Here is a 144,179-nt window from a genome sequence, read left to right as displayed (position 1 = left end):
ACCCTACTGAATGTAGAAGACATTTACAAATGATAAATTTGATAATAAATTATTGAAAATATAGAAAGTACTTCTACTACTCAGCACACACACACACACACAAATCCCATTAAAAAATATGCAGAGAACCTGAATAGCCATTTTCCAAAGACATAAAGGTGACCAACAAACATATGTAAGGATGCTCAACATAATGAATTAACAGGGAAATTCAGAACTGTCACCTTTCACCTGTCAGATAGCTAGAATAGAAAAGACAAGAAGTAACAAGTGTTGGCAAGAACGTGGAGAAAATGGAACCCTAATGCACTGTTGATGGTAATGTAAATTAGTGAAGCTACTGTGGTAAACAGTATAAAGTCCCCCCCCCCAAAAAAAAATTAAAAATAGAAATACCATATGTTTCAGGAATACCAGTACTGAGTAGTACTGTGCATCAAAAGAAAACAAAACACTAAACTGAAAAGGATATATGCACCCTCTGTTTACTGTAATATAATTTACAATAGCCAAGATATGGAAGCTACCTATTAATTTTTCTCAGGTGGTATTTCCATCTGATTAGAGTGTTTAGCTTGTATTCTCACCACTCTTTCTTTCATGTTCTCTGCCATTTTACTTATCAGTTTAGAATTTTTCTTCTTTATCAATCTGATCTTCCTTCAACATATTAATTAGCATTTTTGTACTATAAATTTGTACATACAGTTCGGTCCTATTTACTTTTTCTAAATTCAGAATTAGGTAAATAAATACTTTGAAGCACACAGCTCTTACAGTCACTGCCTACCTACTACCATCTGGCCTCAAAACTGGTAATTTAATATTTAGGAGCTTCATGGTGCTGCTGGATGCTTGCCTGTTGTTTGGCTGGAGTAACCACATCAAAACCACACTTGTTAACACACCTGCTAGAGGCTTAATTTTTATGTTCTCCCAAAATTCATGAGTTGAAAACCTAAACCTGAGGTGATAGTATTTAAGAGGTGAGGACTTTGGGAGGTGATTAGATCAGGAGGGTGAAGATCTGATGAATGGGATTAGTGACCTTATAAAGAGGCCTGGGACAGCCCCTAGCCCTCTCCACTAGGTGAGAATATAGCAAGAAATGGTAGGCTGTGACCCTGATGAGGGTCTTCTCATGACCCTGATCATGCTGGCACCTTAAGTTTGGACTTCCAGCCTCCAAAACTGTGAGAAATAAGTTTCAGTTTTTTAAAAGCCACCTAATCTGTAGTATTCTGACTAAAATAATACCTAAGAATGTTAATGGATAAATTAAGTCGATACTTTTTTTTATATTTGTGTAAGTTATAACTATAGGAATGAAACTGGGACTTAATTATATTAATTCTATTTGTGTAAGTTATAACTATAGGAATGAAACTGGGACTTAATTATATTAATTCTAAACTCTGAGTATGTTTCCACTTAGGGCTATTAAAAAAATATCAAATATTTTGATATTGTGCTTCGTACAGTTTTTGTATTTGTTCTTTGTTTTTGTTGTTTTGTTTTTGCTATGAAACAAATTGCCACCGATGTACAAAATGACATGAATTATCTGGGGTTCAAAAGTCACGTGTGAGCTAGCTGGGACCTCTACTCAGGGTCTTACGGGTTGAAGTCGCTGTTTCCTTAAGGTTCTGTATTCTCTTCCAATCTTACCAGTTGTTAGCAGATTTCAGTTCCTTATAATTGTAGAGCTGGAATCCCCATTTTCTTCTAGATTTTAATCAGACACCACTCTCAGTCTTGGAGACTACCTTCAATTTCTTGCCAGGCAGCAATCTCAATAGGCAGTTCAAAATATGGATTTTGTCTTTCCAAGGTCAGCAGTAAAAATCTCTCCTGCTTTGAATCTTTCTGACCCCTTTTAATGGCTCACATGATTAAATTCAGCTGAACCAGGATAATCTCTCTTTTGATTAACTCAAAATCACTGATTAGCAACCTTAATTACATCTTTAAAATCCCTCTGCCATATAATGTAACATAATCACAGGAGCAATATCTCATCATAGCTCAAGTTCCTCTTAAAGGAGATGCAATAAAGTGTATGTATACCAGCTTGGTGGGAATCCTGGGGGCTAATTTAGGAATCTGCCTACCACAGCTATAATCTGGTTATTTTGAAATTATAACTTGGATGTTTATAATAACTGTTCAGCTACACAAATGGTCAGAGTTTCAAGAACAAAAAGTTAGCTTCTAACATGAACTCAGAAGTTGCCACCTATAATGATCACATATGATTTAACTGGCTGCAGCAATCAAAGAGGAATATTTGCTCTGAGTATATAAATAAAATTATTAGCATTTTGTTGAATTGTCTAATTAGCTACAGATGTCTATATTGAGAGTTTGTTTAAGCATCTGGCCACATACGTTTTTTTTTTATTATTTTTTTAATATGATTTCAGTTGTGACACATAAATAGATTGAAAGCTGTCACTTCCACTCTTATAAGAAAAATCTGAATAAACTAAAAGTCAATGACTTCTTTAACCTATCAGAGAACTGAGATGTCAGGGCAACTTGTCACCCCAAAAACAGGATATGAAAATATAGTCACAACTGAGATTTGCTTAACTAGAACAGAAGGTGCTGGAGCCACAGACTGGTAGGAACACGTGAATGGCAATTTGATGAACTGCTGCAGGCTGACATGGGCTAACAGGAGAGTGACATGTTTCTGGAAGCTGAAGTCTTAGAGAGCTCCTCACACTTTCATAGGCTTTACCCTCAGGTTCCATACCAGGATCTGAAAGTGAAGAGCCAAGAAAGAACCCCTTGTGGCTCAGGCAGGAGGAAGAAAGAGTAATCAGGAAATACACCCAGAGCATTTTCCATAACAAACACCTACAGGGCAGGGCAGGGGGTGGGGTGAGAACTTTATCAGAACCTTATCTCAGCTGGGGGAAGAGAATTCCTCCCCTCTACTACCCTAAGCTCCCCTATCACACCAAAGGGGCAGGGAGTGGAATGTTGTATACTGGAGAAACACTTGTGAGGTTCACATGACCCTAGAGACACAAGCCCATTAAATGACTAAGGTTTAATCAGAAGATTGCAGAACACTTTCCCTCCCCAGCACCATACCACAATGCGAACAGGGTTATATTGTAATAATAAAGGAATACCACTTATCCAATAACAACATAAGCCCTTCTTTGAAAAGGAATACTTTAGGAAGTCCAAAGTCAAAAACAAAGATAAAAACAAGAAATAGGAAGCCTCTGGCACCCACACCTATAGTAAACACTGAACACTCCCAGCCAGATTAACATAAAACTACAAGCTATACACATACTTCAGTTTTAAATTACATGATACAACATATCCAAAATGTTACATTCACCAAGATACAGCACACTCTGAACAATAAAAAAATAAAATAAAATAAAAATACAAACATATTAAAATTTCAAAAGAATAGAAATCATACCATGTATGTTCTCAGATCAAAGTGGAATTAAACTAGAGGCACCTGTGTGGCTCAGTCGGTTAAACATCTGACTCCTGATTTTGATCTCAGGGTCCTGAGATCCAGCACACTGTCAGATTCTATGCTGAGCAAAAATCCTGCTTAAGATTCTCGGTCTTCCTCACTCCTTGCCCCCTGCTCTTGCTCCCTCTTTCTCTCTCTAAAACAATAAATGAATAAATAAATAAATAAATAAATAAATAAATAAATAAATAAAATGACACAATGAAATTAAATTAAAATTTAATAATAAAAAGATACCTGGAAAATGCCAAATATTTCGAGATCAAAGAAAACATGGATCAAAGAAGCGGTTTGGTGAAAAATTCAGATATTTTGAGTTAAATGATAATAAAAGTACAGCCTATTAAAATTTGTGGAATGCAGTGAAAGTAGTGCTTGGAAGAAAATATGTAGCATTAAATGGATATATTAGAAAAGAAGGGAGATGTAAATCAGTGACCTATGACTTCACCTTAGGAAACTAGATAATGCAAAGCAATTAGCTTAAAGGAGGTTGAAAAGGAAAAATGTCAGCAGAATAATCAATGGAATTGAAAACAGAAAAACAATAGAGAACAATCAACAAAACTAAAAGCTAATTATTTGATAAACAAGGTGATAAACCTCTTGTCTGGCTAAGCAAAACTGGGAGAGAGAGCATGAAGAGAGCCAGTGTAGTTCCGATATCAGAAATGATGATGCAATAATACAATAATTCAGCAATAAAAAGAAATGAGCTTACAAGCCACTAAAAGTCATGGATGAATTAACAATACATATTGCTAAGTAGAGGAAGTCTGTCTAAAAAGCCTAAATATTAAATGACTCCACTTATGTGAATTCTGGAAATGGCAAAACTAAAAAGACGGTAAATAGATGAGTGGATAGCATTTGTTTAAATAGGTTTAAAAATTTGGGGATGCTTATTTTTTTTAGGAGAAAACTATTTTGCATGGAACTGTAATGATGGATATGTGACAATATGCATTTGTAAAAACCCTTAAAATCTAATGGCACAAAGTAAACCTAAATGTACAAAAATTTTTAAAAGCTATTTAGGAGATTGCAGGACCCCAGAATAGAATGTAGTACATGACAAAAAACAATTTATCTGTATTTTAAATGTATGAAACACCTTCACAGCAAGGGATGGGAAGAAAAATTGCTGACCAAATTTTGAAAATCAGTAGAATGTATAAAATAAAGGCAAAGTACATAAGCACTGTACTATAGCTGATAGAGTTGTTTTCTATAGAGGTTAACAACTAACAATACCTCTATACACATGACTGGTATTTAACAATGAAGTAAATGGATAGCAGATGATGGGAGTGAAGTTTCTCACTGACTGCTGGAGTGGAAGATTACAAACAAGCAAGGGGAGAAGACTAGAAAGGTCCATGTTATAATTGATTAGAGTTGAAGACCCCAATATGACCTTTAGTTTAATATTCATACTATACATCTATAGCTATTAACAGATGTTTATTATTGCAAGCACAAATAAATTTCCTCGCTCTCTCAGCTGAGAGGGCCTAGAATTAGCAGCACCCCAATAGCAATAAGTGTAGCTAGCCCCCAGGTCTTGGTTTTTAATACCACTCTGCAATAAAAGAACGGTCCTTTTGGAAAATGGATGGTCAGCAAGTAATCAAGATTATCACCAATGATGTCACATTGATACTATGTACACTTGATATGATGTTCTTCTGCCGAAGTATGTATAACCCTAGTCCAATCATGAGATAAACATAAGAAAGCTGATTCTACAAAATACCGAATTAGTACTTCTCGAAAGCCTAAAGGTCGACAAAAGCAAGGGAATTCTGATAAGCTGTCACAGTCAAGAGGAGCCTCATGTAAAATGATTACTAAAGGCAATAGGATATCCTGACTGGAACACTGGGACCAAAGAAGAAAGGAGGGAAGGAGGGAAAGAAGGAAGGAAGGCAGGAAGGGAGAAAAGGGAAAGAAGAATGAGCAGTAGTTAAATACTAAGAAATATGGGTAAAGTTGGACTTAATTAATGTATAAACATTGATTCACTAATAGTAACAAACGTACCATAAAATGTTAATAAGAAACTGAGAGGCCTGTGGAAATACTCTATACTATCTTCCCAATTTTCCTAGAAAAAGAAATGGTTTTAAAATTTTTAAAAATGAAAAATACGATTTAAACAATCTATTACGGATTGATCGTATTCCCCCCACTGCTATAAATTCATATGTTGAAGTCCCTACCTCCCAGGGTGGTTGTATTTAAAGATAGGTTCTGTATGGAGGCAACTGTGGTTAAAAGAGGTCATAAAGATACAGTACTAATCTTATAGGACTGGTATCCTTATAAGGAGACGAAGAAATGTTCCTGGGTTGCTGGGTTCTTGTCCCATATGCACCAAATTGGATACCTGAGAGGAGAATGGGGAGAAAGTTCATGGAGTAGATAAGGGTAGTACACTTATGAGAGTGAAATTGGGCCATGGCCAGACCAAGAGTAGCAATGCCCCTGAGAAGCTCTAGCTTCATGTATATGTAAATTTGTTTTTGATTGACATTTTTGACTGATAGCTAGTGGTCATCTACATTTTGGCTTCTGCACATGTGCCTACCCATGATGCATTGTTATATTAATTAATGTATTGTGTATTTATGAGTGTCTAATGAGCTTTTGTTGTGACCTTAAAGGTATTTAAGGACAAGTTGAACTCTTTGTGTATATGCTCAGCTCTTGGAAGTCCCACTGTGGCTTTCCTGTTTTGTTAGCCCATCTGGTCGCTCTGAAGGTGTGGCTGTTAACCCTTGGGGGTAGCACGGAGGGTGCTGGCCAGCCCTTGCTTTATCCCCTCCTCACTCACGTCTAACATCCAACAGAGATAACCAGAACCATCTCTCTTCCTCTCTCTATATGCACATAGAAGAAAGCTTATGTGAGGACACAAGAAGGCAGCCATGGATAAGCCAGGAAGAGAGGTCTCTCCAGAGACCCATCTGCCAACCCCTTAATATGGGACCTCTGGCCTTTAAAAACAGTAAGAAATAAATTTCTGTTATCTAAGCTAGTCAGCCGTTGATTTTTTGTTATGGCAGCTCAAGCAGATGAATACAAAGTCTTTTGCAGTGATATTAACTTAAGTACAGTTAGTTTGGAAAGAGATGCCGACAAAATCTTAGAGGACTGGAAGAAATATTCATTACATGTAAATATAGTTGAAGATACTGCTATTTGATGTACAACAGAAATAAAAAATAAAATGCATGTGCTATTGTCGGAAAACTGATGTTGAATGATGACCAAATTTAGCATTCAGAGAAAAAATGTTGTGCTTAGGCAGCAGTCCAACCTAACTCACCCACAGTCAAATAATCGCTGTGTGTTTTTAGTGTTTCATGGTGCTAGGGGGTTGCATTTAATATGTTGCTTCAAAAAAAAAAAAATATATATATATATATATATGTTGCTTCATTCAAACAAGACATGTTATTATTTTCAAAAATATAGTAATTGAAGTTAGTAATATAGTAAGTTAAACTTTGTAATTAACCTTGGTAATCTACTTTATAAGGTAATGAAATTACTATCCCTGGGGGATCCCTGGGTGGCTCAGTGGTTTAGCGCCTGTCTTTGGCCCAGGGTGTGATCCCGGAGTCCCGGGATCAAGTCCCACATTGGGCTCCCTGCATGGAGTCTGCTCCTCCCTCTGCCTGTGTCTCTACCTCTCTCTTTCTCTCTGTGTCTCTCATGAATAAATAAACAAAATCTTAAAAAAAAAAAAAAAAGAAAAGAAAGAAAAGAAAAGAAAAGAAAAGAAAAGAAAGAAAAGAAGAAAAGAAAAGAAAAGAAAAGAAAAGAAAAGAAAAGAAAAGAAAAGAAAAGAAAAGAAATTACTATCCCACTTGTAAGAAAAGAAATTACTATCCCACTTGTGATTTAATTATTTTTCTATATGCCCCTACCTTTGCATAAACCTCTCCTTCTCCTGCTACTTTGGTCTGGATGAATATAGTCTTAAGAGTATATGAATTAAATATAGTCTCAGCACCACCATTAGGCATTTAATACACACTTTTCATTTATGAGATGTTAAACCCTAGCTACACCAATAGCCAAAATTGTAAAGTTATTCTAAATTAATATGTAATGGTTTGCTGGGTGCAAATTCAAATAATGATGCTTGAGATATAGTGACTGTTCCTATTAAAAATATTAAATATCTGCCCTCCTTTTTTGACTTAATTCAACAGAATCAAAGTAATTTTCCATTTTACTTTAGAGAATAGACTTCAGAAAGAATTTCCACCCACTCCAGAATCAACATTATTTGGAGGGTTTGCAAATTGGAGTTTTAATTACAGCTCTTCTCAAAGAAAATGAAATTATATAAAAGTTCATTTAAGTAGGAACAATATAAAACTATTAACTCATTGGACTTTGCTCACTGAGGGAATGAGTCTTAATAACCTTACTTAAATATCAGCTTTCTTCTATTAACTATAATAGCCAATAATTGGGGGTAGAACACTAAAATTATTCATTAAAAAATGTACATTTCTGAAAAAGCAGATGACAGTTCACCATTTTATGTCCTGGCTGATATTTTTCTGAACTAGAACATAAGTTCTTTGATGGAAGGGATCTTTGTTTTATCTACTACTCTATCCTTAGCACTAGAAAAGCACTAATATATAATAGGCAGTCAATAAATACTTGTTTAATGAATGAATGTGACCATTATGACTTTCACAAAAAAAAATAAACATGAACTTGAAAATTATATACTTTTTTATCTGAGTAGACATTTTTCCAAGAAAGACATAAATGGCTGTTAGGTACATGAAAAGCTGTTCAGCATTTTTAGGGAAATGAAAATCTAAACCACAATAAGATATCACCTCACAACTATCAGAATGGTTATTATCAAAAAGATAAGAAATAGCAAGTTTTGGCAAGGATGTAGAGAAAAGGAAATCCTTGTGCACTATAGGTAGGAATGTAAATGGGTGTTGCCACTGTGGAAATCACTTTGGAGGTTCCTTAACGAATTAAAAATAGAGTTACCATATGACCCAACAATCATACTCCTGGGTATTTATCTAAAGAAAATAAAAACACTAACTCAAAAAGATATTTTCACCCTCATATGTTCACTGCAATAGTTTATAATAGCCAGGACATGGAAACAACCAAAATGTCTATTGATGGATGAATGGATAAGGAAGATATTAGATATATGCATATACAAATATGTATGTGTGTATGCATCTACATAATATATATGATAAAATATTATTCAGCCATGTAAAGGAAAGAAATCCTGCCATCTGTGACAACATGGATGGACCTTGAGGTCACTATTCTAAGTGAAATAAGTCAAACAGGAAAAGAACAAATATTGTATAATTTCACTTATATGTGGAATCTTAAAAAACAAATCTAAATCATAGGAACAGAACAGATTAGTGGTTGCCAGATTCAGGGGGTATAAAATTTGTCTTTGAGTTTCATCCATTTCATTTTTTTAATTTTCATTTCAACATCTTGAAAAAGACAAATTCCACAATGCAGATACTATAGATCCATATTGTCATGTGGCCACTAAAAATAAAATTGTAGGCTAAATAAAAAATGAGGCTATGCTCAGATGAGAGTATGTTTTGGTTGTCTTATAGTCTTTGACAATTACTTATAGACTGGGAACCACTTTTCTAAGATATACAAAAACCAAAGGTAGGAAAACAGAAGAGTGAACAATGTAGAAATTCTACCATATGAAGATTTAGTTCTATTTAAATTGTTGAAGGATGGTCATGTAGCAGTGGATATGACTTACTTTTTGTTGCTCCAGAGGGTATAACCAATTTTGGAGGCAGTTTTGAAATCAGTATATGGAATATTTAACAGCTGTAGCTGTAGATTTATAGAGTACCCACTGGTGGAGGAAGAGTCCCTGATACTGGATTTAATCAAGATGTGTTTGACAAGGATGCTTGACAGGGACTTGAATAAATATTCATGAAGACCATTTGTAGCCCTAAAAGCCCATGAGACTACATTTCTTTCTACATGTATACAACAACCATATATTTTGCTACCCTAGAGTCAGAAAAGCACTAGACTTGGTAGGAGATATCGTTGGTTGGAGTACTTACTCTGCATACTAATTTTGAGATACTGGATTATTATATCTGCAAATGTTTATACATTCTTTGGAGAGTAGTCAGTAAAAATTAAATAATATATAAATTCTAACATAGGATATAAATTATATATAACAAAATGAACCATTTATTAAACATCTATGTACAATTTTCACTTACTTTCCGAATATTAATTTAGTATGGCTACTGTTTACCAGGTAACAAACTGGTCTCAAGAGAAAGCAATGAACAAGTACAGTACAACCCTCATAGACCCTATAGACTGACATATGTCCCCCAAGATCTAGTCATTGTAATACATAGGTTACAGAAAACTATCGTTCAGATCATGTAACGACTTGAGAAGGACTATACAATTATCTGGTAGCACAGCCAGATTACAACAAAGTCAATATAGTTTCAAAGCTCCTCTGTGTAAAATCCTCTTTCCAAAAATTCCTAAGATATTCATACTTTTCATTACTTATTATCAAATAATAAATATCATGTAGGAAATTATTTCTATATCATGTCTCTGTTAAAGAGATAGTAAACTTTAAATTCTTGGGAGGTACTATTTTTTTCATTATTACTACCACTCTTTTTTACATGATTACTATTTTGTCAGGAAAGTTTCTTTAAAACCTCCAGTCTTGCTATAATATTTAGAAGCATGATTGTCAATGTTCATGAAACAAAGACTGCCAAGTCTGTTATAAGCTCATTCTAGCTTTTGAATGATCTCCATTTTTAATGGGGCAAAAAAAAAATTTTATAACCAGTTAACTGAGTGGACTTAACTCAGCAGGGTATAGTCAGGAAACAGCTTTATTTTTTTTTCTGGAAATATAATATGCATATAGAAAAGTAAATGTTTTGTATGTGTACAACTCAGTAAATTTTCAGACTATAAAGAACTATTTTACCAAGTATAAATCCTTAATATTACCTAATATTACCAAGAAGAGCCCCTAGTGTTCCTTCCAGTCGCAAAACCCCTGCAGTTAAGGATAACTGTTATTCTGACTTCTAACAACATAGAATTGCTTCACCCTGGGTTTGTATGTTATACAGCTGAAACCATGTAGTGTGTATTCTTTTATATTTGGCTTGTTTTGTCAAGTTGGTGTCTGTAAGAACATGAGAGACTCCTAATTCTGGGAAACGAACAAGGAGTAATGGAAGGGGAGGTGGGCCAGGGGATGGGGTGACTGGGTGACAGGCACTGAGGGGGGCACTTGACGGGATGAGCACTGGGTGTTATGCTATATGTTGGCAAATCGAACTCCAATAAAAAATAAAAAATAAATTTAAAAAAAAACTTTGTGTCTGTAAGATTCATTTCATGGTGATACCACAGTTTGTTTTCTATCTACTGCTTACGGATATTTTGCTAGTTTGTTTTTGTTGGGTACAAATAGTGTTGATATGAACAGTGTGATGCATGTTTTCTACACCTACTATATTGTGTATATGCCTAATGGAATTTCTGATTCTTAGAGTATGCATATGCTTACTTTTGAGAAATATTACCAGATAGTTTTCCAATGTGGTTATAGCCATTTCCACTTACTAGCAATGCAAGAGTTTGGACACTAATTCTCTACAAACACTTGGTATTTACCATCTTTTTTTCATTTTAGGCAGTCTGATGGTGTGGAGTAGTATGATATTTAATGTGTATAGTCATGATGACTAATTAAGATGAACATGTATATCCATGATGACCAATTAAGATGAACATGTTTTCATGTATTTATTGACATTTGTTTATTGTGAGGTAAATATTCAAGTTTTTGAATAACACATTTTTCTCCATATTTCTATTGGATTTTCAAAATGTAAAGTCTCAGGATTTCTGATCTTTGAGTCTTAATATTTGGTACTTGAAACTCACTAAAATATAAATTCCACAAGAGCAACAATATTCCTTTTTTTTCTGTTTTCTTCACTACTGTATTCCCAGTTCCTAGACTAGTAATTCTGTTACTGGATTTTCAGTAAATATTGAATAAATTAGTTACTTTAAAACTTGAATCATATACCTCTGTTGCTAAATGTAGCTTAATACATCAAGCTAGGATTTAAATGTAGGACTCTATCTTAAAGTTTTAGTCTTTTAAAGAGTTGGCTTTTGTCAAAATCGATTGATTATCCAGAAGATGGAACAGGTGCATGTTAAGTATATTATTTGACTGTTTTCCATCCATATAGCAGCCCTCCAGGGCTTTATATTTCTTATCAAGAAGCCCAACTCTACAATTTCTTCCTCTTTAGAAAACTCCTTTGTCTTCAACTTATATATAATTGTCATATTCAATCACAGTATTAATCTCAACAGTATTCTCCCTCCAGCTCTAACTGCCTTTTCAGTCCAAGAGGTAAAAAAGAAAACACAGCTTCTTTCAGTTCAACACATCAGAGGAAGCTAGAAATCCAATTTCCTGAGTCCCAGTTCAGTTTTCTCTCTATTACAAGCATAATACCACTGAGTGAACCTCAGCTACTATATCTACAGAAAGTCCTAACATTCATAGTCACAAATCAACATGTGTACAGCCTTCTTCAAATTCAAAAGGTAAAAACAAAAGAGAATAAGGGAGAAAACACAGCCATTGTGAGGACTGTATTTGGGTAAGGATTTGATTTATTAACTTTCAGTTTAGTTTAATCTTGAACTCTGAACACCCTGTTTTTGTGGTATTAGCACTTGAAGTTGCTAGCGCGTTTGACTCAGAAAAGGCAAAAATAAACAGAACAGACAACTGCAGGTTAGGCATAAGAGACTATGCATGACAATAAATAAAGGCAATGCCTGGGGTAAAGGATATAATTGTGAATTCACACACACAACTATACATAAAAATATCCAGACATCATATATTATAGAGATAATACGTTTTGAAATACATCATTAATAAATCAGAAACCAACTCTTCCACTGGCAAACTTTTTCATTTAATAGTAAAATTAGAAATACTAAATCATCAACCTCATCAAATATTACTGTATAATAAGTATGTTGCACTGAGTTATACTGAAATTATAGAGAACACTGAATAGTATCCAAATATTACTGACATTACTCACATAAGTATTGCAAAATAAAATGGCACACTAAGAATAGAGAGAGGCATTTTCATAAAAGGAATTTCTTTTAAGTTGATAGTTGGTGCCATCATTGTTTTCTTTTTGTTGTTGTTGACTAGTGTGAACTGAAAGCAAGGATATAATAGAAAAACAGGGAGACCACTGGTAACAGCAGGTTCTAAATTGCTTCTCCCATCACAACATCAACTACTATAAAGAATGGTCAATAATAAATATCAGGACAGAATGCTTCTTTTATAATACTCATTTTTAAAATGAATATTTTTAAATGCAGAAATATGGAAGTTATATAAGCAATGCTCTATCATAATTTTTCTAACTGTTATATGTTAGTGTAGAAAATAAAAGTATACTCAAAAATATGTTAAAAATCTTAAAAATAGGAACGCCTGGCTGGCTCAGCAGTTGGGTGCCTGCCTTCGCTCAGGTCGTGATCCTGGGATCTGGGATTGAGTCCCAATTCAGGCTCCCTGCAAGGAGCCTGCTTCTCCCTCTCTTCCTCACTCTGTGTCTCTCATGAATAAATAAATAAATCTTTTTTTAAAAAAACCTTAAAAATAAGTTAACAAACATTAACTTAAAATATTCTAATACATATTTGAGTAAATCATCTATAAACTAATCCATATCATTTTCTGAATCAAAACTTATGTAATCTGGTCACATTTACAGTATTAATTATATTGACAATAGAAGATAATTTGATTTCTGGGATATTGAAAATCGATGTGTAGGGAAAATGTTATCAAATTCATAATTGGTTTCTTTCCAGATTCACAGTATAATATATCAGAAAGGAGCACAACATATGAAAAAACAAAAGTCCCATTATATACTATACAACCAAGAATATGAATAACTGGTTTTTAGGTTAAGAGGAATACAAACATAAAGAAGATGGGGGATCCTGGGGTGGCTCAGCGGTTTAGCACCACCTTCAGCCCAGGGCGTGATCCTGGAGTCCCAGGATCGAGTCCCACATCAGGCTCCCTGCAGGGAGCCTGCTTCTCCTTCTCTCTGTGTTTCTGCCTCTCTCTTTCTGTGTCTCTCATAAATAAGTAAAATCTTTAAAAAAAAAGAAAAGAAAAGAAAAGAAACATAAAGAAGAAAATAAAATCTATCAAATATGTACCAATCATGAATCCCATTTTGATTTCACTCTATCTTTAATGTTATAATTTACCATGGTTTATTAATCTAAATTATAAACTCAGACCCTAAATTATAAATTAATCTAAATTTTTCAGGCTCATGTACAAATATTCTTTGTATTCATAGATTATTTATATTGTTTTTGTAATTAGTGTTGCATAAAACGAACTTGAATTAAAATAGACTCAATATAAGAAGTATTCAGACAAAGATTTACTGTGCATCAGCAGTAATGTGTCAAAGATGTGATGGAAAGATGGTTATGGTTGATATTACATATTAATATACTTCCAATTCTGCAGAGACTCAAACCTAAAAACCACATTTCCTAGACTACATGAAGCTAAGGTTTTGGATGCAAAATATATATTTCACTAATTAACTGTATTTTTTCAGATTTGGAAGACAAATTAAGCAGAAGCCCTTTCCAGGTGTTTCTCTGACTGCAAGCAACATCAGTAACATGATTACTGAGACACAGCTTTAGTGGCTGTACTCTGCATCTAGTAGCCAAAGCTTTATGGGGAAAAGGCAGTTGTAGACAAAGTAGTAGCATTTTCCTGAATTCTGGGTTGTAGGCAAGGAGTGTTCTTGAAATCGGGTGACCCTGTTTCCCACTCCTCCAGCCTTTCCGATCGTGCTCTAAGCAATTAATTTTCAGTATAAAATTCCTAGTAATTGGGGGAAGATGGCAGAGTAGGAGGACCCTAAGCTCACTCCCTGCCAAATTTACAACCAGATATCACTCAAATCCAAGTCGATAAACCAGAGAGCAATCTGAGGACTGATAGAACTCCACAATTAAATGTGAAAAAGCTGCATTAGAGAGGTTAGGAAGGGCAGAAATGGTGGTCAGGAGCTGCTGTTACAGAGAGGCGAAAGCACCAGGGACCCCACACAAGGAAAACAAATCCCCCTAATATCTGGCCTTGAAAATCATAAAGCCTGGATTCTGTGGGTTTGTATAATCAATGGGACTTGGAGCCTGGAGCTTTAAAAGTCAGCTCACTCAGTACTGGGAAAACTCAGAGGGCAAGTGATAGCCAGGTCCCTGGCTTTAGACAACAGCCTGAGGAGAGGCAACATAGAAAAGCTTGCACAAGGCGACAAATGAGATCTGTTTATACTGATTTTGGAGTGTGTTGAGAGGACTTCTCTGGGAACAAGAGGCACCATTTCCCTCCCTTGGTCTCCAGCATAAACACAGTGTCACCTGTGTGAGGTGGTGCTGCACAGACACTTGCTACCTAACCTGCTAGCAGTGCACCACTCCCATGAGTTCTCCAGAGGACTCACCTACTCCAAGCCTGCCGGGGCCTCAGCTCAATTTTTGTTAAGGCTACACCCACCCAGTCTCAGCCTTCACATACTACACCTTGCAGCCACTGTACTTCAGCAGATAGGCCTAGGATTAGTGGCTCAGTGCAAAATCTGCTATTGCTACCCTTCCCCCAAACCCTTCTGCTGTCACACCCCCTCAGAGCTGGCCTGCATAGATCTTACCAATATTACAGACACAAGCAAACACAGCCCACAATGAAGAGTCAGTGCAGATGTCTAAACTGAAAGGAAAAGTGATTCAGACACAATAGCAGGATGCCAACAATACACATAGGAACTCCCCTAAAGTCAGGAGTGTGCCCTGGTACTCACTGCACTGCACGGCACTATAGGACTTCTTCATAAAGTCACTACCTTCAAAAGCAGAAGATGTAGCTGACTTTCCTGACACACAGAAACAAACAGAAAGAGGTAGACAAAATGAGAAAACAGAGAAATATTTCTCAAATGAGAGAACCAGACAAAAATCACAGCAGGAGATCTAAGAGAAAAAGAAGTAATATGGCTGATACAGAATTTAAAGTAATGATTGTAAAGATGTTCAATGGACTTCAGAAAAGGGTGGAGGACAAAAGGGGGACTGTTGACAAAGAGAAAAAATAACATAGCAGAGATGAAGAATTTAATAAATGGAATTTAAAATATAATAGATGGAATAGATAGTATGCTACAGGAAGCAGAGGAACATATCAGTAACCTGGAGCATGCATGATGGGAAGCAATCAAGCTGAACAAATGAGAGACAAATACTGTATAACAAGGATAGACTTAGAGAATCAATGACTCCATCAAGCATTATAAGTATCCAAGAAGAGAAAGGGGGGAACAAAATGTATTTGAAGAATAATAGCTGAAAACTTTTGGAATCTGAAGAAGGAAACAGAGATGCAGATTCAGAAGGGACAGAGATCTCCCCAACACATTCAACCCAAAGAGGTCCAACTAAGACACATAATAATTAATGTGATAAAAAATACTGATAAATAATCTTAAAGATTGTAAGAGAATAGACAGTTACAAACAAAGCAAACCCCCAAAAGGCCACCAGCTGATTTTTCAGCAAAAACTTTGCAGGCAAAAACAGAGGCATGATATAATTGAAAGTGCTGAAAGGGAAAAAATCTGCAGCCAAGAATACTTTACCCAACAAGGCTATCATTCAAAATAGAAGCACCAATAAGGAAGTACCCAGAAAAACCAAGGTTAAAAGAATTCATGACACTAAACTAGCCCTAAAAGAAATGGCAAGGGGAACTCTCTGAGTGGAAAATAAAAACCAGAAGTGAGAATAAGAAAACTAGAAATCACAAAACAAATCATGTAAAAGATGATACCAAATATCTGAAATATGGAGGGAAGAAGATAAAGAATGAGTTTAAAAAAAGCTACCATCAGCTTAATATAGACTGTAATATGCAGAAGTTGTTATATATAAACCAAATGGCAACCACAAATCAAAAACAGTAATAGGTATGTGAAAAATAAAAAGGAATCTAAGCACATAACTAAATAAAACCAACAAACTGTGAAAGAGAAAAAGAAGAAAGGATCAGAGAAAAATTATAAAAACAACCACAAAACAAGCAACAAGATGGTAATAAATACATAGGTATCAATAATTACTTTAAATGTAAATGGACTAAACATTCCAATCAAAGGACATATGATGACAGAGTAGGGGGAAATAAAAAGATGATGACCCAACTATATGCTGCTTACTATAGACTCTTTTCAGATCTAAAGACACATGCAGATTGACAATGAAAGGATGGGGAAAAAAAAAAAAAAAACAAGAAAAAAAGTGAAGCATGGGAAAACATTTATCATGCAAATGACAGTAGAAAGAAAGCTGGGATAGCAATACTTCTATCAGGTGAAATAGAATTTAAAACAAAGACTGTAACAAGACAGAAGACACTATATAATCATAAAGAGAAGAATCCAACAAGAAGATATAACAATTGTTGGGGTGCATGGGTGGCTCAGTCAGTTAAGCATCTGATTCTTGATCCTAGCCCAGGTCTTGATCTCAGGGTCATGAGTTCAAGACCCACATTGGGTTCCACACTGGCCATGGAGCCTACCCTAAAAAAAAAAAAAAGAAGAAAGAAAAGTCAATAAATAAAATCAACAATGAAAGAGGAGAAATAACACCCAACACCAAAGAAATACAAGTATAAGAGATTATGAAAAATTGTATGGAAACAAATTAGAAAACCCAGGAGAAACTGATAAATTCCTAGAAACGTATAACCTACCAAAACTGAATCGGAAAGAAATAGAAAATTTGAACAGACTTATTACCAGCATGGATATTCGATCAGTAATCAAAAGACTCCCAAGAAACAGAAGTCCAGGACCAGATGGCTTCCCAGGCAAATTTTACCAAACATTTAAAGAAGAGTTAATACCTTTTCTACTCCAACTATTTCAAAAAATAAAAGAGGCAGGAAAACTTCCAAATTTATTCTGAGGTAAGTATTACCCTGATAAGAAAATGAGATAAAGACACCACAAAAAAGGAGAGAGCTAGAGGCCAATATCTCTGGTGAACATAAATACAAAAATTCTCAGCAAGCAGAATCCAACAACACATTAAAAAAATCATTCTCTACATACAAGAAAGATTTATTCCTCAGATGCAAGGGTGGTTCAATATTTGCAATCAATCAACAGGATACATCACATCAGTAAGAGAAAGGATAAAAAACATACGATCACCTCAATAGACACAGAAAAAGCATTTGACAATGTACAATATCCATTCATGATAATACCTTCAACAAAGTGGGTTTAGAGAGTTTATACCTCAACATAATTAAGACAATGTATGAAAAACCCTGAGTGGACATAATACTCAATAGGGAAAAACTGACAGCTTTCCCTCTAAAGTTGGGAACAAGACAAGAATGTCCACTCTCACCACTTTAATTCAACATAGAACTGGAACTCCTCATTACAATAATTAGATAACAAAAATAAGTAAAAAGTACTCAAATCAGTAAGGAAGAAGTAATTTTTCACTATTTGCAGATGACATAACCTATTCATAGAAAACCTGAAAGGTCACCAAAAAACTATTAGAACTAATAAACAAATTGAATAAAGTTGCAGGATATAAAATTAATGTGCAAAATCTCTTCTATTACTATACACTAACAATGTAGCAGCAGAAAAAAATTAAGAAAACAATCCCACTTATCATAGCACACACACACAAAAATAAGATATCTAACAAACCTAGACAAAGAAGTGAAAAACGGGTGAAAGAAATTCCAGATGGCACAAAGAAATGGAAAGACATTGCATGGTCATGGATGGAAGAACAAATATTGTTAAAATGTCTATAATACCCAAAGCAATCTACACTTTAACACAATCCCTACCAAAATATCAATAGCATTTTTCACAAAATTAGAATAATCCTAAAATATTCATGGAAACACAAAAGACCCCAAAAAGCCAAAGCAATCTTGAAAAAGAAAAGTAAAGCTGGAGTCATGAAAATTCCATACTTCAAGTTATATTACAAAGCTGTAGTAATCAAAACAGAGTACTGGCACAAAAATAGACACATAGATCAATAGAATAGAATAGAAAACTCAGAAATAAACCCATAATTATATGGCCAATTAATCTTTGACAAAGCAGAAAAGAGTATCCTATGAGAGAAAGACAGTCTCTTCAACAAATGGTACTAGAAAAACTGAACAGCTACATACAAAAGAATAAAGACTACTTTCTTTCACCATACACAAAAATAAATTCAAAATGGATTAAAGACCTAAATGTGGGACGTGAAATCATAAAAATCCTAGAAGAGAGCACAGGCAGTAATTTCTCTAACATCAGTCATAGCAACATTTTTTCTAAATATGTCTCCTAAAGCAAGGGAAAAAAAAGTAAAAATAAACTCTTGGGATTACATCAAAATAAAAGGCTTCTACACGGTGAAGGAAATAATCAAAACTAAAAGGCAATCTATGGAATGGGAGAAGATATTTTCAAATGATCTATCTAATAACGGGTGAATATCCAAAATATATTTAAAAAGTGATATAACTCAACACCTCAAAACCAAATAAACCAATCAAAGCTGGCTGGAGAAATGAATAGCCATAGAGATGGCTAATTGACACATGAGAAAATATCATCACTCATCTCATTATACTTTTGATTTGCATTTCCCTAATGAGAGTCTGACTCTTGATTTCTGCTCAGGTCATGATCTCAGGGTCATGAGATCAAGCCCTGCATGGGGAATGTAAACTGGTGTCCCCACTCTGGAAAACAGTATGGAGGTTCCTCAAAAAGTTAAAAATAGAACTACCCTAAGATCCAGCAATTGTACTACTGGCTGTTTTATTTTTAAGATTTATTTCCTTATTTGAGAAAGAGAGAGAGGGACAACAAGCGGGGGGGAGGGGCAGAGGAAGACAAGCAAATTCCCCACCTAGCGGGAGCCTGACACAGTGCTTCATCTCAGGATCCTGAGATCCTGACCGGAGCAGAAATCAAGAGTCATAAGTTTAACCAACTGAGCCACTCAGGTGCCCCCTCACTATTGAGTATTTACCCAAAGAATATAAGAACACTAATTCAAAGGGATACATGCACCCCAATGTTTATAGCAGCATTACCTACAATAGCCAAGATACAGAAGCAGCTCAAGAGTCTATCAGCTGATGAATGGATAAAGAAGAGGTGATACAAACACACACACACACACACACACACACAGAGAGAGAGAGGAATATTATCCAGCCATAAAAAAGAAATCTTGCCACTTGCAACAACATAATGTTAAGCATAATGTCAAAGAAAGATACCATATAATTTCAATCATATGTGGAGTTTAAAAAATAAAACCTCCAAAGAAAAAAGAGACAAATCAACAAACAGACTCAACTATGGAGAACAAATTGATGGTTTGGGGAGGTGGGAGGTTGATCCGTGAAACAGGTGATAGGGATTAAGGAGTGTGCTTGGGGTGATGAGCACTGGGAATGTACGGAATTGTTGAAGCACTCTACCCCTGAAACCAGTATAATGCTGTATGTTAACTATACTGAAATTCTTAAGAATTAAATTTAAAAAACACATACAAAAACAAAGTGATATATCCATTAAAAAATTCCTAATAATTGAGCAGTGCTTGGGTGGCTCAGGCAATTAAGCATCTGCCTTCAGCTCAGGTCATGATCCCAGGGTCCTGGGATGGAGCCCTACCTCAGTCTCCCTACTCAGCAGGGAGCCTGCTTCTCTCTCTCCTCCCTGCTTCTGCTCTCTATATCTCTCTGTCTCTCTCTCTCTCTCATGCTATCTCTGCCACTGCCTCTCTCATATATATAAATAAATAAATCTTAAAAAAAATAAATCCCTAATAATTGAAATATCTAACAGTTTATATCCTTTCTGTACTCTATACTAATAGGAAGAAAGCTATGTTGAATATTAACAAAGACACCTAAATATATACATACATACGTACAAACACATATGTGAAGTTATTACAGAAGATAAACTGAATGGAGATACACATGTTTCAGGAAAGGTATGAAAATTTTTCTTCATTTATAGTCCAAAAAAAAAAAAAAAACAAGTACAAAGGGAATACTTATGGAATTTTAAAAACATGATTCTAAAGTTTTACCTGTAAACATTAATAGTTAAGAATAGATAGAAAAGATTTCAAAGAAGAAAAGTGATATAGACATTGTATTAGATATTAAGACATATTTATGAATATTAATGCAATATAGTAGTAGAGGAAAAATCTATAAATAGTTCCATAAAACCCAGAATCAATGGCAGAGAAAATTTTATTATATCTAAATAATTACACAATATAGAAATCAAAATCAGTAAGGAAAATATAAATTAATCAACAAATGATTTGGAGGAAAATAACGATTTAAAAATATACAACAGAAATTAAAGTTTTTCCTTACACTTAATTCAAAATTAGTTCTAGATTAACAAATTCAACTTAGAAATTGATATCACAAAAAAAAAAAAAAGAAATTGATATCACATGTACTAAAAGATTTGCTGAGAGTGTTTTTAAATAATATGTAAATAATTTAAGTATAGGCATGGACGTTTTTGAACAAAGAGTTACAACAAATCCCAAAGAAAAAAAAATGAAAAATTTTCTCACCATGCAAACATAAATCTTTTTATACCAACAACCTCTTAGATTGAAAACAAAAAATAGAGATTTAGCAGTAAATATGAAAGATAAAATGTTGGGATGCCTGTGTGGCTCAGTGGTTGAGTGCCTGCCTTTGGCTCAGGTCGTGATCCCAGGGTCCTGGGATTGAGTCCCGCATCAGACTCCCCTCAGGAAGCCTGCTTCTCCCTCTGCCTATGTCTCTGCCTCTCTCTCTCTCTCTCTCTCTCTGTCTCTCATGAATAAATAAATAAAATCTTTTTTAAAAAATAGAAAGAAAGACAAAAGGTTAACTATATAAAGAATACAAGCAAAATGGAAACAAAACCCCAAAACATGTCTCTGGAGAAAAAATGAGTAAAGTACTTGAAAAGACAATTTACTTATCTTTGGTAATAAGCTAAGAAATTAATTTAAGATGAAATATTCTTCATGCCTTAAGTATTTATAAATAATTAATTGCATTATTTTCAATATTTTTAAAGATAGTAAGTGCTTTGGGGGAAATATAGCAAGGTAAAGCAGTTTGGAAATACTGAGGAACAGGTTGTACATTTTCATGGTTTGGTTAGGTCTGGTTTTTTTTTTTTTTCTATTTAAGTGATGTTAACATATAGCATTATGTTAGTTTCAGGTGTGCAATACAAGAATTTAACAATTCGGGATGCCTGGGTGGCTCAGCGGTTGAGCATCTGCCTTCAGCCCAGGGCCTGATCCTGGAGACCTGGGATCGAGTCCCACATCGGGCTCCCTGCATGGAGCCTGCTTCTCCCTCCCTGTGTCTCTGCCTCTCTTTCTCTGTGTTTCTCATGAATAAATAAATAAAATCTTTAAAAAAAGAATCTAACAATTCTATACATTACTCTGTATTTATCACCATAAGCACACTTGTAATCCCCATCACCTATTTCACTCAACTTCCCTTTCACCTCTCTGGCAATCACCAGTTTATTCTCTATATTTAAGAGTCTGGGGTTTTTGTCTTTTTTTTTTTCTTTGTTTTGTAAATAAGCTTCTAGAAATTTTTATTATTATTTAGAGATGCCATAAATATTATGGTGTAAGAAAGAACACTATAGTGTTGTTTAAAACAATGGAAATTGAAGTGCCTGGGTGGCTTAGTTGGTTAAGTGCCCAACTCTTGGTTTCAGCTCAGGTCCTGATCTCATGGTTGTGGGATCGAGCCCTGCATTAGGCTCTGTGCTCAATGCAGATTCTGCTTCAGATTTTTTTTTCTCTCTCTCCTACTCTAATAAATAAATAAAATCTTTTTTAAAAAGTAAAATAAAATGATAAAAATTACAGTCACTTCGGTGACTCAGTTGGTTAAGTGTTAGACTCTGGATTTCAGCTCAGGTCATGATCTCAGGGTCCATGCTGAGTGTAGAACCTGGTTAAGGTTTTCTCCCTCCCTCTGCCCCTTCCCCCCTGTGGGAAAGAAAAGAAAGAAAAGAAAGAAAGAAAGAAAGAAAGAAAGAAAGAAAGAAAGAAAGAAAGAAAGAACGGAAGGAAGGAAGGAAGGAAGGAAGAAAAGAAAAAATTAGGAACAATCTAAGTTTGCATATCAGGGGAACTTTTAATAAATTATATCAGTAACAATAATGGGGAGCCACTAAAGTCTTTTGTTCTTAATATATTCAATGAAGAGAGTAAGTACTCAAAACACAGGAATAGATGATGCAAATAAACCTCTAACACTATGAGTAAGAGCTCACCTAAAATATTTTTTAAGAGAAATTTATCTATTTATTTAAATACTTCATAGAAGTAAATGCACCAGAGTATCAGTTGACTGAAGCAGTTGGGATGATTTTTATTTACTTTTGACTTTTCTATATTTTATATAATAGCATATACTGATTGCATAATCCAAAAAAATAAATATTTTGTAGATTAGATAGTCCTGTTTCCCATACTGGAAGCAAATATAGTATCACACCTAAAAACAAATAGCTGTGATGCAGAGTAAGGAGGGTTATAAGCAGAATAAGTAAAATATCATCACATAATTGTATTTTTAGTTTAAAAGTATTTTGCCAAGGCATGATACCATTTGCTTAAATCATATGATGAATGCAAAAAAATTAAAATATTTACAATCTGAATGTACATTATACATAATTATAAATATTATGTTGACAGTAAATGTTAAGTTATACCTCTGATCAATATAAAGTAGTTATAGTCACTTTAGATTAGCAATACATCTACCCAAGCCAGTTCTCTTTCCTGATTTATATCCCAAGCCCCAGGCACCAGGAACACAAAATGACATTTATATTTTCTAGTACCTGATACTCAATTTTCTCAACCATAAAATAGAGATCATATTGTGGTACATATATTTTTTTCCAGAAGGTTCAAAATGGACTAAAATGCCAGCCAGTGATAGCAAGAAAAAACAGGGGAATTTATAATAACGAGGCCAATTGTCCAAGTCATATTAAATACTCAACTTATTTTTATAGCATAAATGAGCTTAAGTCTGAGTATTCTATGAGATGCTTTTGAAAGTAAGTAACAGATTAGACCCATACTTTAAGAAGGAAATGTACTGGCTATGAAGCAGAATTTTTAGTCTCTATGGAAAGACACTAAGACAAATTTTAGTATCTATGGAAAGCCCAGGCAGACTTAATCCTGGGACACCATGTCAACCAAACCCCAATCCTCTAATTTCTCAGCTCTACTTCACCTGTGTAATTTCCATCCTCAGGCTGACTGTTAACATCTGATTGTTCAGAACTTTTGTCTATCTTGTTCATTTCTGTATCCAACATGCCTGTGTTAGGTACATGCTGAATATTTGTTAAGTGATTAAGGTACATGCTGATTTTTTGTTAAGAGATTAAGTTAAGAGATGAATGAAAGAGATGTGGCCATTTTAAGTCAAGCTACTTACCTTCCCAGAAAACAGTTTGCCAACCTTTATCAATAGCCCTAGTCTCGATCTTAAATTTCCTTAGCCTAACTTCAAGCCAAACAATGCGACCTTATCTCCAGGCATGAGCAGAGGACAACCCCAAAAGGTAACTGACCTGCCTCAAGTAAGGATGGAAAAATGACTAGTACCCCAGACAAAAACTGAAGTATTGTTATCAAAAGAAGGCGGTATAGTTGTTAGGAACTCAAAAGATGGCAGTCACTACTTTATCTCTATATTAATACAAATATCCATACGTAAACCCAACCCCAATATTTAAGTTAGGCTTATGAAGCAATAAATACGCTTCTCTCAATTAATAAAGGAAAGACTTAAGAAACATCACATAAAATCATTCTATGTAATGCTTCGCAAAATGCTTTGGGTTTGGTTGATTGAGCCAAGAAGACTAAGCTTGCAGTTGGCCACTCAAAGTGAGATCAATACATGCTTTTCTCAGTAGAGGGGATAACACAAAATAGAGCATAAATCTGATGCAAACTAAAAAACTGATGACATGTGAAGACATATTGGTTACGTTTATATTAAAAAGTAAAAAGAAATTACAAGAATGGATGACCCCACTCACTAAAGGCCTTTCCATTACAATTTACCTTCAGTATCCTTCAATGGATTGGTAAAAATGCTTTTTGAACTGGTTTCAAGGCACAAATCCATTGATTCACTCAGAGGCTCAGCTATCAATACAGCGTCTCCAAGATGTCTGGCACACCAGTCACCTCCAGGCAGTGTTTTTAAACAAAGGGTAGGTAAGCTGCCTTTATATTTATTGTAGACTTTTTTTTATCTATTAAGAATTATATGAAATAATGAAATATGAAATTTTGCCTATTGCCTAATATCTCCATATATGTTGATGATGAGACTCAATATGATACAATAACCATTCCATAATGTCTTTTTTAAGTGTTGGTTTTTTAAAGATTTATTTATTTATTTCAGAGATGGGAGAGCAGGAGCGGGGGCAGGGGCAGAGGGAAATGGGGACAGAATCCCAAGCAGACTCTCAGCTGGGCCCAGAGTCCAACACAGTGCTCAGTCCCACAACCTTGAGATCATGACCTGAGCCAAAATCAAGAGTTGATGCTCAACCAAGTGAGCCACCCATGTGCCTCTAAAGTTATATATTTTTTAAGACTTATTTATTTATTTATTTATTTATTTGATATATATATAGAGAGAGAGAGAGAGAGAGAGAATCAGAGAACACAAGCAGGGGAACAGCAGAGGGAGGGAGAGAAGCAAGCTCCCCACTGAGCAGGGAGCCCAATGGGGCTTGATCCCAGGACCCTGGGATCATGACCTGAGCTGAAGACAGACGCTTAACTACCTAGGCCACCCAGGCACCACAGAAGTGTTTTTTAAGCATTTTTAAGGTATGCCCCTAAAATTTCTCTTGAGGATAGCTAAAATAAACCATTTCCCTATTCTGTATATTTTGAAAGTGAAATCTGAACTAACGTTTCAATCTTCAGTCTTAAGGCTGATTAGTTACATTAAATACTTGACATTGTATTAATTGAACTAATATCTTTGGAATTTACTCTCCTGGAGGCAGTATGCATAGGTTTACTAAGGGCAGTACGCCGATGTGGACCCAGATCAAACCCTGCTTTTACCTCATCCTAGCTATGTGACCCCAGGAAAGTTGTTTTTTTGTTTGTTTGTTTTTTGTTTTTTAAACTATCTATTTAAGGGACGCCTGAGTGGCTCAGTGTTGAGCATCTGCCTTTGGCTCAGGGCATGATCCCAGGTCCAGGGATGGAGTCCCACATCGGGCTTCCCGCAGAGAGCCTGCTTCTCCCTCTGCCTATGTCTCTGTCTCTCTGTCTCTCATAAACAAATAAAACCTTAAAAAAAAATACTACCTGTTTAAATCTCTTCAACTCTAAGAGATATGAAAGCACCTACATTTACAAAGCTTTTGCAAATGAAATATGTAAGTCACTTAGGAAAAACTGTCTGACATAATAAATGTTCCACAAATAGTGGCTGTTATATATAAGGTGCCACACATCAAAACATGGCTGGAACGGATAGATGAACACCCAAATTATTTGGATTACAAATGTATGACTCCTTTTCTGTTAAATGTAGCCATGTGACTAAGCTACAGCAAGGAGAATTTAAGTGAGGTGTGCCAGGCCTATAAAAACTTCCTTACATCCAATGCCCACTCTCCCTTCTGGCTTCCTGGAGTGTTAGTGTCAATGTTAGCCTTGGAAGGGACTTAGCAAAAATCGCAGAGTCTCTGACAGTCTGGCTTGCTTGAATGTGTAGAGAGGAGAGCTGTACAGCTAACCCATCTACTCTCCCAGGATTTTCCATAAGCATGAAATAAATTTAGGGGATTTTTTTTACTATATGCTATGCTTTTCTAATTAATATAGGTAGCAAGAAATAAAAAGGTCAATAAGACACATCTTTGAGCTAAAAGATCTTTTAAACTTACGGAGAAGAAAACACAATATTTAAAGCTCGATGTTGTGAAAATTTTCTAAGAGAAAAACCATCTGCAATTATAGGAACTCAGGGTTTCAAGGAAGACGAGAGATAACACTCAGATGGAGATCTCTGTACATTTCTTGCAATTGTACCCCTTGATGTTTGCCTTCAAGGAAGGGTAGAATCATGAGAAACATGGACAGCTTCTCGGGCATAGGGAACACCAGGAACAAAGAGGCAAGGTGAGGAAATGCCAAATATTTTAGGAGAAAACGGCAAAGACCAAATTTGCCTGGAGTGAAAGACCGAGTTACCAACGATGGAAAGGTAGCTGGTACCAGACTTTTAAAAGATCTTTATCTCGCTGTATAAATAGTCAGGATTGATTTGATATGGGATTGAGAACACCTGAAGATAGGAGAGCAGAAAAGACTACAGAAATAATTAAGGAAGAGTTTACAACCCTTCCTGATGTGAATCTTGATCCACTTTCTCTTTTATACTCCATAATTCAACAAAATCACACAACTTGAATATTGCCAACATCTGCTATTCCACATCTCTATACCTTGGTATATGTTGCTCCTTATAGTACTGCCTAGCTTAGAGGTCTTCTTCCTCAGGGAAACTCACCTAACTTTCTCAAGGTTAAATATTTCAATACTCAGAGGCTGTACTATGTACATGAGTCTGGCACTTAAATAGATATTTAATGAATATTGTGTTTAATGAACATACTTTTCTAGAATGTCTCACACTCTATATGCATCTTTATTACAACACAATGAACCCCTGGAATACATTTATTATGTCTCATCTAGCTTTGTATCACCAGCACTTAGCACACTGTCTGGCACATAGTACAACTTTAATGTTCATGAATTAAATTGATATGTGAAGAAAAAATAGGAGTAGGAAAACTCTTTAAAAATATACTTAATTCTCATTCTTAAATAAGCACCATAAGGTTTTTTCAAACTCATTGTTCATGTTATTAGAGCAACAAAAAAGGAGCACATTACTGAATTAGTAGCTAATACAATATAAATGAGTTTGGGATGCCACAGGCCATTTTTAAAAGCATGATGTTCTTTGGATTGATGCTTTTAAACAGTGGTAAGACTAAAAGTGTGTGTACTCTCAGCAAACAGTGGTATCATAACAAAATAGATGGAAAGACAAAAATTTCTATTGTATAGATGATCCTACTCTAATTCCAAGATAGATGTAATTTTTAAATTTAATATTAACATAGCTTAAATTTTGACTTAAGGTATGCTGCTATTACAAAATTTTAGACTATGAGCCAGATTTAGAAAGAAAAATTGTGAGACATGCAAATAAATCGATCAGCTCTCTTTGGCAATTAAAATTTTAGCTATAAATATTGGTTTGGTTGGCTTGTTTCTTTAAAAATATATTATTTAAGTTAGATATTTTTAATTGGTGATTTGAAATTAATAAAATTGCTATAACTCAATTGTCTAAATAATAAATTTTAATGTTAATAAAGGTTATGCCATCTGTGATTATATCTTGTGTTGAACTATTAAGTATTTCATCAAGTACTAACAAATCAGATTGAATAAAGGTGGTCACTTATTGACTTAATTTTTTGTTTTTACATTTTCTTATATTAATCTTAACTTAGTCTAAATAATGATAAAATAACTGATTTTTATGAAGAGAGTCTATAGATTGTCTACATTGAAAGACAAATGACATGATTAAAAGCACCAGCTTTGGCACCAATAGAACTGGTTGTAATCTCTGCTGTATCATATGACCTTGGACAAGTTATTAATCGTCTATAACTAGTTTTCTTCATCCAGTATGAAGAAAATAATAGCACTTGCCTTCTAGCATTACCATGAAGATTAAAGGAGTGAATAATATACAAAACTCCTGGGAGGCCTGGGTGGCTCAGCGGCTGAGTGTCTGCCTTTGGCTCAGGGTGTGATCCTGGGGTCCCAGGATCGAGTCCCACATCAGGCTCCCCGCATGGAGCCTGCTTCTCCCTCTGCCTATGTCTCTGCCTCTCTTTCTCTGTGTCTTTCATAAATCAATAAATAAAATCTTAAAAAAAAAACACAACCCCTAGAGGTAAAGCACTGTAAATGTTTGCTATTGAAATATACAGCAATTTGTTCTTTGTGTGGGATAGTAGAATGAGTAGAAAATTTGCATTAGGGAAGACATAAATCTCTGATTATTAAAAAGGCATTATTTAAATACTAAAAAGGTAATTATTTAAAGCATTGAGTCAAAACCACTACAAATCTACTTTTATTTGGGTCTTTAATACTCCCTAGGAAATTTTCTTTCAGGTGTCTCTCCTATGAATTCTCCTTAATAGCTTTCCCTAAATTTTTGCCTGTCTTCTCAAAGCTCCTATATTACTTAAGCCTCAGCCTCAGTCTACTTTACTGAGTAAATAAAGGACATCAGCCAAGAACTCTTTCAATTTCCTTCCAGGCCAATAGCAAAGCTATCAGGATCTATATTTTCCCTATCTTTTCCCCTCAGTCCTTCAGTGAGAGACTGTTCACCAGCTGTGTTCGCAGTTTTGTCATCACTCACCTTATTGGAGACCCTGATCCAACAATCATCAATTCTGTACTGGAACAGATCTCATTAAAGATCTATAAATACCTAAAGCCCAGCATATCCAAAATTGAATTTGATTATTAATCCTAGAAAGCCGTCTCTTCTCCCTTTTTCCTTTCTGCGTAAGTAGGACCACCATCTATCCACGTACCCAAACTTAAGAAGCCTGTAGTCATCCTTGAATCCTTCCGAAAATTCAGCACATTTGTAAAATTTATTTTTTTTTACATTTGTAAAATTTAAAACCACGTTACCTTTTTGTTTTAGATCCATTCCTTCCATAAAATTACACTAGCTTATCTATCATCGTCTATGTTTTCATGTTTGAATACCTGCAACAGCCTCCTACCAGGATGTCCCAACTCTAGATAAGATATTAACCATAAAAGAAAAACAACTAAATGACTAAAAAACCACTCTGTGGCAAGTGGTGTGTTAGAAATACCTCCTACCAATTTATGAGAACCAGTAGTTAAATATTCAGGAATCTGGGTTTATTTAGTGAATTTTCAAAGCTTGAAGTTGACCATGAACGGAGCAAGTATTTGTATTATACTACAGAAACACAGTAGGTCTTCACTCTGAAGCAACACTAATACTTTTTTTTTTTTTTTTTACAATTTATTTATGTCTTTCATTCATTCTTTCCTTCCTTCCTTCCTTTCAGGGAGAGACTGCAAGTGAGTAGGGGTAGGGGCATAGGGAAAGAATCTTAAGTAGACTCCACACTGAGCACAAAGCCCAATGTGGCTCGATTTAACAACCCTGAGAGTATTACCTGAGCCAAAACCAAGAGTCAAATGCTTAGCTGACTGAGTCATCAAAGTACCCTAATATTTTTTTTGAGAGAGATAAAGAGTGCATGTGCATGCACATATGTGAGTGGTGGGAGGGAGGGCAGAGGAGGAGAGAGAATCTCAAGCAGACTCTGTGGTGAGCACAGAGTCAGAGGTGGGGCTCCATGTGGGGTTGATCCCATGACCTTGAGATCTTGATATGAGCTGAAACCAAGATCTGGATGCTTAACCAACTGAGCCACCCAGGCGTCCCACAACACTAATACTTTTAAAGCATAATTCTGGTGTTGTCAATCTCATGTTTAAATTCCTTAGTGAACTTGTCCCTTTACTATTCAATAGTCACAGTGAAACAACAGGTGTTATCAACCTCTACAATCTTGCTGTTTTTTTATTTGGTAAACTGTTCTGTCACTATCAGCAAACCTAATGCCCTTGTGCCTATCCCAGACCAATAGAATCACCAACCTCAAAATCCTAGAATGGCCTATCACCTGCATCATCCTGCTACATATATACTTCTTCTCCGGGCCCTCTCAGACCCCAAATTGGGTAATGTTGCCTTATGTCTCTGGTCCCAGAAGCATTTTGTAATCTGAACTATCTGCCCTCCCACCTATCCCTTCTACCATATCTGGGGCCTCAGTGCTCTTATGTAAGTCAAAAACAAATCTGACCTTTCTCTAGTTCAGGTCAATCACCAGGGACAGGGGGAGCACTGGACCATCATTACCTATCATCAGGAACCAGGAAATAAAAAATGCACTTCACTCCCCAGGCAAATGTAAGTTTTACCAGACTTTTTAGACTTACACAGGATAACCTTAAAGATAAAGAAAACTTAAGAACTTTCTATTTTAACATCAGTCTCAGTCACTGTGCTGAATAAGGTTCTGATAAAGGTGAGAATCTTTGCTGATGGCCAACCATTCTGTCATCAAGGACTATGAGGCATGAGTGTCAGCATGTGACCCGAGGATCACTTTGACCATCAGTATCAGAAACTTCACTTCAATGACAGACGATCCCTGATTCTCACCCATAGTTGTCACACACCTGGTTAAATCACACGAAAATGATGTCAACTATGGACCAAGTCCTGCCAGCTTACCAGCTCCTATGTACAGGCTATATACTCCTACTCTCAGAGAATTGATACCTTGATACCATGAGGTCAACTTACGTTTGACTGCATGTCTGGTGTCCCAGCTATGAAGGATAATGTGACAGTTTGTGATGTTCCTATCTTTTAAGTAATTGCAGTTAAGTAAAATCTGTATGTCATAATACAGCATTAAAATGCTGTAGTCTATAAATGAGTATTTCTGAATAAAACAAAACAATGAACTCTACGAGAGCAGAAATTTTATTGATTTTAGTTCCTACTGTATCCTTACCACCTAAAACAGTACTTGGCATATGCTGGATATTTAACAAATATTTGTTAATTTAACGAATACATGGCATTAGTGATGTGTTGTTTAGAGGAATCCGGAGGAGGCAGTTGATAATTATGTTTCAAAAGCAGAGTACAGGGTAAGCCATAGTTCTGCCTTCAAGATATTATCTGTCTGGATGAGGCCATAAAATTCTGAACAAGACCTTGATTTTCTCTTCCTCTGAACATACAATGTAGGACTCAAGTCTCTATGTGTCTGATCAAGGTTTTAACTAAAGAAAAAGCTCTAGTTGTATTCAAAGTCCTTTGTTTGAAAAAAAACAAAAAACAAAGTCCTGTGTTTGAAATAGAGATAGTTATAAGTATAATCCAGGATACCTAGACTAAGAAATGCACCCTGGCTATGCAAGGACCCAGGCACTGGAAGGGTTAATGAAACTCAGTGTGGAGCTCATTGCAGGAAAGTAAAAAGTGGTATCATTCTGGCTTGATCCATGATTCATTATTCAGGCATGTATGCTGTGAACACAGACATAATTGGGAAACTCTAGACTTAAAAGGCCATCTTGTCTCTTACAATTTTTCCAACAGAGTGGTTGTAAGGTCAAGAACAGAGTGGAGGGCAGCTCGAGTGGCTCAGTGGTTTAACGACGCCTTCAGCCCAGGGTATGATCCTGGAGTCCTGGGATCGAGTCCCACATCAGGCTCCCTGCATGGAGCCTGCTTCTCCCTCTGCCTGTGTCTCTGCCTCTCTCTCTCTCTCTCTCTCTCTCTCTCTCTCTCTCTCTTCCCCCACCCCCGCCCTGTGTCTCTTATGAATAAATAAATAAAATCTTTAAAAAAAAAGAACAGAGTGGAGAGGAAACATAACTTGATAAAATCTTAGGAGACCTCATATAGTCTATAGAAAGAGTCACCCTATAATCAAGGAAAAAGACCAAATTCATTTTCCTGGTGGTGATTCATTCTCTGGACCTGGGATTGTGACCTAGAGTTGGAGATGATGAGGCTTCTGAGCATCAATGCTCATGCTTTTTTGATTCTCTGGCCACGGATCTTACATCCCTAGGTCATCTGAATTTAAAAGATAGGACATCAACTTATAGATCTATTTTAAAGGAGGCAAAAGCTAAATCCTCCCTGATATTGATTGTGCATATAATGAAGACTAATAAATATTGTTTATTGAGTCTGCCATTCTATTTTTGATATTACCAGGCATGTGACAACAATGAGTTAAAATTAGAGCGCAATTGTCACTGAAGTAAAGCTACTAACAGCAAAGGTCAATTACTAGAATTTGATCTTCAAATAATCAGCTGAAATGCATGTTTCAAATGACTTCTAAGACCTGCCAAACTTTCTAGCTTCTCATCTCAGTCAATATGATTGATCATTTAATTTGCTTTAAATAATCCCATAAAATTATGTGAATATTTTATAATTGCAAAGATTATAATGCAGAAGATTGGCTGAAAATTTGATTTAAATAAGAATAAATAAGAACTAACCAGAAAAGAATGGACAAAATGTATGATGATTCATCATGAATTGCATGTGCCTAAATCATCAATACCAAAATTGAAATCCTGTGACTGGAAACAGTGATTTTCAATCAAATTGCCATTTTAGAGATACTGTCAAGTTAACTAGTAAAAGGAGGCATCTCAGAGTAAGAAAGTGGAGAGACAAATAGGAATAAATAAGGCGAAAGTGGAGAAGAATGAAAAAAAGAAGATACTACATGTATAAAACTCCAGACTGATAGAAGCAAGCATGTTTATCTTTGGAGGAGAGAGAACAAAATATTCCTTATCAGCAATACCATGGTAACTGATAATGTATTATGCACACCATAAATATTTGTGAATTATTTTATTTTGCTTACATGTACCTTGCATCATGTATATGTATTATTTTTGTACTAGAAAAAAAAAACATGAACAATGAAAGGAAATAATGATAGCTTTTAAACAAACCCTATGGAGACCCAAATTACCATTTTTGGCAAAACAGGTGACTGGAGATGTTCATTTTCACCCAGCTAGTCAATTCAAGCACATTTGTCATATACATCAATGTCCAATTATAACTCTAAACTGTTGTTCTTATTGCTCAACGACTGTACGCTCTTTGAAGAGAGGTGACTAGTTGACCACTGTCTTATCAGCACCTGCAGCTCCCTGTACACATTTGACAAATAATTCAGGTCTGAATGAGTATATGCTCTTTCTAACACTTGTATACTTAGTTCAGAATGCTCTTGTTCATTTCCAAATCTACACATCCCACACCTTCTGAACATTTTTCACTTGGATGTATCACAGACACCTCAACACAAGATTTCAAAACATGTCCCTTTGTCCATACTCAGTGAACAAATGGTACCACCACAATTGAGTCATTAACTTTTGCTTACCTTAGATTTCTCCCTTCTCAATGGCTGACTCCCTTCCTTAATTACTAAGACCTACAGATCCTCCCTTTCTAAAGCCCTTGAAATCATTATTTCACCTTTACTATTTCTCCTGTCATTCTACAGGCTCTCATTCCTTATTAACTGGATTATGGTCATATCCTTCTAATTCCAGTAACTTCCATTTCATTGTTACCACGGTAATACTTCTAGAATGTAAATTTGATTTGTTTTTACTCTTAAAAATCTTTTAAGATCACTGGTATCTTTTAGGATAAATTTTAAACTCTAAGATAGTCCCTCTAATAATCTTTTACATTAAGAAAACATAGTCTTAGAAATAATTTATAGCCCTCAAAGGAATTTACAAATACAAAATTTTGCTATAAAGTATGAGATATCTAATATATATATGTGTGTGTGTGTGTGTGTGTGTGTGTGTGTGTGTGTGTGTATAGTAAGATCTACTAAAAATGAGTTATCTACTAAAAGTAAAATGTAGGGTAATTGTCTTCATGATTCTAAAAGTATCATCAGATCCACTCCCTGTTATAACTATTCATAAAACTATAAGTTTTTCATATGGTTTTTGCTCATGCTTCTTTTTTTCCAGTGCATATTTTAACATAGATAGACATGCAGCCCTTTTGGCCCAGGTGACATGATGACACCTCAGCATCCTATGTAGCTCCATAACTCATAGATATTGAGGAAGGGTTAATAATAACCCTTAGAATATTTTTTCTCCTAGAGTCCTCTTTTCTTTCATCAATATCCAAAAATTTTTCCTGAATTAAGTATTTTAGCTGCAGGAGACAGTATTCTTGCCTTGTTTGTTCTATATTATACTTGCTCATGTCTCTTAACTGCAAGTTCTCTGGGGCAGCAACCTGTTATTTGTCTAGGACTAGTCTACCATGTACATTTCCTGTCTTAAACAGTGAATAATAACCACCTGGTAGCTATAATGTGAAAGAACAGCATGAACAGAGCTGCAAAGCAAAATCATGATTCAGAATGTCACTATCATCTTGTGCACTCACATTTGTGTCGATGTGTTAGAAAGTCCAATAGCTCTCCCCACTCCATTTAAAATAGTCAACACATCTATTTATTTCTTTGTGCAATGCTACATGGTTTTTTTTCCCTATTTATACTTTATGTGATAAAGCTTCAATTTTGACAGAAAAGCAGTTAGCTTAATTCAATTTCTGTCCTTTTCTCCCTCTATGGACACTACATTATAGATGTTTCTTTTTAAGGTAATCAAAATTTACTATTGAGCATCTCATTTGCAACTGACCCAAAGGCTAAATACTTATCTAATTTTTATATCAAATTTTATTCTTTTGCTTTTTCTTACACAAAGATGTTAAAACAGAGGGAGAGTTCTATTAGAATGCCCATATCTACAAACAAATATACTTTATAATAAAGCTATATTCAGATCCCAACTCATTACCCTTAGAAACAAAATATTGTTGAGTTTTACAAAGAATTGTAAAGTCTATAAAAACAGAGATTTCTATTGTGTCTAACCATATCTTGGTAGATTGCAACAACAACAAAAAATGGCCACAAATTCCTTTATCCCTCTATGCATGCATCTTTGCAATATGACTTTGTTGCATCAAGTGATGAGCTCTATCCCTCCACCTGTTACATCTGCATTTGGCCATGTGACTCCCTTTAACTGATTAGACATTAGCAAGCAAGATGTAAGCAGGTGCGTAAAAATCACTTTTGCGTTATGGCTTCTTCCCTCTTACTGTTAGGAAACTTTTCATCACATGTCAAAAAGCTCCACGCCAGCATAAAGGAGCGTAAGGAACCACATGAAGCAGAAGCAGGTTGAGCATTCCTGGACCTGCCAGCTGCCGACATTAAAAAAAAAAAAAAAAAAATCAACCAGCCTAGACTCAGCACCAGTCAAGCTACCAGTTGACCACAGATATCAACCATGCTAATCCAGACCAGAATAATCACCTAGAAGCTGACCTGGAGAACTGTGGGTCAATGAAATGCCGATTGTTTTAAGTTTGCGGCTAGTTTGTCATGCAATAATAGAGAACTGGTAGAACAGGCACTTGCTGTTTGTATTATAGACAGGTAGGAACGACAATGGTGCAATGTGAAGCTGCAAATTAATAGGCTATCTCTTGTTTCTTCCTACCAAGAGGTAATTATCTTTTAACTACTCTTCCCTATATTTGTTTGTTCAGTTCGGTTTTTTTTCCTCTCAACCTGCAAAAATTATTATCCAAAAATCCCAAACCACTTAAGAAATCTCAGGGACACTAAGGAAAATTCAGAAAATAGAAAAGAGAAGGGTTATATACATATTTTAATTGCTACCATTTTCACTGATCCACTGCTAAATCTGATCATAATACCTGTATATCGTTCTAGGACCTCTACAAGTAAATGTCGTTTATGAATCATATTAATTTTAAATAATATCATTATAAAAAAATAACTGGCTATCTCAGAAAGTTTGTTATAATAGAACTTAACTATATAAAAAGTTACAGAGTCTTGTAATTTAAAACCTTTCTAGCTTGGGTAGCCAGATAAACATTGGAAAATGAGGAGTCCAGAATTCAAAGAAAAATAGCTAAGTCATTGTTCATTTGATTATATTTTCTTGTGCCAGGTAATGTTTCATAGACCTCTCTAAGTCTTACGTCTAGTCAATAAATAATATGAATTATAACCCATGCTATGCTGTGAATCATATACATAATGTGTACTGGTATTTTTTATTATTATAATATCTTATGGTCATAAGTTCCAAGGAGGGGAGGGGTCTTAAAAAAATCAACAAGTTGTCCCAAGTCCTAAACTGAATCTCAAATAAAATAATCAAAATCATTCATATATAGTTTGTTTTTGCTCAAAGTATCCAACTCTAAGTATTCTCTATGTAAAATGAATTACAGTAGTCTTCAGTTGTAAATATGTATATATATATCTTTATCTAGTGTCTTTTTGTCCCCCATAGAGAAAATTATTCATCTGTAACAATGGATTTCATTGTTTAAATAAGGTTTCTTTTGGTTCTGGGTGGAGAATCCCCAGAAAACAAATATCCAGATATAATAGTACATTTACAATTCCATCCAAAAGGGTTTGCTCTGCTTTCTGTTTGTTTTTTCATTCTTATATTTGTGGTAGGCTATGCGCCAGCCTGCCTTAAGCCAGATGATGGCATTAAGAAACAGAATAAAAGAGCTAGAGAACACTGGCAAAGCAAGAATGGAGGAATGACCTTACTGGTAATAGGAGAGACCCTTGATTATAATTTGGATTTGTCCTCAGGCTAACGTTTAAAAAATAAAATTTAAAAAGAAGAAGCCTGATAGCCCTGCTCTCATGGTCTCCCCTCTTACATAACAGATTCTGTACTATACAACAGGGGCATTCATGACTGAACTTGGAGTTTGCCCTCAGGAGGAATAAGGCAGGCAGCACAGCAGATGTAGTTAACTTAACACTTAAACATTGATCTCTCTTACTCTTTGCTTATTTAGTTGTTAATCAAAATGAAAGAGAATTTCAGCCAAGTATGAATTGTCATGCTAAAGACATTTTAAAGTCTAACCTAGATTCACCATCCCCATCTAGCAAAATATGTCCTCATATGCTACTTTGAAGCTACTTTGCAACTTCTTCAATTAGGTGAGCTCTATGCTTCCTAGCATCTATTTCCATGACATGACTATAACCACAGCAAGCATATTAATAGCATTACATCCCTCTGAAACTCACCCAAATGTGGCATTATACTTTTTAAATTCTATCCTCTCAAAATAATAATTTACAATTCCTTACATATGCTATTTTCTGTCTGTGGAAATTAACTGGCACTGTAATATATTATTCATATGGCTCCTAGAATTTAAGCTCTCTGGTGCTTTAGAGTTATTGTAATTTATAAAATTATCTTTTCTCATATCACATGACAAATAAGTCGTCACAATCCTTCTCTTAAACATATTAATGTGAGAAATGAAACAGTAAGACGACGTGAGACCTTTGAGAACCAGACTGGGAGAGGAATGTACATGTTATGCTCTAAAATTTGCTGTCTGCCAAGCCTTGAGTTGAATATTTGTTTTGTATGATCAACTTAAAGATCAGGAAAGTTACTTGGAAAATAAGCATATGTAAGAATAAAAATTAACAGCAGTGGTTTTTGTTTGTTTAATGGCAAGTGCCATTAGAAACTTTGTGCATGTTGAAGACAGCACAGAACTAAATCAGGGACATGGGATAATCTACTTATTTCAAGTAGGCTCTAGAATTAGCTCCTGTTTTTTCCTGACACCTAAGGCAATAGGGAAAATTCTGTAAATATAGATTTCATTGTTGGACAAATGGGAGTATTCAAATGCATTCTGAAACCAAATACCTTCTTTGCACTCAAGTCTGTGCAGCACCCACCCTGTGCTTCCTAACATCATAATGAGTAGGGTTTTCAGATGGGATTTTATAACATACAGAATCAGTCCTCAAAAGGCCTTGTCTTCTAATAAGCCCTGGCAGATAAAGTCCAGGACATGAAACTAAGGGATAGTTCGAGAAGGACTTTGGTTGAGCAACTAAAATGATATCCAGGTATTTCAATTTACCATGCTCTACATTAATACAAGGGATGTGTTTAGAAAAACTGCTTTCTAAGGAGGATGACATAAGTGACCTGTTCTTTACATTCTCTCTTTCAGATATCACGTTTACACAGAGATTTTGGCAAGCACTGGTTTACATAATGATTCAAAGTTCAAATTTCTATTTCTATAAAATTCTGTCGTGGAAAATGGTTACAAGAACCATATCTTACATTTTCATAGTTCCTTAAATTTTACAAAACACTCTTTTATATCATCTCATCCAAAAAAGCAAAAACCCAAACCAAACCAAAAAAAAAAAAAAAACCCTTGGGTTACAGACATTTTTATTTTCCACTTTACAGATAGGAAAACTGAGGCCTTCAGTAAAAGGTGATTGCCCAAGATCAGTTTATTTATTCAACTGACATTAAGGATCTATCCACTGCCATCTTATTGTTAGCACAGTGTCTGCAGTAGGGATACATTAATTACTGATGACGAGACAGATATGGTCTCTAAACTGGGCCCTCCACACAGATCTCTCGTTCATCAACCACATTACCTGAATTCCCTCTGCAAGGCCCAACACAACCCTTATCTCTAGCCACACTCAAATTTCTACAGAGAGATTGGAGATACAGCACCAAGGGACATTTCTGAAAGTTTGTCTCTATTTTTATCCAAGATCAAGTAATTATTTTTTACTGGCAAGGGCCAGTCCTGTTTTTCACCTTATTCCTTCACAGCATTGTGAACATCTTTACAGGTCAATCCTTATGTTCAAGTCTGAGGTGAGCTACTCTTACCAACTTTCCAAAGAATGAGAATATTACTTTCCTATACCCATGATTCAATGAACTTAACTATAAAAAGCAGATATTAATACTGTCTATCTCAAAGGATTTTCATGATCAGATCTAATATATTTAAAATATTCAAAACATCAGGCACACAATAAATGCTCATTGAAACTAAAGGCCTATTATTATATTAACTGCTGCCTGCATCATAGCAACACATGTGAATCTCTGCTCACATGAGAATTTAATTTTCTCCAACTCAGCTTCATTGCTTACTCTAAATCTATTCTCAAATGGCTAACCATGTTTTCCTTCTCGCCCCTACACCAGCATTGTGCGAGTGGCCTACGTTTATCTGTAGTGCCAAGCTCTTGGTTAAGGGAGGAGGCTGGAGATATAAGGTCCTCCGTCATCAGTTGGCTATATTAACTCTTTTGTGTTATACTTATGGCCGGGAAATTATGGTCATGGCTGCCTGGGATTCTGAGATGTCCCCTACCACATCCCTCTCTCAGACTTTGCTACCTCTCAATTCTAGGACTTCCATATTTCCATATACTCTCCCTTCCATTTTTCCACTACCCAGAGTGATTTTTTTTCTAGGCAAGAAAAACATCCTTTTCATCTCGTAACACTAGTTGTAAATCCTCTTCTCACTCTGGGATTTAATTATTTGGAGAAAAAATATATCACGGAGACCACTATGTTCCCCTTTCTTCTAAATAAAGGAAAGAGGGTAAACATATCCTATAATGCCTCAAAATGTTGTTTGATCTTATCATTTTGGTCCTTCAAAGTCTGAGACCTAGTGACTAAGTGTGCCACTCTCTGTGGCTAACTTTCCCTGGTGCCTACTGGTGTGCCTCTTCCATTCAAAAACAGCGTCAAGTCCCAATTGTCCACCATATCGTCTGCCTTCCTGAGACAAGAACACTGCACCCCACTTAACTCTGAGAAGTCTGGCTCGAGGCTGAGATTCTGTGCAGGATTTCTCAGGCCCAACCAAGGGAATCAGAAGAGCACTGGCTGGCAATTCTCCTGGAGAAGCTGACTTGTGCACAGCCAGTGCATCACCATCCCTGGAGCTGCGCTGAGATCTTGGCTCCATCCCACCCCCACTCCCTGGCCAGGCGAGCTCTTCTGCAGCACTACATTATTAGCCCATACACCTTCAGAGGCCTCTTTATAAGGGCCTTCGGCAGAGCCCCACCCTGCCCCCAGGTGCCTCCGTTGAGACCTCCTTATGGGTAAGGGAGTATCTTGAAACATTTTTCTCAATTCTCAGTGCTCAGCCATTCATTCTCTCTCCCTCTGCTCAGCCCACTTGTCCATTAAATGGCCTTTCTTGCAGGCCTCCTTTGGGAGTGAGATAATGCACCCCAGGTAAGTGCTATTTCATCTGTTCCCCATCTGGAAAGGCAAAACACTGTGGGAGCCAGCACTCCTCTTCAGCCTCTTGCTTACACCATCATAGTAAGAGATTAAAGGTGTGGCTGTGACTTTCATTTTGATTGGTTGCCCTAAACAACTACTGTGATACCTGGCAGCTCAGCTTTCTCCAGTTCAGCCAAGCTCTTGACAACCCCCATGCTTAGAGCAGGTCTGGACTTCTGTTTATTGCTGTATTCCCTAGAACTACTTTTTTTCTATCTTCAAATAACTTAATAATCTAAATAGTTCTTTATACCTGCTACTGTGTCTATGGCCTCTTCTCTTCTGCCTGTTTATAAATCTGAATTTCGGTCCCAGGATGGTTTCCCCTGCTTCTCTACAGAAGCCAGAGACCTCACCAGTGCTGCTATGAGATTGAGATTACAATATGTGGGAGAATAAGAAAAACTTTCTCTTCCAACTGCAGCATTTTTCATCTATAAAAAAATGCATATGCTTTAGATATCATAAAGTTTCTTTATGTGTTGAAAGTACAGGAAAAAATTACATATGCCTATCATCTGTAGGAAATAACACTTTTATTTTTTCCTCCAAATAATTTCTCATGTAATTTGTTGCAGTGAAATTTATATTTGCTTTGGAATCAGAGCAATGTGGTTTCTGATCTCAGCTCCTCCACCTCCTGGAATAACTTTCTTGAGTCTCAATTTTCTTAAATGTAAAAAATGGTTAATAACCCTTCCGTAGGATTACTAAATAAAAATAAATAAATAAAAATAAACACAATCAGTAGCATATGCAATGTACCTAGGAAGACAGTCTTAAGTATGCACTCAACTAATGTTACTAACATTTTGTTTCCTTAAATGGCAAGTAAACAAATATGTATAAGAGAGATTATTAGAATTTTTATATAAAGTGAGGAAGTTTTATTAATTTATTATCTTATCAATAAAATAAGTTGTTGATCTATTGATTTTTGATAGTCGTCTATCCTAAAGTGTCCATAAGAGTGGATTAACTATAAATACACTCTCAAATGCCCTTTTGAATTGACATTTTAGATAGATTATTTTTCATTGATGCTCACTTAGGTGTTGAAGAATAACTGCCCTAAAACTTTCTTAGTACAGTTGACTTGAATTTTCTCTCTGATTCTAATATGGTTACCTCTATAGCTATATTTTAAGTACACATTTAGTTCTTCATGATAAAGTATGTCTTTAGTATGCAGTGGTGTACATGCAATATCTATATACATGTAATTTCTATATACTATCATTGAGGAAAGCATTTTGGTTCTTTTAGTAGCTATATCAGAACTGATGATAAAAGTTAAAGAGAGAATAAGGTATCAGTTCCATACCATACTAAATTAAAACATAAAGTCCCAAAGACTTCCTTCCCACTCGGAATCTTGATAGTATAATGATAATTGGTTTGAAAAATAATTAACCCCTTAGCCAGAACTGTAGAGCTTGACCCAAAGACAGGCCCAAAATATGAAACTGATGAACTGTCAAGATGTTTTAAATATTCTTATCTGCTTTGTGGTTGAAATGGGACAGAATATGATAGTCACCCTTAGTAGAATTCCACCTAAAAATATACCTGCAATCAACAACAATTTAATAGACCTCTCAATAAAAAATAACTTGCTAAGCAAAATGATATTTAAATGGATATACATTAAAATGGTTCTAGGGATCCCTGGGTGGCGCAGCGGTTTGGCACCTGCCTTTGGCCCAGGGCGCGATCCTAGAGACCCTGGATCGAATCCCACGTCAGGCTCCCGGTGCATGGAGCCTGCTTCTCCCTCTGCCTATGTCTCTGCCTCTCTCTCTCTCTCTGTGTGTGACTATCATAAATAAATAAAAGTTTAAAAAAATAAAAATAAAAAAATAAAATGGTTCTAAAAGTTAATGTAATGTCAGATATCTTTTAGCAGTTAACCCCACACCAGGCTGTCAGCTCCAGGGACAGAATGGGCTCTACAATTACTGATCTCTGATCAGACTTCTCTCTTTTATTTTTTCAGCAATAGGTACAGTAAAAGCTTCCTGTAATTACTGAAGTCTAAGTAAAGTCACATTCCCCCTTTTGCTTCTCAAACCATTCTAATACTTTTACAACCAATTCCTTGTGATAAATTTTTCCAGTTTGAATTTGTATAATTATTTGGTTTCTATGTGGACAATGACAGATGTGCTGTGGTAGTTGGTGGACAATATATACCATCACATTATATCTACCGTAAGGGGATTACATCCAAAAGGTTAGGAATACTGTTTGTCAATGTAAAATTAAATGAATTCAGTTGTGTTGGTTCACAAAGTAATTCCCCAAACATTATTTTGTTTTTACACTGTTTGAAGGATGTAATAACTTATATTTATAAATATGTAAATTGATCTGTATGATCCTCAAGAGATTAATTGACCTGCTTATGATCACAAAGCTAATTCATTTACGGAATAACTATGGAATCAAGCACATTCTACCAGCAGACACTGGTTATGGACCCTGGCATACAGCACATCTGCAACTGGGAACAGGTGGCTGCCTCTCCATGACCAGGTAAATACTCCACTTTCCCTGCTAAAGTACAGCTCTGAGCACTAGTAACAGTTCTATTCATGCTTCAGCTGCCATAAAGCTTGAAGAGTCTTCTTGCTTAGATTGCAGGTAGGCCCTACCCAACTAAGGCCAATGGAGTAGAAAATTCTCCAAACATAAGAGGGTTCATATTGCTGAACTAAAGAAAAAAGAGGAAGGAAGGAGAGAGGGAGAGAAGAAGGGAAGGAGAGAGAGAAGAAGAGAGAAAGAGAGGGAGGGAGGGTGGGAGGGAGGGAGGAAGGAAGAAAAGAAATGGACAATCATCCTCTATAGCTACTTAACACCAAAGCTTGGGTTTTTCATCTGAAGTTGAAAAGACGACTAAGACATCATTGCTACAGTAGCAGCAAACATTTGGGGGTGGGAATGTTATGCTTACATCTTTTATATTACCGAATGATGTAATCCTAGGATGAGTCCATGCTTAGGGATTACCTATTGAATTCATATCCAAGTTCTGTTATTCTGTATGTGGATAAACTTTGAACCAATTAAATCATATTTATCTTCTTCTTTTCTCTTAGCATCTAACTCTACTCAGTTTTTCCATGTTTCTGGATTCTAATAAAAAAGAGCTGATAGACACAGTCAGTCAAAAAAGAAAACTTTTTTTTTTTTCTGTCATGTATTAAGCAGCAAACTAAGTGTCTGGGTGTAATCATTGGGTAATTTATTATTCTTGGTCTATGTTACAGTTTTCAGTCTAGCTGAATTTGCACATAAACAGGATTTAACATCTCTCCCTTCTTTCATTCCTTTTTCATCTTTTCTCCCAATCTGTGAAATGAATTGGGAGTATTTTGCACAAAGTGTTACCCTAGAAGGATGTCTGATTTAGTTACAAACATAGTGAGGACTTAAATAAAAACAAGTGCTCCCTAACAGTCACTTAAGTCTACACATTATTTTAATGATATTTGTATTCGATCACACTTGGAATTCCTTGTTCAGAAACTATCATCTCAATAGGTTTAGAGCCTATAAAAGTTCTTTTCTTTTCTCTAAATTACATTTCATTTTTGTACCAACCATATAAACATATTCCTAATACGTTAACTTTTATGATGTTAATTAGACTTGGTTGTGAATAACTTTTGCAATAAAAATTCTAATTCATATTGTACAAATAATTTTTCCACTAAAAAAAAATTTTTTTTAGGGACACCTGGGTGGCTCAGCAGTTGAGCGTCTGCCTTTGGCTCAGGGCATGATCCCAGAGTCGCAGGATCGAGTCCCATGATCCTGTATGGAACCTGCTTCTCCCTCTGTCTGTGTCTCTGCCTCTCTCTCTCTGTCTCTCATGAATGAATAAATAAAATCTTAAAAAACTAATTAATTAATAAAATAAAATAAAAAATATTTTTAAAATAGTATTGGCTTTGGAAATAATTCCTAAGTTCCTGTTTTGCTGTGTGGCATTTTTAAATCAGTCTCATTTGATAACACTGTGTATGGTGGTTGTAGTATTAATAATATATAAACTGAATCTCTTAGCTTTAATATACATCTAATCTGAAATTGATTTATTTAAGGTCATATTCCAATCCTATCCAGTTGATTCTGGCCTTGATTCTAGTTATCTCACAATACATATCTATCAATCAGAGAGAAATATAAATACAGCAAGAGAGAAAAGAAAAGAAAATGGAGTAGAGAAAATAAATGCTATAGTCCTGCCATTACACAGACAGCTATTTAACCTCAGAACCTTCACGCCTCCTGGCTAGATTTCTCCGAGAGACAACATCTTGAAAACTAATTCCATTTCCTTAGAACTCTCTAAAAGCTTCAATTAAATTGTGTACATACGCAGAAGCTGAACCAAAGGTCACCTACCCAGGCAAACAGGGAAAACACATAGTTGTAAAACATTCAATAAATGTGTTTTAAACAACTGCGGAATGTGCCAGATTAACTTCCAAATTATATAGTAGAGTGAGGGGCTAGCCTAGAAAGTCGGCACATATTTGATTTCCCTCCTTCAAACTCCCCCTTTCTAATCAAGCCTAGGATGTTTCTCAATCATTAAGAAATTCCCATAACTACTTAATGTGCTTCTTTAAAGTTCAATGAATCATGTCCATTAGCTTCATCTAGATAAGCTCATTAATGAATATATTATCATTATAATTGGCTTTGGACTCCTGAAACAAACAAAAAAAAGTGAAACATTGAATCTTTAAGTATCTGGTGTTCTATACTGTGCTTGGATTGCTGAAATATATACTGTTTCATAATCAAACAAAAACTCATTTCAACACATCCAGGAAGGAAGAAAAATAAATAGGTAGGAAAAAATAACCATCTCTTTTCACAGCAATTGTTTGTACAATATTTGGAAGATCAGAGAGCTGTCACTTTCTCTAACTTTATTTGCAATTTTCTGTAGCCAAGCCTGCTTTATCTACTTTGTTAGTAAAGTATTTGTTTTTGCAAAGCCGTGACAATAAAGACAAAATGTAACTATGATGCATCACATTGCAGGCCTACTGTTTTATCATCTCACACATGTGACAATAGAAATAGAGCTTATATTTTAGAAATGTAATTTTTCAATTTGCATAAGTATGAGCAGTTTTACAAATAATATTTTACAAATATTACACGTCTCTCATTGTCCAATAATTGGGCAGGGGGTGGGGATAAGAGAAAATGCTGTCTTGGGAGATGGATTTAAGCAAAACTTTAAAAATATGGGGCACCTGGGGGGCTCAGTTAAGCATCAGACTTTTGATTTCAGCTCAGGTCATGGTGTCAGGGTCCTGAGATCCAGCCTGGTATTTGGCTCTGAGCTCAGCAGAGAGTCTGTTTCTTTCCCTCCTTTCTCCCTCTCCTTCTGCCTCTACCCTGCTCATGCTCCTTCTCTCTCTCAAGTCTTTTTTAAAAAAATAAAAATAAAAATGAAGCCTGAATATGAAAATGAGAGATCACACTGTCATGAATAGATATACTTAGGTTAGAATGTGTTCCCTGAAGATTTCTGAAGGCCTGTGAACTTCTACATATAAAAGAGTAAAGGATCATACAAAATAATGAACTGGCATGAATTACTTATTTCCTTTGAAATCACTCTGGAGAAGCCACAGAAGCCAGAGAAGAACTTGGACTTGAACTAGGAATTAAAGTCAACAACAACAAAAACCCAGCAACAATAGAAATGACAAAGCCCTGGGGAGATAGACCATTTTCTTCAACTGGTATGTGCTAGATGCAAGAAGGATGAGGGCCAGTGGGCCAACCCAAAGGTAAGGACAATCATAGATGGCAGGAACAGATTGGAAACTGAGTTTTACATTCTGTTTTTACCTCTCCCTGGCACAGACTTTAAAAGTTCAGGCCAGGCCCTTTCCGTCAGAGCAATTAACACCAGCAGTCCAGACATCAGTACAGAAGTCCACGGCAGATTCATCAGGTGAGCACAAATCCTGCTCCCTACTGAGATGAGAAGTTGAAGGAAATAGGAGAGGATTGACCAGAAAACTGTGAAAATTCATTCCTCCACTAGTTCCCTTTGAAATATCTGGTAAGACTGGATTGTAGCCTGGAGACAATACTCCCACAAAGCTGCTTCTCTATAAGGGTTTATAATAACCACACTCAAGACAATTTTTGTCATGTTGTGGCTTTGCACAGCCACACATGTGGAGTTTTTTTGTTTTTTGGGGTTTTTTGTTTTGTTTTGTTTTTCAGTGGCGCAAAACCAGATGGGTTCATTTATTAAGCAAATGTTTCCTGGCCCCTTCCTTCCCTTGGGCCAGGACTGCTCCAGCTACAGGAAGGCACCTCACAGGACAGACCGGGTCCCTGCCCCAACAGCAGGGTGCACGGAGGATCCACAGGGGCCTACCTGGACAGCTGGAAGGGGAGGAGCATCACGGGGGGGGGGTGCTGGGTAGCACCGGGAGCCTGGGGGTGGGGTGTGACTTGGGGCCTCATGCGTGCTGAGGGCAGGCCTCACAGAGCAGGGGCCGTGGAGGCATCCTCCGTGTGCGGGAGGCAAAGGAGGGAGCCACAGGACTGCAGGCAAGGGGAGGAACAGCAGGTGCCAAGGCCCTGGGGAGGACGAGGATGCAGAAGAGACGTGCAGTGGTCTCTGCCCGCTCCCCGCCCCCCCCCCCCAGGCCATGGGAGGGACACAGGATGCCCGTGTGGGGGGTAAGGAAGGTATAAAGGAGAAATCGGGCAAAGGAGGAGCCAAAGCCCCCTCAAGAAGGCGGAGGTGACCTCAGGAGGTAAGGCCCGCCCGGTTCCCCTCCCGAGTCTCCCCAGCCAAGATGGGCTCGGGCTGTCCCCCCACTCTGCATCCTCCTCCCCGCCCCCTCCTCCCCCTCCTCAGCTTCCTCCTCCCGCCGCCTCCAGGGACGCCCTAGGTAGCCCCGAATGGAGCTCACGGGCCCTGTTCGGGGGGTGAGGCTCCAGCACCCCCACAGGAGACCGGCTGCCGCAGCGTCAGGCCCAACCAGGCTGGGGACGGTCCCCGGGGGGCGGGACGCCTGCCACGGGAGGATGTCCTCGGCCAGGGGCTGGCCCCGGGGGAAGGGGCCAGCGAGGGGGCAGAAGGGCAGGACCCCGCGCAGGCTGGATGGGCAGGCCCTGGGGGGGGGGCAGAGCTGGGGTGGGGGTGGCCCCGCCAGGCGCAGCCGCGACCCCGGGGGCCTGCACCTGACCTGCCGGCGGGCTGGGGCACAGCAGCGCATCCTCCGGCCGATAGCCCGGGGCGCCAGGTACCCGGCGCGGTGCACGGACTCCCTCTGCGGAGGCCACCGTGGGCTGCATGAGGGTGACCAGGTCCCCATGAGGGCAGGCTCCGTCGGGAGCTGGAGGGCTCGGCTGGCTCGATGCCAAGGCCGACGCCGCCCACTGAGAGGCCCTCGCAGAACTCGCCCAGGACGCCTCCGGGAGTCGCTCCAGGGCCGGAGCAGCGCCCTCCTGGCGATGGGTGACCAGTAGGACCCGGCCAAAGCGGCCCTGGCCCGGGGGACGAACTTGCTGGTAGAGCTCGTCCGCCTCGGCCGGGCCCAGGGTCTGGCTCTTAGCGCCACCTGAGCTCCAGCTCCAGGGCTGCCTCCTGGCCCTGCCGCAGCTCCTCTCCGCGAGGCCCCCGGGTCTCCTCCGCCGCGGGGTCAGCAGCCCCCCTCCACCTGCTCCCCATCTGTTTGCCGGGCATCTCTCCTCCGAAGCTTGCCTGACCCTTCGCTGCCTGCCTGGCCAGTGCCCAGCACTAGATGCCACGCCAGCCAGCAGAGGCCTGGGAACCCCACCAGGGCGCTCAGTGTGCACTTCTCCCCACACTTCATGTGACCAACGCAAATAGTTTCTGGCTTTGGTCTTTTCCAATAAGCAACGCAGACAGGACAGCTGATGTTTCTCCCTAGAAGGGCATGAAGCCACCCACCAAAGTAACTGAACGTTTGAGGTATATGACTACCTTAAATATAAAATAACCTGCAGGAAAATATATTATTCAAAACAGAGTTACTTAAATGGACACACAAGTAATTTGAAATAACAAATTTGCACTTAAAAGATCTGCAAAATAAATCAGAAATCAATTATAGTGGTGAATCAAAAAGAAAAACGGGGTAAAACAAATGAAACAATATGCTGCATTAGTAATAAGATGGAATCTGCTGAGGAACAAATTAGTAAGTTAGAAGATCAGATGCATGAAGTCTCCTAAAGGTAGCAGGAAGGGCTGGAGAGACATAGAGGATATACACAGAGAGATACATATGCCAATATCAGATAACGGAAGCCCCGGAAAATTAAAAGCATAAAAACAGACATACGAAAGATGAAAAATCCCCAATCTAAGTGATCTATACGTTGACAATGAGGATAGATAATGTGAAATGTGAAAATGATGAAGACAAAAGAAAACTCTGTAAGCCCATAGAAGAGATCACCTATAGAGAAGTGCAAGGATCAAGGGATGTCAAATATCAATGGATACTATATCCTAAAATAGTAAAGGGAAACAATTTTGAGCCAATAATTTGATATATACCTTAATTATAACTTAAATGGGTGGCATAACAACAACAGCAGCAGCAGCAACAACGACAAAAATCCAAGACATACAAGGCCTTAGAAAATGTGCCATACAGAGACTTGAACTGGAAATATTTGGAAATAAACACTCAAATAATAAGAAAACATAGAAGGTTAAATATTTGTGCTGGTATTTAAACCTGCTTTGTAAAGTCCTATTCTTTTCATTCTACCATACTGACCCTACATTAATAGTAGTATCATCTATTTCAAATGTCTTTGTATTTAAAGCATGGTGCAGAAGCAAAAACTCTAACTGTTTTGTTTTGTTTTTTTAAGATTTTATTCATTTATTCATGAGAGACACACAGAGAGAGGCAGAGACACAGGCAGAGGGAGAAGCAGGCTCCATGAGGGAGCCGGATTCAGGACTCGATCCCGAGGCTCCAGAGTCATGCCCTGGGCCGAAGGCAGGAGCTAAGCCACCGAGCCACCCAGGGATCCCCTCTAATAGTGGTTTTAAACTCTTAGTAGGAGTTGTTCAATTCACTTAAATGACATGACTTCTTTATATGTTAATTAGAATGCCTTCCACTATATTTATAGGATTATAACATAATGATCATTGTATAAGTCAGTATGTGTCTGAGAATGAGTGTGAGATCCCCAAAATCATTGGAGAGAGCAGCAAACTTTCAAACTGAATTGACTATGGCATGTGTGTAGCCCTTATCATGCACAGGATATCGTGGTGGTATATAATGTGACTGAAGTGACATGATGGTTATGATGGTAGAGTGATAAAAAAGATATTTAACTCTTATCTGGCAGCCCATATAAGTCAATCCTATTTGTTCTCCATCAAATATACCCTAAACATAACCACTTCTTATAATTCCACAGGCACCATCTTGTTTATCACTGCTTCTATGGTAGTAATCTTCCAACTCTTTTCCCTACACCTGTACATCTCTTCCTTCTATATATTTTCCCATATATTTTGAGTGATCATTTCAACACTTTGATCAGATGATAGCTTTCTCCTATTCAGTCTTCTCCAGTGGCTTTCCATATATTAAGATAAGCACTTTTCACATACACAGCACTGTTCTCCGTGCTGACATGCACCAACTCATTTGTTCTTGAAACATATCTAGTGTCCTACTAAGTAAATTAAGGCATAGAGCAATTAAGCATCTTACCCAAAGTCATCTCACCAGTAGGTAGCAGTCAGCTTTGGAGTTCATGATCTTTCCTTCTACTTCAGCTCTATCCAAACTGCCTGAATGATAAATGTGTTCTCCTCCACCATCTCATTCCATTACTGTTGCTCTCTTAATATTAGACTCGCACTCTTTGCTGGACACATGGATGTTTCACAAGAAGACCACACTGTCTAGCCTCTTGTAAGGCTAGTTGTGGCCGTGTGCCTAAGTTATGGCTAAAAAGATAGAAGAATATATGTTCTGAGGAAGCTAAATGAGAAATTTCCTTCCCAAATGTCAAGAGGGTATCTTTAACTCTTCTTTTTCATCCCCTTATCCTTCCAAATCTCTTGGATGCTGACATGATGGTAGATGCTTGAGTAGCCATCTTGGAGCTGTGGAAGAGACCTTGAATTTAAGGATTAAGAAGAAAATCAGAAAGGGCCTGGATCCTGGATCATAACCAGTCCTGGATATCCTGCATCTAGACTTCTCTTACTTGAAGCAAAAAATAAACTCTACGTTGCTTATGTGCTGTTATTTATGGGTGTTTTTGTTGTTGTTGTTGTTGTTTTAGGTCACATGTGGCCAAATCAACCCTAACTAAAGAATTTTCAAATGAAAATATTAAATGTTCAAGTGGAAATATTGAATGTTTAAGTTAAATATAAGAGGAGTTGAGGCCATTTATATTAGATGCGAGTTAGCTGTGTAATACTGAGATAAAAATAGCATATAGATACCATTCAATGTCCTGAATGATGAATATTTAGGATCCGTACAAACATCATTATGACATTTTTTTAACTAATGAAATAAATACATGGATGAGGTTATTATGTATAAGATATCATGAGAGATAAGAATGTTTATAACCTGTTCTCTAGGGGATCCCTGGGTGGCTCAGCAGTTTAGCACCTACCTTTGGCCCAGGGCACGATCCTGGAGTCCCGGGATCAAGTCCCATGTCAGGCTCCCGGCATGGAGCCTGCTTCTTCCTCCTCCTGTGTCTCCGCCTCTCTCTCCCTCTCTCTCTATGTCTATCATAAATAAATAAATAAATACATACATACATACATAAATAAAACCTGTTCTCCATTTCTGAGATTGGTATCAAAGCTACTAATAAAATATATATTAAGGACTTATTATGTGCTGGGTACGTTTACACTTATCATAACTTATCATAGGGATTGCTTTTTTTTTTTTATTCATAACAACCAAATGAGGTAGGTATGACTTTTATCTCCATTTGTAACAGGAAATTGAGGCTCAGAGAGGTGAATAACCAAAAATTAAAATGTTTATAAGCATTGGAAATTACAGTTGAGCCGTAGCCATCTGACAGTGTGTACATACATGTTTGATGACTCTATCAGAGAATGCCTAATTCTGGTTTGTCATGATTCTGGTTTGTTCGGTGTCAGTTTTTCCTTAGTATGTGATATTCTCCAAGCTAAGAAACAAGCCATATGCAGCAGTAACTACAGAGCCAGTAAAGTGTCTGGCATGCAGAAATCACTGAATAAATGGCTTTGAGTGAACAATGGAATTAATTGAGGCAAGTAACCCAAATCTCACTTTATTAAATACAACCAAAGGAGTAATTTCTAAAGCCATTTCTATTTCCAGTATTAAACACTTAGATTTCCAACATTTACACTGTTTTGTTTTCAATACTGCAGTAAGTCTGTCCCTTACCACCAGCGAAGTGAACTAACAAGGTGTTCACATAGTATCCTACCTGACACAATCGAAAAATTATCCTGGAATTTTCGTTTAAGAATGCACATCTGTGTACAGTCAGCATTAAAGTCTGATTTCAATTAAAGCATGCAACTTGATTACAAGATAATGTAAGGGAAAAGTTTGCTCTGGATGTAAACTCTGTCAGTGGCGCTTCTATGATGCTTATTGCTTTGAAAATGTTAGAGCAGCTTGATAGAAGATCATGCATTCAGTTCTGGTTTTGTGGATTCGTATGACTTTGGCTTTCTTCCTCTTCTGAATCCTTTTTAGTTTTTTTTGTTTGTTTGTTTGTTGTTTTTTGGTTTTTTGGGGTTTTTTTGGTCTGCTTCATATGGAGGCCACTTCGTTAATCCAGCCAAGATCTGAAAATGCTGGGATTTTTGCTCATTTTTGCCCATTTTCTCAGTTTTATACCCACTTCCATGCATACATCCACAGAGTTACACAGCTAGATTTTTGGAGATGCCAGTAAATTGCACAGTCCCTTCATAGTAAATAAGAGGCCAAATACCACTCATTACTTCCCTCTCTGCCTTTGTTCACAGACCTGCATATGTGGAAGCAAAAACAGCCGGTCTGTGTTGTCAAAAGTCAAATGCTTTCAAGCAGTTGCCCTGGCTCAATTCCTACCTCCCAGCAGATGTAGGAATATTTTCCCAGCCCTCCGTTACAAATCAGAACCTGCATACTGCCAAACAGAGTCAACAAATTCCAGACCCAAATTCCAGAAACTAAAGAATGACAGATCCACAAAATTGAATAAAACCAAAATAGGGTTCCCAGCGAGATGATCTAACCCTTACCCTGGTTCACCTGACCCATTCCAGGTATAAACACCTCTAACTAGTGCCAAAACCAGGCAAAACTCGCAGAAGTGGAATAAAAAAGCCTCCTGTAACCCATTCAGAAATTCCTAATAAAATCTTCATGACCTCCATTTGCCAAAACATGAACATGATGAATAAATGCAAAGCGTTATACACACTTAAACTAGCAACATTTTCAAATGTGAGCACTAAAGAAAAAAGAGAAGAAATGGTTCACATGGCAAGATTGCCATTTTCTTCCTATAATGATGACTTGTTTAAAATTGTGAGTATTCTTGGATCTTCAGATAACAGATACTGATTTCCATTCAGCCCTGGACTCTATTTTTTTTCTTTTCTTTTCGCAATTTGGACATTGAATAAACACCCCAAACCGCCACTGGTATCATCACACACATACTTCAGGTTCTCCAGTACGACTCCTTTTTAAAGACTCCTTGGAAGCTTTATACCTAATCTATAGTACCAGTGATGCCTTTAACACCAGCTCTCACTCCCACTGCTGCTACTATTGAGATGCAATACTCACCACAGTTCCATGGGTTTCACCAAATTTTGAACAATCAAAGTCATGATGTATAGATAAAGTGAGTCCAGGTCACATGTGGCAAAAACAAAATAGAGGAAGGGACCTTTTAAGCCCCGACGATGCACCAGCACCATTCTAAGCATTTGACATTGTATTAGGTAATTTAATCCTCTGGACAATGTCCTAATATAGTTGTAATTATTACTGACATTTTTTTTTCCACAGATGAAGAAACTGAGTCCCAGAAAGTTTAAGCTAACACCTAAGATCACACAGCAAGTAATGAGTGGTATGTCAGGATTCAAGTCCAGGCAGTCTCTTTCCAGAGCTGAGACTTTTAACTACTCTCTATGCTACTTCTCATTAATAATGATAGCCAACATTAGTTAGTTTCTAGGTCTTTCCTAAGTGCTTTGTGGAAGTGGGGTCATAAGTAGCTATCTCTCTTCAAGGTGCTCAGCAGACTGAGAAAGAACCTTTTTAATATTCAAGTCATGTTAAAGAGGTGGAAACTGGTGTGGTCACCAATATATTTTTCCATGATCGACTTTAGGAATACAGCATCAAAAATGTGGGGTAGCTGTATGAAAAAAGCATTTTTTGGTGTATAGCCCCCAAACTGCCAGTTAACCATGTCATTTACAAAGCTAAAAAAAAAAATTGTACAAGATTGATACTTTGATTCATGATGATTTGCTATTTTGCTAATAATTGTTGTATACCCCTTGGCAACCCCTTCTTATGTGGCCAGTTTAATATTTAAATATGAAGAGAAAACTACTTTGGGCCATCTCAAGGAAAATTTAATCTGAATGCAATGTGGTTCCTGTTCACTGCTTTCTAAACTGAGATTATTCAAAAATAATTTAAATCATTGAGTTCAGAACTTTGATTAAATTATAATTGGAATGAGGATATGGATAAGAAATCTCAGCACATAGAGAGAAAGAGGTAACTAGTGATATAGCAGGATTAAGTATTGCTCTTAAGGAAAGAACACAGTTTTCATTGCTTTTACTATATTAAACACTTAGTAGAAACTTGCTGACTCCACAACATTAGGAAAGTTGAGATTCTCAGTGTCTGAGCATGAGTGAGAGCAAGATGGGAGAGGAAATTATTCTGCATGAGGAAGTAATTGCAATGTGGAGGATGTGAATTTGGTAGCCTAGTGGAAGTAGCAAAGGATATGAGGTTAGAGAAAAAGGCCCAAGGAGACAGTGACAAGCTGAGATCTAATGAAGCAATACCGTCAGCAAGATATTCCCTATGGCATGGAAGAGCTGATCAACTTTTAGGTTAGTGGTTTCTATTTGAATGTGAAATTTTTCTTCCTTGGGCTCTAATTACCCTTTGCTTCCCTGTTGCTAAGTGTCGGTAATATGCAATAATCTTGTATAAGTAATGATACAGGAAAATGAAGGGAAAAGTCAAGCCGACTGGATCTGGCATGATGATTGGCAGCGGCAGAAGTTGATAGCAAGGATGAGAAAAGGGTGAAGCTGGCTGGATGAAGTGTCTTGTTAGTGGACTGACCTCCTGTGATGGACTGGGGACATAAAGAGGGCCCCAGAGAGTTAGAGCAATGGATCTATCTACCTATCTGAGATGGAAGGAAGGAAGGAAGGAAGGAAGGAAGGAAGGAAGGAAGGAAGGAAGGAAGGAAGGAAGGGAGGGAGGGAGGAGAAAAGGAAAAGGAAAAGGAAAGGAGAGAAAACTATTTTTCTTAGGAAATTGCAATTATTTTAACAAAGGAGCTACAAAGGATGATACACACCCTCATACCTCATGATCACCCCAGAAATACAGAAAGTGCCCCCAAAATAACTGCAACTCACAGAGCAGATGATTCCCACAGTAGTTATTGCATCAAAACAGAGACCTAGATCTCAAGCTAGAAATATGATCATCGTATTATCATCTTTTCTCTAATAAAAACAATGACCTCAATCTACTGGTTTTATTCAAAACAGAGTGGAAACAATTATTGCATTAGGCCTGTAACTGTTCAGATTTGTCTATCAATAACAAATGGTAGTATCATGTATGTAAAGGAAAGGAAACAAATTTTAAACAGAGTTGACACTTTTAAAGTCTGGCTGTGCACCAGCTTTCATTTAGTAACTAGGATGCCCCTGAGCACATGCATAAATGGAGTAACAAGAATACATTTAGAACTGATGGTGAAGACCTTTTGAGCATGTTAGATAAAGTAGAATCACACAGAGCAAACAGTTTCTATCTAGGAGATAAGGAAAGGGAGAAGTACACACTGTTATTTTACAAGATCATGAAGCTAGGGCATATAGACAAAAACTCAGCTTTAAAGCATTGATGAAAGAAGAAAAAAAGAAAAGGAAAGAAACAAAGAGAAAGAAAGAAAGAAGAAAGAAGAAAAGAAAGAAAGAAAGAAAGAAAGAAAGAAAGAAAGAAAGAAAGAAAGAAAAAGAAAGAAAGAAAGAAAAAGAAGGAAAGAAAAAGAAAGAAAGGAAAAGGAAAGAAAGGAAAAAGAAGGGAACAGTAGGGAAAGAAAAGGAAGGGAAGGGAGAAGGAAAGAAGTTTTTTTTAATCTGCAAATGTCCATTTTTCAGGGTTCGTAGCATGGTAAAGCATAGGCCAAGATAATACGTAGAACTTGCTGAATAGACTTGCTGAACTCTACATATGTAGTAGAATTGCATCTCTTAGACTTCACCAGCACCCCAGATGGATGGTGTTTTAGTCTGTTCAGGCTGTTACAACAAAACTACTACAGACTGGTGTGGCTTAAACAGCATTGATTTCTCACAGTTCTGGGGGCTGGTAAATCCGAGATCAAGGTGCCAGCAGATTGTGTGTCTGGTCAGAGCCCACTTCCTGGCTCACAGACAGCCTTCTGCTGCTGTGTCCTCACATGGCACAAAAGGCAAGAGAGCTCTCTGGGGGTCTCTTTTACAAGGCACTTGATCCTTATAACCCTCCATGAGGGTTCCACTATCATGACTTAATCACCTCCAAAAGGCCCTGGCTCCTAGTACAATCACACTGAGAGTCAAGATTTCAACGTGCAAATCTTGGAAGGACACAAACATTCAGTTTATAATAGATGATGACACGTGAATAGACTGAAATGCTCAGTTTGTGATGAAGGAACCTGCAGGTGAGGCAAAGGCTGACCTACCAGGGATAATGTTGGCTGCATGTAGCATGGAGGTAAAACTGATTATTGTCTGTAATTAAGCAAGGAACCAGGCCTTTCCTAACTCACTGAAACACAAACCATTCAGTGGATATTACTTTTCCTGAAGTTTCATATTATTTCAAAATGAGGAATTGTTTCCAGTCCTGTGTCCTGGCCCTTCCTTTACTCTAGTGAGTGAACGTTACTGAAGACTCAGTTTCTGAACTTCAAGGGAGTGTTGAGTACTCATTTCATACATAATTTCTTTTCTGGGCTTCCAATATCATATGTTAGCAGCTTTGTATTCATCGACCCTGGAAAGAATTTGTGTATCTTCTCAATATACAAGACCTATGTCTCATACCTCTCCGACACATAGTAATCTGGAGATGAATTAGTTCATAATAATTTAAATTTTACTTTGCAAATCCATAGCCATAAATGCTAACACTGTAGGCCTGGTCTCTGCTCTCTTATATTCAAGACAAGTTATGCATAATAACCTGGAAGAAAGATTGAGTAGGTTTTCTTTCACACAGAGTTAAATATATGCCTATCCTATGAGACAGTAATTCTACCTCTACGTATTTCCCAATAGAAATAAAAATATGTGCAGTCCCCTAAAGACTTTTCATAGTAATTATAGTAGCTTTATCCCCAATTCCAAAAAGTGTAAAAAAACCCAATACCATGTGGTACATTCATACAATAGAGTACTACTCAACAACAAAATCAGCTCATAGACACATTAATAAATCTCACAGACATTATGCAGAAACAATCCATACCCAAATGAGTACACACTGTATGATTGATTCAATTTATATGAAGCTCTCGAACAGGAAAAAATAATCCATGGTGAAAAAGTAAGAAGAGTATATATCTCAGAATATGGATTATATGTGGAGAGGTAAGAGAACTTTCTAAGTAACGGATTCTGTTCATTGCCTACATGTCTTCTTCCCCCTCCAAAATCTTTTTATTTATTTATTTATTTGCTTATTGTTCTCTCTCTCATCCCCAGTCTGGAGAGTGATCCTGATGACTGTAATTGTTGAAATGGCAACTCAAGTGGACCCAACATGCTTAAAAAGGGAATGATAATCCATGTTTGGTCTAGAGTCTTCTCCCTTGCTCCTCCACTGGACACACGGACAAATACACATTGCCAGAGATATTTCTAGCAGCCGTTTTAAGATGATGGGAACCATAATCAAAGTGAAGTCCACAAGTAGGATGATAGAAAAGAGATGTAGAAAGAACTGGGATTTTTGGCCACAGTCCAAATCATTAACCCAGCCAACTCTGGACACTGCCCTAGATTGTACTTCTTCATATTGGAACCTTTACATTTTCTGAACTTTATAGCAACCTGATTGAGATATTCTGCTGCAGAGAGCCAAAGCATGCTAGATAGAATGACTCCATTTTTCATTGGAGATTCCTATTAAACTATTACACCAAAAATATTCTGGAACCTGGGTTTCTATTTTATCTTGCCGCATGCAAGATTTCCTCAACTTTAAGGAGCTTTCCACACTTGAGAATTTTAGATGATGGCCTGACCAAATCAATCTGTAGACAAGAATGAGGAAGTTTAACCCCAAACCGGCTTCTAAATGCAGTTTTCCTGATCTATGTAAGTGATAGTTCCATACTTCCAGTTGCTCCTGCCAAAATCTTTAGGAACATCTTTGACTTCATTTTATATCCCACAAACAACTTATCAGGAAATCCTTGCACTTTTGCCTCAAAACATTTCCATATTGTTATCATGTAGGTGAATGTTCTTATACTTAGTGGCTATATGCTGAAGTGTTTAAGAGTGACTTATTGTGATCTTTCTATAAAATAATTTTTAATGAGTTGGGCTTAAAAAGAAAACAGTTGAATATGTATGCATACACACAAAACTTACATAGATACAGAAGTGGTTGTGCCTGGATTTATAACCTGATTTTTCTGACTTTGAAGCCATTACACTAAATAATAGAGTACTCTTCTGGTCCAGGTGAGATGTGGTAAGTCCTAGAATTAAAGTAATAGAAATGTGACTGGAAAAGAGAGGCTTGATTTATCATTAGAAAATTCTGAAGAATAATGAGATATGGAAATAAAAGATAAGGTAATGTTGAAGATGGCCTTAATGTTTTAAACCAGAGTAATTACAACATCATTGGCAGAGATCACAAGAGTGGAAGGATTAGGAGTGTGGAGGTGAGGCCAATAATGATTTAGTACATGTTTCTCAAAATATTCATTACTGATGAAGTAGAATGTAAATTACAGTAGGGCAATTGGAGACAAAAGGTGAGATTGAAGAAATGGAGGGGAATAGCTTGAGATATATTAATAGGTTATACAAAAAAAGATGTAAAATCACTATTGTTCAGATAATGTGCTTACGTGAAGAGGAAAACCATAAATCTTTTCTCTGAAATATTGTTTATAAGGTGTACTACTTTATAAGTGGCCTGAAGAGAATAATGATTAATATAATATTTGTGGTTGATGATGCTTTTTTGGAGGAAATATCTATTATCCAATATTTTCCTCAAAAACACCTTGACGACAAAGCTTTACATTTTTTTCCTCTCCTCCAAGAAGCCTAAATTCTGGCCTTAATTTCTGGGCAATAGCTCTGTAGTGATTAGGCTTAAATATTTTAGATTTACAAAGCTAATTTATTGCTCAGCGAGAGTGGTGGGTCATATTCCCTTGGCCATAGGGAGCGAGAATGTACACCAAATGCTATTTCCACACACAGTGGTGTCAATGTGCCCTTCTTAGTCAAATATGACATACATTCTGGCTCTTGAACTTGCTTGCCCAGGTCCATCTGCCATGATGGCAGTGTGCCCATTCACAAGATGCTATGCCAGGTTTATCTGGACAAAGGTACAGCCAAGGAGAGGTTAGACAGGGAGTTTGTTTCACAAGCAAATGGACATTCGAAGGTAAGAAAATGTGCCTGATCTTTGAAGGTTCTGCATCTGAACTGAACACTGAAAGCAGTTCACACCACCTGGTCAGTATAAGCAGTAGCCTTCAAAAGTCTTGAAGATCCAGTTTGTTTCCTAACGTGTTAATCGCAGGTCTCTTTATTCCAACTGCAAGAACTAACTGCTGACTCTTCAGCACATCACTTCGGACTTCAAGAGCAATAAGTCCTTGTATGAGGAAACTTTATATAATAAAATAAAAGGTATTATGTAAAGTTAGAAATAGTGTAGAAGAATAACAGAAAACTTAATAATAACAGTCTTCTTGGCAGTGGCGAGAGGATAGTGTTTCAACTGGACATTCTACATTCTACACTCTTTAGCTTACTCGTTTTGCTATTTATGATTGTATTAGTTCTTCACCTTACTTTTCTATCATATGAGGTCATAGGAGTTCCACCACCATAAATATGTCACATGATTTCTAATGAAAGCATAATGTTCACTTGAGTAATGTTTTATTGGAGCATCTAGTGTTGTCTGAGAGATCACCAGCATCCCCTTTTAAGAAAAAAAAAAAGAGATTCTTTATGGTATTTTGATATAATAGTTATGTAGGTAGCCAGTTGCCTGAAATAAGTCATCATTGCTGGCTTTTCTATGTTTTAGGATTACATTTTATCGGTTTACTAAATATCCATCAATTTCTGCCAACTTGTAGATTTTACTTATTTAACCACTCCTTTATTCAGCTATTATTTTAGCAATAACTATAAAATTTACAGAATTTCTTAGTGCACCAAGCACATTTTCAGCTTCAGACCTACAGATACACACCTCCCACATTCGTACTACCTGGTTTCTTTTCAGACATCAGAGAAACTCTTCTGATCTGAATGACTTCTTCTTTTATTATGTCACCTCATCTTACTGATTTTCTTCAAAGCACTAATTATTATTTGAGCATATATTTATCTATTTGCTTGTTCATTATATCTCTCGATGTAGGTTTTAGCTTCCATATCTAGGGTTGAAGCGTATTTTAATTCAACAGTTTATGTGCAGCATCTAACCCAGTGTCTTATACTCAATAATAATTTTTAATGAATACACATATGAATAAAGATGACCTTATATTAAGATATTTTAATGAGGACCCTGTCTTTCAATGTTCAAAATTTCTATATTACTTCAGGATTCTTAGTTGTAGATAGCAAAGTCCAATCTAGTTGATTTAAACAGAGCCCTTATTATATAGTCTGTTACTAACTCTTACAATTTTAGGGAAGTCCAGGCAACTAAACTTGATGCTTAACATCAACTGACCCAACTAGAAGAAGATATGCCTAACACTATCACCAGAGATGTCACTGATCTGTCACCATGTGCTATTTGACAGTCATGAAAATCAAATGCTCATACATTCATATAGTAGGATCTTCTTAACGGATGTAGGAATAAAAGACTATTCTCATTTATCCTAAATGTTTATTTTTGCCTTCCTAGTCTCATATATGTATATCTATTTGGTGGAAGAAAGTTTCATTGGAATCCTGATGCACTGAAATCTATGAAAATATGGTCTTTAAGTTTTTTTAAACTCTGGTTTAAAGGAAGGTATGTTATGAGAGAGACGACAAGGGTTGAATGAGCCAATATACAATATTTTCCACAATCTCTGTGGTTGAAGTGGGTGTAATGCAATCAAGGAATGGAAAGAAAAACCTAAACAGTTGAGGCACAATGAGGGTAACTCTGCACTCTATGTGTATCTCACTAAATTCTCACCACAATCCTCTAAATCAGGCAATCAACTATTTAAGCCCATCAATTTGACTTCAGAACTGAGTACCTAAAAATGTACCCGTAGTCCTTGTATTATTACTAATTTGAACAACACGAACACTTAGAAATTGCTTCCACATTATATAAAAATATAGAAGCAAATATATGTCTTGAGACACGAATAACTTTTAAAAATTCCCATAATGTTAGAACTCTTTTTCCAGTTCCTTAGTTGTCCTTTATTTTAGGATCTAAATTTTTAACTCCCCATTATTGCCCATTTGTAAGCCTTGAATATTCCCACATGATTCCAGAAAATGAGCTGTCAATGTTAGTTCGACTTGTGGGAAACAGTCCAAAAGTATCCTGTTGGTCTACTTAAACTCAGTCATGCATAATTTAGTGGATAATCACTAGTGTCCTAATCAATATCTCTATCTACCTACTCACTAATCCAGTTCAAGAATCATGTGATTTAACATGCAACAGACTCAGATCTAGCCTTTGGCAAAATTGAAATCTGTCTGTGGTATCTTCACTTTTCTCTTTACCAACTATCTTTCCTCAAATTCAGACTATTGTTCTCACAAATCTTAAAGCAGAGAAAGGACTTTAAAGGAATTCTTTTTTCCAGTCCTCTCTCTTAATGTGGAGAAATCAAGGCTTATAAAGAGTTATTGGCTGGCCTATGGCTATTCAACTAAACAATGGCAAGGTCAAAGGTAACAACTTATGTCTAGAGCATTCTTTTTTAAATTAATTTATTTGAGAGAGAATGCACATACACATGCATAGGAGGGTGAGAGGCAGAGGGAGAGAATCTTCAAGCTGACTCCCCACTGAGCATAGAGCCCAACCAGGGTTTCCATCTCACAACTCCTGTGAGTATGACCTGAGCTAAAACCAAGAGTTGGACCCTTAACTGACTGAGCCACCCAGATAACCCTCTCTAGAGCATTCTGATTACACAGTCTATAACACTGCTCATAGTCTCTCTCTAAAATGTTCCTAGGATTATCTATGAGCTGACTAGTTAAAAAAAAAAAGAAAAAAAAAGGCAAAAAAAAAAAAAAATCCCTGCCAGTGGTGATGGGATAAGTAAAAGTCTATCCATTCCACTTAGTTCCAGCTGAAGAAATACACATTTGCCTTAAAGCAGCCTGAAATACTAAAAAAAATCACTGAGTTTCTAGTCCAGCTCTGGAACTAACCAGCTCTTATCTTGGGCAAGTAATTTCATCTCTCTGGGACTTAAAAGCAAATTATTCAGAAAACAAGACATTGGAATTAATGGCCTCTAAATTCTCTCCTGACTTAAGAAATTCATGAAACAGTAGCACTTCTGCTGTATCCACTAAAAAAATGACCTCAGGCCAATAATGGCAAATTCACATTCTATGTATGACAACCATTTATCCCAGTTTGACAAAGACAGTGTTAATTTACACCTATTGTCCCCACATAATCAAGCACTTTCACTCTCAAAATTCTTCTGGTTTTAAAGATAAATCATCAAAATAACCTTACCTGTAGATGTAGGAGAGACCTATACTGGGTCAGACTGATATATTTATATATCACATAGAGTACTGATAATAATAATTTTTACACTCACTAGAGCAAACAGTATGTCTTGCACAATTTTTGTCTGGCACAGTTATGCCATTCCAGAAACGCAGTGTTATTACTAAGAGGATGATCTCTTGAGTCCGATTGCTGGATTCAAACCATGTTATTATTCCCAAACAAGTATATAAGGTAGGTCATATTAGACCTAGATTTACAGATTCTCATCTGAAGTTTCTGGGAGGTTTAAAATCTTACCTAAAAGGTGACATATTTTTCCTTCATTCAACTTTCTAATGAGCTCAGCTCTTTCTTGTTATGGGGCTTATAGATTCCACTCCCATTGCTTCAATCACTCTTCCTGCCAATTTCCAAATGGCTACCTCCATTATGATTCAGAGTCTCAGTTTAAATGCCCCTTCTTCAGAGAAGTATTGTCTGATCCATCAATACCAACTGAACTACAAAACCCAAATCCTATTACTTGCTGTCACATCACTCTATTACTCTTCTTCATAGCAGAGATCTCAATGTTCAGTTATATTTATTTGATTGGTTGCCACCTGGTACCCATTTCTCCACTGGACTAGACACTCAAGGAGGTCAAGAAACTAGTCAATCTTTTTCATTCTGGTATATCAAGTATTAAACACAGTACCCGGAGCATAATAAGCACTTTAATGAATTTTTAAGGGAGTTTGGGTACACATTTGTTCAATGAATAGACAACTTATAAGTGCCTAACGCAGGATTTACACCTATATCTATTCTTCTGAAGTTCTGTCCAATGCAGCATGCTTTGTTGGTGCCTTCATCACACTGCACCTCTCTGTTAGTTGATTCATTTAAAAAATCCTGTGGAACCATTAGAAAACCATCAGAAATAAATTTGCAGCCAGAATCCTTATAACACAATTCCTAGTCAATCCTCTAGTCTGTCCACACACAGGACAAGAAATAGTTATATTAGGTTTAGCTACATGAAGATGCCATTCTGTAGGTCAATATCAGTTAAGTAATGTCTATTCTAGAAGAATTATTCATCTATTTATAAAGATGTCTCTTCCTGGGATTCAATTTTCCACTATATATATATATATATATATATATATATATATATATATATATATAAAATATGGTTAGAAAATAGGAAATAATATGGTTAGAAAAATAAAATGATTTAGAGGCAGAGAATGAACTAATAAATAAGAACAAAAGGAAATTCTGCAGAAGTGGGTATTTATCACAAGTCCCTGGGAATAAATTAAAGAGATTAATTTTTACTAAATCTTGAGATTTTTACAAAATAATACTGATATGACTTATGACTTTTCTTTGTTTTATTCTGATTTGTTTAGGTTAGATTAAGAGACAAATGTCTGTATTAATATTGCATTCATGTAATTAGAGAGTCTTTACTACATGAAAGACTGAAATGAACTAAGGCAATTATATCTGAATAAACAATATTTAATGAGTAATATATGAGAGGGTCATGATTTTACCTATTTTTAGCAAACGTTACTTTTGTTCCTCTATTTTTTAGTAGACAGTTGGCAACCTAGTTTCATGGTCTCCCAGGGACTGGGGTTCTTTAAGTAAAGATTAAATTAGATACTGCAGCTGATTCCAGTGTTTAAGACAATTTATTTCTACATTTTCCCTAATTCTCCACATCATACTTAGTTTAGATCTTAGCATCTTGAATGCTGTACATTTTATATTTTAAACAGATAATTGAATAAAATTGCAACTAAGAATTAATTAAATCTTTGAAATGATCTCTCTCCTTCCTGTTCTTCTGTGAATCATACACTGGAAGAAACATCCTCTGCAGGATGGGAAGATTAGCAGGAGAGACTGTTTAGTCAGTTTTCACATTAACAGGCAGGCCAGTTGAAATTACTCCCCAGACTTTATTTGGCCTGCAGCCAGATGGTTGATACTGTTAATAGAGAAAACATCTGTTTACCCTAATGTGTTAGTTTACTGCGCTTGGAGGCCATCAACAAGAGCTGCTGTGCACAGGTCTTACGAAAGGAGTGAATAATATTTTTTCATTTGGAAGTCAATAACAGATAAAGGAATCGTGTTTTATAGTCCCCACATTAGGCCACACTCAGATGCTGAAGATAAAGAATTACAGATAAACCAAGGACCACACTGTGCTCATTAGTTCTAAATAAGCATTTCCCTTCTTTCAGTCCTGAGTGAAATCAGAAGACTTTATATTCTTATGCAATTGGATAAAATAAAGCAATTAATAAAAAAATATATACATTACACATGGCTAATCAGCAAATTCAACAAAATCACCTATTATTTAGTTCTGTGACTTCTTTTAACAGCCTTAGAATATCAGCCTGGCATTTTCTTGCATCTAAAAGAGAAATGCCTAATTTAAATACTTTCAGAGGCCTCCTCAAATCCACTGGTGGTACCGGAAAGTCATCACTGTGAATAGATGCAGCACTGCAACTGTACAAATGTGTGAAGGAAAAAAGAACAAAAACAAAAAACAAAGAAGCAGAGTATCTCCTTGAAAACTTGGAAATAACATGTTCAAAGAAGTTCTTATGAAGGTCATAATGTGGCTAAACTCCTGTACTATCTTAGGTAATTATGCAAACCTTCATAAATAATTATTAGTTATTGAAGCACAAGGAAAACAAGTTTGGGTTTATATGGAGAAGGTCATTACTTAAATGTAGACTGTCTCATTGCTTTGTGGGATAGGCTAATGAAAAATGTACTTGCTCACCACAGCAAGAATCAGGGCATGAACTAAAGCCATAAAACTTTTATGGAGCCTCTCCACAGATACCACATCACATTCTTTGCCTTTGCTCTCTGCAGTACACTTGATAGGAAAAAGCTAAGTGCAGTACCAACATTTCAAAAGGATTGCTCAAACTTAAATTATTTTGCTTTGGGGCTGAAGCAAAGAGTTCTTCTGACAGTTTTACTGACTGCAGGTTTGGTGGGAGGTAAAGCCACGCTTCATGTAGTGTTTCAAGTATGAAGTATAAATCAGGTTTCATAAATATGCCCATTTGGTGTACTCAATTGACTGTAAAATAATTATGCTCTGCTGTGTAATTGTTGTGCTGTGGAAGAAAGCAGGACTTCTAAACATTTAACGGAAAATGATTATGCGACCTGAATTAAGACTGTATTTTCTCCCACCATCTTCTGTAGTGCAACAAAAGCATTTTGTAACAGCTTCATCTTAAATCTATAGGGTGCAAGGCTACCTAGATATTAGTTGTTGTTTTTCTTTTTATGTCTTTTCATAATTGTTTCTGGCTATCTATCCTCTTGTCCTACAATTTTAGATGCAGGACATAACTGTAGCACATTTTAGTGAAAGTATCAGGAATTTCTTTCACTCTACCAGCATCTCACTGACCGACTAAAGAATGAGATGCAAGGTTTGGGGAGAAAATATTTATATTAGCTAAAATATTTTGTTTGGTCTTTTTGTTTCTGCTTTAAAAAAAAAGAAAAAAATCCTTATGCTGGAAATTTGATACTTTATGTTTCAAAGACTACTCTTCATCTAGGAACCTTCAGACATATTGACAATATAAACATTTCAGATACACCTTGAAATGTATGTCCAATGATACAGCAGCATCCATTTACCTATTATGATACAGCCTAACAGAAATGTCCAAGTTCTGTGCCTTTTTGTTATTTTTCCAGATATTTCTATTGAAGTAAATAGGAAAAAATACATTAGAAAATGTGTGCGAGTTTTCCATTGTAAAAATGTTCAGTTCTGTCCTGTTTTCTGTTTATATGATCAATAAGTACTCATTGTATGAGACATATGGCAAGTTACCCACAAGCCTATTGTTAATGTTCCTATTTGCCAAATGTACATTTTAATATGAAAATATTTTTCCCACATCAAATCATTAGGTTCTGCACATTTGCCAGTTAGTATGTGATATGTTTCTCAGTATACTGAGCAATGGTCTGAAAGCAAACCATAGTGTAGCATGTCCTAGTTTATAAATGCTATTATACGGGTATATTAAAGTCCCTTTAGAAATGTTATTTCATTCCTTAGCCTTTCATGCCTAAATTTGCCATATGTTTTTATATTTTTCTCATGAATGTAGAAGAAAAAATTAGGAAAATAGTAACATATGAGCCCTTCTGTCCATCACTGTTAGTTTCCTTTAAAAAAATAGGATTCTCTCCAGCTTAAGTTTACCAACTCTATTTTGTAGTCTCTATTATGACTTGCTACAGGTTGCAACCAATACAAAGTACAAATCTCAGGGCTCTGACATTTAATCGCTCCATATATGAAAAACCTCTCTCAATCTTTTTCTTATTCACTTTAAATTTTGCAGTAGCTGAATAACTTTGGAATATTTAGGATGAAGCCATTATGCTCATGTCTAGGTTTCTTCAAAGATCATCACAATCTATGGGATGGTGCTTTGAAGTTTATCATTTTTCTGCTTGTCCTTTGAATCTTCAGGGGCCAAGCACTTGATATTTCTTTAATCCAGAGCCAAAATGACTTCCTGCTCTAGTGTTGGCCTCAATAATGGTGCTAGAAAATTATCCTCTCTTAATTAAAGGAATCGCAGTGCTGTCTTAGAGCACTGATCATTAAATTTCAAGGGGAGGGATGACCATCTTAAGGTAAATGTAAAATTTTTTTATATCATTTCTTGCAAAGTTTTTGAAATAAAGATCATTTCTGAGCACTTAATAAGGAAATAACATGTAAATATCTGGAAATCATCTAATTAAAAGGAAAAATGCAAAAAATTAAAAAGAGGATAGAGTCAACAAACCAGTTCTAGTAGTAATAGCTAATTTACTTAAATTAAATGTGTTGTTTTTCTGGAAAAAAAAAGATAACACTAGACTAGATTTCAGGAAAGTTATTAGAATTATTTGGTCATAATGCAACATTGCTCTTCGCTTAGACATCATTTAATAATTTATAGAAGGCTTACAATATGCAAAATATTATCTGGCATTAAATGGTTGGTTCACCAATTTTCCCATATATTATTCCCTTAGGTGAAATATTTGTCCTTAGAGACATCTTCTTTCTTATAATCTCAGTTCTTCAGTAAACTTCTATTAAGTGTATTCATATTCAGTATTTCTGCTTGAGCAGTACTCTCCGATGAAATTTCTATGATTATGGAAATGTTCTATAATCTGTGCCATTCAATATCACAACCTTTGGTACATGTAATTATTAGGCACTTGAAATGTGGCTAGTATAACTAAGGAACAGAATGTTTACTTTTTTTAATTAACTACAAATTTAAATTTAGTCATGTGGCTAGTACTACACTGGTTAGTGCAGAGTTAAAAGACATCCATACAAATTCTCAGCAACTCATGCAGTCATGATCCTTAAGAAAAATTAATAAAATATTTTCTGTATGTTTAAAGACCCATCTATATTCTGCTTACAAGAGACCCATATTAGACCTAAAGACACCTGCAGATTGTAAGTAAGAGGATGGCGAAACATCTATCATGCAAATAGCAAAAGAAAGCCAGAGTAGCAACAGTTATATCATACAAAATGGATTTTAAAACAGACCTTAACAAGTGACAAAAGAAGGACATCATATGGGGACAATCCAACAAGAAAGTACAATGATTGTAAATATTTATGCATCCAACATAGAAACACCCAAATACATTCAACAGTTAATAACAAACATAAAGGTACTAATTAATAATAATAATAACAATAATACAATAACAGTAGGGGAATTTAACACTGCACCTCCATCAATAGACAGATCATCTAAACAGAACAACAAAGAAACAATGGCTGTGAATAACACACTGGAACAGATGGGTTTAACAGATATATTCACAACATTCCATCCTGAAACAGCAGAATACACATTCTATTCAAGTGCACACAGAATATTCTCCAGAATAGATCACATATTAGCCCACAAAACAAACCTTGACAAATTCAAGTAGATCAAAATAATACCCTGTATATTTTCTGACCACAACATTATGAAACTAGAAGTAAACCACAAGAACAATTCCGGAAAGACCACAAATACATAAAGCTTAAATAACATGCTACTAAGCAATGGATGGGTCAATCAGGAGTAAAAGAAAAATTATAAAGTAAATAGAAACAAATGAAAATGAAAACACAACAATTCAAAACCTCTGGGATGCAGCAAAAGTGGTTCCAAGAGGGAAGTTTATAGCAATACAGGGCTACCTCAAGAAGCAAGAAAAAGTTCAGATAAACAACCTAACCTTAAACCTAAAGGTATTAGAAAAAGAACAATAAACAAAACCTAAGACCACGGGGCCAGGGCGGGGGGGAAGAGTGTAAAAAAATTAAAAAAAAAAAAAAAAAAAACCTTAAACCAATAGAAGGAACTAATAAAGATTTGAGCAGAAAGAAATTATGTAGAAACTAAAAAACAGATTAGTGAATAGAACAGATTCTATCACTGAAATATAACAGAGTAATGAAACCAGGAGCTGGTTCTTTGGAAAAAAAAATCAATAAAACTGAAAAACCTTAGCCAGATTTATCAAGAAAAAAAGATAAAGGACTCAAATAAATGAAATCACAAATGAGAGAGGAGAGCTAACAACCAATACCACAGAAATATGAACAATTATAAGAGAATATTATGAAAAACTATATGCCAACAAACCGGACAACCTAGAAGAAATGGATAAATTCCTAGAACCTAGGAATAAGAATAAGCTTAACCAAAGAGGCAAAAGATTTTTACTCTGAAAACTATAAAACACTGATGAAATATAAACTACCAAAACTGAAACAGAAGAAATAGAAAATTTGAACAGACTGATTACCAGCAAGGAGGCTGAATCAGTCATCAAAAAAAAATCATATTTGGGGAAAATAATAATAATCCCCAAACAAAAGTCCAGGACCAGATAGTTTCACAGGCAAAATCTACCAAATACTTAAAGCAGAGTTAATACCTATTCTCAAACTATTCCAAAAAATAGAAAAGGAAGGAAAATTTCCAAATTCATTCTATGAGGCCAGCATTACCCTGATACCAAAACCAGATAAAGAGACTAATAAAAAAAAGTAAACTACAGGCCAATATTCTTGATGAACTTGGATGTGAAAATTCTCAATAAAATACTAGGAAACAATATTCAACAATACATTTTTAAAAAGTCATTCACCATGGTCAAGTGGGATTTATTCCTGGGTTGCAAGGGTGATTCAACATTCACAAATCAATCAATATGATATGTCACATCAATAAGAGAAAAGATAAGAACCGTATCATCATTTCAATAGATGCAGAAAAAGCATTTGATAAAGTACAATATCCATTTGTAATAAAAATTCTCAATAAAATAAGTTTGGAGGAAACATACTTCAACATAATAAAGGCCATATATCAAAAGCCGATAGTTAACATCATCTTTATTTTTTTTTAAGATTTTATTTATTTATTCATGAGAGACACAGACACAGAGAAAGAGGCAGAGACACAAGGAGAAGGAGAAGCAGGCTCCATGCAGGGAACCTGACGTGGGACTTGATCCTGGGACTCCAGGATCATGTCCTGGGCCTAAAGCAGGTGCCAAACCGCTTAGCCTCCTAGGGATCCCTAACATCATCTTTAATGGGGGAAAAACTGAGTTCTTGCCCCCAAAGGTAATGCACAAGACAGGGATGTCCATTTTCACCACTTTTATGCAATACAGTACTAGAAGTACTAGCCACAGCAATCAGACAACAAAAAAGAAATAAAAGAAATCCAAATCAATAAGGAAAAGGTAAAACTTTCCCTGTTGCAGATTATATCATTTCATATATAGGGAACTAAAGACTCCACCAAAAAAAGTGCTAGAACTAATAAACAAATTCAGTAGTGTTGCAGGATGCAAAATCAATGTACAGAAATCTGTTGCATTTTATACACCAATAACAAAATAGCATAAAAAGAAATTAAGGAAACAATCCCATTTACAATTTTACCCAAAATAACAAGATAGCTAAGAATAAGCCTAACCAAAGAGGCAAAAGATTTGTACTCTGAAAACTATAAAACACTGATGAAAGAAATTGAAGAAGACACAAAAAATGGAAAGACATTCCATACTCATGGGTTGGAAGAACAAATGTTAAAATGTCCATACTACTGAAAGCAATCTAACGATTTAATGCAATCCCTATCAAAATACCAACAGCATTTTTCACGGAGCTAGAACAAAAAGTCCTAAAATATGTATGAAACCACAAAAGACCCTGAGTAGCCAAACCAATCTTGGGGGAAAAAAAGAAAAAAAGAAAAGAAAGCAATGGTGGAAGCATCACAATTCTAGACTTGAAGTTATATTACAAAGCTGCAGCAATCAAAACAATAGGATATTGACGCAAAAAAAACAGACACATGGATCAATAGAACAGAATAGAACATCTAGAAAGAAACATATAATTATATGGTTAATTTATCTTTGACAAAGAAGGAAAGAATATACAATGAGGAAAAAGTCTCTTTAATAAATAGTATTGGGAACATGTAAAACAATGATACTGGAGCACTTTCTTACACCATTTGAAAAATAAACTCAAAATGGATTTAAGACCTATATGTGATACCTAAAATCATAAAAATCCTAGAAAAGAACACAGGCAGTAACTTTTTTGACACTGGCCATAGCAACTTCTTTCTAGATATCTCCCAAACGAGGGAAACAAAAGCAAAATCAACTACTAGGGCAACGTCAAAATGAAAAGCTTCTGTTCAGCAACGGAATCAATAATCAAAGCTAAAAGGCAACCTACAGAATGGGAGAAGATATTTGCAAATGACATATCTGATAAAGGGTTAGTATCCAAAATATATAAAGAACTTATAAAACTCAACCCTCCCCCTAAATAATCCAATTAAAAAGTGAGCAAAAGACTTGGACAGACATTTCTCCAAAGAAGACATAGATGGCCAACAACTCATGAAAGGATGCTCAACATGACTAATCATCGGGGAAATGCAAATCAAAACCACAATGAGATATCACCTCACATGTGTCAGAATGGCTAAAATCAATAACATAAACAACAGATATTGGTCAGGATGTGGAGAAAAAGGAATACTATTCTTGGGAATGCAAATTGGTACAGCCACTATGGAAAACAGTATAGAGGTTCCTCAAAAAGTTAAAAATAGAGCTACCTTATGATCCAGCAATCACACTACTGGGTATTTATCCAAAGAATATAAGAACACTAATTCAGAGGGATACATGGCACTCCTATGTTTATAGCAGTGTTATTCACAATAGCTAAGTTATGGAGCAGCCTACATACCCATCAATTGATGAATGGTAAAGAAGAGGATATATATATCCTATATATATACATATATATGTATATATATAAATATGTGTATATATATGCATATGTAAATATGCGGTGTGTATATATATATATACTTTAAAATTTTAAGTATATATTCTGGCTATTATATATATAATGGAATATTATCTAGACATAAATATATATATTTATATATATAAAATGGAATATATATATATTAATGGACATATATATATTAATGGACATATATATATATATTAATGGACATAAAAAAGAATAAAATCTTGCCATTTGCAATGGCATAGGTAGAGCTAGAGAGTGTTATGCTAAGTGAAGTAAGTCAGTTGGGAAGACAAACACCATATGATTTCATTCATATATGGGATTTAAAAAACAAAACAAATTAACAAAGGGGAAAAATAAGAAAGAGAGAGACAAAGCAAGAAAGCAAGAAACAGATTCTTAATTATAGGGAACAGTCTGATAGTTACCAAAGGGGTGGGTGATGGGGGGATGTGTTAAATAAGTGATGGGAAAAAAAAATAAAAAAATAAAAAATAATAAAAATTAAAAAAAAAATAAGTGATGGGAATTAAGGAATGCACTTGTTGTGTGAGCAAAGGGTGATGTATGGAACTGTTGAATTACTATATTATATATTTGAAGAATGTAACACTATGTTGACTAACAAATTTAAATAAAAACTTTAAAAACTATTGTGTGTTTAATCATATATGTACAAGTATACTCCACAGCAGCTATATTCTATTTTTTTATTTCATTTATTTATTCATGAGAGACAGAGAGAGACAGAGAGAGAGAGAGACAGGCAGGGGGAGAAGCGGGCTCCATACAGGAGCCTGACGTGGGACTCGATCCCAGGTCTCCAGGACCACAACCTGGGCCGAAGGCGGTGCTAAACCACTGAGCCACCCGGGCTACCCTATATTCTATTTTTTATTTCATATTGTACTATTTTAAACATAAGAATTAATGCCAGTTTAAGATTCTCATCTATGGGGACACCTGGGTGGCTCAGCGGTTGAGCATCTGCCTATGGCTCAGGGCGTAATCCCGGGATCCAGGATCGAATCCCACATCAGGCTCCCCGCATGGAGCCTACTTCTCCCTCTATGTCTCTGCCTCTCTGTGTGCGTGTCTCTCATGAATAAATAAGTAAATCCTTAAAAAAAAAAAAAAGATTCTCATCTATGCCTTATCATATGGATAGGATACTCCCTTAGGAACTGAATGACTCTGCAGAATCAGATCAGATTCTGAACTCCTGAACAGTACACCTTTGGATAACATTTTAAATCAGAAATCAAGATGACTCATTAAGCTTGGGTGAATTTTTCATAACATCAAGTTATATTCAAATGTGTTAAAATTTAAAGTATACGTGTTTAAGAAAAATTATTCCTGAGAGAGACTAAAACATGTTTTACCAATATAAAAAGTCAATTCTTAATTGTTCTCCACCACCTTTCTTGAACATAAAATACAACCTCAGTGTCTTTGCACTGGCTGTTTGTTCAACCTTTTCTCCAAAGTGTCAGGCCTTACTACCTATCTCTTTTAAGTCTGCACCAATATCACTTTCTCAGTGAGGTCAACTCTAATCACCCCATGCAAGAGCAAATCTCACCTGTCCCTCAAAACTTCCCAATTCCCATATCCTGTTCCAGTTTTCTCCACAGCATTTATTACTTTCTAATGTACTATATGATTTATTCAATTTACTGATCTACTACTTTATTTTTGTGTACTCTAAATAACCTCTAAATGAGATTCACAAAAGCAAATAATCTGGGTCATTTTTTTTCTCACTGATACATCACCACCTCCAGGACATACCCAGACAGTTTGTAACCCTCAATAAGTATTAGCTACTGTCCAAAAGACTTATTGAATTGTCTGATCTACAAGTTGGTAAAGGTGAACTTTTTTCTATAAAGGGCCAGATAATACGTATTTTAGATTTTACAGGACACACGTATTTTCTGTGGCAAATTCTTTAAAAATATAAAAGCTTTCTTAGCTGGTAGATCATATAAAAACAGACTGTGGGTCAGATTTGAACCATGGGCCATAGTTTGCCAAACTTGGTCTAATTTAAAAGAGAGATGCAATAGAGCAATACTCACAAGATGATTAGCTGTAGAATTGTTTGTATCTGATATTGTGAAAACTTTTGTGATTATGTGTCCAACGTTTCCTTCAACTAAAAAGGAAATACTCTTGTGGCAAATACAGTCAGAATGGCTGCAAAGCAATCTAACTTGGCAACCTACACCATTTTCATTCCCGTCTACCAGAAAATTGTTATTCTGTCTCTTATAAAACATTAATATTAAAGTAGTGTTTGGTCCTTAGTTTTTTAATAGATCATGAACCCCACTTAAGAAACCAATAAAGATTACGAACTCTCTTCTCAGCAAAAGTGTGCATATACCCATAATTTTGCATACTGATTTTAAGAGCTTATGAATTAAGCCCTTTTCTTAAGAATCTCTTCCTTTTCCTTAGATTCATTGTTTCTGTGGCTCATATCTGCTTTGTGTATTTAAAATAATGCAAAAAGTTGCCTTAAATCGTCTTTCCTTCTACCTTATAGTTAAATGGCATAGTAGAAAATGTCAAAGAACTTTAATCAAATATGGTACCTAGTATTCATCAAATACTGACAAGAATATGTGACCTGAAATGATATTTCAGGCAAATAATTCCTTCAGTAATCAGGATTTCACTGTAATGGAGAATTTATTATTATTATTACTATTATTATTATTATTATTATTGCTCTTGTTTGTCTTTACCAATTAAGCCCAAAGCATCTCTGGACTCCTCCAAGTTGACAAGATTCTCATTCTTCCATTTTGAGAGTCATAGTATAAAGAAAAACAAGAGCATAATGTGTCAGTATTCTTTCATTACTCTACTGGTGTCACCAAGAAGTCTAACTGGACTTCTCTTTTCCCTATTTCCCTAACATGAATCATTACTAATTTCCTAACCGCATATTCTATAAAAGAGGTACACAAAGGTAGCCAGTTGGCTAATCTGAGTTTTCAGTGTTGAGTCTATGTCTTCAGTCTTAGGTATCATGTAGAGCCATAATTCTCAACCATGAGTAAGGTACTGGTGTGCTACATTGGTGAGAGAGGGGCATGTTAACTGATTGGCTACTGAGATATTCAAAGCTCTGCTTTTCCCAAATAATTTGCTTTGCAAAAAAAGTGTTGTTGTTTTTTAAGATTTTATTTATCTATTCATGAGGGACACAGAGACATAAGCAGAGGGAGAAGCCGGCTCCCTGTGGGGAGCCCAATGTGGACTCAATCCTGGGACTCCAGGATCACACCCTGAGCTGAAGGCTCAACCATTGAGCCACCCAGGCATCCCACAAAATAAGTGTTTATATAAAGCTCTTTGTAATATTCCTATAATAGTAATTCATTGCCATTTAGTTAGGGATTCATGAATGAGTAGGAAAGAGTGAACTCATATGGGGGATTAAAAGTCCTCCAACGTAATGCCATGGGAATGTCATGGGAGTCTGAGCAGTTGAGTGTGTCTCTGCAGAAAATAATAAATGATGAGGACCACTGATCTAAAGATATTATCTTTCCTTATAGAAAATATACACTCAGTGTCCTTGTTAAGGAAAAATGCTACACATATTCACTAATATTAATGAGCATCCTGTTTAATAATTCCCAGAGAAATAAGAAATCTGATTGCTTAGGCTCAAAAAATATGAGCTGAAAATTATTCTGTTGCCTGATTAATCACAATCTATTTACTGAGGCTATGAGGAAGGAAATGAAGATAAAGTTGTGGCAAAGCACAGCCAGGATTAACAATGTCAAGGTCAAATTCACACATACTGCTTGAAAATGACCAAAGTTACAGTAAGAAAAACTATGACAGAACTAGGATAATGACAGTCTTTTAAATAGAAATGGATTGTTTCCAAGAAAGAAAGAAAGAAAGGAAGGAAGGAAGAAAGAAAGAAAGAAAGAAAGAAAGAAAGAAAGAAAGAAAGAAAAAGAAAGCAAGCTGATTTACCTATTTGATGATTCATAAATTCCATTGCCCTTTGGAAAGACATCTCTTAGTCTTCTTTTGTCACATTTTTAGATAAAGAAAAGACAAAATATATCCCATTAGCCAAATACTAGATAACATTAACAGATCAGAATTTGAGATGCATAGCAGTCACAGAAGGCCCAATAAATTATGGGTATAGGGGATTCTAAACAAGCTATCTCTTCTCTCTTCCAAATATAATAAATTTTTTAAGATCAGAGTGTATATCACATGAAGTTAATAAAGTAGAAAATGACACTATTTACCTTCATCAAATAATATGTCAAGAAATTTATAGCTCAGCTCCTTGGAAATCTGTCTTATTTAGCCTGCTGTTTTGTGTAACATTTTAACAGCCAGAAGCAAATGGGAAACATAAAGCATGTTAGGCGATGAAAAGTTCTTAAAACATTTACTTTACTGATTTCTTATGAAATATTACTTTTATTTTTTTTTTCTGTGGGTGGCACCTGTTCGTGTTACAAAAAAATTAACATGTAGTACTGAGTCATTGGAAATGGGAGAGTTGCATGGCAAATAACCAGCTAAACCACCAAAGGAAGAGATAATTGGCAAGATGACTTCAGGAATAAAAATTGTCATTATTCCGGATCTGTCTACAGATTACTGCATGTATGCAGTAGATTAAAGATCATATCTCAAAGAATGCCTGTTTTTCTGAGCATAAAAGTAAAGGATTTGGGACACCTGGGTGGCTCAGTGTTTGAGTGGCTGCCTTCAGCTTGAGTCGTGGTCCCAGGTCCTGGGATCGAGTCCCCCTCCCCTGCAGGGAGCCTGCTTCTCCCTCTGTTTATGTCTCTGCCTCTCTTTCTGTGTCTCTCCTGAATAAATAAATAAAATCTTTAAGAAAAAAAAAAAAAGGAAAGGATTTGCCATTCCAAATCATATTAATGATTAATTCAGTCTAGCATCCTTTCTATGGAAGTGATCAAATTTTAAAAAGGAGATTGGAGAGGGGAAGAGAATCATTCTAACCCCATTTTTCTATTTTCCTAGAAGAGTGGATTCTATCTACACTCAGTAAAAGAAACATAAATTCACTGTTCTTACCATGAATGAAGAGCCATTTCTTGTTTTATTTGGCACTCTTACTTATAACAACAACAAAAAACAAACATAAAAGCAAACAAACTTAGTCTCTTTTTATAGTATATCAAATCATATAATTATATAATGTTGAACAAATAAAAAGAAACTCTTATAATTTACAAATATTTTAAGTCATTCTTTAGAAATTATGTGGCATTTTTAAGCTCCAGTATTTTTTTCTTTTGTTAGTTAATCCTCGGTACCTGTTTATGTGGTAAATGCTTTTCAATACCAGTTTTATAAATGCAGACATTGATATTGAAATGACTCAGGAAAATCTTAACATGTAAATATTATTCTAGTAGGTTCATTTGTACTATATAATTTCAGGATTCTAGTTATAGTCACATGACTGACAAATGCCCACTCAGTGGTATTATAAACTTTGTATGCCCAAACATTTCTGGAGGTGACCCTCTCCCCCCCCTCGCTGCCACCCTGGGCATTCATCCACTCTTTTGACATGGCTGAATTTTAGAAGTTGCTTTTCTTTATTTGGAGCTATATCAAAACCCTAATTATAATGCTGTCTCTTACTGTCATATAGAAGTGTAAACTTATTTTTAAATAATGTTTTTGTATATTTGAGCTGCCTACCTTGGTGAAGTAATCAAGAATTTTCTATAAGATTTATTTTAATGTGTACCTTTTTAATATAATGAAACAATTCACCAAAAATATGAAATTATCAAGATATGGGTACCTTCCCCTACATATTTTAGTAAGTAGTAGATTGTTTGGTAGTATATTATTTAGAGCTGGTTAATTACAACAAATAGTTCCACATTTAAATAATGTCTCAAACACAATACAAATATGTTGGTTGTTCACAAGGAATTTCTATGTCAGCAGAAGTGTTCTCTACAGATTGATTTAGGGACATGGATTGATGGTATGTCTGGAATCTTCAAATCATGGCTATAAAAGTTGGTCATGGAAAAAGCATTCAACTGACAAAAAGGGAAGAGCATGTAAGCCTTAATAGAAAGATCTTTTTGTTGAAATCACAAATCACTTCCGTTCACACCATATTGGCTAGAACTCAGCACATGGCCATACCTAACTGTAAAGGAGGCTGAGAAATGCAATCTGTCTGCCAAGGAAGAAGAGAACAATAATTCTGGTGTGTAGCTGCTAGAATTTACTGCCACAGACATATGGCAGGCACAGGGGAAAAAGTGAGTTGAATGGCAAACTAACCCTTGGAATCAGGATTCTCTATGGAGCTTTTTGAAAAATACAAATGCCCGAACCACTATCCTAAACCTTTTAAATCTAAATATCCAGCTATAAAGTTATGGAGTCTATATTCAGTTGCACAGGTGATTTTGCTATATAGGAAAGGGAATGATTCTACCAGTAATAACCAGACTACTGAACAGCCCTTATACAGAAATGGGAAGCATTCTAACAGCATAGACTTAATTAGAAGATTTTTAAAAATAGGTTACATACTACGTAGAACACAACAGGTTATCTATCTCATTAAAAACACAATAAAATGAACGTTACACTCAACACTTCAGAAACTCTACATTGTTTTGCATTTTCCTAAAAAACATACTACGCATGACTGACTGAAGTATAATCTCTCAGAGGACTTGTTTTTTAATTCCCTTTTCTCCTCTAAGAGTATCTCCAGCAGTAATTAGTACTTACTTGGGATCAATAAATATCAAAGGATCAAGTTCTATCATTTGCCCTTTGCTTTGTAATAGGTTTGTGTAGAGGACTAAATATAAATTAGTGAATGACTTGAGAAAAAAAAATAAGTGGCTTTGCTTTTTACATCTCTTTGGTTACATTATTTATGTGCAAATCAGGCTTCATGTTTGCTTCTGTTCTAATCTTGTATTCCTCAATCACTTCAGGGCCACCTAATTGGTTTATAACCTGTAATCAATTTAGTCTTTCATTATCCAATGTGAAAATATTTATTCACAAGTGGCAGTAAGTCCTACAGAACACTAGACTACACTATACTGCTACTATGTTTTCACTGAGTTCTCTGGCTTTCTGTCAGTTAACTGGAATAAATATTGAATCTAGACAGACATGAACACACAAAAATGCAATGGTTTTTAAATAATAACTACTTAAGTATAAAATAAGTCTTTGTGCATTCCAAATAATTTTTTCACTATACTGAAAACCATGACTCAGTATCTGGTTTATATGCAGTAGCAACAGTGAGTTACTCAAATTTTCGAAATGATTATTTTATTTTTTTTGTTATTATGAGCTCATTTCAAAGCCTTCAACAGGATTTCCTGACATGAGGACATTTTCCTCAAATCTATATCGCTATTTGGATTGGTCACAAACTTACATAAAGATGGGGTAGGTCAGGTCCTTTGTGAAAACACTGTTAAAATATACTTGTTTCATAGAGATGTGGTATTGATTTGTCATTGAAGCTTGAAGAGTTACATGGCAATAGATTTCTACTTTTTGTCTAGATGGAACTAAAGCCGTGGCCATGGAGGCATGTTTTATAAAAGGCTAGATGTTAACAATAATGAAAATACTAAAGGAAATTGTAAAAAGATTACTGTAATAGAAGGGAGGAGAATCACATTTATTGTACATCTGTGTACCAGGCTTTAGGATACTACCATGTTTTGCTTTGTTTTGAACCTGTTGCAGTTATAATGAAATGAACAAAAAAATATCTAGGGGAACCAAATAGCACTCTATCGAAACATAAGAAAGTAGAAGGGCTTTGGTCAGTTTCTTCATCTAAGGATTCAGTCTTTAGCTTGGCAGTTCTAGAAATTCAATGGTTGAACCAATGGATTGAGCAGGTTCACAGAAATAACTTATGAAAAAGAAGTGCAAATGGCAGTTAAGTGAATAATAGAATTAAACAATATTTTTTCATTAGCTACAGGTGCAAGAATACTAATAAGGCAATTAAGTGATTAAAAATTATTGTTCAGACTTATATGGTATGCATCGATGCAATATTCTTTCATATATTACTGGTGCATCTACTTATAAAAACTGTCAGTGTCTACTAAAACTAATCATATATGTATTCAATCAGCCAGCAATTCCATCTTTAGCTATGTACCCAATAAAATGTATGTATGTGATCAACAATAACAACAAAATATATGGGAATATTCAGAGCAACTCTACATGTAAGAGCCAAAAACCGAAAACAATCCAAATGTCCATCAACACCAGAATCCATCAATAAATTGTTAAATTCATATGATGAAATATTAAATAGCAATCTGATGAACAATTTACTATATGAAACACCACAGATAAATTAATAAATATACAGTGAACAAAATAACTGAGATGTAAGGGAAGACATACTATATGATTCCATTATGTAAACGTAGCCACAGACAAAATTCATGCATGATATTCAGAAGGATAGAGATTCCTTTGAGAACATGAGTAATCTTCTGGGGAGCTTGCAATATTTAAATTCTTGATGGAGATTCTGAATACATACAATGAAAACCTACAGTATAATATTCTCATTTTGTAAAAATGTATTGGGATAGATACTCATGATTTGTAGACTTCTCTTATACATCAATAATATACTTTAAAAATGTTAATAACTTGGGAGTATGAGGAAGAGGGAAAGAATCCACATGAAACAAGATTGGCTGTCAATTGATAACTGTTGAAGAAGGGTGATGAATACATGCAGTTCTCTTCTATTGCATATGTTTGAAATTTTCATATTAGGGGCAGCCCGGGTGGCTCAGTGGTTTGGCACCACCTTCAGCCCAGGGCCTGATCCTGGAGACCCAGGATCGAGTCCCACGTCAGGCTCCCTGCATGGAGACTGCCTCTCCCTCTACCTGTTTCTCTGCCTCTCTCTCTTTCTCTCTCTCTCTCTCTGTGTCTCTCATGAATAAATAAATAAATAATCTTTAAAAAAAAGAAATTTTCATAATTAAAAAATACAATCGAATTTCTAGAAAAAATCTGGAAAAAAACAATCTTTTGAACTTATGCTAGGCATTTATCTAAGCTTGTGTATACTATCAAAGGCACCATCTATTAAAAAATGATAAATTAGACATCATAGGATTAGGAACTTCTCTTTGAAAGATTCTGTTAAGAGAATGAAAAGACAAGCCACCCCTAGGAAAAAATATTTTCTAACCACCTATTTGATAAACGACTTTATCCAGAATGTATAAATAATTCTCAAAATTTAACAATAAATTATAGACAACCCAATTTAGAAATGGGAAAATAGGGGCACCTGGGTGGCTTAGTTGGTTAAATGCTGACCGATTCTTCATTTTGACTTAGGTCATAATCTCCGGATCATGAGGCCAAGTCCCGCAATAGGCTCTGTGCTCAGCATGGATTTTCCTTGAGACTCTCTTCCTTTCTTCTGAATCCCCCTCTGCACCTGCTCACTGGCTCTTGTACTCTCTCTCAAATACATACATACATACATACATACATACATTTTTTAAAAAAATTTAAAGAAATGGGCAAAATATTTGAACAAACAATTCAATACAGATAACATAAGGATGTCAAATAAGCTTATGAAAAGATGCTCAATGTCATTAAACATTAGAGAAACATAAATTAAAACCATAAGATGCAATACATCTATTTAAAATTTAAAATATTGATCATATCAAATGTTAATAAGGATGTTGACAACTAGGACTCCCTTATGTTGTTGGTGAGAATGTAAAATGTTTCTACTTCATTTGGAAAACATTTTGGAAGTATGTTACAGTGTTAAATACATATCTACCTTTTAAATCAATACTTTGACCAGGCATTTGACAAGAAAAGTGAAAGTATAAGAGCATACAAAGACTTGTGCATAATTTTTCATAATGGCTCTATTTGTAATAGCCAAAAACTGAAAACAACACAACTATCCACCAACAGACAGATGGACAAAAACACTATAATAAATATGTATAATAGAGTATTCCTCTATTACATTTTTTTAAAAATGAAATATATATATATATGTATATATATATATATATATACATATATATATATATATAAAATATGTCATGGAAAATCTGAAAATAATTATGGTAAATTTTTAAAAGGCCAGGCAAAATGAGTAAATGCTGCATGACTCCATTTATGAAAAATTATAGGAAATTCAAAATAATGTATAGTGACAGAAAGCATAAGTCTATTTGATGATTGGCAGTGGAAGGCAGAAGCAGAAGAGATAATACACAAGCATGGAGAAACTTTGGAGGTGATAATTATGGCCACTATACTGATTGTGTTGGTTATTTCTTGGGTATATATTTATATCAAAATTTACCAAATTTATACTTTAAATGTATGCCATTGTCAGTATGTCAGTTACACTTCAATATAGCTGTTGGGAAAAAGAAATAACTGTATAATATGTTACGTATTTTTCTTTCTTTTTTTTTTTTTTTTTTTTATTTATGATAGTCACAGAGAGAGAGAGAGGCAGAGACACAAGCAGAGGGAAAAGCAGGCTCCATGCAGGGAGCCTGACGTGGGATTCGATCCCGGGTCTCCAGGATCGCGCCCTGGGCCAAAGGCAGGCGCCAAACCGCTGCGCCACCCAGGGATCCCTGTTACGTATTTTTCTAGTATGAACCTTTACGATATGTATTTCTTCACTTGCAATAAAATAAACTTAAAAATCTTAGTTATTTTACTCAATTACAATAAAGCCTTGTTATCTAGCTACTTCTCAACAATCTACACTCTTTGATGCCCAGAATATTCAAACCCATTTTTATGGACTATCTTAAAAAATTTTGAGACTAAATTCTTCCTATTTTAGTGTTTCAAATAAATTTGTGGATGCTTTCTCTCATGTCAACTTTTTTTTTTTTCTGTTAAACAAGGGCTCACCACTGGAGAGTCTACAACTTAATTAGAATTGAAATCTTCCAGTATGATTAATCATTAAGATTCACCATTAAATTTTTACTATATAGGCATTTTCATTTCCTCAGATAAATCTTACTTTTTTGTGGATTTTTCACAATTTTATTCTCAAAATGTAATCTTTCCTCAAGCTTTGAGGAATAGCACATTATGCCCTTATGTACTGTCAAAATATGTGTAATTTAAACTTCACAAACTCTGAAGTGGTTATTATAACAAACTTTTGCTGTTGAAGAACTCAGATTCAGAGTTAATGCTGTTAGCCTAAAAGTACACACATGTTAAGTTGCTAAGCAAACACAAATCCAGATATGATATTATCGTATTATACTACTTTCCAACATATTAATGTTATGGCACTACTAAGATGTTAAAATTCTAAAATTTATTTCCTCTTTTATATCATTTTCCCCCAGAACAAAAATTATTTTAAAGTGACCCACATCTAAGGGCACTTATGTACTCCTATATAATCTTTTGCACCTGGAAATTCAGTAGTTGACAAAGGTAGTGTTTTCAGAAGAAAAAACTAGGATTTTCAAATCACACATATGCACGTTCAGATCTAGATTCAGCCACCAACAATGAATGTGAGTGAGCTTAGGGAAGTTACTTCAAACGTCTAGAGTTCTATTTCTTAAATCTATAATACAGCAAAATAACACCTACCTGCTGACTACTGTCAATTTTCCAGGTAATGAATACAGAGTGTGTAGCATTAAAGTAGCATTCAATAAATGGTTGCTCTAAAAAAATAAGATTGATGAGTAAATATACTACTCCAAAAAGCAGTCATTAAATATTGCTACTACTTCATAACAATCATTTACATTTCTGAAGACACATTCTGAAAATACATTACAAGAACACTGAAGATAAAAAAACTAAGCTGTATGTGTATGTATGTAACACACACACACACATTTATTCTTTTCAATAAAACAAAAACATGTTTTCCAAAGAAATATTTGGAGATTTAGAAGATGTGAATCATCATACTCAATTAACTCTATATGTTTATTAGTTAAGGTTAAAAAGATAGGATCTATGAAAATCATGGCTCTACAACTTCTCTACTACCCACAACTATTTTGTGTGGCTTTGGACAATTTATAGCCAAATTTCCACCTAGAGAGATAATAGAGATAATAGAACTAGATAAGTTCTTCAAGCTATATTCAAACTCAAAATTTCTACTCTGACAATGTTACTCATTCTAATTAAATAGTATAAAAGCAGCACAATTTTGAATATTAATTCCATCCCACAAAATTAACACTCTGCAGGATGATAAATTAATTAATGCCAACCACATTCACAGTGCTTATTATTGAGGAAATGTAATGAATCATACCGGTTGGCTTTTTCAGGTTAGTTGTTACAGAATTAATGCTGTATCTGGCAATTCTGAATCTTGTTTCTAATTTTGCAGTGTACAAGCTCAAAATTATCAATTTAGCCAAAATGAATCCCAAATTCCTGTATTTCGAGGTACTCTCTAAAATTTAAACTCTGCAATGATTCCCTTTTCTACAACAGCAATTTACTACTATAGTAGCATTGCCAGTAGCAGGAAAACAAGTTTAAATAAAATAAATTATCTCTGAACCCCAAGTCCTCCTGTGATGCTACCCCACTTCTGCCATCTTGGTCCAAGGATTGCTCTTCTGTGTTTATATTATTTGGCCACTCAAAAATATTTGACACTGCTGGCCATCCTTTCTTTCTTGTAGCTTTGTTTGTTTTCTTTTATTTTTCCTTCCAGACATCCAAGATACCTCTTTCCTAGTTCTCTTCCTTCTTGCTTGGCTCCTATTGCTCAGTCTCCTATTCTGGTTTCTCTACTTCTACTAGATTTCTCAGTGTTCATGGACGAGATCTAGAACCTGTTATTTTCTCCAAATCTTCTATGACACTGTTTGTCCTAATGCCTATTATTTGTCAAGCTAATGGCTTTAAATATATTGATGTCCTTTTGACCTCTAGATGTATGCATTCAGACTCGAGTCTTACTTGAGCTGCACTGTCATATACTGAATTATTTGCTATATCTATTTGAGATTCTAATAGGCATCTCAAAATTAACATGTCTAGAACCCCGACCCTTCTCTCAAGCGGTTCTGATGAACTTCATCTTTTATCATCTTTGCTGTTCTCACCCAAGGCATCATCTTTCATGTATATTATTGCAACAAACTTCTAATTGATCTCTCTGCTTCTACTCTTGCCCCTTTTCAATCCATTCTCAACAGAGCACAGAAGGATTTTGTTTCAAAATATAAATCAAATTGTATTGTTCTTTTGCTTAAAACCAACCAAAAGTTTCCCTTTACACTTAGAATTTAACATATGCATATACAATATACCTCAATATCTATCCCTGCCAACTTCTCACCACATCCACCACCACTCTAATCATACTGACTTTCTTTCTATTCTTCAAATATATCAACTTCATTCAAATATCAGGCCCTTATCCTAGGATATTTAAGTGGCTGACTCCTTAAAATTCAGGAATCTGTTTAAATTTTATCTCCATAGGGAGGACTTTACTGTCCACTTAATCTCTAGTACACCATCCTCTTTGATATTCAAGATATTATACTGCTTATTTTGTATTTACCTATTTGTTTATTGTCTGCCTTTCCCACTAAATATAATCTTTATACTGAACCTTTTCTATCTTACTCAATTTTTTATACCTAATGCTTAAACAGTGTTTCCAGATAGGAGATTCCCAACATCTATTGAAGGAACGAAGTGTAAATATATGTAGATGTAGCTATTCATAATAGGCATGAAAATGTCATTAGATATTGGAGCAGTTTGGATGGTCTCTTCAAGAGTCCATAAGATGACAGCTTGCTTAGGTCAAGAGGAGATTTATGTAATTTAGTAATAACCAGAAATCAGTAATTTTTAGTACCTATGAACAGCATAGAAGATATGAATCTTGTGTCTTTAGAACTCCTATATATATTTTTTACTAGTATCTTTCCCATACTAATGCAGCTCTAATATGTAGGCAGCCATTTAAAGCAATAGGCATTAGGACAAACAGTGTCCAAGGCCAGTAATTGTTGGTCTGCTAATGTTGGCACATAACTGTGACTTGGTTAAGTCTGTGGCTCTAACTTAATTTGAATAGGAAGAACTAAATAAGACAAGTCAGTACATTCATTTCTGCACAGATTACACTAATTCAGTCTTAGAGAGCTCTAGGCACAGGGCTAACAGTTCTATTATTTCAGAGGTATATGTGGACACAACACAAATCCTGGGGTTTAGAATTAGATCATGTTTCCTAGGCCAATAGTCAATTTTTCTATTGTTTTCTTTTAAATATAGAACTGAATCTTCTAATTTATACCATTTCAGGTATATTTTTAAGAATTATTAGTATCATAGGCCACTATTTCCTTAGGAATATTCTAAAGAGTTACTACGGTTAACCTTAGGTATTAGAAACCATATGTGTTCAATCCTGAGTGTCTTTAATAAGCACAGACAAACTCCTTCCCTGCTGTGTAATTCATAGCCACACTAGGCAAAGGAAAACACAGGCAGGAAAAGGTTAGTCCTTAGTGACCTGAATCTTCTAAGTACTTGCTTGAGTGGCAGTCATCCGACAGAGGCTGCATCCCTCAGGATTCAAGGACATTTGCCTATTTGTAGATTCTAAACCCTATGGATAGCTCACTGCTAGACCACCATTTCAATAAGTATAATAGGGCATAGATGCCTATCTTTTATTTTCACAGAGAAATTCTTTCTCTTCTTATTTTTTCCTCACTAACAGAAAGAAACTACTAACGATAGAGTTCTTGAATAAGTCTAACCTCGTTTATCACTATATGTGTTCTCATTTGACTTATTTAATTATTTTCCATTTTGTTAATTGTGATTATCCCTAGTACCACAATTTATCCTATTTCTCTACATCTTAAAAGACTCATTTATAGCTCTTGTTCTTTCATGACTTCTTATTAACATTTATAATTGCAGTTGCTTTGGAGCAATGTTCATATCTTCTGCTCCTCCTCAAAGTGTAGCAGTATTTATCTTCAGTGTCCCTAATCATTTTTTCTAATTTTGCTATTTCATGTTGCCTTCAAAAATATATTTTAATCCAGGCTTTTGTACAAGGGAAATTTGAACCTGTCACTGATTTTCCGTTAAGACAATAATGACATAAATGTTACCTTGTAGAAAAGTAAAAGGAGATAACTTGAATGTTTTATTTAACAATTAATAAAATGCATTAGATCTAATTCAATGCTTTGAATTAAAAATAGATCCTAAATAAAGACATAAATAACAACTAAATTCGGCAAAAGAAATAGATTTTCCAGAAATCAACATGCAAACTTCTAACTTATCATTTGTTAGCTTTTACCCATATCTATATTCAAGAAAGAGTTAACCCACAAGATTTAGGATGCTATTTTAAGTGTTGATAAAAATTAAAGATGAGTTCTATATTAAATATGTAGTATATTTTAGATGTGAAAAAGATACAGAGCAACTTCAGGAAGATGCAATGTGCTTTAAGAATTCAACAGAAGTTTCTTCTAGTTAGGAAATTCATGGAAGACTTAGGAAGAGGTAATATTTGATTTGGAACTTAAATAAGATTTAGAATATTTGCTATAATAACTAACACTTGTACCCCATAAAGCATATAAGCAGAAAAATATAGGAAGCGTTTTGAGGATAGCAATAAAGTGGGGCTAGAAAAGAAGGTCTGTAGGGCATGATATACAATCAACCTTAAGTGTAAGTTGGGCTTTCATTGCAGAAAAACTGAAATGAAAATTTAGCCCTAGTATGCAATAGGAAAGTACTCAACAATTGAAGTTTGAGAGAAATCTGATTGCCTGTATTTCCTCTATAATAGCAAAACTAATCTTATAATGGAAGGCACTCCAGCTATAAGACTATAACAATACACTAAGTCAAGCCTGAACTAAGGTGGCAGGAGTGGAAATAGAAGTCAGCTTGATTTAATGCTAACTCTAGGAGATAGAATAAATATATTGGTAACTAATGAAATTAGAATAAGGCTTAAGCCAAAGCAAGTCCAAGATCCTGCACCCAAGTAACTAGCAAAAATATAAATGATGGTACCAAAGACTTACTGTGAGGTTGCTAAATTTCAGTGTCCCAAATGTTTTCATTTATTTAGCCCTCAGACCATTCCCATGAAGCAAAGGAGCCAGACCTTCAGTAACAGAAATTAGAAATTTTGATGGGGCAATAGTTTCGAAATGAAGGATAATGAGTTCCATTTAATTTTGTGGTTTTAGATACAGTTTTAGTCAAGACAAAGTAAGCAATGCTGCAGAAAGTTTTCTCCTATATTTTAGAAAACAAATACAATTAAGGCTTATTTTTCACATGCATTAAATGTCCCACACAGATTGTCTGGGGACTCTGCATATACAGTTCTAGGCTGATGAAGTTTCTGGCATCTCACCTAGCATTTTCAACACAGCTCCTCTGACAGTTTCACAGAAGGAGAAAATGTGAATAGAATAGTCACATACTTTTTACTGCATCAGCCCAGACAGGACTGACATAATTTCTACTCATAGTTTTTTGTACAGAACTAATCTCATGGCTTAACATAATTACAAGGGAGGCTAGGATATGTAGGGGAGCACGTGGACTACTTGGTGAGCATTACTATCTCTGCCACAGGCACCATCTGCTCATTTAAAAGACATAGTAGTATAATAGAAATGGAATCCAGAACTAAGTATAGAGTTTCAAACTAATTTTTTCAGTCATGTGCTAAATTATTTATAGGTCCTAGATTCTACTATTTTTTAATTGTACTTTTTTGTCTTCTATCATGTGAGGATGTTTGCTGAAAATTCCTTCCCTTCTTTGTCCTCATAGTTAACTCCTATTCATTCTTCAAAATACAATTCAATATATTCAAGAAACAGTGCTGTGGTAATTAGTTATCTATATTAAAGGGGAAATAGTCATCTGAAATATAAATAGATTTTGGGTAAAACTAAGAGTGAACATAATTTGGGGTACCTTGGTGGCTCAGTCAGTTGAGCATTTGCCTTTAACTTCGGTCATTATTTCAGGGCCCTGTGTTGGGCTCCTTGCTCAGTGGGGAGTCTACTTTTCCCTCTTCCTCTGCTCCCCTTCCCTTCTGCTTGCGTTATCTCTCTCTCAAATATATAAATAAAACCTATTTTTTAAAAAGAGAACATAATTTTAGAAGACATAAAATAGTGGAAAAAACATAACTTAATATTTTGAGTACATTTATAGTAATAGACAAAAAACATTAATTGATTTAACTACATAAACATAGAATTCCTAGATATAAAATATATTGGAAGATTTTTTAAAAACTAGGAAGAACACTTGCAAAAATACTAAATACTAAAAATGTTTTAAATCTCTGCTCCACAACTGCAAAGAACAAACCAATTCATAAAATAAATATAGATAACAAGAAAACCTTAAAAATATAAAAATAAATATTTTTAATTATTAAAGAAATCTTAAAGTGTACATAGTAATGAGGTTTATTTTACATTTCTAAAATTGACACTCAAAATTCTAAACATAATAAGTGAAAACTCAGACACTTTTTATGAGTATCGTTTCTAAGAATGTTTCTAGTAAAGATTAAGTTCATTAATTCATTTCACAAATAGTTATCCACCTTTTCTGCACTTGACACTATTATAGGGATTTGAGATACATTAATTAAAATAATAATAGTAGTAATAAAAGAAAAAATCCTTGCCTTCATGAAACTTACACTCAAGTTGATATCTTAGTTTAAGCTTCCTCAAAAGCAGATCTTGAATTTGAGAGCAAATAATTTATTTAAGAGTAGATGTGTTGGAAAGAATAACAGTAGACAATTGAGTTAGGGATATAAAGGCAACCAACCATGATATATTGTTATGTCAATTACCATGGTAATAGATTTCCACTTAGTATCATACAGAAGCTCTGGCAAATAGAAATTAAACACAGCCTTGAGAATTATGCACAAAAGGACTAAGACCTGTCATAGTTGTGGAGTAACTCTGTAAGTTGGTCAAGAGCTGCTTTTGGAGTGCTAATTTCTCCACATCTTCAGTCAGCCACACACAGAACAGTCTTCTACAGATCCAGAGGGAAGTTATCAAACCCAAAGATGGAGAAACTGGCACTTGGGTATGAACAATAATACAGTAAGAGATCTACTAGGTGCAGGCAGGGCACTGGCAGATATGCTAAACTAAGGAAGACAATAAAGAACAAACATTTTTTTTTAAAGTTGGTTAGAAGTACATTAGAAAGTGACAAATATTGCTGGCAAAAAGAAAAGTGGAATAAGGTAGAGGGATTGGTATATTCAGGCAGAGGAAAGACCAATTTGAGTATTACTTAGGGTCATCAGGATAGACCCTATTGGGAAGATGAGATATACATACAGACTTGAAGGAGCAGGGAGAATCAACCAAACAGATATCTATGCAGGATTATTAGAGGCGGAACGGACATCTGAGCAAAGGACCCATTGTATCTGGCCTGGAAAGTTTGAGGAACCATAAGGCTAATGATAGCCACAACAGGAAGAAATGTAATCAACTGGCTTGGGAGGGATAGTATCTGAATTGTGTAGGACCCTAGAGACTTGTGAGGCCTTTCACTGCAGTTGAAATGGGGATCCACAGCAAGGTTTTGAAAAGGGGAAGACATAAAATATTTTCTCTTTCAAAGGATTGTTCTAACATTTTTATTCCTTGTCATGAGGGAGTAACTGCTGCCAGACTTACACTACTGGAATAAATAAATAAGACACTAGACAAAATAGATGAGGTAACTGTTTTCATATAGTAGAGAACAGACAGTGCAAGACTGTGATCCCTGATAAAAAAAGAAATTTACAAGCTCACATAACACTTAGGAATAGATTTAATGAATGTTGAGCACAGCCTCTACACTAAAAACTACAAAATTCTATTACAAGAAATTAAAAGAGGTCTAAGTAAATGGATATATATACCATGTTCATGGAACTTAAGACTCAGTATTATTGAGATATCAATTTCCCCAAATAGATCCATATGTTTCAATATAGTCCTACTCAAAAGCCTAATAAAGATTTTGGAAGCAATCTGGAAACTAATTCAAAGATTATATAGAAATGCAGAGATCTTGAATAAACAAAATCACTTGAAAAAAAAAGTCCTCAGCTTTATTGAGATTTAACTGACATATATAACATTACATAGATTTCAGATATACGATATGATGATTTAATATATGTATATGCTGCAAATTAATCCCCACAATAAGATTAGTCAACACATGCATCATCTAATTTAGTTATAGTTTGTAGTGTGCATTAAAAGCTTTTAAGATCTACTCTCAGTGACTTTCTAATATACAATACATTATTGGTGACTATAATCAATATGATGTACACATTACATCCCCAGAACTTACTTATCTTCTAACTGGAAAAAACATTTTTAACAAAGAACATATTTGAACGACTCTCCTTGCCTGATTTCAAGAATTTCTAAGAAGGTATTGTAGTTGCACTTTGAAGTTTTGGTGTAAGGACAGAAAATTAATTCAATAGACCCAAATAGAGAGTTCAAAAATAGAACTCACAGAAACTTATTTTTCATCAGAGATGCAATGCAATTCATTAGGCAAATGGAAATCAACAAATGTTATGGGACAACTGGATAAACATGTAAAATAGATGAACAACAAGAGCTACCTCACACTATATGCAAAAATTATTTTAAAATTGATCACAGACCTAACCATGAAAGCCAAAAATATAAACTTTTGGGGGAACTCACATGAGAATACCTTCAAGGCCATGAAGTAGACAAGTATTTCCTTAAAAGGATATGACAAGTGTGCCTGCTTCAGCAGCACATATACTAAAAGGACATGACAAGTCATAGCTATAAAAAATTATGAATTAAGCTTCATTAAAATTAAACTCAAATTTCTATTGAAATATAAAATGATACTACTTTGGAAAACTAAGCAATTTTGTCACCTACACTGTGCCCTGATAATTCCACTTAAGTATTTACTTAAGAGAAATTAAGACATCTGTACACAAAAGAGTTGTCAAAAATGATTATTCATAACAGTCACAAACTGGCAAACACCCAAATGTCTAACAAGTGAATAAACAATATACGGTGTTATATGTGTACATTATAAGACTACTGAGCAATTTACAAAATGAACTATTAGTTCAGCCGACAACATGGAAGAATCTTTAAAATCATTATACTTACTAAACACAAAAAAGAATGGCTTATCATTGTGCTTAAATAATATATGCAACTCCCTCTATGTCTCTGCCTCTGTGTGTGTGTGTGTATGTGTGTGTGTCTCACGAATAAATAAATAAAATATTTTTTTATAAAACGGGACACCTGGGTGGCTTAGCAGTTGAGCACCTGCCTTCAGCCCAGGGCCTGATCCTGGAGTCCCGGGATGGAGTCCCACGTCATGCTCCCTACATGGAGCCTGCTTCTCCCTCTGCCTGTGTCTCTGCCTCTCTCTCTCTTTCTCTGTGTGTGTGTGTGTGGGGGGGGGGGGGTCTCTCATGAATAAATAAATAAAATCTTTAAAAAAATAAAAATAAAAAATAATTTTTTAAATAAATAAATAACATATGCAATAAGAAGTCAGAAATGTCTGTGGTCTAAATTTCCCTTAATTACAGATCCACATGGCCAAAGATGGCTATGAATCATTTTATAATGTTCCTTCAAATCAAAGTATTCAAATACAATGTTTCTCAACTCTGCTTTTATGATGTCATAGAAAGTACTAAAACTGTCTGAAAGAAGAGTAGAGTTATACTTTTTTTGTTGTTGTTGCTTTCTCTCAACATAACAATACTTGCCAGGCTTCTGTAGTGTCTAAAACTAACTCTGCCTCCTGAATGTCATTTAGGGGATGACTCAAGGGACATCTGCACTGTTCTGAAGTTCTACGTGCAAACATAATGGTATTAGAGAGAAAGGTAGGGAAGGACAAGCTAACTAGAAGAGCCCAAAGATTCAGGAATATAAATGTTTGGACTTTCTTGCTGATATATATATATATATTACTATTGATTCATTTCACCACAATTCATGTTTAGGGTATAGTTTTTATTGAAGGCAGAGGAAGGCATAAACTGCTTTGGCTCAGTAGCCTAAGATTCTTTGGCATAGTTCTTATCACAAACCTAAATTCCAGATGGACAATGTGACACTTTTATATGCAGAAATGACTGCTGAAGTTGGAGATACAAGTCTCTAGTAAAATCTTACTTATTGTGCTTACTTATTGTACATACTTAAAAGAGGCAGCTCTTGGGACACCTGGGTGGCTCAGTGATTGAGTGTCTGCCTTTGGCTCGGGTTGTGATCCTAGGATCCTGGGATCAAGTCCCACATCAAGCTCCCCACATGGAGCCTGCATCTCCCTCTGCCTATGTCTCTGCCTCTCTCTCTCTCTGTGTGTGTGTCTCTCAAGAATAGATCAATAAAATCTTTTTTTTTTTCTAAAGAGGCAGCTCTGTTAGGAATTAAAACATCCTTCATATTCATTGTTTCCCATTTGTTCAATATGACCTGAATTGGGTTGAAGCAGTGGTTGATGTAAATGATTCTAAACTCTAGGGACAAAAGCTAACAACCAGGATCTTCAGATCCTCCTTAAGGTCTAAACTGAGCATAGTCCTCACGAAGATCAAGAATTCTCCTGGTTTCAGTAACCATGCATAGGGATTGGAAGATAAATAGAGACTGTTTCAGGTCCATTCACTCTGTGGCTCTTCCTTCTGAGCTCCCAAGTCTCCCACTGAGGATCTTAACCACTTTTAATGACAGCAACTTTAGTCTGTCCACCATTCCCTATTCTTCCCAATTGAAAACCTTTATTATATAAAGCTTTCAGAGGAGGCCTACATAATCCTGAAAACGTAGGAAAATATGACTCAGCTTTCTAAAACTTTGAATTCTTGAAGGAAAAAAAAATCCTCATATGGAAAGAAATAAGAACCCAATGCTGCAGCTACCTATAAAATCAGGGAAAGTATGTTAAGTGGGTGGGTGTCCTTACAAGGAGTTCGATGGAAACACAAACTGTGAAAACAACAGGATTTGCTTTTGATTTCCATGTAGTTTTTGCTGCTTCTGTTTTTAGGCCCACAGGTACGTGCACAGGTGCAGCATCAAGGAGCAGCTGAACCAGAAGGGGTCCGAGGTTTGCTGGAGTGTATTGGTAAAGATCACAGCTCCGTCAACAGAACTTGGAAATCCCAAGGGCTTATGACTGTCAGTAGCCATGTTGACATTGCTGAAGATTGCAGAGACAAGCTGTTCATCTTCTGATGCTTCTCCCTGTTGTTCAATGTCCATCATGTCTCGGGAGTACAAGGCCATTGTCATTGGTTGAACAACATTCAAAGTGATTTATTGTTTTTCTGCTGAAATTTAGACTTTGGCTGCTCTGTATTATTTCCAAGAGCACAGGTTGCTATGTGTCCCAGTATATTCTGACATTCAAAATGACCTGAACTGGAGAGGCAGAAAAGTGAGCAAAGAAGTTCATTAGGCTATGAAAGGCAATTTTAACTTGATGGTAAGGGGCTGCAAAAGTTCATCAAGATCCTCCTCTTTTTTTGAAATAAAACATAACCTAAAAACTTTATTTCTCACTTAATAAAACATTCTAAGGACTTCTAATAATCAGAAATCTTGTGCCATCTCTTGTCAGTCTCAAAGCCTCTACCCTCAGCAAACAATAATTTTCTACCTGTCCCTCCTCTCATGAAAATATGATACATTTGATCTTCATCCTCATTGTTTTTCACCCTTTCTTCCTTTTTTTCTCTCTTTCTGTATCTCTCTCTCTCACACACACATACATATACACAATCCTGCTTAAAAAACTCATATTTTCTTAATTAATTAATTTTTATTGGTGTTCAATTTACCAACATACAGAAAAACACCCAGTGCTCATCCCGTCAAGTGTCCACCTCAGTGCCCGTCACCCATTCCCCTCCAACACCTGCCCTCCTCCCCCCTTCCACCACCCCTAGTTCGTTTCCCCAAGTTAGGAGTCTTTATGTTCTGTCTCCTTTCCTGATATTTCCCAACATTTCTTCTCCCTTCCTTTCTATTCCCTTTCACTATTATTTATATTCCCCAAATGAATGAGAACATACACTGCTTGTCCTTCTCCGATTGACTTATATTTTCTCTTTAATATTGGTACTATATCAGCAGTGGCAACCAGTGTTACTCTAAAAAAGGTACATCTAGAAATATTCATGCTAAGGTATCTCGATAATCTCCTTTCACTATGAAAATTAAGATTTGTCTCAGTTTTTACATGTACAACACCCAATTCCCCAATGGCATTGTTCTGGTTTTCCTCAAAAGGTGGCGGCAAACACAATGCTATCATCCCTTCTATTAGCTGCTCGATATTGTGTGGGGCTGACATATTCCATGAGGGTGGGGATGGGTAATAGTGCCTCATCTTGGCCAGGGTGGATCCCATTACAGGGGATTAGGTTGACACTAATGGGGTTGATTCTGCAGCCTGTTCATCCTGTCTGCCAATAGTCAGAGTAAGCAGCCAGAGAACAGCACATCTGAGTGTTCCTGCCAAGACAACTGCAGTAACTGAGGCTTGTTGCTATCAGTGCCTCTGCAGAACGGAGACAGAAGGTAACATGGATGAGAGGAGGACAACAGCAGGGTTTTCAGATTTGCCTGGCACGAAGGGACAGAGAATGTCAGGTGTCGTGTTCTGTTGTCAACGCTTCTTGTGTAGGAAGAGTTGCTTCTCACTCAAGTATGCCCCTCGGGCTGTAAAGATTGGTTAACAAGAAAGCCCAGGATGATCACAGATTCAATAAATAATGTTTTCTGCAATGCTTAGGAAGAATGGTTCCTATATTTGGTGTGCTATAGATAAAGATTGCTTTCGTATTTTCTTCTTGGCACAAAATACGGCAAGGGGTAGAATTTGTGCCCCAAATGGAAAGTTTCTATATATTTCCACCACATGAGCCTTCTTTGGTGCCAGTTGGTGCAGCCACAGCTGATATCCACTGCAGACAAGAGCCAATTCTCAGAAGCAAAAAGGAGGTAAAATTGTGTCCAAAAGCAGTCTCTAAATGTTTAGTCTCAAACTCTCAAAGATGTCACAGAATCATTTGACAATATAGAGTCCATGATTTATTTTTGTAGAACAGAAAGAAAGGGATTTTTCTCAAAATCAGAGAACCAAGGTTAAGAGTGTCTTGATTGGACAATTCACACTTTAGGCCTAGGTCCTGAGATGTCACTGTATTGTCCCACCTATCTGACCTTGATGAGAGCGTTAAAACTAGCACACCGCCATGTTAATATTGCTTCAAATATTAGAAATTACCATTTTCAATCTTTTAAAAATGCTTATTATGTGCCAAGTACTTTACAAAGTACTTCAAGTTTATTATTTTTGTATTTAATTTTGGATCTAAATATTTGCGTATCTTTTTAGTCATTTCCTTGAACATGTTACTCTAATTTGTGAGCCCCCACTCAGTTCTTGGTATCAGTGATTATGACCATGACTTTCTTTCCTGGATATTGAGGGCATCAGTATTATTCAAGGACCAGGGTAAGAAGGTGAGGCAAAGTATCTGACTTCCAGAGACTAGCATTTCAAATGGGAATTTATGCTATTCTAATGGTCAAAATAAATGTGTCTATCTGCATATGACTATGGAGAGACATTAAACAAGACTATTTGTTATCCCTGCACTTGAGCTGAAAAGTAATGAACACAGTCAATGAAAGTTTAATAATATGCCCAGGCCCTTTCTTATACAATTTAATTTTTTAAAATTATCTACACTTAAATATTTTATTAATGTAACAATTCTTATCTGTCAAAATATAGTTAGATGATCTCTTATTTCTGTCAAAAAACATATGATGTAAGTAGGACAAGAATAATAACTATTTTACTGTTTTAGGAGAAGAAACAATCAAATAGAAATTACATGTTCAGAAATACATTTAGAAATAGTCCACAGTACTGATTCCTTTTCTAATACTATAATCTTTTCATCATGTTTTCTTCTGCACTGCACCCTTATTATAACATGTCACTCATTACCCTGCCTGGTCTGCATGAAGAACCTCACCAGGCAATTCAAGAATATATGTATGTGTGGCTAGAATGAGATCACTATTTTAAAAGAAGATTTGTTTCATTTCATTTTTTAAACCGAAGAGTTGAAATTTGTGCCTTTGGGATCAACATCAGAAGGCCACTTAACTCTTTCTTCCCATAACACTAAGAGCTCTTTTAGAAACTGAAATATGCCTTCGACATTTTGATTAGCCAGTGATTCAGTTCTACTCTGTTGGTCACAATCCAGTCTGGACGTAGAGGTCACACAAGCTAGAGAATTGGATATAAATAAGTGCTAACCAGATATTAGAGAACTGAAGAGTTAAAAAGAAACACTAAGGCATCCAGAAGTAGTAATGCAGGAAGCAGAAAGGACAAAGTTGAAATTACTAATGTTTAGAATCGTGGAGAAGGGGCCAGGGGGACTGTGACTAGAATCTCTGCAACGGGAACAATGTTCAGATATTACTGCAGCGTCAGAGGAAGTACCCTAAGGAGTTGGGTCAGAACTTGGAGGAGGATGTCTCTAATGACTGTAACTTGGAATTGGCTGCTTCCATTCTGAACCTCTGCCTGTAGGTGAAAAGAGTTGCTTAGTATCAGAAAGTCTCTTCCTCCACCTCCAACCCTCTAGTCTCCCTGTGGCACCCACCTACTGGCAGGACCTAGCAGGAACCAGCAGGTAAAGGAGAAAACATTGTGTCCATGGTTTCAGCATGCAGCAGACTATAATATGGTGTCTTTGAAGCTGAGACCAAACAGTTCATAATTATCACACATAGAGCATAAAGAAAATAATAAAGATCTTCTGATAGTTTATTTTACCAGTATTTATTCTCCCAATTTCATAGAGGGAAGGTCAAATCTGAAGTTGTATGTTTAAGAACACAAAATACTAATGAGGTTCAAGCAGTTCTTAAACCTGATAAAACATTATTAACCCTTGAAGCAGTTTTAAAAAAAAAAATTCCAGGGTCCACTCTGGACAAATTAAATCAGAATTTTTAGAAGTCAGACCTAGATTATTTTTTACTTTATAAGGTTATTTTCATGTTCAACCAAAGTTAGAAATCATTGATAATAGTAGATCAAAAGAATAACTATAAATTCGCAACAAAAACATAATAAAGACTTCATTCCAAGACCGTCTATGCCAGTCTGTGTTTCCTGACACAGAGCATCAGACAATGGGGTTCTCATGTATGTTTTTGTTTTTTGGGTAGTTTTTTGTTTTGTTTTGTTTTGTTTTGTTTTGTTTTGTTTTGTTTTAGCAGCTTAAAACAATGCAAATGATTATCTCACTTTTCCTTAAGTCAGAGTCTGGTTTGGCTTGGCTGGTTTCTCTGCTCCAGATTTCATAAGACTGAAATCAAGGTGTGGGCCAACTGTGCTCCTTGGAAGGCTCTGGGAAGAATCTCCTTCCAAGCTTACTCAGGTTGTTGGGAAGATCCATTTCTTCACCGGCTGTCAGCTGAAAGTCAATCTTTGTTCCTAGAGGCTACCTACATTCCTTCTAATGCTTTCCATGCAGTCCCTCTCCAGCAACTGATGGAATTCCTCCCATGCCTCAGACCTCTCTAATTTCCCTTTCTGACACATCTCTGACTGACTTTTCTGCCTTTCCACTCTCAACTATTCATAATGATTACATTGGGCCCACCCACATAATTCAGGTTAATCTCCCTATTATAAGGTCAGTTGATTTTGTTTTTTAATAATAGTAATGTAATTCACCTTTTTTACTTTAAAATGCACACCTGACCTCAAAAGTAAATTACTTCCCAATTTGAAACCAATCTAGTTGAAGTAAATCAATAACTTCTCAATTACACATTTTTAATGATTTTCTTTCAGCACATGCCGGGAGTTACGTAAGATTTACTCACATCTTGATACTCATATCTGCTTTTATTTTTATTAAGCCATTCATGTGAGATTACTATTATTTAATTATTTTTAATATGTTTCACAGTATAACAAATATTGTTAAATTCCAAAATAGACCTCTTCATCTATGTGAGCTATTACACATACAAGTCTTTTATTCTGCCTATGTTTAGTAGATGTGGAGGTAGAAATAAGTTTGCATACTCTTCCTACATTAGTCAGAAACTGTTTGTGGTAAAATACTTTGTATTAGTCTTATTTTGGTCGGAGTTGGCATTTACTATTCCCTGAATAAGGGAATATATTGTCTATATCGTACAAGCCTATATTAATATACACTTTCAGGGTCCCAGACCAAATTTCCTTCCTTTAAGCACTACGACTTTTAAAGGAAACAGGGAGAATATATACCTGCTACATAGAAGGAACCTTCAAAATTAGTAACGAATTAATGACAACTAGCTAGTAATAGAAATAATGAGTAAAGAAATAAAATAAGCATAACACATTGAATCAACTCAGGATTTAAAAGAGAATGACTTTTTTCAGGTAGCTTTTTATTCCCTATTTTCCCCAAGCTGCCCTAAATCAATCTTATTCTCAGAGAATACAAGAGGAAAACAAGAAAAGTGAAAAGGGAAGAGATAAAGCAAAAGAGAAAGTTTCCCATTTGTTTGGTATATGTTAGATAACACAGAAACAAGACAGGACAAATTTGTCCTTTTTGAAAATTGTCCTATTTTAGGAACTCTCATACATTATTGGTGGGAGTGCAGAATGGTGCAGCCATTTGAAAAACAGCATGGAGTTTTCCTCAAAAAAAAAATTAAAAATAGAACTACCATATAATCCAGCAATTCCACTTCTGGGTATTTATCCAAAGAAAATGAAAACATCAATCTGAAGAGATATAAGCATCCCTATTTTATTGTAGAATTATTTACAACAGCCAAAGTAGAGAAGCAACCCACATATCCATTGATATATGAATAAAGATGTGGTATATATAAAATGAAATATTACACAGCCATAAAAACCAGTGAAATCTTGCCATTTGTAAAAGCATAGAGGGATCTGGAGGGTATATGTTAAGTGAAATACATCAGACAGAGGAAGACAAATACCATATTGATATCACATGATTATGTGGAATCTACAAACCAAACCAAACAACAAACAAAACAAAACAGACTCATAGACACAGAAACAAATGTCTGGTTACCAAAGGAGGGAGGGGCTGGAAGGCAGGATGTAATACACAGCATTGGAAATACAGTCAATAACACCATAATACCTTCATATAGTTACAGATGGTAAGTGGACTTATTATGGGAATCATTGTGTAATATGTAAAAATATCAAATTACCGTAATGTACACCTGAAACTAATAGGATATTGTATGTCAGTTATACTTCAATTACAAAAATTGTTCTGTTTAAAATTATTCTTTGTTTTTCACATGAGATTTTAAAAGCACAACATCTTCATGAATTAATTACAGGGATCAGGCACTTTACTTTATCATATTTATTCTAACTTAAAAGCTATCTTTCTATATAATGAAAGCACTGCAACTACAAGTAGAAAGAAAAAGGAAGGAAGGAAGGAAGGAAGGAAGGAAGGAAGGAAGGAAGGAAGGAAGGAAACTCACTACATAAATAGAACTATCCATTTCCTTATATTAGCCCTACTTCTCTATCACATATCAGATATAAGATAGTTTTCCTAGAGATACTTTTTCACATTCTTCCATATATTGAAGGAAGAATGAAAATTCTGTATCAATTGATTCAGAAAGAGAATATTTATTCTCTTCATTATATCGAAAATATTGAGCAATTCTCATTCATGTATATACACATGCTATGCACAATAAATCTCTGAGCAATAGCTCAGTTCCACAGTTCTGTATTAGTAATTCTTATCAATCATTGCATAGCTCGCTAAAAATTCTAGATTCACCACAGGTTATGAAAACACTATCACAGTTCTCTTAATGTAGTGTTAAAATGTTTTTGATATCTAAAATAGTCACAGAATGCAGAAGAAACTGCTTTTGGTATTTCAGAACTAATTTCACCAACTCACAAATAGAATAAAACAGAATGACTGGGAAAAGAAAGAGCTGGAAACAATTCTTCCTGAACTACGCATCAAACTTTTGATACTTAACAGAAAAAAAGAAAGAAGGAAAGCAACAATATGAGTAATGCAAGTGAAATATTTATTTTATTCATTCATTTGTTGAAGAAAGTCAATGAGCTTTTATCTCTGCACAATGTTATGGGAAACACAAAGTAGAAGAAATGTTCTGTTCTCATAGTTTAAAATCTGGCTGAAAAATCAGAACATTGGAACATAAATGAATCAACCGGAAAACAAAACAACTGACACCATAAACACACACACACACACACACACACACACACACACATAAATGTGTATGAAGTATCACATAAAAAGTGGTTATTGTAGACTAAAATTCAAGTTAAAACGATTTTGGCAAGACATAAGATTTATTCATTCATTTGATCTACTTCATTAAATACAATTTTGATTATTGTAGGGATTTTGCTAATCCCAGACAACACCAAACTGAATAGAAAGCAATATATAGATATGTAAACTTTTTTTAAAGATTTTATTTATTTATTCATGAGAGACACACAGAGAGAGAAGCAGAGACACAGGCAGAGGGAGAAACAGGCTCCATGCGGGGAGCCCGATGCGCAACTCGGTCCCAGGACTCCAGGACCACACCCTGGGCCGAAGGCAGGCACCAAACCAGCATAGGAAATACAGGCTGAGCCACCCAGGGATCCCCTGTAAACTATTTCTTAAGCCATTTTGTTGTGTGCTATATTCAAGTATGAACCAGAGGTTAGAGAAGTTTAGAAAAAAAGAACTGCTTAGTTATGTCAGAAGATGGCAAAGAATGTATTACATAAAAAGGGATGTTCAAGCCACTGCAAAACAATTGTTAATGGAGCATCCTTAGCAGAAGAAACTATAAGTCAACAAACATGCATAAAATATTGGTAATTCCCCATGGTTGTTTCCTTGGGAAAATGTGCAGAAGTGTAACAAATGCCACAAAGATAAGTACAATTTGGTCATGAATCCTTTTTATTTGATGTTAAGAGATTTCTAATTTGTCGTATGAGCTTTGTGGAATCACTGAAGGATTTTAAGACTGGATTGGTAGGATTCACAATTTAAAAGACCAGGCTGGTGGCACTGCAGAAAATAGACTAGGTGAAAGAAAAAGAGTTAGAAGGTGTGCCAGGCACCTCTTATGAAACAATTCAGATCCACTCAGGCCCAGCGATCTCTGATCTCTGCGTGGCTCTGTCAGACCTCAGATGTTTGCAATCTGACAGCACTTCCCCAGATGGCCTTGATGGTTGTATGCTTCATGTCTCTAGTCTTGAGGTTTCCCTGTTGACCTCGGTGGTCCCACTTGACACTCATATATGTGTCACCCAAAAGTGGGAGTCTATAAAAGTCCTGGAACAAATCTTTAACTAGCAGGTTGATAAATTCTTCCAACATTTCCTTAACCTCTCACCTTCCCAGTCCTTAAACATAGGTTATAGGATCTCAGGAGATGGGTTCTCAGTGTCTAACAGTAACACTGAGAGGCACTAAGCTAGATATTGTGTTCATGGACTCATTTTCTTTCCTTTCCTGCTTTATTTCCCCTCATTCCAACCCCTTGTATTCCATAATATATATATATATTTACTAGGGAATTTGTTTTAACCATGGCAATAAAGGAGGAAAGAAAAGGGGTTTGAGAGGCATTAATAAAATAGATTCAAGATGGCCTCATGACTGACTAGATGTGGTAAATGAGTAGTAAAGAGTAGACTAGAATATCTTTTGGATTGTAGTCCATGTCATTAAACAAAATAACAAATATAGAAAAATACAAATACAGGAAGAAAGGCAGGTTTTGGAACATACAAATATTTTTGTTTTAGATGCAAGACATCATTTATCATTGAGGAAGAACTATCAAAATTTCTATTGGAAATATGAGTATGTATCTCAGAAAAAAAATGTTTGGTTTAGGAATTATAATTTGGGAGTCATCAACTTTAAACTACCCAGGTGAACTCACAGATGAGAAGAGGATTGATGATGGAACTCCTAAGTAGTTTATTAAGGGACATGGAAAAAGAAAAGTCAGAAAGAGTCTTACAAGTGGTTACGAATGAGGGGGGAAGAAAAGGATAAATAATATAGGCTTGGAAACCAAGGAAGGAAAGAATTTCAAGATGAGAGGGATCAGCTGTATTAAGTGTGGTAAAGAGACCCAACAAGAAAAAGAGAGTGGAAAGTGAACTGGATTGAACGATGATGTCATTGTTGACTTAACAAGATCATTTTCAGAAGTAGAAACATAGTAGAAGAAAGAAGTCACAGAATAAAAGTAATAACTGGAAAAATGCAATGAGCCAAGGAAACTGTAAAAACATGTAGGTAGATATATACGTAGCAGGCATTTCTCAGGCTCTTTCCCTCTTGTTCCATCAGGGCTGCCTTCATCAATAACTTGCAGATAGTTCAAATGAAAGAGGCCTGACTGGCAAAGTCCTGCTTACAAAAAATATAATATGGACTTAAGCCTTCCATTGTTCTTTTGGAGATTCACTACTGCTATTATTGGCAATTCTTTCATCTTCTATTTTCCACTGACAAGATTCCTTGTTTTAATCCTATTACTGAAGTGGTAGCATCAGGAAGACTCATTCATTGTTTCATTGTGAAAGAGTACACCGCATTTCCATTGAGATATTTAACCATGTCATTTACTTATCCATTTATCCATTGGAAATATTTTCACAAAATGCTGGGAAACATTTAGCCCCCAGAGTACAGCTGCACTGAGACAGGCATTGGCCATTTCTCACAACTGCACTGGGAATATATACCCAAGATATACGTGATACTTAAAGCACATAGATCTATGCCATCTACCACCACCTCCATATTCCACCCTCTAGCACTGAACCCCAGGAAGCACTAACATATTTATATCTTTTCTCTCCTTTTTCAGGACATATTTTGCTTTCAGTTCTAACCCAAGCAGTCCTGCCCCATTTAGGGGCTCAGTACCGAAGTAAATAAGAATATAAAATAATGGGGATCATACTAACCGGGCTTGTTCTTTACTAAGCAAAGACCGTATTTCTTAAATCACAGAGACTTCTAGTATTTTAACATGATTCAGAACAATTAGCATCCTTATGCAACGTGGAGGTTATGATAGAAATGACACGTTATAACTCCAAAGTTATAATTTCAATACAATTAGACTAGGTTTTATTTTCTCACTGAATACAATGAATTGATTTGGGATATCACTGCAAGTGTAAGAAAAGCAGAAGAACATTAAAGAATTAATGCAGTATCTTTTCCCAAGAAAAGCAAACCCTCCAAACACCAATATGTTAGAAACCATACATAGGACATGCAGGTTCAAGTTAATCATAGTTTATAATGAGTAAAATAATATTGCTAGGTTATTTCATAAAGTTGCCCTGATCTAGAAGAATATAGTCTAACATCTTCTGTGACTGGCATAAATGAGAAAGAAAATCCAAAGTACAGATAAAATAACAGGAGAGGGATAGAAGAGAAGAATGATAAAGAGGTTTGACCGCTCAGGAATGGAGAAGAAAAAAACCTTAATAGTTCTGAATCATACTAAAATACCAGAAATCTGTCTGGTTCAGTAAGTAAATGTAGTTCTTACTTATTCAAGAACAAAGATAGTTCAGGCTTGTTGACATGGTCAGCTTTGCTCACTAAACTAAAAGTAACAAACAAAAAAAATTTGATGAGCTCTTAAAAAATGCCAGTGTCAAGGAGCTACTTTTGGAAGAGTTAAGAAAGGGCCTCCTACAATATCTCTTACAAATATGATTGCAAAGAATATTCAGCAAAATACTAGCTGAATAATTCCAGCAACAAGAAAAGGATTACATATATATTAACCAATATTGTAGGAATGCAAGGTTTGTTCAATATACCAAATCAATCATTGTAATACACCATACAACCACAGAAAAAAAAAAATACATGAAGATATCAATAGATGCAGAAAAAAAGCAAATGCAAAAAATTCAACACCCTTTCCCAATAAAAATACTGAAAAAAAAAACTAAAAATAAAGGGTAATAACTTCTCAATCTGATTGACAAAAAGAACATTAAGGAAAAACTCACAGCTAACACCATACTTTATAGAATAAGACTGCAAACATTTTTCCCATGATTAGGAAAGATAAGAATCTCTGCTCTCATCACTTTTATTTATCATTGTATTGAAGATTCACCCAGAGCAATTGGGTAAGAAAAGAAATAAAAGACATCCATACTGGAAAGGAAGAAGTAACATTACTCACAGGTGAAAGTGAGATCTTGCATATAGATAATCCTAAAGAATCTATACAAAAACTATTAGAACTAATAAATAAACACAGCAGTGTTGAAGAATCCTAGATCAATGTGTGAAAATCAACTGAATATTTATACACTAGCAATGAACAAACTAAAAATGAAATTTAAAGAGTACAGTTGACCTTTGAACAACACATATTTGAAATGCACAGGCCCACTTTTATGTTTTTGTTTTTGCAAAAAATACAGTGTGGTATCATATGCATATTTCTCTTGCTTATGATTTTCTTAATAGCATTTTCTTTTCTATAGCTTACTTTACTGTAAAAATAGAGTATATAATATGTGTAACATATAAAATATGTATTAATAGACCACTTATGGGACGCCTGAGTGGCTCAGCGGTTGAACGCCTGCCTTTGGCTCAGGGCATGACACCAGATTCCCAAGTTCGATCCCACATCGGGCTCCTTGCAGGGAGCCTGTTTCTCCCTCTGCCTATGTCTCTGCCTCTCTCTGTGTGTCTCTCTCATGAATAAACAAATAAAATCTTAAAAAAAATAGACCACTTAAGTTATTGGTAAGGCTTCTAGTCAATAGTGGGCTATTAGTAATTACACTTTGGGAGAGTCAAACGTTTATTCACATATTTTTATGCCAAAGAAAGCACTGTACACAGATTTTTAATTGTATGGAGGGTTGGTGCCTCCAGTGCCTGCATTGTTCAAGGATCAACTATAATTCCATTTACAATAGCATCAAAATAATAAAAAATTATGAATCAGTTCAACAAAAGAACTGTAAGATGTATATCCTGAACACTACAAAATTTCATTGAAAGATAATAAAGAAGACATAAATCAAAAAATTATTCCATGTATGGGATCAGAAGATCAAATATTAATGACTTGGTGTTATGTCTTAAATTATGTCTACCTAAAATGTTTATGTTAAAACCCTAACTCCCAGAACCACAGAATGTGACTTCACTTGGAAATTGGATTGTTGCATACATAACTAGTTAAAATAAGATGAGATTATGTTGGAATAGGATGGGTTCCTAATCCAATAACTTTGATGTCCTTATAAAAGTGAATGCCATGTGAATAAGAAGAAATGTGTATAGAAGAAAGACAATATGAAGACAAACAGAGAATGTCCCCAGCAATGAACCTCAAAGATTGCCAGCAAACCACCAACATCTGGGAGAGAGACATGGAACAAATCTTACCTCATAGCCTTCAAAAGGGATCAATTCTGCTGACACCTTGATCTCAGTCTTCTAGTTTCCAGAACTGTGAGAAAATAAATTTCTGTTGTTTTGGTCGGTTGTGTTGTGATACTTGGTACAGCAGTCCCAGGAAACTAACATTTAGAAATACTTCCAAAATCGATCTGCTAATTCAGTACAATTCCAATAAATATCCCAGCTATCTTTTTATTATAGCAGAAATAGACAAGCTGATTTAAGAAGTTTATATAGCAATTCAAAGGATCCAGTATATCCAAAAAAAAAAACTTGAGGAAAGAGGAATAAATTTGTTTCTGATTTCAAAGTATACTATAAAGGCATAGTGGGATCCCTGGGTGGCGCAGCGATTTGGCGCCTGCCTTTGGCCCAGGGCGCGATCCTGGAGACCCGGGATCGAATCCCACGTCGGGCTCCCGGTGCATGGAGCCTGCTTCTCCCTCTGCCTGTGTCTCTGCCTCTCTCTCTCTCTCTCTGTGACTATCATAAATAAATAAATAAATAAATAAAGGCATAGTAATTAAGAACAATGTGGCACTAAGACAAGAATAAGCATATAGATGAAAAGAATAGACTGAGGATTCAGAAATAAATCTTTATGTTTTTGGTCAACTGATTTTGACAAAGGTGACAAGATAATCAAGAGGGGAAAGACCAGTCTTTTCAATAAATGGTACTATGATAACCATCCGCAAAAGAATAAAGTTGCCTCTCTTCCGTATACAAAAATAACTCAAAATGGATCATGGAATCAAATATAAAAGCTAAAACTATAAGATGAAAACATAAAAACAAACCTCATGATCTAAGATTAGGTATTGGTTTCTCAAGTATGATACCAAAAGCACAAACAACAAAAAATAAGCCAGGTAAATAAAACTATATAAAAATTTAAACTTTTGTACTTCCTTTTTATATTTAGTCCCTTCATATGTATACATCTCTCATACTATTTTTACTCAGAGCCAAAAAAGTTATTATGCACAATAAGTATTATGCACAATAAGTACTCATTATCCCACCATTATAACATTATTGTTTTCATCATCACATCCAATTTTAGGTTTATTCAAAGAAGTGAAATTATGATACACACAAACTTATTTTTTGTTAATATTTATTTATTTATTCTTTCAGAGAGAGTGAGAGAGAGGCAGAGACACAGGCAGAGGGAGAAGCAGGCTCCATGCAGGAAGCCCCATGTGGGACTCGATCCCAGGTCTCCAGGATCACACCCTGGCTGCAGGCGGCACTAAACCGCTGCGCCACCGGGGCTGTCCCAAATTTATATTCTTTTGTATATATGTATCTATAGTATATATTTTTATTATCATAACAACTGCAATGAAGTGAACAATCGAAATAAAAATCCAGTGGATGAGTGTCTGCAATTATATATATCTGATAAAGGAGTTGTATCTACAATATATAAAGAACCATTGTAACCCAACAATTAAAAGATAACAAATTTAAAAATTGACATCAAATCAGACACTTCACCAAAGAAGATATACCCATGGCCAATAAGCACTTAAAAGATAGTCAATGTTACTTGTCACCAAGGAAATTATACCAAAACAACAATGACATATCACTGCACATCCATTAGGATGAAAAGACAGATGATAACAAGCATTAGCAAGGATGTGAAGAAACTTCTGGAGTCCTCAGACATTGGGAATGTATAATTCTGTAGATGTTTTGGAAAATAGTTTTCCAGTTTCTCAAAAAGTTAAACATAGAGTTGCCATATGATCTAGCAATTTTACTCCAGAGTACACACTTAAAATACCTGAAAACATGCCCAAACATACATTTGGACATAATGTTTCTAAGCAGCATTATTCATAATATCCAAAAAAGTGAAACAACACAAATTCCCATCAATCAAAGAATAGATAAATGAAATACAATATATTCATACAATGGACTATTATTGAGTCTTAAAAGGGGATGAAGGTCTCATATTTGCTACAACATGGATGAACCTTGAAAACATGATGTTAAGTGAAAGGAACTAGACAAAGGACTATGTATTGCACGATACCATTTATATGAAATGTCAGGAACAGGCAAATCAATAAAGACAGAAACTTAGATTAGCAGCTTTCAGGAACTGCAAGAAGGGAAGCATGGAGAATGATATGTGATGGGTTTCTTTTGGGGATGTTGAAATGTTCTAAAATTAGACGGTGACAGCTGTACAACTTTGTTAATATTCAACACATGTACACTTTAAAAATAATACAAGTGAATCGTGCACCTAAAAATTAATAATAATAAAAATAAACAAACTCTTAAAAAACTCCAGCATTGGGCACTACCCCAAACCCATGAAGTACGATTTCTTAAGGTAGACTGATTGTTAATATTTTTGGCAGCTCTTATATAAAAACAAAAAGATGCAAGTAGCTGATTTGCTCATAGCCAAATGTATGGGACTCCTTGCTACATAATTATTTTGAGATGTTTCCTTTCTAGATCAAGATTATTTTTTAAGCTTTTATTTAAATTTCAGTTAGTTAGCATACAGGGTAATATTAGTTTCAGGTGTACAGTATGGTGATTCAACACTTCCATACAACACCCGATTCTCATCACAAGTTCCCTCCTTAATCCTTGTCATATATTTAACCCAGCCTCTCACCCACCTTCACTCTGGGGACCATCAGTTTGTTCTCTGTAGTTAAGGGTCTGTTTCTTGGTTTGCCTCTGTCTCTCCTTTTTTCCCCTTTGCATTTGTTTTGTTTCTTAAACTCCACATATGAGTGAAATTATACAGTATTTGTCTTTCTCTGACTGACTTACTTCACTTAGTACAATACTCTCTAGCTACATACATGTTACTTCAAATGGCAAGATTTCAGCCCAAGTGTCCATCTACTGATGAATGGATAAAGAGTATATACATATATACGTACTATATATGTATGTATACGTATATAAATACATATATATGTAAATGTGTAGGAATATTACTCAGCCATAAAAAATATTGTTTTTTTATTTTCAGATGAAAAAAGTTATAAATGCTCAAGAATATTATTCATCATTCCACCATTATTTTCATTTTAACATCCTCTTTAATCCTTAATCTTTTCCATATAAAAGATATTATAATACATACAAAGTATTATATTATTATCACATGATTATAATATGCTAAAATTAACAAGTAAATTATCCATTACTAATCAGGTCAATGATATTTCAACGATAAAGATAATGATAAAATTAGAATCTTAGTACGCATAAATTTTCCTTTTGCTGTTGACTTTTTTCTTAAGACACTCTTCCAGATGAGGGATTTTTGAGCTTTAGGGTTTATATGGCATACCACCCTCCTTTCTAGAAAGGGTGGTATTAATTTATATGGTATTGTTCATGTAAAATTGTTTTCACATTTCACAAGTGTATTATTTTTTCATGGAAATCGGTTTTTGGTTTTGCTGATTTGTTATAACAGTGTTTAAAGGTCAAATCTGTATTATTTATTTTGTTGTTGTTGTTTACACAGGAGTGAAGTTAGGCCCTCCTACAGGGTTGCTCATCTAGCGCCAGATGATAATATGCAGCCACAATAGTAGGTTAATTAAACTAGCAGTACTCCAGAATAATTTTTAATACCATCTGTTTGGGGAATCATCACAGCTGAACCTTCCAACCTACATACTACATTCACAAAACCTTCATTAATGGGCCACATTAAATTTATTCCATAGCCACCCTGTGACATTCACAGAGTAGTTCTGAGTAAAATCATGAAAACCGTAAGGAACGATGTCTCCCTGTAAAGGACCTCTTCCCACTTAATGGCCCTCTTATCCCCCACTCTATTTTTTATTTTCATTCTTTAGTATATTTTATTATAAAGCAATACATATTTATTATAAAACAATACATATTTATTATAAGTAAAAAATACAAAAATACAAATTTTAAAAATCACTTATCTATCCCTCTTCATCATGCCAGCCAAATCTCAACTTCATGATTACCAATTATAGCCGCCTAGTGTGTATCTTTCAATTGTTTCCTTGATGTTCACACAAACAAATACTGAAATGTTTAACACCCTTTTTTTTTTCATCTAAGATTACTGGAATTCTCATAATCATTCCACAGGCTCCCACTAAAAATTGTCCTCTATTTTTAAAATTTACATGAATGACTAAACACTTAAGATATCAATCTCCCAGTAATAATTATTGTTAGCATGCCAAAAAGCTGTACACAGAAATTGAGCTCTGAAGTAGAATTGCAAGCATTGATCAGTGGAAAAAAGAAGATTGTAGACAGCTGGAGTAGTGGAAGGGGCAGTATGTACTTTTCCTAAACCTCAGAAATACCTTTGAGTTCTTATTCCTCTATTATATGAAAGGCAATCTTAAAGCAATTCTTATTTATTAAGCATACATGATCTGGAAGGTTTTGGTTTACAAAAAGATGTTGATATAACCGAACAGCTGCATACGTACCACAATATGTGCCCAGTTACTCTTTCATCCTTTGCAGAATATACTAGTCCTTGCATGTTGCTGAAGAGCCATATACATTCATCAATGAGAAGTGTCTTTGTTGTTTATGCACTGACTTTTTATATGAGGACAAACCAGGTGGAAAATAACATGTAATGTATTAAACAATAAAGATGATTATGAAATAATACAAAATAATGAGGAAAGAATGAGGTAACACAACAGCAATGTTTAGGCAACTCCTCTCACTCCATCTGCCTCAGGTAATATGTGGGAGAAAGGAATGCAGCGAATATCTAAGCTTTGCCTTTGTCTGGATCTTTGAAGTTCACACCTACTTGTTATACTTCTATTCATTGAACTGTGTAGCTTAATTAAAGCACTTACTGGGATTAGGAAAATAGAAACCCTAACTATTCTACATAGAGAATATTAATAGTTTTCCTATAATATAATCAAACTTCCAAAATACCATGGAAAAAAATCATAGTTCTGGAAAACAGTAATAAAGACAGTTCAAGTATTGAAATGAAATCTCACCAAATGTCATGGGAATATTGTTTGGAGACTCTCAAGATAGATAAACTTAGAAGAAAAATGATTAACATTTCATACATTCCTCTAGGAATATTTTTACTTAACATTTCTCTGGAGAAAGCACTCAAACCACTTCATGAAACAAATATTATTGTGCCTACAAAAAATCAACATAAATTCTTGACATTAAAGGTAGCTGAGTTCACTTTAGTTATGCATGTTTACATTCTAAATACTGAAACAACATTTCAACACTGAGAGTCTATGATTTAATTTTGTGAATTACTTTGCGTATTATTTCTCTAAATTACTGTTAGGTGTTTCAATCTTGAGTGATTTTCCCATCTTTCCTGCTTAACACAAACTTATTTTGTTTTAAGGAAACTAGAACAAATCTTAAAGAGGAAAACCAAAGAAGAAGACAAGAGAAATAGTACAAAAAAAACAAGTTTGAGGGATGAAGCAATATCCAAGGCATTAAAAGTGTTCATGGTATCAGCAACTGAGGATTTTTGGAAACAGGTGGGATTGTAGCATATGAAACAGAATAAGGTAACTGGTAATATTGGTGACCAGATATATTACAAAAGAAGCAGAGGACGGATTTTAGTATCTGGCAGCTAACAGCCCTAGGATTGATCTTCAAGGCTAACATAGCTATAAAACTGGATTTCTATGTTAGATAGGGCACTATTTGGGAATATCCACTATTAAGCTTACTTGACCTAATATTTTACGGTCATTAGCATATTAAAAATTGATTTATTATGTAATCTTTGGAAATGGGACACAAAATATGTTGTAGAGGTAAAGGTTAGAGCCAGAAGATAAATCATATATACATAAGGTGATACAACTAAAATATGGTACCTGGGAATTCCTGGGGCAGCATAATGCAATTGGTATCTCAAAGGACAAAATGCAAACGTGATTAAAGTTATTTCACACTGAGTTTTTACTCATTGTATGTAATAGATTTTCTTGAATATTTTTAGAAGTGAAAATGGCCTAAATAAAAATCTTACCAGGTTATAAGAGATTTGGGGAAAATAATATTTTAAATACCTTACCAAATTTTCAAATATGTTTTTTTAAAGATCAAATGTCAGATTTATTTATTTCTATTTATTTATTCATGAGAGACACAGAGAGAGAGAGGCAGGGACACAGGCAGAGAGAAGCAGAAGCAGGCTCCATGCAGGTAGCGGGATGTGGGACCCAATCCCGGGTCTCCAGGATCACGACCTGGGCATGAAAGGCAGGGGCTCAACTGCTGAGCCACCCAGGCATCCCTCAAATGTCATATTTAAATATATCCTCAAGGGACACCTGGGTGGCTCAGTGGTTGAGCATCTGCCTTCAGCTCAGGGTATGATCCCAGGGTCTGGAATCGTGTCCCACATCGGGTTCCTTGCAGGGAGCCTGCTTCTCCCTTGCCTATATCCCTGCATCTCTCTCATTCTCTCTCTCTCTCTGTCTCTCATGAATAAATATATTTTTTAAAAATTAAAATAAAATAAATATATCCTTAAAATTTCAACAGAACATATTGTAAAGGTTTTAGATGTTATTGCAAATTGTCTTCCAAACAGAATAAAAAATATGCACCTGGGTACCTGGGTGGCTCAGTGGTTGAGGATCTGCCTTTGGCTCAGGTCATGATCCTGGGGTCTTGGGATCCAGTTCTGTATCAGGCTCCCAGCAGGGAGCCTGCTATTCCCTCTACCTCTGTCTCTGACTCTCTCTGTGTGTCTCTCATGAATAAATAAATAATTTTAAAATGCACAAAATCTAGTATAATTCTACCAAAAACTAGTGAGTTCATGATTTGAATGAAGTATAAAATTTAATTAGAAGATACATGTGCATGCCTTCATGCACAAAAATATACTAGCATTATGCTTCACAGGAAATAGAAAAAATTATTATTTCCTGATGAAATAGATGTAATTATCTAAATTTTAATTTATTCTGATCCATAGGAGGGAGATGAACACCCAGAGGCCAATGAAGAATTATAACAATTAGAAATGTTAAAGCTTTGACACGGTTATTAGACTTTAGACATTAATGAATGGACCACTATGATGACAAATATGATTTGTTTAATCTCTGAAGTAAAATAAATATTAATTATACAGGCCAATTTTTAAAATTTATAAATATTGCTAGTTTTGATTAGCTAAAATATTAGCCTGCATATTTGAATTTACAGTGTCTTAGGTTTAAAATGTTAAAGAAATTCAGTTGTATAACTGTTAAGGAAAAATAACAAAATAAGTTGACAAGAATTGCTATTTATTAAGTTTAAAAAATTGTACCTATCATGCCAAAGAACCACCTTGTCACTCTTAGGATCTGATGGCACTGGAATCACCTGAAGTATGAGAAGGTAAACACTCTCCTTGACATTGCTTTAAGCTATTTGTTTAAAACTCCTCCTCCTCACAGCTGGTCTAAGTAAACTATCATCTAATCCTTGTTCCCATTATTGCAATTAGAAAAGGAATTAGAAAAGGTTTATGTAGTGAAGAGGGCACTGAAAGGAAATGTAGGAGAAATACCTACGTGCCAGTCGTTGCTTATTAGTTTTCTGTAATGCTTTGGTCTCACCACCTAAATCTTCGACTCTCAATTGTTTGCATCTCTACTGTGGATGAATTGGATGAGACAATCTATTAGGATTCTTCCAGCCTAACTAGTATTAATCAATAAGTAAAGTATTAATCAATAAAAAATAATGGTGATAGATTACTACTTAATTTAATACTCTAACGTACATTGCTGTTTTGATAAATCAACCAAGACAGTTGGTAGTGGATGCAACGTAATGTAAGACTTGTGCTTAAACTTTAATAGTTGTTCATTATATTTTAACTATATTCAACTGTCAGCTTTTGTTAGCACTCTATAACCCCAAGCTTTTTTAAAATATCTAAGATCGAGATTAAAAACCAACAGCCGCAGTTGATGTTCAGTGTTCCGTGTGTTTGGTTAAAAGAATACATCAATATTTTTAAGTTAGGAAGCTTCTGACTTAAAAAAATATGTATATCTGGATATCTAACTTAAAAAAAAAGGAATATTTGGGAACACTGCTCAACTTCCAACAATTGCCTGTTGGTGAGTAGCTGGGGCCATTTGATAGGGTGGGAGTTCCACCTCAGACCTAACCAATCTCACTTTCTCATTTCCATTATAGGCTTTGGGTTTTTAAATCTAAATCTATTTCAGAGCTTCCTCAAGGGATTAATTTGAGTTGCGAGAATAAAACAACATGAGACTCGGTCCTAGAGCACTTCTGTGGGAAGCACTAAGTCCTTCAGGATTTCAAGAAGACTTAAAATCAGCAACCTTGACTATTACCTTTTTCATTTTGCCACTAAGAAACATACCATCCTAGTAATATGTCATCAAAATTTCTTCCTCCAAATATGTGCAAACAAAAGGGCATCAGCGTATTTTTTTTAATTTGTTGGATAGAATATACACCCAAGCTGTATATAGCTTTGAATTGTAGCTGTAAAAAAATTAGCTGTGTGAACAGGAACCAAAAGACAGACTGTGCACTATATTTCCTGCTCATATGTTGTCTCAGCTGTTTTGCACTTTACAGTTTCAGCTGAAGAATGTCCATTTATCACGTAATGCTAATCAGTTATCATTCTACTCTACATTTTGTACAAAACGTTGCTGGGAAGTCTGTTCTGGATTTGATGGATAGCCAGAACGGGACAGCACATAACCAAAAAAGGCATAAATACTCACAGATGTCTGGTCATACAGATGAGTTAAATTCAAAGAAAATTAGAGCTGGATAAGACAGACGTGATCATAGAGCACATCAGGGGAGCATAAACTTGCTTTTTCTTCACCTTTTTCATCCAAATGGGCTTTCTCCTCATTAAAATAAATATTCAAACCAGAAGGCCTTTCATTTGTTTCCTTAAACTCGTAGGTTTTCCCCCAAAATGTAAACCCTGCATCAAGAAGACAAAAAGCAGAAATCCTTTTTACTACCAAAGACTTCCAAAAGCTGTCCAAATCCAAATTAGAGCATATGGTGCAAATTCCCCTCCCCCCCCATATATCCTTCAATATTCCCTCTCCCATCCCACCCCTTCATCCCACCATTGTTCTGGTTTGGGAAATCTGTTTATGCTTCCTCATTCAAGAGTCACTCAATAAGTCATTTTTGCTGCACAAAATAATTGGCTAGCTAAAAATGGAGCAGTAATTTTACTGTTTTCCTATTCCATCTATGGTTCTGTACTTTTTGTCAAGCAATATCTGATTATTATAAATGTTTCTCCTGCGTTAATTTTTATTGTTGAATATTATTCTTTTCAAATATTATTATCTGTGTATCAGCATTTTGTTTGTTCATTGCAATGGTATCCTTCCCATGTTGCATACCAACCACTAGTCTCGTAGCCACCTATGAAAATTATTCCATATTAATTAGACTGAGCCTGATCTTATTTCTGTGGGCTTTAAAATTTTTTTCAATAAACATAACTAATTTTTGTTGTTTTTTTTGTATCCTTGTAACTAGTAAAAATTTAGAATTAACGAATGGCAGTTGTTTTCTTTTTGGGAATTGTCCTTTTTCATTGTGATTCTTCAAAATACAAAATAAATATATTTTACTTGGATATTTTGTAATACGATTAATTTTCAATTCCACCCATAAATATAAATTCAGCCCTCTTGAAGTTATGTTGTTTTTTTATATTTTCTTTATTGGTTTATAATACCATAATATTTAACTAAATGGAAGATGAATTAAAATTGAATATTTGTTTGACAAATGTCAAAAATGTCAATATTTCAAATAAAGTAATGATGGCAATCTAAGAAAAAGGGTTAAAGACTAGGAAAGCTCTGTAGATTTGAACTCCTCACACTAGGCTTTTAAAGGGCAGTCTGGTAACGTCAGCAGACTTATCAAGACCAAGGTAAGGATTGTGACCAAGAAGGCTCAAAGTAATCATACACTTGAAATTGATGTCTTCCGAAATATTTCTGAGCACATATTTTCAAATACAATTTCTCCATATTTTATTTTGAGCTAGACTTGCTAGCAGGAAATTGACTTTAATTTATATATAACTTTCTTCCCAAGAAAGAACAAGGCCATCACATATTAAGCAGAAAAAAAGTACTCCTCACATAGATGACCACTAATTCTATTTCCATTCTTTAACAGAATTGTGCAATTTTTGCCAATACTTTTAAATGAGTTAGCAAAAAAAAAAAAAAAAGCCATCTCCTCTTCTTTAAATTCTAATATCTAAAAAAAGTTGAACGGAATATAAAAAATTATAAAATGTTGATGGCATATTTTACCTGGTGGATAGCAAATGAGAAACACAGCAAATGAAAAGAATCATATGAAAATCTAAAATAACCAAAATATTATGAATTTTAGTCTCCCTTTTCAGATTTAAAATCATCATTTGATTATTTATATATAAATCAAAGATATACCCTACTTAGCTCATTTATCCATTTTAAAATTTTATTTATTTAATACACTATTACTGAGTAACTCATCTAAAGTACTTCACTAACATGTGAAAACATGTTATTTGTACCTACTATTGCAGAGTCAAGGCAAATTAATTTCAGCTTGATTTGAAGGCACAGAGAATAATATACCTTATTGCTCCCTCTTTGACGGTTTGGGGCTATCAATAATATAAATTCAAGATCTGCATTAATTCACTTCTCAAGATCCGTATTAATTCACTAGTCTTGGACATGTCACCAATAAAGGTTAGCAACACAATTTTCTATGCAGAAAGCAGTGCAATTAATTTCATTTGTCAAAAATTGAAGGAAAACGAGGAACCTGGGTAGCTCAGTGGTTGAGTGTCTGCCTTTGGCTCAAGTCTGATCCTGGGGTCCTAGGACTGAGTCCCACATTAGGCTCCCCGCAGGGAGCCTGCATCTCTCTCTACCTGTGTCTCTGCCCCTCTCTCTCTCTCTGTGTGACTATCATAAATAAAGAAAAATTTAAAAAATGTATTTAAAAATTGAAAGAAAAATAGATAACCCCAATGTTTCATAATAATGGTTTTACTGTTTTAACAAACATCCTAAATTTATTAATTCATCATTAATTTTGTGCACAAATACTTATCAAACACCTAAAATATGGCATATTTCTGTGCTAGCTGTGGTAAATAAGCATAAAGATCCAACAAACTAGAGAGAAAGACAACTTCAGTATAAGGTGATGAATTAAGGGAGGCATCCCAGAGAAGATGGAGAGGGACGCCATGCTTAGGAACTTCAGGATTTTTTTTTTAAGATTTTATTTATTTATTCATGAGAGACAGAGAGAGAGAAAGAGAGAGAGAGAGAGAGAGAGAGAGAAAGCAGAGACACAGGCAGAGGAAGCAGTCTCCGTGCAGGGAGCTTGACGTGGGACTCAATCCCAGAACTCCAGGACCATGCCCTGGACCAAAGGCAGGGGCTAAACCACTGACACACAGGGACCCCTGGAACTTCAGGATTTATCCTGAGCACAACAGGATGGTATTGAGGGTATACAAGCTGGGAAGAAATTTAATATATTTTTTTTTATTTTTAAAAGATCACTCTAAACGTTTGAAAAAAATGAAAAATCTAATAGAAAATCATAAGGCTAGATGCAGGAAGACCAGTTGGAAGATTCTTTCTAGAAATAAGATAAGAATAGTATCTGGAACTAAGGCCATGATTATAAGGATGGAAAGAAGTGAATTGATAGGAAGTGAATCAAAATGGATAGAAAGGATATGCTAAAGTGATTGATTTGATGTTAAGTTCAGTGAGAAGACTATAGTTGACAATGATGAATCTGCGTGCGATTCAAATTCACCATATATGACTCATTCATTTACATGAGCACTCATCACATATACCAAAAGTTATGTTAATCTGATATACATATATTCTCCTATTCAGATATTGATCTTCATTTATGCATTAATTCAGTTATTAACTTGTGAAGTATTTATTAAGAATCTTCTGAATGGGGATCCCTGGGTGGCTCAGCGGTTTAGCAGCTGCCTTCCACCCAGGCGCGATCCTGGAGTCCTGAGATCTAGTCCTGCATCAGGCTGCCGGCATGGAGCCTGATTCTCCCTCTGCCTGTGTCTCTGCCTCTCTCTCTGTGTCTCTCATGAATAAATAAATAAATAAATCTTAAAAAAAAAAAAGAATCTTCTGAATGTTTCACACTGTAATAAGATAAATAGGACATGACCAGTTGAAAAGAGATAGAGCAGAAGGAAAACCACGTGTAATTGCGACAAGAGGGATCCAGCATGTACAATGAACTATAATAAGATAGAAGATTAGAACTGAAACACAAAGTAAAGATGATGGAAGAAGGAGTTGCTTGAGAGACTATACTAAGACCTATACTCAATATACAGATTACTATTAATCTAAGAAAAACTGGTAAACTTCAACAAATTTTAGACAGAGGAAGAAGAGTAGGGCCATTATTACATTTGTGTTTTGAAGAGTCTATTCTGGCTGCAATGTTGAAAAATGGATTCGGGTTGCAAGATATAAACAGGAGAGTGCTTTTTAGGAAATATATTTAATGGTAATTAATAGCAGGATAATGAATGATATGGAGAGAAAAAAGATATTTAAGAGATAAAAGCTACATAGCTTGGAAAAAATGTAAAAGGAAGGTCAAGGGGAGTATCCAGATTTCTGTCTTATTTATAGTTAGAAGTATCACTCAGCTGACATTAGGAGGCAGTTTTGTTTGGGGAAATGAAACTTCATATTTTTGAGGTCTCTTTGAAAACTACAAAAAGAAAGGTCTTAACAGCTGTTGGATATACAGGTGTGTTCCAAATAGATTTGTATGTTGGACCTGAAAAACATGAGTGATTCTATTTACTCCATGCAGTGGAAGATAAGGTCAGGAATGGAGTAGAAAATAAAGGAAGTTGGAGTTTGTGAAGAGTAAAAAAAAAAAAAAAAAAAAAACTTTAAATAGTTCAATGAATGAATTGGAGAGAGAAATATAAGGTTGACAGGGATTGTAGAGTTAAGTATTCTACATTTATAGTGGGATTTGTTTTTAATGGACTTTCTCTCTCCATGCTGGGATACGGATAAGATATAATTGAGTTTATCCATGGCTGGGGAGTTGTCGTACAGGTATAGTTTTCTTAAAAAATAAGAAACAAGGATATTTAGTATATTTACAAGTGTATAGCTGAAATTAATAACTATGAAATTTAATTTGGATAAGGAGAAAAACCTAAGAAGCAGTCTGAAATATCATAAAAGATTAGAGTTATAAATGGTTTCTCATGATTTTGAGAGTTAAACTGGCAGTAGTAGAATAAACAAGGTGAATGAGAGCAAAATGACATACTTAATTTAGAGACTGTGGGAACAGAACAGGTAGGGGTGATGATAGGGTTTAAAGTGTGATTGTGGAAGAGAGAAACTGAAGCAATCAAGAACTGCATAGAAAAACTAGATTATTGAAGGATGAAACATTGATGTGGCTTTGAAATTATTCAAGATGAGAATAAGGCTTGCAATTAAGGCGCTTATTTTTTTTTGCTAAACAAAGAAGAATAATCAAGTTGGAGATTATCAGCAACCAAGAGAATCAGGGCAGTAGTAATTTGATTTTCAAAGGTGCAAGAATGAGTGGAGGGTGTCGTGAACTGAATTGTCTCCCCATCACAAATTCATATGCTGAAGTCCTAATTCCTAGTACCTCACAAGGTAACTATCTGGATGTAAGGACTTTAAAGAGGCAAGTTAAGGTTAAATGAGGTCATTAGAGTAGGTCCTAATTCAATATGACTGGTGTCATAAGAAGCAGCAGTTAGGTCACAGATGCCCACAGCAGGAAGGTGATCTGAAGATCCAGGGAAAATACAGCCATCAATACGTCAAGGAGAGTGGCCTCAGAAGAAACAACTCTGCTGACACATGATCTGGGACTTCTAGCCTCCAGAATCCCAACAATAAATTTCTATTATTTAAGATGCTCAATCTGTGGTACTTTGTTATGCCAGCAAACGAATACAGAGAAGTTTGAGGAACATGGATGGGAAGCAGCAACAGAGAGCTACCAAACCCTATTCTTGGCCCTGAGTCTCATGGAATATTGTAAAAGAAATTACAGCCACTAAAAAGAACTACAGAGAAAATTAGTCCACAATAGGGAAAATTACCCTCAGTGTGGGTACCTTTCTATTTCCAACAACTGGAACTCAATTCCTAGAAAGAAAGCAATCAAAAGAAATCAAACTCTCCTAGCATCTGAGGTCAGGATATAAGCTGGTGTGCATCAAGTGCATCAACACTTCTAATAGGTATTCCTAAGTACAAGCTAAGTAGTTTAATTAAGTGCACTCTTTAGATCAATCCAGATTTAGATAGCCAGTTTAGATAGCAGCTGGTCTGGCATAGAACAGAGAGAAAACTGACAATCTCCAGCTTTCACAGTTCTTCTATTTTCATAGTGACTAAAACATAGGATACATTTAAAATAGAACAAAAAAGTCATACATCCTCAATAAAAATAATGGGACAGGGAAATAAAAAATGAATGCAGGCACACCAACTGACCTGTGGAAAGACAAATTTTCTAAGGAGAAAGTTGAGAAGTCTTAGACACCAAGCTGGAGTAGACATGAAAAAGAAACAATGAAATACCCAATTACAAATATTTTTAAAAAGGAGAATGGAGAAGTTAAGATATCTTAACTGTTTCCTTAGAGAATGTGCCCAAGATTGAAGAGGATTTAATAGAATGTGCTAAGATTTCATAAAGGACCGAACTTCCCAAGAGGAAGAAGACAAGATGAAGAAAATTTTTAGTCTGTTTCTAAAGGCATAGAAAGGAGTTAATAACTGGAGCAATTGAGGAATTTATTCTTCATGAATGGGTCAATTTCTTTAGATGTGAATATATTTGAAAAAGAACACTAGAAATAGATAAGAATACTTCAGAAACCATTTAGTAATTTCAAAGGGATCATGGTATTGTACCAGGGCAAGCAGTTCCACCCCGTGTGAAGGTTCAGGAAAAGAAAATACAGGAAAGATTAAATCCATCAAAAAAAAAAAAAAGCCATATGAAATCATTTCTCAAACCCTATTATAAAAATCTATATCCCAAGCAAAAATGCCACAATCAAGACAAGGGTACTACGAAAGTGTTTCCTTTTGTTTTATGTTGCTTGTTTAAATTAACAGATTATTTGAAGAGACCTCTTAGTACTTGGCTTTTGAAGAAATTGAGGCAAAATATAGAAAAATATGCACAGGGAATAAATACTTAAACCTGAAACAACAACAAAAAAAGGGGACTAAAACATTTACCAGCAAAATGTTATCTCTCCTATCAAAACCAGAAAAGATGGGACACCTGGATGGCTCAGTAGTTGAGCATCTGCCTTGAGCTCAGGACGTGATCCTGGTTCGGGGATCGAGTCCTGCATCAGATAGCCCATGAGGAGCCTGCTTCTCCCTCTGTCTATGTCTCTGCCTCTCTCTCTGTCTCTCATGAATAAATAAATAAATAAAATCTAAAAAAAAAATAATAAGAAGAAAAAAACAACAGAAAAGAAATATATGCAATTAAAAGTAGTTTGGATTTATTTTTTAATTTAAACTTTTGGGAGGATTGGGGTAAATCAGGGGAAAATGGAAACTTAAGGAATCCTTGCTCTAGAAGTATAAGAAATTGAAAGTGCTTTTCTCAGGCCTCTGAAATAACTAATAGAAAGATATTATGGCTTAGAAAATTAAAACTGAAAGGGAACACACCACATGGAGCAGCCAAAAAATATTTTTTTTCATCCCCTGGAGTCACTGAAAGTGCATGTTTAGAAATGTCAGTAACAGCACCTTAAATTCAAAATCTATTGACAATGGCCCTCTCGCTAATTCAATAAGGATACCAGGAGAAAGCCTTCTCGGAAGATAGCAGTGGTAGTCACTATAGCATGAGAGCAAAAAAATGGGAATCCCATTTGTGTTGAAAAAATACAGACAGGAGCATAAGTTTGGTCATGTGTGAAATCAAGGCAAAGGATGTCAATACAGTTGACTCTTATTCAGATGTGAGGTGCCCTATTCTCTTCCTGGTATCAGAGCTCACAATAAACCCAGCTGAAGGTGATACAGAACTATTTTTATTTCTTATTCACCCATGTGAATTTTGAAACAGTGAAAAACACAATAGATTTGAGATAAGATTAATTCCTTTTAGGAACAGGAGAAAAAGCCTTAGGCTAAAGCTATTATTACTAGCACACAAACGCCCTCTGTTGCTGAAAGGGTTAATCAATAGCCATGAATTTAGGGTTTAACATCTTTGAAATTTAATTTCTTTAATTACGAGGAGAAATTTCTATCTGAAAATGTAATGGTGAGGTGCAAGTCATGCTGCCAATGGCCCTTTTACATGGTATAATTGGATTTATTTCTGGGCGTTAAAATTTTCTGGTAGAGCAAGATGGGTAGCAAGACTTCAAAAGTTGAAATATTTAATTCAACAGGGGTTAAAATTTCAGCCTAATGTATAATACTTCTTTGAATTTGATATAATTAATGTTTCATTGTTTCAAAACTTCTGAAAAGTAGAATACAACTACTACCCATTTTTATATTCTCTCTATATATATAAATATAGAGATCGATATAGATATAATAATATAATTTATATTATAATATGTACATATTTCCAACAGAAAAAAAAAAACAGGAAAGGAATGGACATCTTTGGGGATGTGCTTCTCCAGTCCTTGAACATTCACTGGTATTCTAACATGGATTAGGAGAAATCAAGTAGTCAATATTAAAGTACTTTTGTAGACTCAGAAAGATGAGGAAATGTATGTAGAACGAGTCAATTTATTAAAAGGCATGAAAATTGTATAATGGATAGTCCTCAATGGAGAAGGAAGAACTAAAAGGAGACATTTGGTGATGTTAAAAGAAGCTTTGACAATAATTTGCCTATGTCTCAATTTTTCTTGGTAGCTAGACTTACTCTTTACATTTTGGGGTGTCTTGCAACATTTAGAGTAACCTCTTACAAGTCAGAATGAAGATCATGGACTCCTGACATGAATAAGCCAATATAACTCTCGCCTATAAATCCCACACTAGTGTTAAAATGATGTACATCGATATCTTGTTTTGTACCTGTTACTAGACTGGAGCATCCAATTCTTGGCACTTTTCTGATCTCCAAAGTTAACATATGTCATTTCTGCAGGCAATTTCAACAATCAAACAATATCAAGCAATGTAATGGCTGCATTAAAAAAAGCTGAAAGAACAATTAAGAATCTTACACACAAAAACAAATAAAAGGAGAAAAAACCTCTCCCACCCAACCACCAGCCCCTTCTCATGATTTTGTTCCTCTTCCCCATTATCTTATTTATCAAAAGTTCCATATCTAAAACTCAAAGCAAGCTTAAGCTATGTACATGCAACTAAAAACTAGCCTTTCACCTCCCAAGACTTCCCTATTTTATGCATTTTCCTTTTTTAACAAATGGCTTGGATTTGTGTTAAATGACTAAAACTGAGTTCTCATTATAAATCACTTGATGGAAGTGTGTGTGTGTGTGTGTGTGTGTGTGTGTGTATGTATGTGCATGTGTTTAATTTATTGCATAGAGTAGCACTGGGTATGCAAAACAAAATATCCTGGTCATCATAAGGCTTTTAAAAACCACTGGGTCTTTGGGCACCTGAGTGGCTCAGTGGTTGAGCATCTGCCTTTGGCTCAGGTTGTGATCCCAGGGTACTGGGATCGAGTCTCACATCAGGCTCCCCAGGGAGCCTGCTTCTACCTCTGCCTATGTCTCTGCCTCTCTCTGTGTCGTTCATGAATAAATAAATAAAATCTTTTTTAAAAAAGCCACTGGGTCTAGAGTAAATGTTTAATACTTTTGTCTATTTGGCAAATAACTTTGACTAGTTATCAATAAATGTTATAAATATCTACTCATGAACTAGTCTTTAAATCTGCTTTACCATTCCAAATTGCCCAGATATGCAAACGCTTTATTTGGAAAAAATGGAATACAATACTGCATAACTATCAAGCTGCCTATGATGTAGCCAAAAACTACAAATAGTTCCACTTACCAAGGCCTCTCATGAGGATTTTAAAGACCACAATTTGCTGCCTTCTAATTCTGGATTTCTGGCATAAAAATAAGACATTTTTGGAATGGAGGAGGTTTATAATCTATCCATAAGGCTATTGCCAGAAAATAAGGCATATTTAATTTCATTTAACATTCAGAGTGACATTGCTTTATGAGAAATTTAGTCTTACTGAAATTATATGGCAATGTTTTGTTGAGTTTGAATCCTGTATAAAGAGATCATTCCACTGTACATTTGTCTAATTGAATATTTTCCACTGACAGTCAAACTAAGATTATATTATTTGGCCAAAAGCCAGATGTAAACTTTTGAAGTATTGTGTCATGTTCAGAACACTCCAAGACTGCAGTAAAATTATGAGGCCAAGACTTGCAAGACTGACATGAGCTCAGGAAATCCACCGTTGAAACCTAATGATCTGTAGTAACTTCTGCTGTGTTCTCAAGATATGAGCTATATGACTCTGGACAAAGCTGTTTGCTGTATCAGGTGATTATCATTATAAATACATTACAGTAATTGAAGGAAAGTCTGAATTCTTCTCTCAGAAGCATATTCCTGAACCACAAAAACATACTAACCCTACATACACACATTCATACCATATACACATGATTGGTGGAGCATTACATGTGGTGATGTCAAAATGTGTGTTTGTCATATTTTTTAAAGTATGCATTACATACTCTGTATATTACATAGATTATATATTTATATTTATATGTAAGCATGTATATGATAGATAATTCTGGAAAGATACACTAGAAATCATTAGATAGAAAATACTTTGGGATGTGGGACTGGGGAATTGGGGTTTGAGAGAGAAATCTTTATTTTTTCACCATATGCTTCTCTGAACTATTAATTTTATTTTGAGCAGCATTTATAATTTTATAATTTTAAAAGCTAGTTATAAATATTTATGTATGAGATTAAAGAGAATATGTTATTAATCTTAACTTCAGATAAATGTGCAATTAATTTTCTATAAAAATCAAGAAAAATTAGTTCCCAGGAGAAATCTTTGTCATATTTACAGATTTAAGAGTATATACTCTTAATACAAATGTAGCTTTTATATAAAATTTTTATTTTAACTTTTATAGGCTATTTAACCCAGAGAGCACAGACTCACACAAATATTTAGACATGTTGATGACAATGTTCTATTCTCCGCTAATTCAGCTGTATTCTCTAACAGTGAAGTAGTCACTCTTTAAACTTTATCCTTTGAAGAGGACTCACAAATAAATTAATGACAACCAGTAGTGTCACCAAGATAAGGTTATTTTAAGTAATCTAAGGTCTGCTCCCAAAAGAATTTGGCTTAAGAGGTGTAAATATAGGCTGAGTTGGGCTACAACTGGTGAATTCCAGGAATCACAAATACTTTAATGAAATACCCTTAAAGGTAGACTGCAGATAGATGTCAAAGGGGTGTGTGTCTATTTCATGGGATATGCTCTTTGCTTTAAGAGATCTGTGAAGGACATAAAAATGATTTCCCTTCAGATAATCTGTGAAGGGATGGTCCAAAGTGCACTGACAAAAATTGAAGGAATGATATCTCACGAAGGCAAGAAACAAGTCTGCATTATGATCCTTTGCATCAAGACTATAGTCCACCAAAACCCAACCTGGAAACTAACTCCTTTGGTAGACTCCAGAATCTCTGTATCAGTCTAGGTGACCACTAGGCTCTGTGATTAGAGCATTACTTCCAACTAGCAAAACTACAGATCTATGAACATTTTTTCCCAGAGAATTCCGGAAAAAAAAATTCAGAGAATTTCCTCCCCCTTCACATTTGCCCCTGTTGTTAATATCATGCATAGTGTGATACATCTGTCATAATTGATGAGCCAGTATCAACAAATTATTATTAGCCAACGTCAACAGTTTAGGATTCCCCCTTTGTGTTGTAGTTCTACAGGTTTTGGCAAATTCATGATGTCATTTACGAACCATGACAGTATCATACAGAATAGTTTCATCCCTAAAAACCTGTGCTGTACCTCTCTGCTCCCCCCTTCTCCCTCCTTCCTCCGAACTTCTGACAATCACTGATCTTTTTCCTGCATCTATGGTTTTGCCTGGCAGGCGGTTAGAATGACATAGTATGTAGCCTTTTTAGACTGGCTTCTTTCCCTGTGCAAATATGCATTTAAGCTTCCTCTGTGTCTTTTTATGGCTTAATAACTCATTTCCTTTTATCACTGAATAATATTCCATTGTATGCCTTTACCACAGTTTGTTTATCCATTCAGTTTTAGAAGGACATCATGGTTCCCCGTAGATCCATGCACTTCTAATAGGCAATCTTTCCGCCAACTCTTCTCAGGGTTTAACTGGTGTTTCAAGTGGGTGATGGACAGCTGCATTATTCTTTCTTCCTGCCTTTTGTTGGGAAACTGAGTTACAAATGATGTAGCTTTACTTTCTCACATCCAATATTGCCTGTGTTTTCCTTATTCTTTCTGCTTTTTGGCACCTCCTGAATGAAATGCTCTTGCTGGATACACTTGTACTTCTGCTTGCTTCACAGACCACTTCCTGCATCTTGACACTACAGTCTATGCCCGAAATGGGGGTAAATCTGCTCTTAGAAGTATTCATGGAAAGAAATATGAGAACTCCTAATATTACTTTTGGCTTTGAGGATTTAGATGTATCCATCTATGCTCACTGAAACCATAAAGATAAGTCTTAAACTTGGAGATCTTAAATCAAGAGTTTAGAATTTGGACCCAAAAAAATGCTGGAAAGGAGAAATAGGGGGAGAAAAGCATAAATTTAAAGTTTCTCATATAGATCTTAAACAAAAGGAGTTTGGGGCCAATAGCCCTGTAGAGAATGTGGGTCGGGTGATACTACATACTTATCTTTTAAGAAATATGTATGAAACAAGCACATATTTTAACACCAGCCAGTTATTTAATAGATAAGATTCTTTTTGAAAGTATAGACTTTTTAAATATTATTCTAAATGATTACCATTTAATTCATTAACATATCCTGTAATTGTTTTTATAAGTAAAGATATATATTAATAGTGATATCTTAATATTCTAAAATTAACATTATTATAACTTCAACTTTATATATATATCTAACCTCTACTTTGAAATTTCTCACAGAATGGTATCAGAAAATTCATTCAATAAATATTGATGACTTATTTATCCTTTGGTCTTGCATTTAAAATGTTCTAAGAAAGTAACAGTGGCTTATATTTGTGAATTGAAAATTTCCAAATGACAGGAAATCAGAAAAATCGTAATCTGTTCATATCTTACTTTTGTATAATACAACTCTATAATGGGCAATTACAGACCAGAAAACAACAACAAAAAAAATGAAACTACAAAATCGGGGAAAGGGACATGGTAAGCAGAATATGCACAAACACTTGCACACCCTCCACCTAAGGATGTCATAATATCTTAATCCCTTGAACCTATGAACATGTTATAACATAGCAAGAGGGACTTTGCAGAAGTGATTAAGGATCGTGAAGAGGGGAAAGTATCCTGATTTATCCAGATAGATGCAATGGAATCACAAGAGTCCTTATAAATAGGGAGGCAGGAAGACCAGAGTTTAAAAAGGAAACATGAGGATGGAATCATAGATGAGAGTAATGTGGTCACAAGCCAAGGAATGCAGATAGCTTCTAGAAGCTGGAAAAAGCAAGAAATATATTCTTCTTTAAAGTCTCCGGAAAAATTCAGTTATGTAGACACCTTTGTTTTAGCCTCATAAGACCCATTTTGGACTCTGACCACCAGAGTCACTATAAGTCACTATAAGATAATAAATTTGTTACTTTAAGCCACTAAATTTATGGTAATTTGTTATAGCAGCAATAGGAAACTAATAAAAAGAATATTAGCTTCTGCCAGTCATTTCCTTGTTGCCTCGTAGAATCATCTTATGCTCTACCTTACCTCCAGCTCTTTTTCCTCCAGCTTCTAAAAAAAAAAAAGTGGCTAGGGGCACTTAGGTGGCTCAGTCAATTGAGTGTCAGACTCTTGTTTTGGCTCAGGACATGATCTCAGGGTCTTAAAACAGAGACCTGCTTTGGGCTCCACACTCAACAGGGAGCTGCTTGAGATTCTTTCCTTCGTCTCCTCCTTCTGCCCCTCCTGCCACTCATGTACTCTTTCTCTCTCAAATAAGTAAATCTTTAAAAAATAAATAGTGAAAATTAAAAATAAAAATAATGTAGCCAATGAAAGGGTGGGTGGGTAACTAGAGAGTGGGAGGAAGGAAGGAACCAAAGGACCCCACTCTCTGATTCAGGAAAGTTCCTTCTGGGGCATTCCCCGTCTATGATGCCAACTCCTGCTGAATGGTTTCTCCCTATTTATTTAAAATTAGAAGTAATAATTCATATACCCTAAAAAGATTAATATTTTGAAACCAGATCTTTTAAGGCATTTATAGATTTCTTTTAATAGTAGTTTACTAGCTATCTTATAATTATATATGAAACTATTTAAAACATAAAATTTTAATAATTTTATAAACTGTATATATGTAAATTATAAAAAATTATAATCCCAAACCTAGATTTTTGTGCTACCTAATGTTGGATTTTTATAATTTGTCACTAGTTCTTAGCTCATGTTTTAGCTTGAAATTTCCAACTGCCCTTCCCAATTAGAGCTGAGTGTTCATAATCTAGCACATCCCTTCCCCTTTCTGCTTTAATGCCACCTTTTAACAGACCACATCCTACTCATATTTGACTTAGCAATGCTTTCAGGCTACCAGTCCATTGAACATTATCTCTAGCCTTCATTCTGGGTGCTCCATTAAGGCAATTGGTCTTAAAAGCTATGACACATGCAATTTTTTAAAAAGATAGAGATATTTTTCATAAAGTACAAGCTGTTAATAAAAGTCTAGAGCAAAATACCTATCGATCTCATAAAATTATGATAAAATGATGCAAATGTGCAACTGTTTCTTGATATTTTAAAACTTAGCTACTAAATATGTATTTTAATAGACATTTTAATAGGAAATAATGAAAAGCAACACCAACAAAAATAAAAGAGCACTAAGTCTGCATATGTCAATGAGTTGTCCAGGTCTATAGTTTTCAAAGCAGCTTGCTTGCCTGATTTTTTAAATACTAAAAAAGTTCCTTAGAAATATCAATAATTTTTGAATTTTTATTCTAAATGTTTTCAGAAATTTTTCAGAATTAAATATTTTACCAAGAATATAAATGAAATATTTCCACTAGATTTTTCTACCATTAAAAAAGGCATTTTTAAAAAGCTAACATTAGGGATGCCTGGATGGTACAGTGGGTTAAGTGACCAACTCTTGGTTTCATATCAGGGTTGTGAGCTCTATGCACAGTGTGAAGTCTGTTTGAGAGTCTCTCTCTCTCTCTCTCTCTCTCTGCCCCTCCTGCTCATGTGCTTTCTCACTCTCTCTCTTTCCCTCTCTCTAAAATAAATAAATAAATCTTTTTTAAACAAAGTTAATATTGGGACACCTGGGTGTCTCAGGGAGTGATCCTGGAGACCCGAGATCAAGTCCCACATCAGGCTACCTGCAGGGATCCTGGTCCTCCCTCTGCCTGTGTCTCTGCCTCTCTCTCTCTGTGTCCCCCATGAATAAATAAATAAAATCTTTTTAAAAACTAAAATATTAAAAAGTTAATATTATTTTCCTTTTCTACTCACAAATGACTAATAATCTTCCCAGAAATGAATTAAAATTCTATGTTATTTTCATAGTATGGAAGAATGCATTACTCACAGCCTAAATACATCATCAATGCCTTCTCCACTTCCTCTCAAAGTGAACTGGGATTTCACAGTAGTATACGCTCACAAATTATTTTTTTTCTAACATAAGCCCATATGAATGTATTACTTGCAGGCAAAAATAAAAGTAACATCGAGCTGTATTCAATTTGAGTCCAATTTGGAAAAAAAAAACCTCCGAACAAACAGTATTGCCCAATTTGCATAGTGCTTTTGGAAAAGCAGCAGGATGTCCAAGTATGATTGAGATTGGTCCTCTAAATCACAAAATTACATCAACTCCAGGAGTTATGGTTACTTTCATCAGAAAGGTGAAAGTTGCCTGCTCAGTCAGATTACTTTCAGCAATATGCCAGAGCTTGTTGGCCATATGTTTCAAGTTGTAAGATGTCCTGTTAGAGTTATGGATGCAGTTTTGCACTCAGGAAAATGACAGATTTCTCTCCCTTGAAGACATTAACTTTATTCCACTTTGTTCTAACACTGTGTGCAGACAATGAGAATGATATAGTAGTCCCCTGTTTTCTCAATGAATATAATTCAAGATGAGTCTATTGCTATATTCTCACATGGCTCCTCTCTGACCTTATGAATTCCAACTTACTCTCAGCCTTGATTCCTACCAGTGTTATCTCACTTAGGTCACCCTCTTATTCATTTCTTATTCATTCAGTATTAATGAATTGTTATTCAATAACAAAAAGTGTTATTTATTATTATTAGTGGTAGCCATAGTAGAGTTAATACACAAATACATATTAAATAAAAACATAGACAACTAAAAACACAATTTATAACTATTTTTATATATAACAATTCACACTGATAATAAAAGTTCAAAATATGTCAGTAGTAATACCATAACTTGCATTTATATATTAATCCAAAGAGGCCTCTTTATTTCCATCCTAAAATTTTTATTTAATCCATATGTACCTATCCTTTAACATACATTTTAGGTCTTTAACTATTCATCCTTAAAGAAACATGAACTTAAAAATTTCTTGATCCCCAGACATGCCAGCTCCCCAACCTTTCTATTCTACTTAAACATTTTTTTGCACTATCTTGCAAATTTTGCTTCTTTGATTCATCAATTAACATCAGTTAGCAAATACATTTTTTGTTTATTTTTTTTTTACTAAACTCTAAGACAAAGATCTTTTCTTTTTCGCCCTGTCTTTATTCAAGTATAATTGACAAATGTAATTCTATATATTAAAAGTGTACAACATAATGGTTTGATATATTATCTTTATTTTTCTTAAGTCACTTTTATATTTATGTTTTATACACTTAAAATCATACACAATTGAAGAGGCCAATCACATTTTCCCCAGAGAGTCCTGTGTTTTAGCAAATACTTAATAAATGGAGTATGATTATGGTGAAAAGTCACCTTTGGAAGAAATACTGAGTCATCATGGAGTTTCATTTCATTTCTTCAACAAGTACTGAGCACCTACTAGGTAGCAGGCATTGTTCAAGCCATGGTAAATATGGCAGAGAATATGTGTGCCATCACAGATCTCACATTCTGACAGTCTAGTTGTAGAAGACAATGAGCATGAAATAGATCACATAAAACCATAATGCAATAAACAGTTCAGATACAAAACATTTTTGAAAAATATAAAACAAGATGTTGTGCTAGGAATGAATGGGAATGGGACACTACATTAGTCTGAGGATGAAAAGAGGCCTTTCTGGAACATGACATTAAAGCTGAAGCCTGAATGATAAAAAGATACCAACTATGCAAAGATCTTGCACATGAGCATCCAGGTAGCAAGAAAACTAATTCAAAGAATCTAAGGAAGATAACAATGCTTTTAAAACAGCAACTAGATACTAAATCAATATACAAAAATCTGTTGCATTTCTATATGCTAACAGTGAAGCAGCAGAAAGAGAAATTAAGAAAGCAATCCCTTTTATAATTTTATCAAAAGAATAAAATACCTAGGAATAAATTAAACTAAGGAGGTAAAAGACTTATACTCTGAAAATTATAAAACATTGATGAAAGAAATTGAAGACAAGACAAACAAATAGAAATATTCCACGCTCATGGATTGGAAGAATTAATATTGTTAAAATGTCCACTACCAATGCAATCTATAGATTCAGTACAATCCCTGTCAAAAGTCCAAAAAAAGAAGGCATTTTCTATAGAAATAAACAATTCTAAAATTTGTATGGAAACACAAAAGACCCCAAATAACCACAGCAATCTTAAAAGGAAGAACAAATTTAAAGGCATCATGCTCCCTGATTTCAAGCTACACTACAAAGCTGTAGTAATCAACGTAGTATGGTATTATCATTAAAAGACATATAGATCAAGGGAACAAAATAGAGAGCCCAGAAGAAAATCCATGCATATAAGGTCAATTAGTTTATGACAAAAAAGCCAAGAATATACAATGGGGAAAGACAATGTATTCAATAAGTGGTGTTGGGAAACCTGACAGCCACAGACCAAAAAAACTGGACCATTACCTTACACCATACATAAAAATTAACTCAAAATGCAATAAAGACTTGAAAATGAGACCTTTGACCTTAAAACTCTTAGAAGAAAACCTAAGTAATAAGCTCCTTTATATCAGTCTTGGCAATGATTTTTTTAGATTTGATGCAAAAAACAAAGGTAACAAAGGGGAAAACAAGTAGGACTATATCAGACTAAAAAGGTTCTGCAGAGCAAAAGAAAGCATCAACAGAATGAAAAGGCAACCTACCAAATGAGAGAAAATATTTGTAAATCATATATCTGATAAGGGGTTAATAACCAAAATACACAAAAATTCATTTAACTCAATAGCAAAAAAAAAAAAAAAAAATCTGAAAAAAAAATGGGCAGAGGATCTGGATAGATATTTTTCCAAAGAAGACATACAGATTACCAACAGGTACATGAAAAGGTACTCAACATCACTAATTATCAGGAACTGCAAATCAAAATCACAATGAGATATCACCTCATAACTGTTAGAATGGCTATTATCAAATACACAAAAAATAAGAAATGTTGGCAATGATGTGGGGAAAAGAGAACCCTTGTACACTGTTGGTGGGAATGAAAATTGGTGCAGCCACTATGAAAAACAATATGGAGGTTGCTCAAAACATAAAAAATGGAATTACCATTTACCAACTCAAAAATATATTTGCTCCCATGTTCAATGCAGCATTAGTTACGATAGTCAAGATATAGAAGCAACCAAACTGTCAATTGATGGATGAATGGATTAAGAAATATGTGGGATACTATTTGGAATACTATTGAGCCATAAAAAAAGAATGAAATCTTGCCATAAATGACAACATGGATAAGTCTTGAGAGCATTATCCTAAGTGAAACCTTTCCAACAGGGAAGGACAAATATCATATGATCTCACCTGTATGTAGACTCTTTAAAAAGTGGTTTTGATTAAAAAATAATAATAATAAAATAAAAAGCTCACTGATACAAAGAACAGATCAGTGGTTCCAGAGGTTGATAGAGGGAGGATTTTCAAAGAAATGAGTGAAGGGAGAAAAAAAAGTACAAACTTCCAGTTGTAAAATAAGTAAGTCACAGGGAGGTAATGTACAGCATGGTGACTATAGTTAATATACTGTAGTTCACATTTGAAAGTTTCAAGGATAGTAGGTCTTAAAAGTTCTCATTACAAGAAAAAAAGTGAGAAACAATGTATTGCCACAGATGTTTTCTAGACTTACTGCAGTGATAGTTTCACAGTATCAACAAATATCAAATCATTATGTTGTATGCTGAAATGTAATGTTATATGTCAATTATAGTTCAATAAAAATAAGCATATAAATAAAATAAAACAGCTCTTCCTGCAGCATCGGAGCCAAGAGAAGAGGAACAAAACAGTCAAACTGGAAGGGTAAGTAGGGATCCTTACAAGGCTTGCAGCCCATAGTAAACAGTGAGGTTTATTCTACACGTAACAAGAAGCTTTTAATAAAGTGAGGTGACATGATTTGACTGTTCAGAAAGATCACTCTGGAAAATGAAATATTTGTTGGCCAGATTGAAACAAACAAATCAATTGGGAGGTTATTATAACAACCAGAAAGTTTAGTTACAAGAGAGATTGAAAAACTGAAGGGTGCAAATTATATTTCATTGCAACACTCTTCCAAGCTCTTTACTTCCTCAACACTGGGCTATATTACTTTCTACCTTGGAAAGCTTTCATTGATTGATTAACATTTATCACTAATTCCCACATCCCAAATGAACTCTTTTTTGGTTGATTTATATATCCATTTCCTTCCCAGTGAAACAAGAATGGAATACTTGTGTTATATTAATTGTATTTTAAAACTGCAACATCCTATTTTTCTCTGATGTAAAGCATTATGTTCCTTTCTGTAGCTATACAGAGTCGGAGTTGGTTAAATAACAGCAAATCATAGGTAAAGATCAATTAAAAATAGGATGTCCTGCTCAGTCTCAGCCTTCAAGTGTGCAATTGTTACTGTATCCACACACATTTTAGAGCTATGTTTAAGATCTGATTTTACCTACTTTTATCTGTACATTTATATATTTCCTGTATAAATTATCAGAACCTCGACTCTGCCTGTTAAGCTAATGTAGTTATTATTAAACAATGTTTTATAGAGAAGAATATTGTCTTAGAAATTTGTGTTTTTGGAAAGAAATGGCTCTGAAAGCAAGATGGGGAAAATAGCTTTTTCTCATCCAGCAGTCAAGCTAAAGACAACAGTATTGATTTAATATGGTGACATCATTATGCCTTCGAAACACAGGATTATTAATTTAAAGTTTTGAGAAGGGAACTGACCATTCATATGTAAACACCACCCATTATCCTGAAAGAGTTTTAATTTATTTCTCAACAATTTATTTTTCTGAGGTTAGTTATTTTTTTCTTTGAACTTACTGCCTTAAGACAAATTGAGTAATCAAGTATTTGATCTTGAAACTAGTGTGAAGTATCCACCTTCCATCCAAATCTTCCAATCTCATAGGACAAGGTTGGGGAAAGAAGACAAGGCTGTATAATGCCTAAAGCCAAGACCCTCCCTGACATTCACAGTGGTGACTAAAGCATAAGAAATTTCACATCCCTGTTGGGAGTGAAACTGAGTAGAGTGGTTTTTTGGGAACTAGGGACAAACGAACAGGAAGGGCCTTTGTAGTGAAGGAAAATGCAACTGGATTTAGTTACAAAGCTGTAATGAAGGCCAGGAGTCTAGGTGGAGGTCAGTTCTAAGGAGCAGCAATAAGTTAAGTAGCAAGATTTCCATGGCCTCCTCCCTACTGCTGCAATAAAGAATTTGTTGCAGCTAAAATTCAAGCAAGAATGAAGTATATCCGACCTTGTCTGAGACCCATCAACCCCCTATTTTACCTGTCGGATACTCAGAACTCACATTCTTTCATCCAGCCTTCTTAGAGTGTTGACAGATGGGGAGAAGAGACAACCCCCATTCTTAAATTCAACAGTCACATGCAGATCTAGAGGGAAAAAGGACAGCAGCAACTACACAGAACTGCTTTCCAGTGTGGCAAGTTAAGAGCTAGCATCTGCCTTGGTCTCTGCCCTGCATTTTAGTAAACAAAAATAAGGGGTTTGTTCATCCACCATAGTTGGCATTGCATGATAATTCCTCTGAAAGAAATGATAAGAGAGAAAAGTTACAGTGATAGGCTAGTTTTCTTGACATGTCTTAGTTAGAAGGAGTTCTGGAATATGTCTGTGACTTGATTCTGCTTTTAATTTATTCCTGAGTTGAGGGAAGGAGAAACAAATGCTTCAACAATTTTTCTTTTTCTCCAGTTGATGTTGGTGGGAAAGGAGCCTTATAAACATCTATGGCAAATTGGTTGCTGACACAATGGTGAGTAAAGTTGGTTTTGTTTTACAGCAATACAAAATAAGTTTATAAAATCACAAAGTCATGATTACATGTAACGCAAAGGTGTATATAATGTTAAATAAACATCCTCTATCTTCCCTATTTCCTTCGTGTGACCTCTAGTCACATAACCCAATGGTAGCCATTAATAACACTTCCTAGTGTGTTCCTCCAAAACTTTGCTATGTGTGGTCAAGATATATAGGGATGTTGCTTTTATTTGAGGAATGAAACTAAAAACAATACTTTGAACTCACTTATTCATTAATAACAATTAGAAACATAAATGCTTCTATCCTGCTATTAAACTAAATTACCGAATTAAAGGCTGCATTATATATGGCCATATTAAAAGGCAATGCTAGAAACTCACAAATTTATGGAAACAAAGGTGTTTTCAACATTTAAAACTAAATTTTTTTAAGTTAGTAAATAAATTAAAGGAAAAATAAAAGAAATTTGAACTTTTCTCCCAGAAAATAACAAAGAAGAAAACACAAAAGTCCAACCCTTCACCCAAAATATGTCTCTATATGGACAAATGTGGAAATAAGTACCAATGTGGAATTTTTAAGAGGAAACTATTTTCACTGGGATTGAAAAATAGTTAAATAGAGATATTGGCTAAATGAAGTGAGGAAAAGCTAATGACTCCATTGGTTAGATTCTCTTAGTCCATAAGTTACTCTCCAGAAATTTAAGTGTTTTGACAGGAGCATAAACTCAGCATCCTGCAGCTGGAACATAGTCCCAGGAGCAAAATTTACACACAGAATTTCTGGCTCACCATCAAGAAAACTTTTATCCAAATAAATCAAAAAAATTATAGTGCTGGAAGGGACAATAGAATTCCCAAAAGAAATATTGTCCATTCCCCTACATTGAGGCATTCCATACCTTCCAAAAGCATTTACCTTCCTTGATTTTAAAAATCACCAGCGTCAGTAATTCTCTCATATCTTTGTATGATGCAGTCCATAACCTCACACCCTTATGGTTAGAATCGTATGGCTTTCTGGAAGTCTAATTGCAAATTATTTCGGCTACAATTCAGTCGATTCATCCTCTGTTGTTAATGAAAGAGAACTGAACACAACCTCGCAGTTCATTTAGCCTAAGAAGATTATTAGCATGTGTTAGTCTACAATGTTCTCTAGGGAAAGATTTTTTTCCAGTTTACCATAGTGCACCTAAAAGTTTTAGCAATAGCTTTGTAAAAGCCTCTGCATTATTTGTGTGTGTGCTGTACACAGCTGGGTGAAAATACGTTTTTGATCACCGTGCTAGTGTCCCTTAGATAGCAGGAAGCAGGAAAGAGTATATAAAGTGAGAGATCTCATCCCTTCCTGAGATCTGTTTACTCTGTGGTAGGGAAGAAGTAAAAGCCATTTTGAAATGTTTGTTGCTGCCCCAGAAGAAATAGGTTTGAAATAAAATAAAACAGCTGAAGAGTTTTCATTCTGAATGGAATGTGGATCCGTTGGTTCCAAAACAAAAATCTTACAGAAGGTCCTTAAAGAGCAGCCAAACAAACCCCAGGAGGAAAAAGGCACAGTGGGATAAATGTGTGTTCTGCTAAAGGAAATACGCCAAAAAAATGGAGTCCTAAGTGGGATAAAGCCAAGGAGAAAACATAAAGTATTCATGGGTTGATTTCAGGGAATTCAAAGAAATAAACTTTTATGTGAAGTTGTAAATGAGCCATATGAAGGACCAGGGAAATGTAGAAAATGATCAAAGACAAAAAAAAAAAAAAAGGTACATAGGATATTAACCTTGCAGAAACAGCCTGTTTGATTTAAAGAACACACGAAAATGATCCAGAAAGCAAAGGCAGAAAATGAAATGGGGACTACAGATTGCATTGAGATAGAGAATAAAAGGTTTTACAGAAAAATAAAGGAACAACAAGCCTATGAGAGCCACAGTTGCCCCTTGAGGAACCAAAAAGAAAACTGGGTAATGGAACAAGGAGATGGCATGGGATTGAGTTATCGCCCTTTTCTCCATCAGAAAGCAGGAGAAAACATGCTGAAAGTAGATTCATTTCTTCCAAAGGCAATGAGATACAGAAAAAAACTAAAAATGGAAATTGAGAGTAGCTCAAAAACATGTTAAGAAAAACAATTCTTAAGCCAGCTGAAACTAGAAATCTGCAGGGGCTACTAGTGAAAGAAGAAGAAATAAATATTTGCATGCACTGACTAGTCCTGGAAAATCAAATGTACAGTTACAGTACATTTTTATATGGGCTAACAATTTTTTCTTGCCGTTAAACATAGTGATATTTTTAGATACCATATGAGATATGTTAGTGGAACAGAATATAATTTCCCTTCTACTTGAAAGAAATGGAAATAAAGATTGGTGGAAACCTTTTTTTGAAGTATCCTCATGACATAATTTTACTTCAAATTTAGTACAGCTCTAACTTCTTGCACCATAGCAATGGTATAATCTTGTAACAATCTAGGAAAAATTAAATTATCAACGTAGCTCTCATAGATATATCATGGAGACATACTTACCAAATATCTTTGTTAACTGCTTGCTAACATTATTTCTATTATGCTAAATTATTTGGAAAACCTCTAATCTGAATACTTCCTGTCCCTTAATGTTCCACCTTAAATCTGCTACAAAGTAAAGGTAGTCAACATTTTATGTCAGTATGGTGAGTTATAGAGAAGCATATTCACTTTTATTCATCATGCTTCATTCCTATCAAATGCATACAGATGACCAGAAAGCAGTTAGGCAGTTAAATCTGAATAATGATTGCAAAAGTAAGAATATGCGGTTTATATTCATGTTCTCTAGTCTACATCTCCATATCCTCAAATTCTCTGCAGCTGATGGCATCATATTTTCCTTCTCATTTTATTTATTTATTTTTTAAAGATTTTATTTATATATTCATGAGAGACACACAGAGAGAGAGAGAGAGAGAGGCAGAGAAATAGGTAGAGCGAGAAGCAGACTCCCTGTGGGGAGCCTAATGTGGGACTCAATCCCAGGACCCCAGGATCATGACCCAGAGCCAAAGGCAGACACTTAACCACTGAGCCACCCACGGGTGCCCTTCCTTCGCATCTTATTAGAATTAATTGTTTACTCTGAATCCAGTGCTGTTACAATCCTTGCTTGATCCAGGTCATTGAACGCAGATATGTAAGATTATCTCCATTACCTTTTTATCCACCAAAAGCAAGAAAGGGAAAGAAGTTTAGAAGTATTCAAACTCTTACCACTTTTTTAGATCAAAATTAATTTGTTATCTTATTGTTACAACATATAAGTCCAAGAAGGATTTATTTCACGGTATTCTCATATTTTAAAAGTATAATGTATTTTCTTCATGACAGCATGAGGAAATGACAGATATACACCAGAGTTAACAGAAAACTTGGGAAAATAACTAATTTATTCTTCTGAATAATCAGTAAACTATCAGTAGAACTTTACCCGAACGAGTGGCTTTTCTTTAATAATAAGTTTTACAAGCTGTAGAGAAAATGCTTTCGATTGCAGCATAATTGTAATAGAAACACAGATATCAGGACATTAGTCCTTTCATCTCTCAACCATGAATAATTTCACTAAGACTTAGAAGGGTTGCACTCAAAGAGAAGACCTCTGTTGACTATTCAATCTTAAATTATTTCCCATCAGTAAGTGCTCTATTAAGGTAATACAATTTATACAATCTACACTGCAGCACAGTGTTGATTTTAAATGGATTCAACTGTATAATGCATACATTACCATCAGAACAAATATTCCAAAATGGATAAGCTGATATAATGTAATACTCTATTGATATAATTAACAATATAAACAATTTACCCTGCAATATCTAGCCATGCAGCTAGTAGATTCTGAAGACATAAAGTGATCATCTTCTGTGATGGATGATGCACATCTGATTTCTGCCAAATACAGCATTAATTTCAGTGCCGAAGTGACACACAGTGCCAATTCTTTAGTAATCTTTATTTGACGATTAGTTTGCTATCAAGAATACAAAATGGTTGAGCTTCCGAATAGTGTCATTCAGACTTCTTTGATTTTACTTTGCCTCTTAATCAACAAATTTAACTCCGCCTTATAAATCAAATATCGGAAATGAATTGTGTTCTATCTAATTCACATTTCGTTCTAGCCTCAGTCAATCTATTAAGATATGACATAAGGTTGGCCTTGTCAAATTACTTAAAACTTAGGAAAATGAATTTTAAGAAACAGGGATTTCTGCTAAAAATGAATTATTTGCTATAAGCAAAAATATTTAATATCATGGTGAAGTAAAAAACATAACCATGTTTCCTACTGTAGCATTGAAAAGGTATATCAGAAATAATACTATTAGGAAAAAAAGGCAATAGAAATAATCTTTCTTTTTAAGATTTTATCTATGTTTGTATCAGAGAGTGAGAGAGAGAACAAGAACATGTGCAAGCAGGGGGAGAGACAGAAGGCGAGGGAGATAGAGGGGGAGAAAATCTCAAGCAGACTTCATGCTGAGTGTGGAGCCCCACATGGGGCTCCATCTCATGACCCTGAAATAATAACCTGAGCTGAAGTCAAGAATTAGAGGTTTAAGTGACTGAGCCAACCAGGCACCCCATAAATTATCTTATTTTTGTATTATTGTATTTTCTTTCAATAGTATCTAGATTATCCTTAGTTTTTAAAAAAATACATTATTTGGCTAAATATGCTATTAATTTAATATTACTGCTACCTTTGTAATGATTCACCCTCAAGCAAGGCAACATTATTACCACAGTAATCTTTTAAAGCCCAGGTGGAAAAAAAAAAAAAAAACCAGCAAGTCCAGGTATCTTTATGGTATAAAGCAAATCTAGGGTCCAAAATATTATAAAATCTGCCCAACTCACATGTTCCACATGTTGTGAACTATGTCCACCAGGTACTCTGTGAAGAGGCCAAATAATTATGAACTGAACAGAAGCATATATTTTATTTTTATAAGACAAATTCTAAAGAGTTCCTGTGATATTTCTAAAATTAAAATCACCCTCAAATGTGAACACCCTCTATTGCCTTTGACATTCCAGAGGCTAAGTTCACTATTTTGCATACTATGCTCAGCATATAAAATTGATGAGTAGATCTGCTTTTAATACCAGAGGGGCAATTATCTTGGAAACTCTGGTTAGATGCATGGATAAAGGTAAAGAGAGAAGATAAAGATAGAGAGACACCTACGCAGTTTAGAAAACAACACTGAATAGGTAAATGCATATACAATTTAAACTAAATGCATAGATTCTGGCAATGCTAATTTTCCCCCCAGAGCTCTGTGGTTAAAAGTACTCATTCAACGTAAATCCAACTTTTAAATGCCAAACAAAGACAGTGACATTGTTTCCAGATGTAGCTTTTAGCAGATCGTCTTGAGTAATTAAGTGCAGTCAGATCTGAAAAGACTAGTAATTGAAGCAGGATAGAACACAATTTATTGCCAAACAATTCCAGACACTAGAAAGAAAGTAGAATTAAATAATTAAAGCTTCAAATATAAGACCCCATTTCTTAGAAGTTGATTTTATGCCTTCAAGTAATACCATTCATTTTCTTTTAATTCACACACACACACACACACACACTAAATAGTAAATGTAGTGGACTTTAAGAGACAGGGTAAATTCTTGGAAATATTCGCCTCATCCCCTGCCCTAGGGGCTATCCATTGCTTTAGTGTTACTTTGTTTTGTTTTGCTATACATATATATGATATTATTTAGTGCAGTTAATTGCACACGTAATGAAAACTCTTTAGATGTCCACTTTACCCTGCCCTACTTAATCCAAAGGACAGACAGTTTGACTCCAAACATGATCATCAGCTCTTAGCTCTCAGTTCTGATGTGCTCAAAATAGTTTATGCCCACGTATAAACTGAACCATCAGAAATAGGACCTCAATCCATTAAAACGTCAGAAGACCAAGCTCACAGTGAGGCAATGGCTAAATTTCCAAGTGCAGAGCCCGCATCATTGTCAGAGTCTCAAGATTATTTAGGTGAGTTGATTTACTAACATGGCAGCCAACAAGATTTGTGTGCTTGGAGGCTGATTTATAGATTGAATTCATCATGTGCCACAAACCGTAAATAATATCTACTTAGAAACAAAATTTCAAAAAGACCACTTTTAAATATCAAAAACCATACAAAAGTCCTCAAATGTATTATTTCTGTTCAGGGATGGATGTTAGAGCCCTAGGCAAAATCTGTTTTAGCACATTCTCACTGAAAGGACTAAAATGATGAAAATAGATTTTTCTATTCTTTATAACTGTCATTTCTCACTTTGATGCTTTTTGAAAACACAATTGACCATAATAGAAAATATATATGTATAAGAAAGATTTTTCTGGCTTTATTATGTTCTTAATCTTTGCTACATTTTTTGTAATTAAATACTAATATCTATCTTAAACTTCTGGGAAATCTAATCCATCAAAGGTCAAAGTACTATTTCTAGTTATAGATGTAATGATTCAATTCCAACTGCATTGAGTCTATATTCAATTTTCTTTCACATTCAGAAGTATCTGGAAAAGCTTAAATTTTAATTTTTGCCTGGCATTCCTGGATACGAAGATACCCCAGGAGTATTGTGAGCCAAATCCTATGCATAGCTTAAATAATAAATTTGGATTTGAGCATTTTTATATTTGTCTCTTGTACATAAAAGATGAAGAAGTTAATTCATACTTGTCAACAGAGTAGCCATTACCTACATATTATGACTTGAACATTGTAGGCAAAATGTACATGAGTGGGATAACAAAAATTATCTATTAAAGTACATTTGTCAAAACTGTTAAGAAATTAAATTATTCATTTAGCAAAGCCTTAATTAAAAATGAAACAGCCCCAGTTTTTGGCAGGAAATAAGTGGGAGAAATA

The sequence above is a fragment of the Vulpes vulpes genome, chromosome 2 (assembly GCF_048418805.1).
Source record: "Vulpes vulpes isolate BD-2025 chromosome 2, VulVul3, whole genome shotgun sequence".
Taxonomy (NCBI): Eukaryota; Metazoa; Chordata; class Mammalia; order Carnivora; family Canidae; genus Vulpes; species Vulpes vulpes.
The sequence above is the reverse complement of the archived record's forward strand: the minus strand, read 5'-3'. Positions refer to the sequence as shown.